The 124,769-nt window shown below is 42.2% G+C and overlaps 1 protein-coding gene across 1 annotated transcript; it reads left to right on the top strand.

Moving 5' to 3' along the window:
• The first annotated feature begins 19,529 nt into the window (after positions 1–19,529).
• Positions 19,530–122,648, top strand: cemip2 (cell migration inducing hyaluronidase 2). The gene is made up of 24 exons (XM_060906735.1): positions 19,530–19,684; positions 33,530–33,857; positions 35,273–35,413; positions 35,500–36,067; positions 60,416–60,585; positions 63,516–63,704; positions 65,292–65,461; positions 66,546–66,743; positions 66,942–67,147; positions 67,762–67,831; positions 71,221–71,349; positions 77,004–77,092; positions 80,999–81,130; positions 81,218–81,253; positions 83,259–83,414; positions 87,731–87,908; positions 92,350–92,565; positions 93,006–93,217; positions 100,093–100,275; positions 104,939–105,158; positions 107,066–107,167; positions 107,273–107,418; positions 111,231–111,337; positions 116,300–122,648. The coding sequence occupies exons 2-24, from the start codon at positions 33,551–33,553 to the stop codon at positions 116,485–116,487; spliced, it is 4,113 nt and encodes a 1,370-aa protein (XP_060762718.1). The 5' UTR covers positions 19,530–19,684; positions 33,530–33,550; the 3' UTR covers positions 116,488–122,648.
• The last annotated feature ends 2,121 nt before the right edge of the window (positions 122,649–124,769 follow it).

Below are 124,769 nucleotides of genomic sequence, written 5' to 3'. Positions count from 1 at the left end.
AACTTCCCCGAAATGACCCACATTCCCACACACTTATTTTCTTGCGGATACTACAAAAAAAAAAAAGTTATGACTCAACTCAATCCTCTGGTGAAAGTTGAAGTACGGATTAAAGCAGGAAAGAATTCACAAAAGGAAGAAAAGATGTCTACTTCAAACTATAGGCTTGGAAAATACTCAAGTATGACATTTCATACATGTCAACCTATACGGAATGTCCGTATTTTATACGGATTTGATTCAATAAACATAGTATACGGGCGTACAAATAGTTATACGGATTCTTTAAAAAAACTTCAATATTTATTTAGAGCTATAATCAATTCCCACGATGATAAGAGTACATAACATTTACAAATGTACTGTACACCACAAAAAGCACACACAGCCAGTAAAGAGTCTTATGAAATCGCGCGTTATCTTGTGGTAGCGAGACTTCGTTCCACTTTTGATCATGCGCACACCGCATTGCGAGAATCCCGCCAACCGGGAAGTAATATTTTGTTTGAAATGCGTATTTCCACCTGAGCGACTTTCACCAGCGACCTGAAAAGATTCTGAATGGGCACTCCGGTAAGATCAACAGAGACACTTGCTGTGACATGCAGCCTCATGAGGTATTGGTGCAGACTGCTAAAAAAAAAAAAAAAGCTGTCATGGAGTACAATTCAGAACATTAGAGTGACACTTTGTGTTTTTGTCAAACATTGTAGCTTTGTATTCATTCTGAAGGTTTGTTATTAATATTGAATAAAAAGTAACTTGGATATATCATTGTTAATTATCATTCAAATTTTAGGTAAATTATTTTAATTTGCATCTTATACAGATTTTATAAGGGAAATATGGATTTTGGAGGTTGGTTATACAGGTTTGATTGACCAAAGGTTGACATGTATGCATTTGGGTATTTGTACTTGAGTATTATTGAAACTGAATGTGTGTACGCTTATTGGTTATGTTTCCAAGAAAAAGTTAATCAGTGTAGTAAAAAATTTATCATAGTTAGCGCTGTAGCTTTGAAGATGGATAAACCAGCATGGAACATGAGAACGGATGGTGTATAGCAGGGGTGTCCAAACTGATCCATAAAGGGCCGTGTGGCTGCAGGTTTTCATTCCAGCCATGCAGCAGCACACAGTGGCGGTTCTAGACCAAAATTACTAGGGGGGCTGAGGTGGGGCCAGTGTTTTTTCAGGGGGGCACATATAAGGAAAAAACATGGCAATATTTAAGCGTTCAAAATGTTTTGTTTAGTTTATTTAAAACCAAAACAAAATACATTGAGCTTAAATACAATGAGATAAACATTGTCTCAATAGCCTAAACATAAAATAAATTGTGCCCAATAAATCTTAAAACCATGTTTCTCTTTTTTGTAAAATAAGATTTCTATTTTTGCATACAATGAACCTTTTATCTGTCCAATGACACTTTTTAAATTCACAGCATGAGACTTGAATGTACAATCACTATCTTTAGCTAAATCACACTGTCATCATCTCACTCTTTATGTACAGCAGGGGGGAAAAATAGAAAGAAAAAATAAATTCACATACGTAGTCTCAGAATCACCCTATAGCATTCACAGCAGGCTGAAACACTACAACAACAAGATTCTGCGATTGTGACTCCTTGAGAAACGGTCTACAAATGCGTCAAGGTTCAAAGCCCTGGACCTTCTGGATTCAATGCTGAGCACACCAAGATTGCGTAGACGCTCCTCACTAATGGTGGATCGGAGGTACCGTAGGTCTTCACCAGTTTCAAAGTGGAGAAACTCCGCTCACAAGAGGCAGATCTCACTGGGAGTGCCACAGCTATTTTGCATAGTCTAAAGAGCTCAAAAAATACTTCTTTATATGGCTCAGTGAAACGTGTCAACGCTACTGTATCTGATGGCTTTTCAATCAAAAAACTTCGGACGTGACAGCTGTTATCTCTCACATCCGAAGTTTACAATTCGCGCTGCTGCTGATCTTTCTGCTGCAGGTAACAGTGTGCGTGTAGAACACTCCATCATGTCAGTTCCAATCTTCGAGCCAGCGCACGTCGAAATTAATAAATCTTATTATCTGTTCAGCACAGGGGCCACAACAGGGGCCAGGAGCAATTTTACAGGGGCACTGGCCCCCTCTGGCCCCCGTTTAAAACCGCCTATGGCAGCACACCTGACTTGGCTCATTCAATCAACTGAACTGTCTTCACACAGTCAAATACTTGCAGCCACACCCACCCTTGATTAAAGGGTGGGTGTGTCAGTTGATTGAATGAGCCAAATCAGGTGTGCTGCTGCATGGCTGGAATGAAAACCTGCAGCCACACGGCCCTTTATGGATCAGTTTGGACACCCCTGGTGTATAGTCTCTAAAAAGTGAAGCCACTACAGATCTAGTGCCCCCTGCTGGCTGGTTGCAGAACTTTTTTTTAAGCTACGCCCATCCATGTGTCAAAATCGGGCAACAATAAAATGGCCTTTGTTCCCCCCATGTCACTTTTCTCAACTGCCTTTCCATCTACAGTGTCTAATTTGAATAGTTTTCTCTCTACCGCTGTCTGTATGTTTTTATTTTCCCTCAGAAATGAGTTTTTTTTTTAATGGTATACTGTTATCCTTGACTTGCAACCACATGATCAAAATGTGCTATGTCACGAGCATCTGGCATGTTGGTGGATATACAAAGCAACTCAGACGGCAGCTGTTGAAAGCGTGTCTGTAAACAATGCTGAATTTTCTCAGTATTACCACGATTTGAAGGGTCGAGCGAAGATTCCATACAAAGAGAAGATAGATGTGTGTGGGTTTTGACCCATACAGTCATCTGAAAAAGAAAGTGCACCCTCTTTCAAGTCTAGGTTTTAAGTGTCAGGACATAAAAAAATCATCTGGTCCTTACTAGGTCTTAAAATTAGGCAAATACAACCTCAGATGACCAATAGCATGTGACATATTCACCCTGTCATCATTTATTTAACACAAAGTAAGCCGAAAATGCAGGCGCAGTATGTGAAAAATTAAGTACACCCTTACTGCTTCCATAGAAATTATGAAGGCAATTAGCAGCCAGGTGTTGCTGATCAAATGAATTTGATTAATTGATCATCAGCACGTGTGGCCACCTCTTAAAAAGCAGAAGTTTCAGCAGTTTGCTGGTCTGGAGCACTCAGGTGTATGTAAACACAATGTCAAGGAGGAAAGACATCAGCTTCTTAGAGAAGCAGTTGTTGCTGCACATCAGTCTGGGAAGGGTTATAAGGCCATTTCCAAACTATTTGAAATCCACCATTCTACTGTGAAAAAGATTATTCAGAAGTGGAAAACTTTCAAGACAGTTGCCAATCTTCCCAGGAGTAGACGTCCCAGCAAATTTACTCCAAGGTCAGACTGTGCAATGCTCAGAGAAATTGCAAAAAAAAACCCAAGAACTACATCTAAGACTCTCCAGGCCACAGTTAGCATGTTAAATGTTAAAGTTCATGACAGTACAATTAGAAAAAGACTGTGCAAGTATGGCTTGTTTGGAAGGGTTGCCAGAAGAAAGCCTCTTCTATCTAAAAAGAACATGGCAGCACAGCTTAGGTTTGCAATGATGCATCTGAACAAGCCACAAGTCTTCTAGAACAATGTACTTTGGACAGATGAGACCAAAGTGGAAATGTTTGGCCATAATGCACAGCGCCATGTTTGGCAAAAACCAAAACACAGCATGTCGGCACAAACGCCTCATACCAACCATCAAGCATAATGGTGGAGGGGTGATGATTTGGGCTTGTTTTGCAGCCACAGGGCCTGGGCACCTTGCAGTCATTGAGTCAACCATGAACTCCTCTGTATACCAAAGTATTCTAGAGGCAAATGTGAGGCCATCTGTCCAACAGCTAAAGCTTGGCTGCAATTGGGTCATGCAACAGGACAGTGATCCCAAGCACACCAGCAAATCTACAGCAGAATAGCTGAAAAAGAAAAGAATCAAGGTGTTAGAAAGGCCAAGTCAAAGTCCAGACCTCAACCCAATTGAAATGCTGTAGTGGGACCTTAAGAGAGCTGTGCATAAACAAATGCCCTCAAACATGAATGAACTGAAGCAATGTTGTAAAGAAGAATGGGCCAAAATTCCTACACAATGATGTGAGAGACTGATAAAATCATACAGAAAACGATTGCTTCAAGTTATTGCTGCAAAAGGTGGTTCTACAAGCTATTAAAATCATGGGGTGTACTTACTTTTTCACACATGAATTCTGCATTTTCACTTAATTTTGGTGAAATAAATAATGACATGGTGGAATCTGCTGTGTGTTACTTTACACCTGAGGTTAGATTTGCATAATTTTAAAACCTGGTAAGGATCAGATGATTTTTTGCTATATGTCTTGATTGGTAAAACCATGTAACTGGAAAAGGGTGTACTTTCTTTTTTACATGACTATGTGTGGGTTTTGACCCATCTCGTATCATTATCTCTAGCCGCTTTATCCTGTTCTACAGGGTCACAGGCAAGCTGGAGCCTATCCCAGCTGACTACGGGCGAAAGGCGGGGTACACCCTGGACAAGTCGCCAGGTCATCACAGGGCTGACACATAGACACAGACAACCATTCACACTCACATTCACACCTACGGTCAATTTAGAGTCACCAGTTAACCTAACCTGCATGTCTTTGGACTGTAGGGGAAACCGGAGCACCCGGAGGAAACCCACGCGGACACGGGGAGAACATGCAAACTCCACACAGAAAGGCCCTCGCCGGCCCCGGGGCTCGAACCTGGACCTTCTTGCTGTGAGGCGACAGCGCTAACCACTATACCACCGTGCCGCCCGGTTTTGACCCATATTATTGAAAAAAGTAAGATTTTTCTGAAGATAAGACACTTGTACTGACCATCGAGTACCCAGACATTGCGTTCTATCTGGTTTGGCAGACTTTGTGGGTCGACAAATCTCAAACGAAGGCTTATAAGTCCATGGAAGCCAGTAACAACTTCTTTGTCTCTGGATGGGTAAATTCTTTATTAATTAAACCAGTCAATGATGACAAAGTAGTTGTACTTGCAAGGGTAAGTTAGGGCTTCTTTTGCATTTAGTTTCCCTCTATGTGTAAACAACAGACCAACATCAGACTGATCTGTTTCAAAGAAGATAGAAATCAGTTTGGAAATCTTAAATTTATGGAAGTTTTGAAATAATCGTACTTTGTTTCAGTCAAAATTAGCTGACCTGGTATTAATTTCTCAGTTTCAACCATGGTGTCTTGGATGTCTTGGAACTCCATGTACAAGCTACCACATGCAGCTTCTGCAAATTCAGCTGTCTTCCTCCTCTTTTGAGCTCTTTCGTGTCATTCGGCTGCTGCAGAATCAAGTCCGACCTTGGACATAGCCCATTTTCTGAGCGGGTGCCCAGTCTGGATTGTTTCTATCATATAATTTTGCTGGCACTCCTAGAAGCGAAATGGTAATACACGTGTTAAAATGATAACGGGGGCGGCACAGTGGTGTAGTGGTTAGCGCTGTCGCCTCACAGCAAGAAGGTCCAGGTTCGAGCCCTGTGCCCAACGAGGGCCTTTCTATGCGGAGTTTGCATGTTCTCCCCGTGTCCGCATGGGTTTCCTTCGGGTGCTACGGTTTCCCCCACAGTCCAAAGACATGCAGGTTAGGTTAACTGGTGACTCTAAAAAATTGACCGTAGGCGTGACTGTGAATGGTTGTCTGTGTCTATGTGTCAGCCCTGTGATGACCTGGCGACTTGTCCAGGGTGCACCCCGCCTTTTGCCCATAGTCAGCTGGGATGGACTCCAGCTTGCCTGCGACCCTGTAGAACAGGATAAAGCGGCTAGAGATAATGAGATGAGATGAAAATGATAACGACCGAGTGAACCATGACAAGAGAACGCTCTTTTTATAACAAGATTCTCATCTCATTATCTCTAGCCGCTTTATCCTGTTCTACAGGGTCGCAGGAGCCTATCCCAGCTGACTACGGGCGAGAGGCAGGGTACACCCTGGACAAGTCGCCAGGCCATCACAGGGCTGACACATAGACACAGACAACCATTCACACTCACATTCACACCTACGGTCAATTTAGAGTCACCAGTTAACCTAACCTGCATGTCTTTGGACTGTGGGGGAAACCGGAGCACCCGGAGGAAACCCACACGGACACGGGGAGAACATGCAAACTCTGCACAGAAAGGCCCTCGCCGGCCATGGGGCTCCAACCCAGACCTTCTTGCTGTGAGGCGACAATGCTAACCACTACACCACCGTGCCGCCCTAACAAGATTCTAGCAACACAAAATAAAATTCTTCCATGATCTTATTGAGAGAGCTTTTGAATCTCACCTGAGACAAAATGATCACTACAAACACGAGCTGTATTGGTTTTAGCCTTTATTAGATCATCGTCAGCCCTGCCAATGTTGTTCAGCTGTGCTTGTCTCCTTGGAGTTTCCTCACCCTCTTTCCAAATCGTGGATGAAATTTGAAAAAAAATCTAAATTTACCACGATCATGAGTACTGTTGTGACCACAACCATATACAGCACAAAGATACAGTATGTCATACAGTGCCTTGCAAAAGTATTCATCCCTCTTGGTGTTTGTCCTGTTTTGTCGCATTACAAGCTGGAATTAAAATGGATTTTTGGGGGGTTAGCACCATTTGATTTACACAACATGCCTAACACTTTAAAGGTGCAAATTGTTGTTTTATTGTGACACAAACAATAATTAAGATGAAAAAACCCCCCAGAAATCTGGAGTGTACATAGGTATTCACCCCAAGTCAATACTTTATAGAGCCACCTTCTGCTGCAATTACAGTTGCAAGTCTCTTGGGGTATGTCTCTATTAGCTTAGCACATCTAGCCACTGGGATTTTTGCCCATTCCTCAAGGCAAAACTGCTCCAAGTCCTTCAAGTTAGATGGGTTGCGTTGGTGTACAGCAATCTTCAAGTTATGCCACAGATTCTCAATTGGATTGAGTTCTGGCCTTTGACTAGGCCATTCCAAGACATTTAAATGTTTCCCTTTTAACAACTCCAGTATAGCTTTAGCAGTATGTTTAGGGTAATTGTCCTGCTGGACCATGAACCTTCATCCCAGTCTGAAACCTCTGGCCGACTCAAACAGGTTTTCCTCCAGAATTGCCCTGTATTTAGTGCCATCCATCTTTCCTTCAGTCCTGACCAGCTTTCCTGTCCCTGCAGATGATAAACATGCCCACAGCAGGATGCTGCCACCACCATGCTTCATTGTAGGAATGGTGTTCTCAGGGTGTTGGGTTTGCACCACACATGGCATTTCCCATGATGGCCAAAAAGTTCAATTTTTCTCTCATTTGACCAGAGAATCTTCTTCCATATGTTTGGGGAGTCTGCCACGTGCTGTTGGGCAAACTCCAAACGTGATTTTTTTTTTTTAAGCAATGACTTTTTTCTGGCCACTCTTCCATAAAGTCCCACTCTGTGGACTGTACGGCTTAAAGTGGTCCGATGGACAGATACTCCCATCTCAGTTGTGGATCTTTGCAGCTCCTTCAGTGTTATCTTTGTTGCATCTCTGATTAATGCCCTCCTTGCCTGGTCTGTGAGTTTTGGTGGGTGGCCTTCTCTTGTCAGGTTTGTAGTGGTGCCATATTCTTTCCATTTTGCTATAATGGATTTAATGGTGCTCCCTGGGATATTCAAAGTTTGGGATATTTTTTATAACCCAACCGTGATCTATACTCCTCCACAACTTTGTCTCTGACCTGTTTGGAGGCTCCTTGGTTTTCATGTTGCTTGCTTAGTAGTGTTGCAGAGTCAGGGTCCTTCCAGAACAGGGTGATTTATACAGACATCATGTGACAGATCATGTTACACTTTGATTGAACACAGGTGGATCTTAATCAACTAATTATGTGACTTATGAAGTGAATGGGTTGGACCAGCTCTTATTTAGGGGTTTCATACAAAAGGGGGTGAATACTTATGCACACTCCAGATTTCTGTTTTTTCATCTTACTTATTGTTTGTGTCACAATCAAACAATTATTTGCACCTTTAAAGTGGTAGGCATGTTGTGTAAATCAAATGGTGCTAACCCCCCCAAAATCCATTTTAATTCCAGCTTATAATGCGAGAAAACAGGACAAACACCATGGGGGATGAATACTTTTGCAAGCCACTGTAGCTAAAAACTCTTAAAGCAGTGGAAACAAAGAGAGCTGTGTATGTGTGACTATAGTGTTTTGTTTGGAATGTCACTTGACCCCGCATTTCTATATCCACCAACATGGCCGACATCCGGGTTTCTAATTGGCCTTGATGTCACTTGCAAGTCAAGGATATCGTAAGAAGGCGTGGCTACACTTGGGAATGCAGTAATAGACAGACTTCACCGTCATATATACTTATTTGAAATTTTCTGGACACATACAAACTGTTCACCATTTCTCTTAAAAACATTTGAAACATCGAGAGCTTTCTTAGAAAAAGGCGAATTTAATTGCGCTAGCTACCGAGCTATACACCAATATTAATAACTATATTATTTCAGTATTACTGACATCCAGTCAGCTTGCTACTGAAATTTCCACAAAAGCCATTTGTAAGTCGGTGAGTTAGTTTACATTGCCAAATAACGAGTTATAAACTCACTGTTATGATGGATGTTTAATGTTAATCACATCAGTGTCAGTGAATTTCCAGTTCGTGTGGTAAATATCCTCCGTATCTACATCCGTATTAATGAAATATCTCTAAAACTAATTCTAAAAATGTAATAAAGAGAATTTGAGAATAAATACATATTCGTCTTATCATTTCCACCAATGTAGATTGGGAGAAGGGGGTGGAGCCTACCAAAAAAAGAGTGGGTGTACCTGATTTCAGCTCTCATCTCCACTGAGCGGACTCTGGCTCCAAGTTTGACAACATGGCGAAGGTATTTTGGCTTCATTTCTACAGAAGGGGGGGGTGCAATCGATCCACAGCGTCCGTGTTTTTGACAATTGATGTGGTGGTGTGTTTAAAACGTAACACTGTCAAATCACGCTCAAAATTGTCAAGTTGCTATGAGGTTACGATGAAAATGTCATCTTTTCGCATCACATTTGAGTCGCATTCAGTTACTTTTATAGAAGTTAGCAAAAGGGTCTTACTCGCAGTAGCGAGAGAGCTCAGTGGAAGAAAACATTCATTTCCCAGTCAACAGTCATGACGACAGACTGACTGGGCTTTTTAAAAGATGGAGTTGATGTTGGAGTCCCATTTCAAGCCTTGAGAGATGGTAGTTCCCAGGAACTTGAAGGTCTCTATGGCTGGATATTGTGAGGGGGAGCATCGCAGAGGGGTGTCTCCTGAAGTCCACAATCGTCTCCACTGTCTTGAGCGTATTTTAAATCGCGGTTTATTTCACATGCTCCGAGCACCGCTGGCTCTTTTCAGACCAGGGTTGTAGTACTCGAGTCTGACTTGCGCCCTAATTTTAAAGACTTGTGACTTGACTTGGACTTCAGCACTGATGACTTGGACTCGTAAATTAACTGCATTCGGACTCGTAAATTGTAGACGAGGACTCGGATCTTTTTATTTTTTGTAACATGCCATAATAATTTGGGAGAAGAGATTTATATTTACGTTAATTTTTGTACGAATTTCGCGCAAGAGTGTCACACCTGCGTGCTAGGGTGCATCAGTTGCCCTCACTTTCATAAAATCTGATGCATTTTTGTTTGGGTGTTCCTTTTCACCAATAAAGACATCCTGTAAAATTTTTTGACCATATTCAAAAGTCTAATGGTGGCACCATGAGGTTCATTTTTTGCCAAAAAACGCTTATTTTATGTTTTCGCGTAAGGTTTGAATCACAATGTTGGACTCCATTTATTGATTTCTTGTGAGCCAGAGATCATGTTAAGAACCTTTGCAAGGGATTGAGAAGCATTAATGTGATTCATAATACATTTGTATTATTTAAAAGTAGTTGAACAATGATTCAATGAACAGCTAAAACTCAAACTGTGCTTGATAATATATTTAGAATATGTACTAAAAATGTGTATCTAAGATATTTGGTGTACTCTATAAGGTGCCATAATGTTTCATGAAAAGTGATCGAAATTGTGTCATAAGAGTCATAAAATAGCAGCTTTTTCCATAACTTTGAGCTCCTGGTGCCACCATTAAACTTTTGAATTTTGTCAAAATATTTCACCCAGTGTGTTTTCTTAGCAAAAGGAACATAAAAACAAAAATGCATCATGATCGGAGGAACTTTGCATTTTTAGGGGGCAACTGATGCACCCTACTGCGCGCCTTGGCGCGTGCATCAGATAGATTTTTGGGTGCGCTCCGTACAGCCTGTGTGCTCTCGTGCACGCGCCATGAATAGTTTCACATAAAGGCAGCAACAGCCACGGTCAAATTGAGTCTTGTTCTTGGACTCGACTTAATTTCTTTAATGACTTGGACTTGAACACTGGGGACTCAAGACTGGGCTCGGACTCGAGGTTTAGTGACTCGACTACAACGCTGTTTCAGAAACACACTTGGTGTTTAACCTTTTATTGACCTTTCACTCAGATGATGGACAGAGCAGTTACAGAGCGAATCACCTCTGGAGGAAACTAAAGCCTGTGTAAAAAGAATAATGGAGTATTTAATTATGAAGGAACTGGAACCTGTTTGTAGCCTGACAGGATCAACAATGTAAAAATCCTGATGTAAAAAGTTGTAGTACATCGCCCCCTGGTGGAGAACATTTAATATATAAAAGAATTGCTCTTGAACCCATCCATCCAGTATCTAAACCACTTATCCATCAGGGTCATGGATAGCCTGGGCCCGCCCATCCTAAGCGTGACGCAACGCGAGGGCCTGTTCCGAGCTTAGTCTGGCCAGGCAGGCTATCTACAGCATTTCCAAGCTCCCGAAAAATCGGGAACCAATCAACTTTGAGCATTTCCAACGGCCCTGGGTAGAGGCGTGTTCAAGGCACTGACGTAGTAGAACTGCGACCGGAAGCCATAGATTGTTTACAGAATCTATGCCGGAAGCGCTTCATTCACATCACGAACATGGAGCAACGGCAAGCCTTTAACACAGCGGTAGATGCTGTATTGAAAGCATTCAATGGGAAGTTCTTATTGAAAACGGAGCAAAGAGCAGCCCTGGAGGTATTTATTGAAAGGAAGGACGTTTTCGCCTTGCTCCCGACCGGCTTCGGTACAAGTTTAATCTACCAGTTAGCCCCGTCGCGTCACATACGTCAGAGGAAAGAGTGATGTGATTGGTTTAAGCTTCGTCACAGCCTTTTCTGGCTTCGACCAGTAGCAAACTGAGGCATTTCAGGGAGGCGGGTCAACCATGGGCTCTGGGAAACGGTTTGGCTTAATGACCAAATGCTCGGAGAGCTTTGAAGTCGCGTTAGGCAGACTAGGTCATGGAGGAAGCTGGAGCCAATCCCAGCTGGCTTCAGGTGAGAGGCAGGGTTTATTCTGGGCAGGTCAATCTATCACAGGGGTAACACAGAGACGAACAACCATTCACACCTATGGGCAATTTAGAGTAGCCCGTTGACCCAATCTACATGTCTTTGGACTGTAGAGGAAACCTGAGGACCTGAAGGAAACCTACACAGCCCCCAGGAGAACGTGCAAACTCCACACAGAAAAACCCCAGTCGATTGTGAGGTTTGAACCCAGAACCACCTTTCTGTCAAGCAACAGTGCTAAGCACTGCACCACCCCAAATGTAAGGAATCCATGGCCTAAAGGTCAGAGAAGCAGCTTTGGGACCAAAAGGTTGCCAGTTCAATTCCCTGGCCCAAGCATGAGTGGCTGAAGTGCCCTTGAGCAAGTCCTCAGGCTGCTCTGGATATGTTGTACATCGCTCTGGATAATCATGTCTGCGAAATGCCAGTAACGTAAAAATCTGTCACGTTTTAAGGATACATTTTTTTTTAGAAGCGTAGAGAACAGTTAAAGTCACTTCTCATTTATTTTATAACCCTGAGGTCAAGGGGGTCACTTCAACAGCCTGATGGTGCTGACCTTTACACTTTGAAGCCTTTCCTGGGATTCTGTTGCTGTTGGCTACTTTTGTTATGTTTCTCCAGGCATTTTATTGGAAGATCTATTTCCTCATTGGTCATTTTCATTTCCAGTTTCCATCATGAGTCATATTTTTTCTCAGCCTTCAAAGCACGAACATCCACATCCTAATGTCGTGTTATATTTATGCACTTGTCATTCATCATAACAGCGTTTTCAAATGCAATTTTATATCACTATGCTGAATTCTCTATTCTGATTGGTCAGAAGGTGTTGATTAATTTTCTATAGTAGCAGCCCTGACAATCATAATAATCACAAGGTTTATCATTAATCAATCACGGTTATTGTTTCTATAGTAACACAAGATCTTTTACGGTGCGATGGATGTGCCACATAAACAATTTTTAAAATGTCTATAATTGTTGACATGGTGAGGTTTTCTGTAAGAAGTCATTTATTTAATATTTATGGAAGAAGACTCCAGTGTCAGTGCTTTGTAACACTGTCACTTTCAGTAAGGGCTTGATCACAAAAGCCCTCCATCGCAGGACTAAATGACTACAGGCCTGTTGCTCTGACGTCTGTGCTCATGAAGTCCAGACCCCCTGCAATTTGCTTACAGGGTAAACAGGTCAGTGGATGATGCAGTTAACATGGGACTGCACTATATCTTGCAACATCTTGACTGCCCAGGGACCTACGCAAGAATCCTGTTCCGCGTTCAACACCATCATTCCTGAAATCCAAACTGTCCCAGCTCAGTGTCACACCAGTAGCTCACCAGCTTCCTGACAGGCAGGGAACAGCAAGTAAGGCTGGGGGCATGTGGTCAATTAGCACACTGGTGCTCCTCAGGGATGTGTCCTCTCCCCACTGCTCTTCTCCCTTTACACCAATGACTGCACCTCCATGGATGGACCCAGCTGTAAAACTCCTAAAATTTGTAGATGACACTACATAGGCCTCATCCAAGATGGCGACGAGTCTGCATACAGGCAGGAGGTTGAACGGTTGGTGCTCTGGTCCAGTCAGAATAACCTGGAGCCAAACACGCTCAAGACAGTGGAGATGATCGTGGATTTCAGGAGACCTCCCTCTGCAATGCTCCCCCTCACAATATCCAGCAGCCCTGTGTCAACCATAGAGACCTTCAAGTTTCTGGGAACTACCATCTCTCAAGACTTGAAATGGGACTCCAACATCAACTCCGTCCTTTAAAAAGCCCAGCAGAGGGCACAGCTTTCTGTGGCAACTCAGGAAGTATGGTCCATCGCAGGAGCTCCTGATACAGTTCTACACCGCTGTCACTGAACCCGTCCTGTGCACATCCATCACAGTCTGGTTCGGAGCAGTCACAAAACAGGACAGTGAACAGTAAGGTCAGCAGAAAGGATCAATCGGTGCTCCCCTGCCTCCAGGATTTGTTAATTTCACAAACCAGGAAGCGGGCAGAGAAAATCATTAAGGACTCCTCACACCCTGGGCACGACCTTTTCCAACTCTTCCCCTCCAGCAGGCACTATAGGGCACTGCGAACCAGAATCAAACCACCAGACAAAAGAGCAGCTTCTTTCCCCGTGCCATCAACGTCATAAATATCTGAACCATTCTTGCCATTATACTATTGTACCACTTGTACTTCCTGTATACTCCTGTTTGCACGACCTTGCTACACTCTAGAAACGGAAAAAAACCTATTCGTTGTTATCGGTAAGTTATAGGACTTTGGTGAGGTAAGAGTAAGGTTAGTGAGGTTTCATCACACCACCCTATGGATGATTAGTTTCCAATTCTTGAGTTTCAGTCACATGACTTTTCTTAGCGATTTCACTTCTGGTAAACAGCTGGTGGTCAAGCAAACCAAAATGGCTGCCGTAGAGCAAACGACTAGCGATAACTTATCAGAGTATGTTCGTAATCTAGAAGCCACTGCTCGCTTTAGATATATTCAGAAGATTGCTATGTGCAACGGAATCGACTCTGACAGTCTGGGAAAGAAGGATTTGTCATATGATCTCGAAAACTATCCTTCAGTCGAGTTCCCTGACATCTCGAACTATCTGGTGTTGCAGACATCCTTCTACACCGCAAAACAGATGAAAGCGTGGAAGAGTATGAAGGTTTATAACTTTTTTGTATGTGGGTAAAGGACCTCAGTATCAAGTCACTCCCGAATGAATCCCTGTATTGTTTTTGCTCATGTAAGTATGGTTTTTTTAAGCTTTTCATTCGTGTCTTTACAATGAAGTGCTGCAACTTGAAATGTAAACAAACAGTTGGCTTGATTCTCACTTGTGTTGGCTCTTATCTCTGAGGTAAATCATTCACAAAGATCATCAGAAACCCCTTTAAAGACCTGGGTCTTAGTTAAACAAGACGGAGAAGTGATCACGGCGCATTGTAACTGTATAGCTGGGTAAGAATTTTGTCGTGACCTTCATGCATATGGACTTTGTGAGGAGTAAATAAATAAACAGCTGGGGGCTTTAGCGCTTCGTGACTAAAAAAAGTAGCATAAAATAACGACACAACAAGAAAAGTACTTGGAAAACATTAAGAACATAGCTGAGAGGGATATACAAAAAGTGATCGAGCATCCTTCGATTTCAGTCAGAGGTTCAAAAGCCACCTTTCTCGACGTCTTTTTGTGAAATCCTGTGTTTGTTCACCCTTTTTTTTATTAGTTCACAGGGAACCCTGAAGAAACTTTGACCAGTTTCACGGTTTGATCAACTCAAACAACCTAAAAAGCATTTTTCATAAGAGCAACGCACCTTCTTCATACAAACGCTTTGTTTGACCACCAGCTAAAGTTTTGAATAACTAATGAGGCGGATGTGATGTCACGTGAAACCCAAGAATAACACCAGTTATTTTTTTTGCGGTGTGGTTTTCATCAAATCCTGCGCTCTGATTGGCTGGCGAGCGGGTCTGTATCCTACGATACAGATCCCGGTTACGGACCTCTGGCGACTCGCTCATTCACAACAACAAACATAGTAGTATTTTTTGTCAACATTTATATTTTTTTTTTATAAGATTTATTTATAAGATTATCAAAAATCTTATCAATTTTTGCCAGCATTTCTCAGGAGAATAGCATTAATTTTACAGCATGGATAGTGATAACGACAGTGTTCACAGCGAAAGCGAGTTTTACTACCCTGAGGAAGAAGAAATAAAAGAAAACATTTCAGGAGAAAGCTAAAAACCTGTAACTTGCTAACGCCGAGCAAAAACATGGCTGAATCCTGAATGACTCAATTTTGTATAAATAGGGGACTACATAGGCAGCAAAAATGTAGTTGTTTTCCTGCCATGGAAGTGCACTTGTATACCGAGGAGGAAGCTGTGAATGAGGATTCAAAATGGCGGCTCGGCTCGGTTTTCCCTTTCGGGTGCTCTCGTTTTTTGTTAGAATTTGGTAAAGAAAAAAATATATATATTATTTACCAGCTTAAGGTTGGTCTGTATGGTGAAATACTGTGACCTCGGCCTTGAATACTGACCTCGGCCCAGAGGGCCTCAGTCAGTACTTTCAAGACCTTGGTCACAGTATTTCACCATACGGACCTCCCAGCTGGGAAATAACATGAATACAGGTGCTGGTCATATAATTAGAATATCATGAAAAAGTTTATTTATTTCAGTAATTCCATTCAAAAAGTGAAACTTGTATAATGTATACATTCATTCCACACAGACTGATATATTTCAAGTGTTTATTTCTTTTAATTTTGATGATTATAACTGACAACTAATGAAAACCCCAAATTCAGTATCTCAGAAAATTAGAATATTGTGAAAAGGTTCAATATTGAAGACACCTGGTGCCACACTCTAATCAGCTAATTAACTCAAAACACCTGCAAAGGCCTTTAAATGGTCTCTCAGTCTCGTTCTGTAGGCGACACAATCATGGGGAAGACTGCTGACTTGACAGTTGTCCAAAAGACGACCATTGACACCTTGCACAAGGAGGGCAAGACACAAAAGGTCATTGCTTTTTTGGGGGGGGCTTTTTTCACCTTTATTGGATAGGACAGTGTAGAGACAGGAAATGAGCGGGAAAGAGAGACGGGGAGGGATCGGGAAATGACCTCGGGTCGGAATCAAATCCGGGTCCCCGGATTTATGGTTTGGCGCCTTATCCACCTGAGCCACTATGCCCCCACAAAAGGTCATTGCTAAAGAGGCTGGCTGTTCACAGAGCTTTGTGTCCAAGCACATTAATAGAGAGGCGAAGGGAAGGAAAAGATGTGGTAGAAAAAAAGCGTACAAGCAATAGGGATAACCGCACCCTGGATAGGACTGTGAAACAAAACCCATTCAAAAATGTGGGGGAGATACACAAAGAGTGGACTGCAGCTGGAGTCAGTGCTTCAAGAACCACCACGCACAGACGTATGCAAGACATGGGTTTCAGCTGTCGCATTCCTTGTGTCAAGCCAGTCTTGAACAAGGGACAGCGTCAGAAGCGTCTCGCCTGGGCTAAAGACAAAAAGGACTGGACTGCTGCTGAGTGGTCCAAAGTTAAGTTCTCTGATGAAAGTAAATTTTGCATTTCCTTTGGAAATCAAGGTCCCAGAGTCTGGAGGAAGAGAGGAGAGGCACAGAATCCACGTTGCTTGAGGTCCAGTGTAAAGTTTCCACAGTCAGTGATGGTTTGGGGTGCCATGTCATCTGCTGGTGTTGGTCCACTGTGTTTTCTGAGATCCAAGGTCAACGCAGCCGTCTACCAGGACGTTTTAGAGCACTTCATGCTTCCTGATGCTGACCAACTTTATGGAGATGCAGATTTCATTTTCCAACAGGACTTGGCACCTGCACACAGTGCCAAAGCTACCAGTACCTGGTTTAAGGACCATGGTATCCCTGTTCTTAATTGGCCAGCAAACTCGCCTGACCTTAACCCCATAGAAAATCTATGGGGTATTATGAAGAGGAAGATGCGATACGCCAGACCCAACAATGCAGAAGAGCTGAAGGCCACTATCGGAGCAACCTGGGCTCTCATAACACCTGAGCAGTGCCACAGACTGATCGACTCCATGCCACGCCGCATTGCTGCAGTAATTCAGGCAAAAGGAGCCCCAACTAAGTATTGAGTGCTGTACATGCTCATACTTTTCAGTTGGCCAACATTTCTAAAAATCCTTTTTTTCTATTGGTCTTAAGTAATATTCTAATTTTCTGAGATACTGAATTTGGGATTTTCATTAGTTGTCAGTTATAATCATCAAAATTAAAAGAAAAACATTTGAAATATATCAGTCTGTGTGTAATGAATGAACATAATATACAAGTTTCACTTTTTGAATGGAATTACTGAAATAAATCAACTTTTTCATGATATTCTAATTATATGACCAGCACCTGTATATGTTTTATTCCTTCAGTTACACATGACATAATTATTAGATTTTAGATGAATGTCTGGAAAAAAAAACAAAAAAAAAACAGGTGAAGGTTTAAATATACGCCTTTAGAGAGCATTTAAAGGAACTTGGCTTTAAAACAGGGGTTTTCAAAGTGTGGGAGAGTCAGCCTTTTAAACATCTGTGCTTTTTTTAAAAACATTTTTTTACACATTTAAAAAAAGCACAGATGTTTAAAATGTGTAAAAAATGTTTAAAAAAAGCACATGTTTAAAATGTGTAAAAAAATGTTTTTAAAAAAGCACAGATGTTTAAAATGCGTGTTTTAAAAAGCACAGATGTTTAAAATGTGTAAAAAATGATTTAAAAAGCACAGATGTTTAAAATGTGTAAAAAAAGAGATTTGTAAAAAGCACAGATGTTTAAAATGTGTAAAAAAAGAGATTTGTAAAAAGCACAGATGTTTAAAATGTGTACAAAAAATGTTTTAAAAAAGCACAGATGTTTAAAATGCGTTAAAAAAAGTTTTAAAAAAGCACAGGTGTTTAAAATGTGGAAAAATGTTTTAAAAAAGCAAAGATGTTTAAAAACTTTTTTTTTTTTTACACATTTTAAACACCTGTGCTTTTTAAAAACATTTTTACACATTTTAAACACCTGTGCTTTTTTAAAACATTTTTTACGTATTTTAAACATCTGTGCTTTTTAAAAACATTTTTTTACACATTTTAAACATCTGTGCTTTTTTAAAACATTTTTTATGCATTTTAAACATCTGTGCTTTTTTAAAACTTTTTTTTTACACATTTTAAACATCTGTGCTTTTTTAAAACATTTTTTACGCATTTTAAACATCTGTGCTTTTTTAAAACATTTTTTTTACACATTTTAAACATCTGTGCTTTTTAAAAACATTTTTTACACATTTTAAACATCTGTGCTTTTTTAAAACATTTTTTTACACATTTTAAACATCTGTGCTTTTTAAAAACATTTTTTACGCATTTTAAACATCTGTGCTTTTTTAAAACATTTTTTATGCATTTTAAACATCTGTGCTTTTTAAAAACATTTTATTTACACATTTTAAACATCTGTGCTTTTTAAAAACATTTTTTACGCATTTTAAACATCTGTGCTTTTTAAAAACATTTTTTATGCATTTTAAACATCTGTGCTTTTTAAAAACATTTTATTTACACATTTTAAACATCTGTGCTTTTTAAAAACATTTTTTACGCATTTTAAACATCTGTGCTTTTTAAAAAAATTTTTTTTTACACATTTTAAACATCTGTGCTTTTTAAAAACATTTTTACGCATTTTAAACATCTGTGCTTTTTTAAAACATTTTATTTACACATTTTAAACATCTGTGCTTTTTAAAAACATTTTATTTACACATTTTAAACATCTGTGCTTTTTAAAAACATTTTATTTACACATTTTAAACATCTGTGCTTTTTAAAAACATTTTATTTACACATTTTAAACATCTGTGCTTTTTAAAAACATTTTATTTACACATTTTAAACATCTGTGCTTTTTAAAAACATTTTTTACGCATTTTAAACATCTGTGCTTTTATAAAAATTTTTTTTTACACATTTTAAACATCTGTGCTTTTTTTTAAACATCTTGTTTTACACATTTTAAACATGTCATAGCATCATTAGCTAGCACCTCTTGGCAGACAACACACTGTGGCAGTGGAGCATCTTCAGATCCAGTCCATGAAAATCCAAACTTTAAATAATCGTGGTCAGACTTCCTGCTTTTTTTGCTTGGCTCAGACTCTGTCTCCTCACTCACTGTAGCTTTAGGTACTAAAAATCGATCCATTTTGTCTCTGGCAAAGGCGAGCTGAAGTTCGCTAAATGTAACTTATTCTGGTTTATTTTTCCTCACGCTGCGCCCCCTGAAGAACTCTGGCGCCCCACACTTTGAAAAGCCCTGCAGTTTAAAACGCACACACTGTGGTTAAGATGTAAAAAAAAACAAGAAGGAAGCGTTAATGACACGTCTAGGCACGTGTTACGTGACGTACGAGCTAGGAAGCTCCGCCCTCTTCTCCAGACCGCTGCGCGCGGCGCCTGTTGGTTGATTTCCTCTGAGGCGCCGCTGTGGGCAGATTACCTCAGCAGCAGCAGCAGCAGCAGGGATTGTAACGCGGATAAACAGAAGCCTTACTCGAGAATTGTTCTTTTTTTATTATTATTTTTGTTTCTACGAGGACTGAAAATGGCGAGCGCGGAGTGAAGAAGGTAAGAGGAGAAACAGAACGGCTCGGGCGGAGTTGCAGTGTTCCGAGTTGAGTCCGGACGGGTCTGTGCGGGTCTGCGGCCGCTTCAAGTGGCTCAAACTCCTCGTTAGCTCCTGAAAAACCCCGATAAAACACTACAGATGCGTTTTTAAGGTTTAAAGTGCCTCTGAAATGGGGAAAAAAAGTCGTGTCCGAGTTTTGTGTATCATTTCTTTAATGCTGGAGACCCACAGGGTGATGGGAATCTAAAACCGGACCAAACAAAACATTTCAATGAATCATTGCGGCGGCTACGATTATCGACACCTTAACGATATTTTTTTTTTAGCGGTGCGACAGCGGAAAAGACTTTTTCAGTATGTAAATTGTGCATGAATTATTACTCATGGAGCTGATTTCTGATTAATTAATTAGTGGATCAGATGTATTCACCATTATCGACACCCAGATGATGATGATGATTTACAAAAAAAAAAAAAAAAGGTGCCCTGTGTGTACATGTAGCTGCTGCTTATGAATAAAATTATTTTTTCTGATCCCATGTCCATACAGTAAATATAGCATATCTGGGTCTGTGTCAGAAACTGGGAACTGTGGGTGAACCCCGCTAAATATACTCACAGACAATAAACTATACGGTTTTGAATGGTGATTGTTTTAATTTGAAATAAAATGATGAAAGACATAATACAGATAAAACTAAATCTTTGATGTGAATATTCAGAATTTGGCAAAAATTTGTGGAAAAAATGGCGGCTTGATCTGGAACATGATAAACGGTTGACTACATCGCGTTCCCTTAAAAAGGTTGTAGTCCACTGAAAAGTCTGCCGTTATCACTAATTATATTTCAAGCTGTAACTTTATACATCTAAGGATTGGTGCGCTCACAGAATAATCATAACCGTAATAAAACATCATGCAAAATGTTTGATCACTGTCGTAGCTCCGTTTTCCGCAAACCAATACGATCGTGTGTTTTGATCTAAACGGAAAGCCTCAGGGTCAAGGTCACGACCTCACCAAAAGTAGTAACTTAAAATCACTACGCCGTATAAAAATTGTTATAAATCTGCGATTTTGTTTTTTAAAACGAAAGCTGAAAGTTAGGTATAAAATATGTTTGTTACAGGATATGTTACGATGGTAGCTGGTCTTGTATGAATTTCTGAGCTATAAAATGAGTCGTGGTCTATTTTTTACCGTAGCGTGTTATTTGTGTGCGGGGAAGGACACGCATTAACAGTTTGCATGTGTAGAATGGAATTTTCCACTCCAGCAGTTAGAAGTTGATCGCGCTTCTATTTGCGGCCTTTCTGTTACGCGGGTGATCTGTTCGGACGTTATCACTGAAAAGGTGAGTTTTGACAGTTTTGTTTTAGTCTTGCAGTATAAGGTAATAGAATGTTTTTCTTTTTCATCTTACTTTCATATTTCGTAGTGTTTGCGTATTTTTGGCCAATATTTTGCAACCGTGGTCACTTTAGATCGAACTTTTGATAGAATCTACGGCCAGTCATTTTGCCCCACCCCCGCCTCACGGTCCGTCCGGTGAGGTCGTGATGTCCCGTTGCTCGCGTGCCGCAGCAGAGACCCGCGCGACCTTCAGTGGGTACGGTCGCTATTCTTTTACCTCCGCTGTTATTCTCATCTTTCCGGTGTGTTCTTTATTTTTCCATTGTGTCCCATTTCGTCATATCAAATACCCAAAATGTATCATCTCATCATTATCTGTAGCTGCTTTATCCTGTTCTACAGGGTCGCAGGCAAGCTGGAGCCTATCCCAGCTGACTACGGGCGAAAGGCGGGGTACACCCTGGACAAGTCGCCAGGTCATCACAGGGCTGACACATAGACACAGACAACCATTCACACTCACATTCACACCTACGCTCAATTTAGAGTCACCAGTTAACCTAACCTGCATGTCTTTGGACTGTGGGGGAAACCGGAGCACCCGGAGGAAACCCACGCGGACACGGGGAGAACATGCAAACTCCGCACAGAAAGGCCCTCGCCGGCCACGGGGCTTGAACCCGGACCTTCTTGCTGTAAGGCGACAGCACTAACCACTACACCACCGTGCTGCCCTCAAAATGTATCATATTATTCATATTTAAGTGAATAACCGATTCAGTCATCATAACTTGGCATTTTTTAACCCAAGCAATCAAAAAGAGGAAATTTATTCAGTATTTTCACTCATCTGTGAAGGAGGGGCTTTAGTTCTTCATGATGTAGTTATTTTATATGTAAATCAATTTTATAAAAGCATTTGAATTGTAATAAAAAAAAAAAATTCCACAGTAGAGGCCAGATAAACCAAGATACTGTCTTTATTCTTATTAAACATGACAAAAGAAACATTGAGTGTTTGGTAAATGCAAAAAAAAAAAGTAAAATTAGAAAATTTATTTTTTGACCATAATGTCCCAAATGAGAGACCAGTTTCTGAGACGGACCCATATACATGCTCTCAAGTCTACTCACTTCATCTCTAGGGCTTGTAGTATTTTGTTTACTGTGTTTTTTGTTCAGAATACAGTGCTGTGAACTACATTTTCAAAATAGTAAGAAAGAAAGCACTTGTTCATGAATGAAGCATTATTTAGTACTAATGAGCATGTTTTTGTTTCACAGGTGTAGTGTAAAGACTCTAAAATAAATTATTCCCCTGAAGGAGCTGATTTATTCCCACATGGGGCTTTTGTAATTGCAAACCGAGTGGATCGCTGAAAAGATTCCAACATTGTCTTCGCTGCCTTCTCAAGTTTTTGCTGAATGGCTGGGATTCTTGGTGTAAATATCTGCAAAAAAAAAAAACACCTTACAAAACCTTTCATTTGACCTTTCAGAAGGACCAAACGAAAGCTGTGATAATCAAAAGGTCAATTTTCTTAAAATGAACACCACTTACCGTATTTTCCGGACTATACGTCGCTCCAGAGTTTAAGTCGCATCAGCCAAAAAATGCATTATGAAGACGAAAAAAACATATATACGTCGCACCGGACTATAAGTCGCACTTTTTTGAAGGGTTATTCTATCCATAGAATCTGTGATTGTATCTGATAAGCGGCGCGTGGTTACTGCGCGACTGCATCGTTTATTTAATAAACGAACAGCTGAGCAGTGATAACGCGCCCTTTGCCCTGTAAGTAGCCTAGTCTGATTATTTTAAATATCTACTACTATCTTTAATACTATCACTATCGTTATTACTAATAGTCTATATTATTATTATTATTATTATTATTATGACTAATATTAGTAGCCTATTACAGATGCATTAATCAGTTTGCTTTTAGATTATTTTTACCGGTAGGGCTTATTATCGCCCCATGGCTCTTTCATCTGTGTTATTAAAGCTGTAGTCATCATCGAGGAGAGTCATTCTTCATTTTTGTCGAATTTTATTTCATTAAATCAGAGGTCAAGTAGGCTATAGGTATATCATCTCCAAAGACAACCGTCTAGTGAAAAAAAAAAAAACAACCGCTTTTAAATACCCTACTTAAATCCTTAAAAAGAGTAATTTAACTCATGTCTTGTGTGATCTGATCTCCAATGGTGAAATAAACCGGTTGTGATATGAGTAGTCTGTTATTTTAGAAGATAAATTTAATATATAATTTAATATATAGCCTAATAAAAATATTTTATAACATATCACGACATATTACTGTCTGTAACTGTTTGTCACTAAAGCGTTTTCTAAGATCATAATGTCTGATATTATTATTTTTTTTTACACACACAATAAGCGCGTGTGCGTAAAGTTATAGTAAACCACCCCCCACCTTTTTTTTTTTTTTTTTTTTTGAGTCGCCGGACCCACCCACCTCCTGCGTTCCGGGACCTCCCACTTCACAAATTAAGCACTGCCTAAAATCATTACATAACTTATTTAAATAACTATAGCCCTATCATTAATAATAAAACACAGGTCAATCAAGTTTATCAAGCTGGCGATTTCACTCCAAATCAGCAAATCCATTGAATTCCTCATCCTCGGTGTCACTTCTGAACAACTCTGCCAACTCCAGCGGCAGACGAAGCGCCGTTTCCTCTTCTTCTGCGTGGCTGTCGTCAGACTCAGCATCAGCTCCAGTTATTCCGCGGTGAAAAAAAAAACATATATATACGTCGCACCGGAGTATAAGTCGCATGGCTAGTCGAACCATGAAAAAAAGTGCGACTTATAGTCCGAAAAATACGGTACTTGATCTCAAATCAGTAGCCTTGGCGAACAACAAGGTGAATTTCGTTTATCTTTTTATCTTCCGATACAACGAAGCTATAACGAGGTTTCTCTTATTTTGTTTCTGGTTCTGATTGGTTCCGAAGTTTCGCTATTGTTACACTCATTCTTACAAAACGATGACATAGTGGCTTCGCCTCTATGAGGCATTAGCCACAAAAACGAACAAAACAAAACATTTGAATTAATCGTTGTGTACTAGAGCGGCGGCTACAATTATCGACACCTTAACGATCTTTTGACCGTTGGAAAAGTAGAAAAGACTTTCAATATGTAAATTGTGCATGAATTAGATATTACTCAAACTTCCACTGGGGGCGGGAAAAAAAAAAAAAGAGTTGATTCCTGATTACTTAGCGTATCAGATCACGTGACACTGTTCCACAATTATTGACCTTTGTCCATAGTTATCGACACTGTTCCACAATCATTGACCTCTTTGTCCATAGTTATCAACACTGTTCCACAATTATCAGCATCCAGATGATTGTTTATTTAAAAAATGATCAGTATGTGGTATTAACAAAACACAGCTTTTATTTATTTAAAATTTGTTTTATATTTAGTAAAAACATCTTTTTATATAAATATTTTGTCAGTGCTTATGTAAATAAGGAAGTAATTCTAATGTTTGTAAACAAATGAACTGATCTTTAACCTGCGTCAGAAAATCTTTTTGTTCCACTTTCTAAGTATTTTCGTAGATCACATTTTGTTAATCATTCATCGTTGTTTGTATTAATTTCTAGTTTTGTCGTTTACCAATAAATATCAACAGGCAATTGACATTGTAACCACATGAAAATCCAGGTCAAAGGTCGCATGTCATTCCTCGAACCAAAATATAAAATGCCTACTGATATTGTAATATGCGGTAGATATTTACAACAAACTACAAAAAAAATTTTTCTGAATGGAATAGAAAAATCTAAATATTTCAAGCATGTAATTTTTTTATATGCTAGGAATTTAATTCTGCTCTAATTCTATTTATTGCAATCGGATGCCCAGTACTCTATAAACATTCCATTCTGTTATGAATCAGAAAAAAATATTAATCACAGCACTTTTTAAAATTGTTTTAAAGTACTTCAGCTACTTCAACAATGTTACACAAAGATCGATCCATAACAGTTGTAAATGTCCCTTAATTCCACAGGGTGTCGATAATGGTGGACACCGGTGAAAGTGATCACTATTCTCGACACCTCACGTGACTTCTCAAATGCTCGTTTAGACACAAAGTCTAAACGTGACTGTCAAGTGAAATAGTAAGAAACACAGTAGGTTTCGACAAGGAGATCATGAAATATCGCTGAATTTGATCAGTAAAAACATGTCCATGATCTTTCCACCATGCTTACCTGCGTTGATAACGTCCGGGTTATCCTCAAATTGCTGATCGTGCTAAAATAAAATTTCCATCTTGGGTAACGAGCTGCGTCATCAGACAACAGGATCAAAGGGTGAGGCGGGTCTTCCGGTTGCTTAATTAACCGATAATAACTGTTGGAACTGAAACTCCTCTTTTGTAAAATTGTTTATTGGTAAATCTGAAAAGGTGTCGATAATTGTAGCCGCCGCTCTAGTCTTGTTTGTCCCCGCCCCTGGGGTGTGTGTGTGTGTGTGTGTCTTCCACTACTACACCTACACTAGTAGCTTGCTAGGAGCAGACGTGATACAAGTGTGTGTTTTTGGCTGTTTTCTCCCAGACGCTTCCCTTTCGCAAACTTATCTTCCAGGAGCAGGGCCGGAGTGGGCCCTGTTTTCAGTCCGGGAGTTTAATTCACATTCAGGCCACTTTGAAATGGAGGAGGAATTTGAGTACATTAAAAAAGATAAAACAAATAACTGTTCTTTCACAATGCTTTTTATTTGGTTTAAATTCAGGTAAACTTCACTTCACTTTAACAATATAGGTTATAATTCAAATTAACATAAAACGAAAGATAAAAATTAAGAATAAAAGTTGTTTGTACCGACGAACGATTTCATCTAGTATGAGACGGGGCTTCACTTAAAATTGGATGGTGTGTGGCCGCGTGTCTAATCCGCATATACATTTATCTGTGTCACCAACATGTCCCAAAGTTCCTTAGTGAAAATATTTGAAAACACATCCAAAGGACATGCAGCTTCAGAAATCGGCATCTTCGGCCCGGGTGTGGGAATGAACTTTTATACGTCGGGGGCGAAATCCAGCTGACTGCCACTCCAAATAGCAAAGCAGCGAGTATGGCTGATTGTTTCGCGTTATTTAAGACGAATTACACAACACATTTTTAGTCACATAGTTTTAAAATAACGAAAGCATCCATCTCGCGTGCATTTGAACCAATGCTTATGCATTACATGCCGCATACGCCTCGAAAATAATGGCAAATCAACAATGCTGGGTACTCAGCAACCGGCAGATAAAGCGTGAGGGCGCATTAGGCAACTCAAAAATGGTTAAATGAAATGTAGGCTAAAGCAAGTGTTCGATTCTGCTTAGAATATTGGCATACGCATACAGCTCTTCTAAGTTATATATTTAACAACAATTATTTAACATCAAATATGACTTCTAGGCCTATGTGTTCATAACCACAATGTGCACACGCCTGTGGAAATGCACGGTGTGACAGCGAGATGAAATAGGCTGGATGAGGAAATAACGCGCAACAGCACATTTGGGACCTGTTCATCTAAAATTGTTAATAACTGGGATGTAAAGCAATGTCCGGTTCTTCTTAGAATTAAGACATACGCCACATCTATACCGTGTAAATTGCGAGATTTCACATGACATCAAAAAGCTGAATTGACATCGCAAACTATCGACACATTATAGGCCTAGCATAGACTGATAAAATCGACAAACAGGGTTATCATACTCCATATCTTTCGTAACCTACCAGCTGGTCTTGAGAACATATCTGTCAATTTGGCACATTTTACTGCCACCTCCTTCCTTTTTTTAAGCTTCGCCCTTTCGGTTCCACCTGGCCTCGTTCTGCCCTCCATCACTGACGCGCGCTGTTTCGCGCCAATGTTGTTTAAGTTCCCCGCAATACAGAGGAGGAGTCTTGGACCAAACCAACTGCAATAGAGGGGAGGGGAGAATTTCCTTATTTGGTAGCGCCTATTTAATCTGCTGCGATGCTGTCGGCGTCTGGGCTGCCATGTGAAAATGCAGAGTGCAGTTGAATTGATGATTAATGCAAGAATAAGATCAGTGACCAAAATTACTGAAAATTATTTTCCCCATGCTCCAAGCAGGCCACCATTGATGGTTTGGGCCGGGGATGGTCCCGGCTAAATATAGGGCCACCCCGGCATTGTCCAGGAGTAAAATGTTTGGAGAGTCGAATTCGTTTAAGTTCACGTATAATTGGAAATGAAGGCATGACCAATTGATTTACATCACGATTCTGTCTTTATACGCTGTTGTTTGTTTTTTTTTTTCTTTAGTAAAAGTGAGTAATATCATTTTATCTACCACTCACGCCTCTTTTCAACCAACAGAGAACAGGTTCTTGAACTGGTTCCGTTCTTTGAACCTTGGTGCCAGTTTTGAGCAGAAACGTTGTAATCAGGGATGCGTCGTGAATGGACGGTGTCGCACAATTGAGCAACCTAGCAGTGTGCACTGATCACCTCCATGCTTTTTGTTCTGTTATTGTAGATATTTGTTTTGGGTCTGCTTTTTTTTGTCTTCTGTTGCGTTCTCCATTACTGTGCTCCACTTCCTCTCCAAACTAATGGCATGCCCACTGATGGGAAAACCAGATATATTTTGGTTCCAGCTTGGAACCAACTTTTCAGGTTCCGAACCAATTTGTTTTTGGTCGAAATGCTCAGAACAGTTTATAATTTGGTGCAAGAACAGAACCCGTTCCCTATTGGTCGAAAAGGGGTATCAGACGTGTCTGGTGTCTCCAAGTATCTGCTCGCTCACTGACTTTAGACATTACACGTACACTGCGATTTATGATTTTTTTTTTTTTTGAGGGGGGGGGGTGTCTGAATTTTTTTCAAATGACTATCCTGTAAATGAACATTTTCACATCACAGGTGAATGTTTTCTTGTGTGCAAAAACAATGTTTATTTTTCACAGCAGGTCCAAATAGCTCATCCATGAACGGAGCGCATTCAACCAATCAGGGCGCAGGTTGTGGAAATGTTGTCACGTTGCGAGGTCGATGATGAAGCTGGTTATCAGTCTCACAAACCAAGTAGTGGAACTCCATGTGTTCTTGCTTGCGTCTCAGGATGGGATGTACCCAATATTTTCTCCTCCCCTTTGTGGTAAAAGAACAAGCACTCGTCAACTCCTGCTCCATTGTGACTAGGGATGGCGAAAACTAAAAAAAATCTTGACCGACCACCGAGCCTCATTAGCCGGTTAAAGTCGGTTAACCTATGAGTTTAAACAGGGATGCAAACGGCGCGCCTTTTTCACGGCTCGTGCAGATCCGATTTTTTTTGGGGGGGGGGCATTGGAGTGTCTGAATAATTTCATCAGAGTAAATTCTGTATTAAAATTACTACATAAGCAAATGCCGTTACAGTCCATGAAAAAGTCGGCATCTGCGCCTTTAGTTTGTGTGGAGAGATGTGATCTGCAATAATATGCATTGTTGGCTACAGACCGAAACATACTTTCAGAATGCACTGGCCAAGGCAGGACTAAACTCCATGTGCCTTCTAATAATAATTAAAAAAAACAGAATTGTAATTTGTAAGCTAAAAAGCCTGTCTACACTTTTCTCTCGCCGAGTGGCAGCTGTGTTCAACTGGGGCGGGACATGACTGAATGGGTGTTTCTGATTTGTCAGCTGTCTTTAACTGGGGCGGGAGGGCGGGACATGACTGAATGGGTGTTTCTGATTTGTCAGCTGTCGTCCTTACACCGCATGGCACGCCCCAAGCGTTTACAAACACAGAATTCCAGGTTCTCCGCTCCAAAATCGGCAGCTTCAAAACGATTGATTTTTTTTTTCACCGACAACCAAAAAAAATTAACCGGTTGACGTTGATTCGGTCAACCACCGGTCAAACGGTCATCGGTTAACATCCCTAATTGTGACGCGATTGATTTTTGTGGAATGCTCACCGAATCACGTTACGTTAAATGCAAATATTAATGTTGCTTTAAATTTGTCAGGGTTTTTTTTTTTTTTGCACTTTTGCGTTATTTTAGGGATGAGAATTTCCCTCCGATCGGCGGATTTCCGACTTTTTCAGACCAAAATGATCGTTTTTGAGATCGATGTAAATCCGTTTAGAAATTTTCAGGGGGTGTGTGTGTGTGTATGGTTAACGATCTGTGGTCACCTTATAACGCAGACATCCCAAGTCACCTGGAAGTTTCGGGAGTCTCCTGCATATTGATAATGGCTCCCTGATGCCTGCAAATTGGAGAATATCTCCCGGAATCTACAGCAAGCGAGCAAGCGCGTGCACGCGAAACATTAATGTCTGCCTCGCGCATCTTAAGGCCAATTTATGCTGACAACCCAGTCCTCGCAGATAGCGTCGCAGACAGTGTCTGCGTAGCCCCCCCACCTTCGCAGACGCTCTGCGCGCACCTCCCAAAAATTGTGACCACCGCAGAAGCCTCGCAGACAGCGTCGCAGACAAGAGGGCTCTGATTGGTCCACTCTACATCCGCTGTACACGCACTTCCGCTTCCCTACTTTCCCGGTTTGGTTTGTTTTCACTACCACCATTTTTAAAAACACGAGCGAAGATGGAGCAGCACGAAGAGCGGTTGATCGAGGAAGTGAGGAAGTACGGACATCTGTACGACTCCAGTTCTAGTCATTATAAGTAACCGGAAGATAAACACTCCACTAACCACACCCACCAACTACTCCTAGCGACTTCGCGCCCCCTTGCGTTGTGGCAGTGAATAACATCGCGCACGCCTATTACTCCCCGCTCAACGATAAATTACAACTGTCTGTGAAAAGCTATCTGCGAAAGCCTTGTCGCAAGAGCATGCAGAGGCCTTTAGAATGTGCGCATATGACGGAGCGCGAGAGAGACTGCGTGTGTGCCTGTTCATATAGCGCATGCTAGACAAAGAGCATCCTGATTGGCTTATTTTGCTGAGTAACCCAATCAGCTTTCAGTGTGGACGGGCTTTTATCTCTTTTCTCGAGGACCGAAGTTTTCAGTTCAGTCAGTGCAGCCTACAGGATCGTCATGGCAGAGAGAGCGCGCGCCCCAAAAAACCAAAGTACAAAACCCACTTCAGCTCAGATTACACAAAAGAATCTCCCTGTCGAATAAGGGTCAACAATAATGACAGTTTCGCGTGATGTCCTGTTTGCAGCAGTGGTTTCAGCATCGCCCATGGTGGCTTAAATGATTGTAAAAGACATGTTGAGGTGAGGAGCGTCATTTCATGTGCATTATATTTCGGTCTACAACAGGCTGTCATGAAAAGATCAAACTTATTGAAGATTTCCGTAAAGTAACAATATATGAATATACATCATATATATCAAATACACGTCATATATAAGTGTGTATCTTTTATAAATGAGGTTAGCTTATCTAATGTAGCATGTTGGGGAGAATCATAGTATCGTATCTATATTTCTGATAAAATTTTAGGTATGATACCGTGTATAACTCTCCTACTTATTGCTCATTTCATAGGGGGACGGGGGGGATTGCTGGTACGTGCCGCGCGGGAGCGTCTGCCCAAATTTTTTGGGCCGAGATGAGCTTATAGTTTTTGATTTTAAAAAAAATTTCCAATTTGTAATGCCTATTGTACATGCCTGTTCTTTAATTCAAACTTACCATCTTGATCTTCAAATTGACCATATGGTATCTGTATTACATTCCACAACATCCTGTCCAGATAAAACCTCGTTATTACACACAGCAGTTGAAAGGGAAGTGATGAGTGATGTTGAATGTTGCCCGCTTAATATGCAAGACCTCCTGCTACCATGATAACATCAGAAGAAAGCTTAAGAGAATTATATGATAGAACTTTTTTCTGGTTTGCATTTCATTGTAAAGGATTAGAGTATTCAAAGACATGAATAGTAAAAATGCAGAAATATAATACTGTAGAGCTCGTTTATATTAAAAGGTTCATTAATTTTTTTTTTTTTAAATCATCAAATGTGAATTGATTAAAAACAGGTCTCTTGTACCATATTAATCATTTTCACCTGGTAGTCCACCAGGAAGGGGAATTTATTTCCAAATACATCGCAACTTTTTGCTGATAAAATTAATGGTTTGGGATAAAAAAAAAAAAAGCCCAAAATCATTAGTTCCCTGCCCCTGGGCCCCGCTGGGTGCCTGCAGCGCCCAAACCCCCGTCTTTTTTCAGACTTTTTAAATATTTTTCATTCTCATCCCTGGTTATTTGCATCGTACTGTATACGTAAAGACCTTAACTCTGAAAACACATCGTCTCACAATGTGAATCGGCGTCAGTGAGAAACTAACTCGCTGACGATATCTAATCCTGATCCGATACCGATGGTCTGTTAGTATCAATATTCTAGTATCGCAATATTATCTGGTCTGTCTTTAACATTTAATGTAATAAATCCGTCTGCAAAAAAGTCGCGTCTAACTGGTCCTCTGATCCCTGATGGGCGTTTGTCTGTAAGAATGAATCATGACATTGGCCTGTCCTCACAAACATGAATCATATTCCAGAGTAATTCCCAATAGCGCTAGTGTGGGTTGTTGAAGGCGTTTGCGTTCTCTGCGTCTGGTGGAAAGTTTCCTGACCTGCATTAACTCCTGATAATGTCATGCTTTCTGAATGGGACCTAATCGGATCCAGATGATCTGATTGGATAATTAGCTGCAGCTGACCTGTGACCAATCAGCTCAGCGTTTATCCTCCGTTTACCCCCAGCTGCTGTTTCTACACCATGAGGTGTGTGTCATCGGGCTGCACAACGTCTCGCTTGTTAATTGTTGTTGAAACAAAAGCATGTTGTTGCGTTGTGTGTGTTACTGTTACGTCAGCGTTCGCATTCAGGCCTGGAATTTTCAGCTCCGTTGTGACCCATTAGATTTGATTTTCTTGTCCGGATCACACCGATCCAATTTGTTCACATACGCTTTTAAACTGGACACAGATCAGCTGTGTAAACGCGCAGAGCAGGGTCCGCGTGTGAAGAATGATCCGACTGTAATCGCTGTGAAAGTGCAGACAGTCTCGCATCCTGGATGTCCAGGACTTGGACAGTGATGAGCGTAAATATGACGCATTTTAATGACCTGTAGCTGCTACATGGATGTGACCCTTCATTTTGAAAATGTAGGTGGTTTCAGGGCAGAGTGCTGTTCACAGTATGGGTCAGATCGAAACCCACATGTCAAGGCTGAACAGTCGGATTGGGGGGGGGGGGGGGGAGAGCAATCATGCAAACATAGCCTTGGAGTGTGTTCATCTAGGATTGAGGGGGTGGTCTGTCTCTGTCTCTCCCCCTCTCTGTCTCTGTCCCTCTCTCTTTCCTTCCCCCTCTCTGTCTCCCTCCCTGTCTCTCTCTCTCTGTTTTGACTTAAAGGATAAGGCAACTTTTGTACAGTGTGTGTAATAGGAGAAAAACATATACGTAATCAATTCCGTTAATTATTTCCATCATATATCGAACATGAAAAAATATTTTTAACTTTGAAATCATGAATCGACACAGAGGAGCCGAAGTTGGAGGAGTCAGCCGTTTTGAGATTGTGGACAACTATAAACCAATCAGAATCTTTCGTTAATGCGCCTCCCTCTGATCTGTGATGTCACTGGGCCCATGAAAACAGTGTTTACAGACAGATCACTGTGATGACAGTAAGGAGTCCCGGCGGGTGGCTTGTATTAGATTCGTTTATATCCCGACCTTGTCAGCTGTCAGATTTATGTTCATGGACCCGGTAAGCTGGTAAATAATATTTATTTATTTTTTTCTTTACCAAATTCTAACAGAAAACGAGAGCGCCCGAAAGGGAAAACCGAGCCGAGCCGCTTCGCGCATGCGCAGTAGGCTTGGTAGGACAAATCCAAATAGGAGTCATTCAGGATTCAGCCATGTTTTTGCTCCGTGTTTTTACTCGACCAAAGTTATACAGTATTATGAGCTTTAAGTTGCATAAATAAAACCATTTGGTGAAACTTTGAAGAAGCGATTGTACTGGTTTTTTACCTTATTACCATGAAGCACTGAAGAGTTCTTTTCAGTGGTGGGCCGCATGACGTCACGCAGTAGATCAATATGGCGGAACGCATCTTCGCTGAGCTCAGCGCAAGCCCATATTATTAAAAGTTAAAAGATACTGTTATGCGGTCTGTTCTTTCTCTATAAATTCCATGATCGGTTACTTTATATATTTGTCTGTCTATTTGTGGTGATTTTGTACAAAAGTTGCCTTTTCCTTTAACGTGTGCCAGGAGTTTGTGTAAATACCTTGAAAATGTAAAAGCAGCCTGAAGTTGGGAGTGGTTTAGTTACAGGTACTGGTATATAACTGGATGTCCTGACTTGAATATGGAAACTGTACATGATCTAAAATGGACTGGTTTGTTTATTGGTTTTATTTCCCCTTCCCCTCTCGTCCTGTAGAAAGTGCCAGCCAGCTGCGCCATGCAGGGGAACAGAAGCCCCAGCCACCTTCCCCAATTAACGACTCCGTCCAATGGATCAGCGCCTTACGCTATGACTCGGGTTGTGCCTGTGAGATCTCCGCCCCCTCTCAAAGCCCCTCCTCCACCACCAGCACGTCCAAAACCGTTGGCTCCGCCTCCAGCACGACCGCCTGGTGTTCGCCTCCCAGAGGTCCACGACCGGAGGCAAATGAAAAACACATGCATCTGCACTGGAGTCTCCTTGGGCATGTTCTTCCTCACACTCATCCTCGTCCTCAGTCTGAGTCCCAGCCAAGTCTTCGATGGTGAGCCACCACTGTAGTACTGGATTTACTAGAATGTCAAAATAATAAACCGCACTCAGGACTCATGATGATCCAACATGCTGTCAGTTTTCTAGCTGCTTTTATCTAAACGTCTAGCATTCAGATCCATTATTCAGTACTTTCTAAACACCTTTGGCTGCAATCCCAGCTTTGAGTCTTCTTGGGTAAGTCTCTACAAACTTGGCACAACTAGATTTTCTGCCAATCTTCTCAAGGCCAATCAGATTCGATGGGGAGCATGTGTGAACTTCAGGTCTTCAGAGAAGTCCTTTGGGCTTTGGCTGGACTCCTCAAGGACATTCAGAGACCTGAAGCTACTCTAGCATTGCGCTGCCCGTATTCTTTGGGTCATCGTTGTGCTGAAAGTTAGACCTTCGCCTCAGGTTGAGGTCGTGTGCACTCTTGAGCAGGCATTCAAGAACCTGTCTTCATGGTTTTTTTTTTCCCCCCCAATTTTGATCAATCTGCCAGACCTTGCTGCTGAGAAACAGCCCCACAGCATGATGCTGCCACCACCATGCTTCACCATAGGGACGGTATTAGCCAGGTGTTAAGCAGCACTTTTTTTTTTTTTTTTTGTGAGACATATAGTTCAACTCAGAGTTCAGCTTTTGTCTCCTTTAAGTGACGGTGCTTTTTACTCAGGAGTGGGCTCTGTTTAGCCATTCTGCCATGAAGACCTGATTGATGGAGTAATCGTGAGATGGTTGGTGACGTATTAAAGCAAAATGTAACTTCTTAATAATAATTCTCATGTGCGAAACAGATTCTTGGTGAGCAGGAATCAAGAATTTATATCCAAATGGAAACATGCGCTCTGAGATGCATGTAACCATGTAGCACACGGCATATAAAATAAAAGTATTGTGATTTAGTGCACCTTTTTTTTTTTTTCCCTCCTCTAAGCAATCAGAACTTAAGGAGGTTTATTTTTGACTTAAAATCAGGGAATGATTGTTTAATACAGCACATTGTTTCTCATGCATTTGGGAAATGTGCATTAATTTTGAAAAACAAAAAAAAGAAAATCGCCACCAAATTACTCTGTATAACTCCACATGCATGTTTCTCAGTAAGCAGCCTTTCTGCAGGTTTTAGCTCCATAAACACTCCGTAATCTACGTCTAAATCCAACTGACGGAGCAGGACAGATCCTGTTTCCACACAGCATGAGGGACGTTTGATCCACTGAACATTTGAAACGCTCTCCTCCTAATAAAGTCCCGTCCTGTTCTAAGGACGCGTTGAGCACTTTGCGCTGTAAAGCCCTTGTCTGAGAGAGGACTTGTTTCTGAGTTGCTCAAGTTTTCATTCAAACGCAGTTTACTCTGGACAGGCTTCTGAACCAATAATGTGTTGTAATAAGCATGAACTGTTTGTTCTGTGTGATGAAGAGAACTGTCCTGACCACAACCTGACGCTGAGAAACTGGAACCCAGGACAAAACCCCAAAAAAGCTATGATGGTGCATAATGGACAATGGCTCAAACTGACCGCATCAGCCGTGCTCCACTCCCTCACCATCCAATCAGGAGGTAAGGCGTGATCGTGTGACTGTGGAGACTTTTTTTCATTTTCAGCTACTTTTCCTGCCTGCCGAATAATTGTGGTGTCTTCACAGGGATGGTCGTGTTTGCTGACAATGAGGACGGTTCAAACAACATCACTCTACGGACAAATTTCATTTTAATTGAAGAAGGAGGTGCCCTTCACATCGGTGCCCCAAAGTGTCGCTATCGTTCCCGTGCCACGATCACGCTGGTGGGCCGCTCGGACGATGCCTCCGTTTCTCCCGTGCCCGGTTTCGGACGCAAGTTTGTGGGCGTGCGTCCCGGTGGCACTCTGGAGCTTCACGGCATAGAGCGGCCATCCTGGACTCTACTGACACGCACTGTGCCTGCCACAGGCCTGGCAGCGGGCACCTACACCTTCCAGAAGAACTTCAGCCGGGGGATCAACCTTCGTGTGGTGGACCAGGACACGGGCGCATTGCTCAGCGCCGAGCGCTTCGACACGTACGACTCGCAGAACGACAGCAGGAAGCTGACCCAGATGCTGCAGTCGTTGCCCCACGGACGCATCGTCGCTCTCGCAGTGGGAGATTCGGCTGCCAAGAACCTCCTGGACGAGACCAAGAGGACTATCCAGGACCTTCTGGGCAGCAACTACGTTCATGAGCTCAAATACAGGTACGGGTCTCATAAAGCGCCAAAGTATTATCGTGAAACTAAAGTAAACATGAGTGTGAGCAATGGAAGTGCAGGGTTTTTTCTAGAAAAATTTAGTATGAGGGCGCTCACCATGGCGAGGGAGCGAAGCGGGGGGGGGATGGTGCCGGTTGTCCCCCCCCCGCCGTGCAAAGCCTTTGAAAAATGCTCCAATGGGACATTCTGAGGCTATCTGAGAGGGAAATTGTAACAAATTGTCTGTCAACATTGAAAAAGGAAGTAAGGCCAAAAAAAAAAGTGTGTTTCCGGTAACATGAAATACTAAAATAAGGTCGGTAGGTAGGAAAGGGTTTTTTTTTTTAATTTTGTTCGAAAAAATTAACACAAGTAAACCTCTTACAAAATAGTATTTTGGCACAGAATCCTTTATACCACACATCATAAAATAAGTGTTTTAAATCTTTAAACGAATAAAAAAAAAATATCGCGAGAGTTCGAGTTATGATCTACGGAAGCGATATTTCATGATATTTTCATGTAATAACGTGAAAACACCATCAAGAAATAACGTGAAAATAACGTCCTAGGCTACTTCCATTAAAAGCAGACGGCCTGGCCTAGCCTACTGTAGAACTTGGGTCGAGCAAAAACACGGAGCAAAGACATGGCTGAATCCTGAATGACTCCTGTTTGTATAAATAGGGGACTACATAGGCGGCAAGATGTAGTGTTTTTCCCTGCCATGGAAGTACACTTGTATACTGAAAAGGAAGCAATTTGCATTACAGCCTTGAATGAGGATTCAAAATGGCGGCTCGGCTCAGTTTATGGAGGAGGGCTGATAGAAGTGGCGAAACATTTTACTTTTTACCGTTTCTTTCACAACTTGAATGCGTTGAAACAAAAAATTATGACAAACTAACGCCGCTTACACTAAAATATCGAGGGAAATTTGTAATAAAAACTTTACGGTCGGCAATTTCGACACGGAAATTCTCGATCGGTCGGGTTACCGGAAACACCCTTTTTTAAAAATTTTTTTTATTTGGCCTAATCTTCTTCTGCCCCGGACAGTAGGGCTGTGCCGATAGACGATGCCATCGTCCATCGACGATGGTAGTCATCCATCACGATGGAGAACCACCATCGTGATACCGCGCCCCCTCCTGTCATAATCATGCATATACGGTATCATCTGGGCCTATTTAACCTAAAAAGTTAGTTTTTTGTTAGTTTAGTTTGTTAGTTTTGTTTAATATATAAATATATTATATAACATATAATTATATATAAATACATAATTATATAAATCATTATAAAGTAATATCCTATTACCGCTTGTTCACGTAGGCTATGGTGCAGGGACGTGCTAGTGAACATAACATGTGGTTACACAAATACAGTATGCTACTAATAATAAATTTTGACTTCATTTTTTAGCCTACACTATACTTTTAATGTAAAATTTGTCATGTTGTTCAAACAAATAGCCACTATTAACGACTTCAGTCGGGAAATATTGCACCTTATCAAACGGCAGTGAAGCGCAGACTTCGGCAGAAGTCAAATAACTTTAATCTGGTAAATAGGCCCACTTTCAGACACAGAATGGTCCACTCTAAGCCATAATGTCAAACCAAATGGAAGAATGAAGGTGATTCTGACAAATGTAAAGACAGTAAAAAAAAAAAAATTAAATCATGATTTTAAAAGCTGGTGCAATAATTCAAACACTAATAAATTGGAAAAATTAGCGCGTTCAAGTGCGCACTAAAGGCCGAAACGCATCTTCAATTGATATGGTGTAAATAAACAATGAGTAATAGCTTAAGTGTAGTTTCTTCTCATAGTTTGAATACTAGTCTTTCATTGTTAGAGCAGATTAATATCTTGCCGTGATCAGTGAGTGCTCGGGGAGGTTCATTTCCACCTGCGCTTTGCGCAGCTCATTTCTCTGAAGCCAGCTGTGCGCAAACGCAGTGTTGACTGCTCGGCAAACTCCAAACGCTCGGTCTGTACTGGCCCTCTGTTGCGCAAGCGAGTTGGTTATGGCCAGGTTCAAATTGTGCCCAAAACAACTTAACCACGGCCATTTCAATTGCCTGATGGCTGCGACAATATTCGCCCCGTTGTTATGCAGGCGATCTTTTTCTCCTCTATTTTCCATTCGGCAAGTGTCTCGCGCAATGCGTCTTCTAAATTGTCCGCTGAATGTGTCTCTGGCATGAAACTCGTCTGCAGGCATTTGGACTGCATTGCCCACTCTTGGTCCACATAATATACGGTAGCTGACATGTAGGGCATCATGTTGCAGCTGGACCACATATCCGTTATCAAGGCCAAATATTCCACATCACCTAGTGCTTTTTTTTCTTTACGTGCCAAAGCCTCGGATGAGTATCTAATACTTTTAATAATAATAATATATTTAATAATGTGGTATTAAAATCCCCCCACCCCCCACCCACGATATGATCGTCCATCACGATGTTTGCACTGTAAACATCGTCGATGCCAATTAAGGGGACATCGCACAGCCCTACCGGACAGTCTTTGGCTTTCTTCCGTTTCGTGCCGCGGGACGACATCTTTAAATGCCCAAGTGTCAACAAAAACAACTCGCGAACTACTTCTGTCAAAAGCTCCCGTGCCGGTGGGTGAAAGGTCATTCAGTCTCGAAATCTCGCGCTACAAGTCAGCTGACCTTGTATGTAACCCATGTCAAATCTCGCGAGAGCAGCCGCGACAAGTAAACAACTAAACATGGCGCCTCAGTCTGGAAAACGCCAATTCGGATTGTTTTTGCACCGTCTGGCGGTGTATCTACTATGATTGGAATATTTTTGGAGCAATTATAACGTATTTGATGATCAGACACATTGTCACGTAGTGTTGCTGGGATGTTTTCACGGAGTCGGTAAGGGGGCGCACGCCGAGAGTAAGAGGGCGCAGCGCCCCTGTTCCCCCGTTTAGACGAAAGCCTGGAAGTGTGGAGTTTCCCAAAGGTCCTGGGAGTTTAAGGCGTTAAAAGGGTTCAGTTATAAAGAGCTAACAATCGTAACGTTAATGATTTAATGCTAAAGATGTTGAATACAGGTCTGATACTGGGCCGAAACGCCTGGCTAGATCAGATTTGATGTGTTTTGCTTCTTGATATCTCCAGATCCCCCCCCCCCCCCCCCCCATTACACGATCATATCAAAGACACAGAGCGCCGACACGAGATGTCATGGTCTTATAAGAGGTCTTTGTCTTCTAGGCAAAAGGCTTCCTCTGATGTCTTGAGTGTTATTATAGTGACGTAGCTGTTATTAATCTGCTGAAAACACTGGCAGAGGAAATGAAACTGTTTTGTTTGATAGCTGTGGGCGAAGCTGGACATGGACAGTGTCTCATTGTTCCATTACCAGGCGCTTCATTCGATTCGGTCCTGACTCCGCTCTCGCTGCGAATCGTTCCAGGTTAGGGCGTCATTTCACCAGACCAGAAGCACACTGCTCCAAAATCCACAAAAACAGCAGTAATCTTGTTTCCCTTGAATAAAATGACACGTCAGCCACCTGACACGTGAATCTCGCATAAATCTCCGAATGCACTTTACACGGCTCCCTGACAGCCGTTCCATCATCTGTCATTTTATTTAATACAAAATGGAACAATGTGGTGTGGTTTTTTTTTTTTAATTAACTTTTTGTTCAAACAAACTACATTTCATGCACAGTGTATTGGAGAGATAATGCCAGCCATATTGAGCTCTACTTAAAGTACAGGGACACGTCAAGACCTCCAGTGTGGAACCAATTGAGGTATTGGCCACATCTGCACTGCACTGAGCGGCTAACAGGTCTTGGTTTCTCTGCAGCAGTAAACTGAACTCCATCCTGGAATCCTCTTTTGGAAAAAAAACATGGAAGAAAACGGGTCCAGTAACCTTTACCATGTTTCCTCTATCTGTATTTGTACAGGAAAGCACTGCTGGAAGTTTAGGCAGGCGTGGGTACAGGATGTGTGCTGAAAAATCAGCTGACTTGTGTTGTTTTTTTGGTGTAAGAAGTCTGAACAAAACACACAGCCTCTAATGCCCTAGCAGTCAGGACAAGCTGAAAGGGCAACACACACACACACCGGTAGTGTGGAGTGGCATTAGGAAGTCTCTCACACACTTGCACCCATTGAGCTCCAAACTGCTAACACACACCCCACCACAACACGCACGCTTTTTTTTTTTTCCTTTCTCCCCCCCATAAGCTCTCTCTCTTACTTGCGCTCTCACTCACTCGCATGCACTCGCCCCTCTATGTTTCTCTCTCATATGCGCTCTCTCATTCACTCACATGCACTTGCGCGGGCTCTCACTCTTTCTCTATAAATATTTGCTCTCTCTTGCACTCATGCTCTCGCTCTCGTATATGAATGTGTGTGTTCTCTCATATATTCTCGCTCACGTTCCCTCACTCACATGAGCACGCTCTCTCTCTCTCTCTCTCTCTCTCTCTCTCACACACACATGCCGCCCCCCCCCATTGATCTCAGCATTCCTGACATGACGGCGCTTTTCAAGACAAGGCATTGAACCCTCACCAGTGCCCCCCTCACACAAAATGAAACATCTGGCACCATAATGTGCAAACTTGCATAATGCGTAGGCCGAGTTCCCTCCTCTCTACAGTTGGCACCACACGCACTTCCTGATACCTCCGCGCATGCTGGGGGTGTGTGTGTGTGAGTCATGAATACTCTGACATCAGGCAGCTTTCTGGTCAGAGAACTTAGATCAGAGTCTTAATGTGACATTAAAAAAAAAAAAAAAGACCACTGTGGTTGTGGTTGTTATTACTGGAGCTGTTTTCAATTGACTTTCAGGAAGCCCAGCGTAGAAACGTCAAGTCTTCACATTCAGAGGGTAACAAGATGATGTGCCTGCAGTTCTTCATTCTGATACACGTATTATATTTCATCAGCAAGCACAATAGTAAAAGACGCCTACATGGACATTTTGACCACACTCCTAATCGAGCTGAACCCGGCCCGCAGGCCTACTGTGATGCGGTAGACTGTTAAGGCACGGAGTTGGAGAACTTGGTTCAGAATCACATATGGCCCTTTTCCACTACCCTACTTCAGCTCACTTCAGCCTGACACGGCTCGCGTTTCGACTACCTCAGGGCAGCACGACTCAGCTCGCTTCAGCCCTGCTCGGCACCCAAAACTCGCACGGTTTTGGAGTGGGGCTGAAGCGAGCCAAACCGAGCTGAGTGGGGCTAGGGGCGTGAGGAGACACTCCCCTGTGCACTGATTGGTGAGGAGGAGTGTCCTCACATGCCCACACACGCCCCGCGAGCACGCTGGGATCTGTAAACACCGTAAACCCGGAAGAAGAAGAATTACGAGAATTTCTGAAGCCTTATGCGCCTCACCTCATCTATACGCTCTTGCCAGTATCTGTTGGCGTTGTCGGTGACAACAAGCCACAGCACCAAGACCAGCAGCACTAACGACTCCATGTTTATTGTTTACTATCCGGGTCGTGAGACTACCGCTTAAAAGATCACTGATGTCACCGTTTGCGCCGCCTAACAACATCACGTGATGTCCACCCACTTTCGGTAACTCCACCCAATGTGTCCACCCACTTCCAGCCAGCACGGTTCAGCGCGGTCGTAGTCGAAATGCAACTCCAACAGCCCCGCTCAGCTCGACTCAGCCCAACTCAGCACGGCACGGCTCAGCCCGACTCAGCCGCGTTGGTAGTGGAAAAGCGGCATTACATTATAGCAGCTGTAAACAGTCATTCCTTCTCCAGTGTCTCTTTTTAATGAGATGAAAAAACAAAAACGCAGCTTGTTACAGACAAACTTGTAAAGCGTAGCTTCCTCTTCCTCGATCCTGAAGACTTTCCTGTCACTAAAAAGCTTTTGTGAAATGTGTAACATGATAAAAACTGGGATAAATTGCTATGTAGGCACTGCGGTAAGAAAATGAATGTGACTAGAACAAAGCAAAATGGATGACAAGCTCCGGGTTTATGCTTGCACGTTGGCGTTTTTATTAATTTTCTTTTTATATTTGTGTGGGAATAACACTGACCCTGCTGTAATCTGATTAGAGAAACAATAAGCCTTTTAACAGTCCCGTCCCCACCTCCCCGGGTTGGTTTTGTGTGACTCGCATGTTGGAACTTGGCACTGTTTGTCGTCATGTGCCAGAAACCAACGCCCCCGTCTCACCAATCCATCTGAACTCGCTACACCCAGGTGGCTCGTCTTTTCATCCAACAGGAAATAGCTGTCATTGCTTGCACTTTGCGACTTTGATGGGAAAAGGACAAATCCTTCCCTTTCTGTTCACTTTTCCTGATATTCGGAATATATCTTGACCTCTTTCCATCACCCGGGGGGAGGGGGTTGCTGTGATTGTCAGAGGAAGGGTGTTCACTTTTTTATTTCTTTGGCAGTCATTTTGCATTCAAGGTCAACTTTTGTGTACCACAAGCGTACGAGTGGTTCGAGTTTGTCCATCTTTTAGGGGATTTTTCTTTGGCACTAAATTGTTTTGAGATGAAGAAGGATTGCAAATGAGATGTTTTTTTTTTTTTTGTTTTTTTTTTTACATTTTCAAAAGCACTCATATTTTTATCGACGTCTCTTAACTGGACTTTTAGAAGCTGCCACTTACGGAAACAGAAATAAAGTGTGGCTAAGAATTAACACGAGCTGAAAGTTGCAGGAGTATTACCGTAATAGCTGAAGCTAAATAAAGCTTAACTAGCCTGTAAAACTCTCACTCCAGGGACAGGTTTTCCATTAAAGCCAAACAAAACCCAAAAATTGGTCGAGGTTATTGCATTTATTTATTTTTCCTTCCCTTCTTAATGTGTGTGCAGTTCTGTTCAACACTATCTTTTAGATGTCATTAAGGTTTTGGTTGGCTGGTGTGTGTGTGTATGTATATATATATATGAGTGATTCCACGCTTATGGGTACTGAAATGGGGACATGAACTTATTTTTAAAAATTCACTTAAAACCATTTCTTTTTTTACCATCAGGTCACAAAACATGTAATCTTTAATGAATGATATGTTAAAAGATAACTTTAATTTTCTGAGATGTAATAAAAACATATTTATATGCCAAAGTCAGAACGTAACAGAAGTGTTGTGGACATATATATTCTCAATTTTAACAATGTAGAATTACTTTTTGAAACATAGGAAGGTGATGTTTTAGCAAATATAATTAATAAACGTGTAGGAGAATAAACATACACATTCTTTCAATAAGATTAACATGGTATATAGCTAGATTGTAATTAATTTGTAACAGACGCGAGATGGACAATCGTAACAGAAGTAATGGAACAGACATCATTTTGGAACTCGTAGGCTTGACTTTGGCATATAAATATGTTTTTATTACATCTCAGAAAATTAAAGTTATCTTTTAACATATCATTCATTAAAGATTACATGTTTTGTGACCTGATGGTAAAAAAAGAAATGGTTTTAGGTGAATAAGTTCATGTCCCCATTTCAGTACCCATAAGCGTGGAATCACTCATTTTTTTTTTTGAAGATGTTTTTCTGTTCCTTTCTTTACTAGACCGAGTGCTCTAACGATGACTGGTACAACTGCCACGTTTTTTTTATTTTTCAATTTCTACTTGGAGATCTTTTGTATTTAGAAATCTTTTCAAGCTCTTTCACACCAACGTTATCAGAAGGCACTGCCATATCAGTACGGTTCTATCCTTGAACTTGTTCATGATAATGTCAGGTCTGTTGGCTTTGAGAGTTCTGTTTGGGTGACTGGTTGTTTGTTTATACCACTCCTGTTCATATGATGCTCCAAAATGTTGGCAGGTTTTTGAGTGCAAATACTGACCGATTTTATCATGTCTTGTTTCATATTCCATTGGTGTTAGTATTGGACATTTAGAAACGATCCGGTCAATAGTTTCATCACGTGGCAAGCCCACTCCTCGGGTTGGTGGTGTAGTGGTTGGCGCTGTAGTTTCACAGCAGGAAGGTTCTGGGTTCGAGCCCAGCGGCCAACGAGGGCCTTTCTGTGCGGAGTTTGCATGTTCTCCCCGTGTCTGCGTGGGTTTCCTCTGGGCGCTCCAGTTTCCCCCACAGTCCAAAGACATGCAGTTAACTTAACTGGCGGCTCTACATTGCCCACAGGTAGTATGGTGGCTGCCAGCGATGCCTTTGCAGGGCTCGACGTTAAGGATTGCCCGGGGTAAGTGAAACATGCATTCGGGTAAGTGGGATATGCCCCTGACACACCTGACCGGGCAAGTTAGAATGAGCATATATTAGGAACTAGCACTAGTCTGGCTAACGCGACTTCAAAGCTCTGCGAGCATTTGGTCTGGCAAAGATATATTAAGCCCAACCGTTTCCCAAAGGCGTGGTTGACCCGCCTCCCTGAAATGCCTGTTTGCTACTGGTCGAAGCCAGAAAAGGCTGTGACGAAGCTTAAACCAATCACATCACTCTTTCCTCTGACGTATGTGACGCGACGGAAACTGCTTGAGTAACAGGAAGAAGATAAATACCTCCAGGGCTGCTCTTTGCTCCGTTTTCAATGAGAACTTCCCGTTGAATGCTTTCAATACAGCATCTACCGCTGTGTCAAAGGCTTGCCGCTGCTCCATGTTCGTAATGTTTCTAGTGAATGAAGCGCTTCCGGCATAGATTCTGTAAACAATCTATTGCCGCTTTTCCACTACAAACGCGGCTGAGTCGGGCTGAGCCGTGCCGTGCTGAGTCGGGCTGAGCGGGGCTGTTGGAGTTGCATTTCGACTACAACCGCGCTGAACCGTGCTGGCTGGAAGTGGGTGGACACATTGGGTGGAGTTAGCGAAAGTGGGTGGACGTCAGGTGATGTCGTTAAGCAGCGCAAACAGTGACATCAGTGAGCTTTTAAGCGGTAGTCTCACGACCCGAATAGTAAACAATAAACATGGAGGACATGGAGTCGTTAGTGTTGCTGGTCTTGGTGCTGTGGCTTGTTGTCACCGACAATGCAGACAGATACTGGCAAGAGCGTATAGATGAGGCGAGGCGCATAAGGCTTCAGAAATTCTCGTAATTCGTAATTCTTCTCCTTCCGGGTTTACGGTGTTTACAGATCCCAGCGCGCTCGCGGGGCGTGTGTGGGCATGTGAGGACACTCCTCCTCACCAATCAGTGCACAGGGGAGTGTCTGCTCACGCCCCCAGCCTCACTCGGCACGGCTTGGCTCGCTTCAGCCCCACTCCAAAACGGTGCGAGTTTTAGGGGCTAAGCAGGGCTGAAACGAGCTGAGTCGTTCTGGTTTTTGGTAGTCGAAACGCGAGCCGTGTCGGGCTGAAGCGAGCTGAAGCGAGCTGAAAAAGGGTAGTGGAAAAGGGCCATATGGCTTCCAGTCGCAGTTCTACTACGTCACTGCCTTGAACATGCCTCTACCCAGGGCCGTTGGAGATGCTCAAAGTTGATTGGCTCCCGATTTTTCGGGAGCTTGGAAGAGCTAGAGATAGCTTGCCTTGCCAGACTAAGCTCGCAACAGGCCCCCGTGTTGCGTCACACTTAGGATGGGCAGGCCCAGGCTCAACTAGCACCACAAAAATTAGGCTTTTTGATCTTTTATTTCAGTTCCTATAAGCGTCCCTCACTACGTATCCGCCATTATGTCTTGGCTGTTGTCTTAGTCTCGGTTAGGGATGGCGAAAACTAAAAAAAAATCTTGACTGACCACCGAGCCTCATTAGCCGGTTAAAGTCGGTTAACCTATGAGTTTAAACAGGGATGCAAACGGCGCGCCTTTTAGTGGATGCCGCCTTTTCACGGCTGAATCGTGCAGGTCCGATTTATTTTTTTTATTTTTATTTTTTTAGGGGGGGCGTTGGAGTGTCTGAATAATTTCATCAGAGTAAATTCTGTATGCTCAAAGGAAAGCAATCGGATCTGCACGATTCAGCTGTGAAAAAGTCGGCATCTGCGCCTTTAGTTTGTGTGGAGAGATGTGATCTGCAATAACATGCATTGTTGGCTACAGACCGAAACATACTTTCAGAATGCACTGGCCAAGGCAGGACTAAACTCCATGTGCCTTCTAATAATAATTAAAAAAAAAACAGAATAGTAATTTGTAAGCTAAAAAGCCTGTCTACACTTTTATTCTTTTGCCGAGTGGCAGCTGTGTTCAACTGGGGCGGGACATGACTGAATGGGTGTTTCTGATTTGTTAGCTGTCTTTAACTGGGGCGGGAGGGCGGGACATGACTGAATGGGTGTTTCTGATTTGTTAGCTGTCTTTAACTGGGGCGGGAGGGCGGGACATGACTGAATGGGTGTTTCTGATTCGTCAGCTGTCGTCCTTATACCGCATGGCACGCCCCAAGCGTCTACAACACAGAATTCCAAGTCCTCCGCTCCAAAATCGGCAGCTTCAAAACGATTGATTTTTTTTTTTAACCGACAACCAAAAAAAATTTAACCGGTTGACGATGATTCGGTCAACCACTGGTCAAACGGGCATCGGTTAACATCCCTAGTCTCGGTTTCATTTACTGCTTTGCAAGTTATTTTATAAACCCCCGCTGTTGTAGTATGGGACGTATACTGTTTATTGACCCCTTGCGCATGACGTCACGCATCACGTCATAATTACAGCTGGGGTCAGACAGACACAGTCTTTCATGCAAGCAAGGCTTAATCCGTCTTCAATATGGTTAATTTTTGCGCTGTTTTTGCTTGTTCAAACAGAGAAATAGCTGAAAAGCATTACCGTCTCCCCGCTATCAAGAAAAATGTTAACAAATAGAAGCAAATGCTTCAAAAACAACGAGGAAGTGAGCGGTTAAAGAATACAAAGAGAGGAGCTCAGCCTGAAAACTCCAGAGAAATTCATGATTGTATTTAAAATGTATTTTACAAACAAAGTCGGAAGTGAGGATGGAAGAGTTTGCTTAAGAATCTCGTTTTATTTTTTTTCTGCGCGCATTCGAGTCGGCTCCTTCAGGAAAGTTTTTGATTTTCTTCCAGGTGAAGCCTGGAAGTCCAGGTGAAGCCGCTTCCTTATTCGACACAGAAAACTCAGATTGGTTTCAAACAACTCGGGCATAAAAAACTCAACGAGGGGTGACGTGTGATAAATCCTGAAAGAACAGCTTAAGAGCAGAGAGCTGGAGCTTTGTTTCTGTTATCAGAGGAACATAGTCCTGTGCAAAGTATTTAGATATCTTTTTTTTTTTGTTATAATCCTCCACCTCTAGGTTAAAAAAACAAAACAAAAAAAACCCTGCACTGCGTCATGACAGACTGGCTGCACGGATTCAGTTACAGGTTGCCAGGTCTGTATAAAACACCACAACCTACATTCTAAACAATAATTTTAAACTCGAACATTATCCTGTCATGAGGCAGCACAGTGTGTTTTTTTTTTTTTTTTTTTTTTTTAAATCTAGAGGTGGATGATGTAACAAAAAAAGCGCTGTATAATTATTCTCAAACACAGCACTGTTCAAAACTTTTGGCACCCTATTGTTTTCTTCATACAAACTTTGTCATAGATTTCTATTTTATGATTTCTACATTATCAAGTAATGAGCCTACAGTCTGAGAGAGTTCTACACAAACACACTGAACTTTACAACAGCTACATGCATGTGAAATGGAAATAAATCGACTAAGGTAGAAAAAACTATGTTGGATAAAATTGTTATTGTCCGTTACAAGTAAAAAGTAACCAATAACCAAAGTTCAACTCAGTGTGTGGTCTTCATTTTGTGTTGCAATTCACAACTGTTCTTTGGTTTTCCAAAAAAAAAAAGTAGCGCTCGCAAAATAGGGGGAAAGTGGGTTTAAAAGTTAATGTCGAGCCCTGCTTTGACTTGGCCATGTTGAGCTGTCCTTCATAATTCAGCTGTAAGAAAGGATGATTGCAGCACTATTGAACTCACGGAAAGGGCGCTATATAAGTCCATTATTAATATCAGTATCAGTAAGCCAGTCTATTCCCATCTCAGTTTGGAGTTTTGAACGGTACATCAAATAAATTATTACTACTATTATGCCTCTAATATCTGGCAAAAGCTGAGGCTCCTCTAGTCACAATCTAGGCTTACTAACCTGTTTATTAGAGCGGCTGGTGCTCTGCTGGGCAGTTTCTTGAGGATCATAAACTGTATACATGCAACGCACAGAGTAACAGGCTGCAGACAGACGGCATAAAAAAATCTGCATGATTTACAATGCATGGTATTTCATCCCCTTTAGTACGCTTGCACCTCTCTCCGACAGCTTGACTTGCATGTCCTCCATGTTCATTTAATCCACTGAGGCTTCTGGCATCGCTGGAATCCCTTTCACCATTTGTTTCTTCCTCCTCCGGCTCATATTCTGGCTCAAACACACATGGGTTCGAATCCCTTTTTGTTCAAGCACATTTTCCATGTCTGCACAGCAAAACTACAAAAAAAAAAGGACAAACTTTCCGAGTCGATAACACCTGTGTCGCTATGGGATCCGGTGCTCTGGTGAGCCGCTTTACGACACGGGTGGATATCCGGTTCAGTGAAAATGGCAGCGCCTCAGTAAGCCTATTTTTTTTAGCAATATCATAACTTTTAAAATTTGTTATAGAATTTGCATAAACTCACTACTCCTTTAGCAACTTTTGTTTTTGTGTGTGTTTTCTTTGACCTATGTAAAGCGACCTTGAGTTTGAGAAAGGCGCTATATAAATATAACCTTTTTTATTATTATTTTATTTTTAATTTAAATGTGTGGTGGGGCACAGCAGGGCACTTGCCATGATGGGCAAATGGCATTTATTTTTGGGTTTTGTTTGACTTTAAGCTTCACAGAGACACACTTGGGCTAGTCATCGTCCATTTTACATTTCCGCCAAAGACTGAAAGTCATCCTGTGGGGTGTGTGGGTGTGTGGGAGAGATGGTATATCATTAACCACTGGCATGGGCTGGCTTTTTCATCCTTGAAGTCAAGCATGATGCAAGTTGCGATACATGTCTTGCAGTCACGTATAGCATCTTCCTTGCCATCTTCTTAAAGGTCCCATGGCATGAAATTTTCACTTTCTGAGGTTTTTTAACGTTAAAATGAGTTCCTCTGACCTTCTTAAGTCACCCCAGTGGCTAGAAATTTCATAATGTGTAAACCAAACTATGCCCAACATTTGAGAATGGCGCGTCAAAACGGCGCGTTGATAAGCTCTTCCCTTTACTACGTCAGCAAGGGAGATGATCCCCACGCCCCCCCTCTGGATTCCCACCCACTGTATGGATTGCCCCGCCCAGTTGTAGTGAGGAGACCACAGAGGACACAACAACATGGCATCACCTAAGCGAGCGAAACATGGAAATTGCGCTGTACATGGATGTGACAACACAGAAAAGAGTCTGTTTTTACTGCCGACGGGAGAGCCCCTGAAGACGCAGTGGCTTAATTTTATTTACTCCAATAATACGCCGTCGAGTCTACCTAAGACGGTGTATGTTTGTCGGAAGCATTTTCCTGATGAATGTTTCCACAACTTGGGACAGTACAGGGCAGGTTTTGCACATTAACTGTCACTGAAGCCTGGGTCCGTACCAAGCATCCCTGCCGCATCAGCAACAAACACCGAACAAGTAAGTGTATAACTGTTAAGTCATTTTGCCGTGTTTTAAAATCGGTGCGTTAGCCTAGCAATGGCTACATTAGCTGTGCAGCTAACCGCTTCCTGCAGTTAGCCAGGTACTCTGTGCTACAAAACCAAAAAGCATGCAGCATGCTCTGTTAAACTGAGTTTAGTCTGGAAATTGACTGTAACTTATAAGCTTATGTTTGATTATTGCTCCGCAATGCATGTCTTCTGTTGGATAAGCGATATGTTGCTGTAGTTGCTGCTTCTATCATCTTTGGTTATGGAGTGCGTGTTCAAGCCTAGGGTATTATACGTTCGTAAACTACCACTCCGAACACTCTCACTCTCTGTTCTCTGTGTCACGTTGAGTTTACGAAAGGAGTCCGAGGGAGAACGGGGTTTTGTCTTAGCAGCGTGGCTACAGGCGCTGATAGCAGCGAGTATGTGTGCGCGCAGCTTGGTCAAGCCCCTCCCCCTCCCCCCATGGCCCGCCCCCACCCTCCACCCTTCCCCGCCTCCTGCTTCTCATTAGCAAAACGACGCACTGGGAAAAGCGCTGAAATGGGGCTTTCTCCCAGGAGGCTATATTTACATGCCGAGGGTTCATTTCGAGAAAGGCTGCGGATATAACATCCGGAAGCCTCCACGAGCCCGTTTAAAGCATCAACAAACCACCATGCCATGGGACCTTTAATGCCATCTTCCTTGCTGATGGCTGACCGTCATTACCACATTGAGCCAGCATCATGACTCCTCCACCGACAGCAGCACAAATAAGCACGCTGCAAACCAGAGTCGTAATGCTAACGTTCCGTTAGCATTACGACTCTGGTTTGCAGCGTGCTTATTTGTGCTGTTGGTGCTTATAGAGGAAGGAAGGGACTAATTTTGTTGACTTCTTCATCTTTCACAAAGCGTGATGCTTGGGGTGAGCCAGGGCCATTTCCTCTTCCTCACTGTGGACTGATTGGTGTCAGCACTTCACTTGCGGGGAGCTGAGCAGAGTTTGGCTTTGTGTCCGGTTTAACTTTTCAGTACGAGATAACAGTGAAGAGTAGCCAGTTTATGTCCTTGAAGGAGCATCGAGTTCATGAGGGTTGTGCTGATGGACGATGCCATCTTCCTTGCTGATGGCTGACCGTCATTACCACATTGAGCCAGCATCATGACTCCTCCACCGACAAACTACCTGCCCCCTGGAACTCAACAAAAATTAAAATCTCAGTTTCTACCCAGAAATATGAACGGGTTCACCTTTAAGTTTTAAGAGGCTGTAGAGTTGGAGTAACAACACTGCCCACAAGTTCAGATGAAGCACTGGCAGCACAAACATTTACGTGCGAACCATCCCTGGTTACCATTCCACCAAGTTAGTAGTTGGTCTTCTCCATCACTAGTCATTTCCTGTAGGTACATCTTCATCTCTGCTTCAGCTTTTTGATTAGCAGTGGCTGCTGTAGCTGCTCTTTTCCCAAGAAGGCGTCCAAATTAACCTTTTTTTTTTTTCTTAGGCTCAGTGCCAGCACCTGATTCCTCTTCTCTCATTTGTTCAGAACCAGTTGTTGGACTTGCGGAAACAGCAGCAACACACTCGATCTCTGCTACCAGTTCTTTTTTTTGTGGCTTCAAGCAGTGTTGCTTTGCGCGTATTTGCCTTCCATCGGCATCCTGTTCTGACTCCTTCGGCACACCACCGTTCAGGTCGGATAACATGGATAGAAGTGAGGAAATGGTTTTCTCCAGATAGAATATCTGTGAACTCTGCTACTGGCGTCAACCCCCTGTTGACGTCTTCCAGGGGGACTTATGTCCTGCCATGTAAGCTGTTCGAATGGGCGATGACTTTTGTCCTGAGTAAACACCTGCTTGATGGTCTGAACCTGCTCCAGGACTCTCTGCACCATTTGTTGTTTTGAGCCCCATCACGTTGCCCAGTCCTGCCAGAAAAAAAAAAAAAAAATCAGCCGCAAGCTATTAAAAACTCTCTTAAGTAACTATAGTCCACTTGCATGTGACGTCACAGCCGATCCAGATTGTAAACAGACGCCATCTTGTCGGTCAAACGCCATATTTCCGCCATCGCAATTTACCGACACTGACTTTCGTTGTTTTTCGCCCAAATCTGCAAATATTACCGTGCCACAATGCCGGAGAGTTGTATGGCATATAAATGCCACAACAGGAGAGGTCAGAAATCGGGAAGAAAGTTTCATAGGCTGCCACGGGACCCTGATAGGCGTGCAAAATGGATTGCTGCTATCAGCCGGGCCGATCCAAACAACAAGGCATGGGTACCGACTGGAAAGAACAATCCCTGGCGCCTGTGCAGTGACCATTTCATCTCAGGTTTGCCATGTATTTATTCCAGTATATCCATGTGGTATCAGTACTCAATACTTAAGTGACTTACCCGTCCAATGAGGATTATTTTCTTGTTTACAAGATGCCACATCTGAGGGAGGCTGACAAATCCTGAATTTCTGTAAAGATAACTGTCCAGAGATTTATAAGCACGCAGTGCTTCACCACTGAACAGCGAGGGAAAGTTAATGAGGTAATTATACACATCTGGGTATTCCACCTCTGGCAGTTCAATATCCACTGACACGGTCGTGAAAACTACGTCCGGTAATCGATAAGGGTAACTAATCTGTAGGTTGTTTATTTTAGACATGTATCTAGTTATCTGTTCATTAGAAAAATGAGCCGTGTAGTCCGTCGGTTGAAATTGATCCATTTTGTACACGAGTGCAGCAGTATTCAGCTGTGTTGTTGACCGACAAGATGGCGGCTGTTTACATTCCAGCCGGGATTCGGTCACATGACTGCAAGAGGTCTATAGTTATGCTTTCTAGCTTACATAATGAACCCCACATTGACCTAAACTACTACATGGGCTATTTACAATGCATACATTTCCTTCTTTGATGAAAAGGTACAAATAGCCTCCCATGTGGTGATCTCACAATGTTAAATCAGTACTTCATTATGCAAGTCATTCATTCATGTTTATCTGTGTGTCTGCTCGCACGTTTGTACTGGTGAAATAGACCAGTGTTTCTCAACCATCTAACCACAGGAGAATGTCAGCTATTGGGCCGCAAATTTTTATTTTTTTATTTTTAATTGAAGGAGATTTTAGTAGGGTACGATTGCTGGGTTGCATCCGATGTCACATCTGTGTCATTAGATATGCAAAATATGAAATGGTGGTCAGCGAAGCTCACTGTTCACAAAGCGTTACCATCCCTGCGGTGCCTTGCCTAGTCGTTAAAATGCCCCACGCTTGTGTTGTTTTGCTCTGTTTGACTCGATCAAACCATGAAACCAGGGGCGATTTCTCAGAGACAACAAGGGAAGCCGAGCTTCCCCTAAAATTCTCTCCCCAAACTGCGGCATCTACGACGTTGAATTCTCATTAAAACAATAACTTGCATAACATAATATATGCCCAAGATTGTATTTACGTTCATAACTATCCTGTAACTTATTTGAGTGATGTCTGACGAACTTGCAGTTCGCTACGAGAATCACCTTTGCTGCCAGGCTGTAACCAGCGTTGCCAGATACTGCTGACGTTTTCCAGCCAAAATATGTTCAAAACCCGCCAAAATGCACTTAAAACCGCCCAATCTGGCAACACTGGCTGTAACCTTTCTTATTTCAATGGGCTCTATGGCTGGCAGCCGGGTATCCGTTGCAGTCTATGAGACGGCTCTGAACAGCCAATTTCGGCTAGTTGTTATTGGTTAAAATCGACAAAATCGTCACTTCCAGGGAAGCCAGGCTTCTCTGGGACTAAACGAGACAGTGGGAGGGACAAGAAGCCGGGCTGATGAAGGATTATTGGAGGTAGTGTTTGAAAGACATGAGGAGGGCGGGCTCTGTACTTCGGCGTCGGCGAGGAACACGGAAGTATGATCAGTCAGTCCCCAGCGGATGTCGAGAAAGTGTAGTCGTGTGCCAAAGTGCTGTCCGACTTTCTTTTCATATAAACGTTTCTTCTCATTGATGTCTCTGTACATTACTCTGTAAATAAATGTAAATATTACTCGTTGTGCTCCGTTAACTTTCATCCATTCTATCAGTTTGATCATTCGTGAATTCACTCGTTTATTTCATTTGTAGTTCAATCTGGTTGTAGGCTAGCTTGAGCCTTATTGGGATCTGCAGTGCTAGCTGCTAACAGAAACTGGTGAAGTCTCTGGAAAGCACAACCAGCTAGTATGACAGGGTCACAGACCATTTTCTGGAAAAGGAGCGGAGGGCAGAATTTGTGTATAAATAGTGTGCATCATATAATGTTCATGAATCTGAAGTGTGTATATTGTTCAGTAATGTTAAGAGAATGGTGGGCTCTGTGTTATAGGTTATACCTGGGTATAATATTCAAGGTTCTGTGTGTTGCATAGCCTAGCTGGTTATGAATTTCCAGACTGTGTTGCAGAAGATGTTCAAGGATGTGTTGCACAGCTGGGTGTTGTGTTAAAGACTCTGTGTTGCATATCAGGGTATGATGTTCAAGGCTCTTTGTTGAATAGCCAGTGATTTTTGGATGTTTGATATTTTTGATTAAGGATATGAGGCACTAGCCTGGCAAGCCAGACTATAACATGAAATGTACAAGCAAAAATACTTTCTGCCACTAGGTAGGGTTGTCTAGTTCACTGTGCTAATGGGGCACACCTTTCTATGCTTTGATATCCGGCCTACAGGTTTTACGATGAATGCATAAAATGGGCTTCCCCTGTTTTTAAAAACCAGCAGCCGCCACTGGATGAAACTGATTAAAGGATGAAAGAGCAAAGGATTTTACCAGAAAGGTGGCTCTTGGACCTTTTGCTGCGATGGAAGGGAGCTGAGTCGAAGAATGCCCGAGCTTGCACTGATCACTTCGTGAAAAGTTTGTAAATTCCTCTGATTTATTTCGTTTGGATTCGCAAATCGCTTTTCTCGCCATTTTCCGTTATTTTGTGATGTTTTAAAGTGCGGGAGACGCTTAAGTCCTCGTGTCTTTGTTTACTGTTTGATCGTGGTCGCCATATTGTAAACTAACACGTATATAATACACATAATACCCAGGTCTTTAAAGGGGTTCCTGTGGACCTTTTGTGAATGATGACCTGGAAGGGAAGAGAAGAGCAGGAAGGGTTGAGAATCGAGCGGATGTGGTTTGTTTACACCTGATACTAAAACTTGTAGCGTCCTAGCAATCATTGCAAAGACGTGTATAAAAAGCCCTGAAATGCTACTTACCGGGCAAAAACGATACAGGATTTATCTTGTAGTGTCCTGATCCCCAGATCTTTAACCCAGCCACATATTAAAAAGTTGTACTCCTCCATGCTCTTCCAGGTTTTATTCTGTGCCTCCGTGTAGAACGATGTCTGCAGCACCAGGTAGTTTAAGATCTCCGGGAACTCAACGGATGGATCATTTTCCAACTCGTAGGAAAAATCCTTCTTTTGTTAACGTGTAAGGATCTAATCCCATTGAGTGGCTTCTATACCCACTTCTTCTTGGTTTGCTGAACACAAACATGGAAATAAGTTCTTGTGTTAATGGACCAGACTCCACTTTTGGATCATTAATCCCTTCTGACTGAGAATGACCTGCATGCATGGTTTGGCTTCTGGCACATCCATACGGTTTTAAATACAATATCATTAAAAACAGTTTGTTTTGATTGCATTTACAGTGGTGCTTGAAAGTTTGTGAACCCTTTAGAATTTTCTATATTTCTCCATAAGTATGACCTAAAACATCATCAGATTTTCACACAAGTCCTAAAAGTAGATAAAGAGAACCCAGTTAAACAAATGAGACAAAAATATTACACTTGGTCATTTATTTATTGAGGAAAATGATCCAATATTACATATCTGTGAGTGGCAAAAGTATGTGAACCTCTAGGATTAGCAGTTAATTTGAAGGTGAAATTAGAGTCAGGTGTTTTCAATCAATGGGATGACAATCAGGTGTGAGTGGGCACTCTGTTTTATTTAAAGAACAGGGATCCATCAAAGTCTAATCTTCACAACACATGTTTGTGGAAGTGTATCATGGCACGAACAAAGGAGATTTCTGAGGACCTCAGAAAAAGCGTTGTTGATGCTCATCAGGCTGGAAAAGGATACAAAACCATCTCTAAAGAGTTTGGGCTCCACCAATCCACAGTCAGACAGATTGTGTACAAATGGAGGAAATTCAAGACCATTGTTACCCTCCCCAGGAGTGGTCGACCAACAAAGATCACTCCAAGAGCAAGGCATGCAATAGTCGGAGAGGTCACAAAGGACCCTAGGGTAACTTCTAAGCAACTGAAGGCCTCTCTCACATTGGCTAATGTTAGTGTTCATGAGTCCACCATCAGGAGAACACTGAACAACAATGGTGTGCATGGCAGGGTTGCAAGAAGAAAGCCACTGCTCTCCAAAAAGAACATTGCTGCTCATCTGCAGTTTGCTAAAGATCACGTGGACAAGCCAGAAGGCTATTGGAAAAATGTTTTGTGGATGGATGAGACCAAAATAGAATTTTTTGGTTTAAATGAGGAGCATTATGTTTGGAGAAAGGAAAACACTGCATTCCAGCATAAGAACCTTATCCCATCTGTGAAACATGGTGGTGATAGTATCATGGTTTGGGCCTGTTTTGCTGCATCTGGGAGAGGACGGCTTGCCATCATTGATGGAACAATGAATTCTGAATTATACCAGCGAATTCTAAAGGAAAATGTCAGGACATCTGTCCATGAACTGAATCTCAAGAGAAGGTGGGTCATGCAGCAAGACAATGACCCTAAGCACACAAGTTGTTCTACCAAAGAATGGTTAAAGAAGAATAAAGTTAATGTTTTGGAATGGCCAAGTCAAAGTCCTGACCTTAATCCAATCAAAATGTTGTGGAAGGACCTGAAGCGAGCAGTTCATGTGAGGAAACCCACCAACATCCCAGAGTTGACGCTGTTCTGTACGGAGGAATGGGCCAAAATTCCTCCAAGCCGGTGTGCAGGACTGATCAACAGTTACCGCAAATGTTTAGTTGCAGTTATTGCTGCACAAGGGGGTCACACCAGATACTGAAAACAAAGTTTCACATACTTTTGCCACTCACAGATATGTAATATTGGATCATTTTCCTCAATAAATAAATGACCAAGTGTAATATTTTGGTCTCATTTGTTTAACTGGGTTCTCTTTATCTACTTTGAGGACTTGTGTGAAAATCTGATGATGTTTTAGGTCATATTTATACTGAAATAGAGAAAATTCTAAAGGGTTCACAAACTTTCAAGCACCACTGTATTTAATTCCTGGTAGGGCTGAACGATCTATCGTTTTTGACCGAAAATCGCGATCTCAGACAACACGATTTTGGGATCGTCAAAGCCGCGGTTTTTCTCAGTGCTCCTAAACTGACCCATGTTTTGTTTCGTCAATAATTTCACACATGTATGCTCTGCGTATTGCCCCAGCATGGTGTAAAAACACTCTGTGTCAGCTACCAATCAAGAAGCTGCATGCTGCGCGTGGACAGGTCACATGTTATCCACTCCAATCAGTGTAGCTGGTCATTCAGTTTCAGACATGGCTGAAGCGGGAGCTGAAGCGGAGTCGGGATTTGATCCCTGCAGTGTTTCGGACACAGACTGCATCTTGCAGTTGGTAAGTACAGGAACCTGTGTTTGTGCGAGTGTGTATGTTTGTAATTAAGAGTGCGTATTATCTTCGCAGAGTCCCTCTAGTCTCTGCTATATTACTCTGCCCTCTCTGTCCCTTAAAGTCAGTTTACCGGTAACAATCATAATTCGTTTGCCTGAAGTAGGTCTTGACTTTGTTTCGGAACACTGAAATACAGTTTGGGAGGGGAAAAAACGAAACGCTGACAAGTTTGCTGTCGTTAGCTGACAAACTGTTAGCGCAAGGCTACTTTAACAATACAAACGCCATAGAAAGGCTGTCTATCGCCATTAGCAGCTTTATATTCAATATTTTTGCATTAATTTCACACAAATTTATTGCAAAATGCTTCAAGAACACAGGTTTTCAATATACAAATGTGTAACTCGTGGATCATCTGCATTTTAAGACGAGTTGTGAGAAGACTAGAAAAATTAACCCTTTCATGGGTAAACTTTGAAGTCTCCCAATACTGCTTGTGTTTATTTAGGGTCATTTGTACGTTTTTTTTTTTTTTATTATTGTTTTATTTTTACTACCATTTACGTTTCATTTCCTCTTGCCACTTTGCGTGAAAAAGAAGCACAGGCTTCTGAGTACAGGGGTTGAATTTCTGTAACTGCTGCTGATGTTGTTAATGTTCATAAGCTAGCTCCCTTGAGCCATTCTTGCACTACTTTTAAGGTAAGACTTTTTTGCTCTACTTTGTTGTTTATTATAATTTATAATGCTTATGTACATTCTTTTACAAAAGTGCAATATTTTGATGCTGCTGAGCCATTGATCAACCTTTTTTTATGTCTATGTTGTAGATGGGAAAAGTAAAAAGCAAAAGTTTACTTAAGAAAGATGGCTCTCATTTTTATTTTTATTTTAAGTTATTATAACTTGCGGGCGGCACGGTGGTGTAGTGGTTAGCGCTGTCGCCTCACAGCAAGAAGGTCCTGGGTTCGAGCCCCGGGGCCGGCGAGGGCCTTTCTGTGTGGAGTTTGCATGTTCTCCCCGTGTCCGCGTGGGTTTCCTCCGGGTGCTCCGGTTTCCCCCACAGTCCAAAGACATGCAGGTTAGGTTAACTGGTGACTCTAAATTGACCGTAGGTGTGAATGTGAGTGTGAATGGTTGTCTGTGTCTATGTGTCAGCCCTGTGATGACCTGGCGACTTGTCCAGGGTGTACCCCGCCTTTCGCCCGTAGTCAGCTGGGATAGGCTCCAGCTTGCCTGCGACCCTGTAGAAGGATAAAGCGGCTAGAGATAATGAGATGAGATGAGATATTATAACTTGTTCCTCAGGCACTCAATGTTAATAAACAGGCCTACATTTGAAATCTGTTGACCTCAGTTTTCATTCTTGCATTAGCTTTATGGAATTCATTGTATTAATTAATTTGCACTGAAACTCGATTTAAAGAAAAAAAATCGTGGTTGAAATCGAAATCACAATATCTGCCAGAAAAATCGCAATTCAATTTTTTCTTAAAATCGTTCAGCCCTAATTCCTGGGCTCCCATCTGTAACAGGGAGTGATGTCGCATCCCATTAATACACTTTACAATAGATTATTAGATTCTAATAGAATAGATGAGCCAAAATAATTGGGGATCTTTTTCTTTTTTTAAATGGGCCCCGACTTGTAACAAGTATGAATAGTTGGGCCTTAAAGTAGAAAAGGTTGAGAACCCCTGTAATAGACTACGGTGTCTGTTTTAAATAGCTTCGTTTCTGAAGCGTATACGGGTTTTACATTTTGTAAATTGAGACTTATTAGATTATTGTAATCAGCCCACACCTTTTTTTAAAAACCAGCTGTTGGAAAAAGCAGCGCTGATTGCTCGGCAAACTCCGATTGCCCAATCAGTGCTGGCCCGCTTCTGCTAAAGCGAGTTGTTTATGGAAATGTTCAGGTTGTGACCAAAACAATTTAACCACGACTATTTTAACTGCCTGATGGTCGCCACAGTATTGGCCCCATCATCTGTGGTTATCCAGCCGCAGTTTGATCCCAGCGTCCACTCTTTTGCTGACATAATGCGTGGTCAGTGACATCTAAGGTGTCTTGTTGCAGTTGGACCACATGTCTGTTGTCGGGGCCAAATATTCCACTTCATCCAGCACTGCTGAAATGTTTGCTCTGATGCCGTTGTACAACTTCGGGACTGCAGTCTTTGAGAAGAATTTCCAACCTGGCAGCTCCTATTCCTTGGCAAACGTCTGCAGCATGGCCTTAAACGCACTCTTCTGTACTATATTAACAGAAACCGGGTTTTTTTTGCTCTGCAGGAGACTTGATACTAGTGTGGAGGTTCACCTGACAACAGCACAATGACCCTAAACACACTTGAGTGGTATAAATCCCAGAAGCGGATTGTGTTGGAAGGGCCCAGACTTTAATCCAAATCTGTAGCCAAGCCTGAAAGTTGCTGTTCATCAGCTACACCCTTTGTTAGAAAGAGCGGACAACAAGCTGACGGACGTATTTCATATCGGTGCAACGTCACCATTTGTATCTTTTCTATTCACCCAGATTGAGATGATGGGCATAAAGAGGGCTGTGCGATGCAGACAGAGAGAGCATATTGGCACTGTTTTTGCTGCAGTGTGATTTGTGATTAGGCTTTACAATATATCATCAGAAACTGGTCAACATGAGATGTGCCATTTACGCAAGATCAGTGTGCCTTTTTAGTTCAACCAAACTGAAAGATAACAGTTGCAAAAGTGATACGTTGATAGAAGGTAGTATTCGTCGTCGTCGTCACTGCTGAACCTGATCCAGGCTTGAGGTGAACCAGGTTTGGTTGACTTGGCCAGGACTGCAGCAGTCGAGTGGCCGGTTCCTTTCTGCACACACTATGGGAAATTTAGAGTAGCCAGTTAACCTAACTGTGGGGCAGAGCAGAACATGCAAACTCCACACAGAAAGGCCCCCGTCGGCTACTGGGCTCGAACCCAGAACCTTCTTGCTGTGTGGCGAGAGTGCCACCCAGAGGTTAGCATTACAGAACTTTATTTGCGGGTTATTTAAAAAAAAAAAAATTTTTTCCCTTCTCTTTCACAGGCAGGCGTGGGCACTGGTATCCGTGGTTGGTGGAGGAAACGGCTCCTGCTCGGAGAACGTACGTGAACACGAGAACCATGACACGGGGGGGAAGGCGCTGGCTCGTCGTGAATTCGTCACTGTGGACGGCGTGCGATTCTTTGTGTCAGCCTACAGCGAATGGTGGAACGGCAAGTTACAAAATCGCATCAAATCACAGCATGACGATCACCAACACAGCCACCGAGCGCGCCTTTAAAACACCATTCGTGCTTCTGGACGCTGGGGGAAACAGTCGGGTCCTAAATCATGTCAAACTCGACGGCTTGACTTCAAAGCCTTACACATTACTCATTAAACACCTTCTTTTTCCAAAGGAGCCGTTTTATCAGCACTGCAGCAAACGTGTTTTTCTGGCTCCATTACATAACTGCGGAGGTGGAGTTAGCATTCACTAGTATTACATGAACTACCTTAGCTTTCAGCATGCTGTAATTGCAAAATTATAAAATTGCTTGGGGGGGGTCCCTGTTAAAGGAAAATGGTCAACAATGGGGAGCAAAGTTGTTCATTTTGGCCTGAAGTGTTTTTATTCCTCATTATTATTATTATTATTATTATTATTATTATTATTATTATTCCTTCACCAGACTTTTTTTTTTTCCCCCTTCTTTGTTAATAAGACCAAAAATAAACCACCAAAACGAGAAGCACTGTATCATGTTAAAGAAATGGAAAGAGCAAACATCTGAAGGCTTTCCCATAGTGGAAAACCTAACTTTACAGTCGTTACCATAGAAACAAACGTGATCTGTCTTGAAACCAGAACTGCTAATCAATTTTCTGACCAATCAAAATCGAGAATTGATAAAATGAAATCGTTCAGAGCCTTATGAGTTCCTTATTTTCCCATTTTAGGTTTTCTCTGATTTATTCTGTTTGGAATTTTTTTTTCCCCCTGTAAAACTCCAGAAGCTGAGCTAAAGCCTAGGTCACAACCGGACGTACGATTTTTTGGCCGTGCGATTTTTGGCGTTTCCCAAATCGCTGCGGTTTTTTTTTTTTTTGTTCGTGGAGAAAGACGCACGTTGGCCTTAAGTTTGTCTTGCAACGTGAAAAAAACGTAAGTGCCTGTAGAGTTTGTTTGACATGACAAAGAACCTCTGCGGCCGGTCTGCGGCCAGTCTACGGCTCGAAAATCAGCACGTCACGCGCGCGCCCTCCGTGCGTTTCTTGCGTTTTTTGCACGTAGATCGGCCGTAGGAACACGTACGGCCGGTTGTGACCGAGGCTTAATGAAGGACATGGTGCCAGCAAAGTGAGCAGAGTAAAATAACTTTTTATTTTTAAATTTTTTTTCTTTAAAGCCAAGTCAGTCACCTATGCTGCAGTTTATTCAGTGAAAAAAAAAAAAAACACCCCCGGTGTTGAATATCCTGATGTCGTATAAACGCTTAATGGAACAGTCTGTTAGTGAGAGAGACAGCTCTGTGCATCAGGCTTTTTCTCTGGTACACGGAGTTCGTCCACCTCCAGCTATTAATGCTGAATGATCTGTGACCAGCGTTACTCTGAACACCGCTGCTATAAACGAGCGGCTCAGAGTGAGAGGACGATTTCAGGCCGAGAGCGACTGTTCTTTATAAGGGCGGGTTTTATTTCTCATTTATTTATTTATTTATTTATTTATTTTTAAAAATAAATATACTGTAGCAACTGTAGGTTTGGCTGTCGGAGGTACAGTACACACCATGTAAAGACAGTGCAGTGTAGCTGTAGTTTCTTGTGCTGATTGAGCAATGCTAACATCATGCAAGTTCTTGCTTTCGTTGCTTAAAAAACAAGAAAAACAGGAAATTGGATCAGAGCTGAGGTATTGCCAACACGGACGATATTCTTCATACAGATTTAAACGCCTTTTGGAGACTGCAATGCAGTTTGAGGTCAAAAGTCACAAGATGGTCATTACCCCGGGTGGACATCTGTCCTGCGTTAACAGTGGAGCGACTTTAGTAATAACAGCAGCGACACGTTTCCTTCATAACAGCACATTCAGCATATTTTTTTATTATTATTAAAAAATTTTTTTTGTTCCACTGCCAACTGAACCCCGCTTATAAGACAGTCACTTTAGACCCTGCTGTTTAAGAGCAAAACTCATTGAGTTGCAGTAATTACTACTTTCCTGAGCTTGCACAAGTTTACAGACGCGTGTAGAAACCTGCAGAAAAGCCCAGGGGCAGACGCTGAGTGTTGTGTACTTGTACAGGGGATGAAACTTTTTTTCTAAGGAACAGGAGACTTCCTACAGTATATAATTTTTTTTTTTTTCCCCTCAATAAATTTTATCTATCTATATATCTATATAAGTTAAATTTATATAGCGCCTTTCAAAAAACCCAAGGACACTTTACAATTATAGACAAGGAAAGAAAAAATAAAAAGTAAAAAGTCCACCAAGTAGGGGTCAGGATGTAATTCCCGTGGTGTAGCAGCCACAGTCCCACCAAAAGGCGCACAAAAACAAGTCCCACATCTCCAGCACAGCTGCCGTGACGCCGTCAGCAACATCGCTCGAACACGACGCCGTGGATCCACACAGCGAGCAGAGAAGCTCTGCCACGCAGAGCGCTGGTGTGTCCCAAACCGCCTGCACAGCCGCCACGACACCACCGAACAACATCGCTCGGAACATCATGCCAAGCGTTAAAGCGCAGAGCGCTGGACAACCACGATGTTAAAATAAGCAACGAGCTCACTGCAGTCCATAGCTGGGAGTGCAGGCATCGCCCATGGCGAACCAAGGCCTGGAGGGAACCGACGCCCAAAACTGGGTCCGGAGCTACACCACAACCGGCGGACAAAACACTCAAACATCAAACTACACAAACACACAGGAAAAAAAATAGAAAAAGAAATAAAATAAGACCTCTGGTGAGAAGCAGCAGCCAGAACGCGCACGACGTACTCTCAACCGGAACCGGAAAAAAAAAATCTATCATTTTTTTATATATATATATGTGTGTGTATATATATATATATATATATATATATATATATATATATATATATATATATATATATATATATTAAAAGAAAACGCAACACTTTTGTCCCCCAGGTTACCCCATATCGGGGTTCCAGGTGGACGTGGTGGACCAGGTGATCCTGAACGTGCAGGACGATGTGAGCAGCTGGAGGCCAGGAGACAGGATCGTGGTTGCCAGTACTGATTATTCCATGCACCAGGCCGAAGAGTTCACACTGCTGCCCTGCCCCCATTGCACCAAAACACAGCTCCGGATACAAGGTGAGAAAGGGTGCGTGTGTGTGTGTAGTAGAGGTCTACGCGGGTCGGATTTTTCAGTCCTGCTCCCGCCCGCGCCCGCATTGTGCAGTCCCACTCCCGCCCGCGCCCGCAAAGAATTATGATTTTTCAGTCCTGCTCCCGCCTGCGCCCACAAAGAATTATGATTTTCAGTTCTGCCCGCGCCTGCCATATTTTGTCCCGCTCCCGCCCGCAAATCCCACATGATGCAGACGTTCACGTTATTTCTCAGGAAAGTTCTTGTCTTGACACAGCGTGATGGTGCCCCGCCCCCTACTTTGAGTGGATTTGAGCATAAATATCTACATCTCACGTTCACATTTATTATTTACCTTGTTTCTGAATTCAGCATGTAGTGTCTCTAATAATAATAATAATTAGTGCTGTCAAGCGATTAAAATATTTAATCGTGAATCGCACATTTTTGTCACATGAGAAATCATTGTAATTCTCTGATCAGCATAAAGTGAATGGGCTTGCTTTGTACCATGAGTGAAGTGATTTACTGCTTGAGTTAGTCTACAACTCTAATCAGAGAAACAGGTTACACAGTGACGGTAGGCTTGACTCAATGCTATCCCAGAAATCCTTCCTGTAATATGCAAATTTGGCCGCCTCTGATTGGACAGCCAAATTTGCATATTACAGGAAGGATTTCTGGGATAGCATTGAGTCAAGCCTACCGTCACTGTGTAACCTGTTTAAAACACGTTTTTAGTTAGCAGGACTGCAGCTTATCACGGCTCCCACCCACGCCTGCATATGTGCACTTCCGGTCCCGCCCATGCCCGCAATGAGCTTTCAAAATTTGTCCCGTGCCGCACTGCTTTGCGGCGGGTCCCGCGAGTCCCGTGGGACTCCCGCGGGAGTGCAGGGCTCTAGTGTGTAGGTTCAGTCCGTGGCTGGTGAACATGGTAATGATGTTCGTGTCTAGAAAGTTTGATTTGAGTCCCTTTCTTCTGACTGTATTTGGTTTGTCCACCCATGGTGTGTGAGAGAGAGGAGTGTTCGCTTTACTGCAGCGCAGACATGTTATAATTTGTCAACTTCTCAGAAAACGCCCACTTTTCTTGGCAGATTTCCAGTTTTAATCTCCTCACCAAACCTCAGTGTTTATTTGAATTCTTTTCAGCTCCTGTCCCTCAGATATAACATGGGGCGACAGCTTTTGATTTCTGTCCCCAGTGAAATGAATAAATGCTGGAGACAGAGATAGGAGAGTTTCTCAGGGCAGGGGAGATGGAAATTCTATCGATTACTGACTTAAACACCATCTTCCTCAGAGACAGGAAAATGGCGAGGGGTCCATCAGTACAGGGAAAGAAACTGATCATCCACACCATCTCTGCAGATGTACTTTGGTTGTTTTGGATGTCACTGCATGTACACACGCTCTTTATGCTTCCTGTGGTATGTTAAGAGCAAAAAAGAAAATCTGCCTTTTGGTCCCTCAGATCTCAGTAGGTATTGAGATCACGAGAACAGTTGGACGCTTTTCAGGACAGAAGAGTTTTACATGGTAACATGAGTTTTTGTGGCGTTCACGAGAACTTATCGTGTGTGTTTCAGGGAAGCCTCAGTTCACTCACATGGGCGAGATCGTGGACGGTGTGGACATGCGTGCTGAAGTAGCTCTGCTCTCCAAGAACATCCTCATCCATGGAGAAATGGAGAGCTCCTGCTACGGCAACAACTGGTGTCAGTACTACACCCATGACACCTTCGGAGGACACATCAAGGTCTGATGATGAGAATAAAACACAAGCAGAGTGAAATAAATGCAATACAGGAGATTAGGGGCGCGCACACACACGCACTCTACCTACCTACCTACCTACCTACCTACATATTCAGTTCGGTGATGACAAATCTGAGAAGCACTCTGATTAATGCTTCATAACTTTTTCTAATAAGGCCAAGAAAAAATAATTGTTTGTTTCCGGTTACCCGACCGACCGTTTAACAAATGCCCCGACCCTAGACTTTTTTGTTAGATGTTTAAAAAAAAATTTATTTTCGCCGACCAACAATAAATTTTGAAAAAAAAAAAATCTGCATTATGATTTGCATAATATTGTCGATCTGACAAGTGACTAATTCTAAAACGCATATATCGGACAAGAAACACATTGATTTCTCACGGCCTCAATCTGACGTCATGACCTCTTTCCGGGAAACTCCGGCTTGTGTTGTACACAACGCTAGGCATCATGGCGGCCAACGAAGTGTTCTCGATTACCGTGATCGGTTGCGACCACACGGAAGATTGTAAGACAATAAGTTCATTTTATAAGTTTTCAACTGTAAAAGAACTCTATGAACATTATCATCCTCCGCTGGACGAGTCATGCAAACAGTATACACACAGCGCCCAGGCTAACGGCGGTATCGATATCACGATGTTCTTTGTATTCATATTAAACATACAAGTTCACAACATAGTGTTCCTAATAAAGTTAAGGTTCAACATTTGTAGTTATGTTTATAGTTCCTTTAAGCGTCCGAGCACTCCATATTTTATCCATGGGCTCCGAATCCTGTATTCCACAAGCTTCACTGGTTTTCTTAGGCCTGGTTCTGGATGGTTGAGTCACAGAATGACACTTCCCCACTATGTGCCACTGTTTGTCCCACACCTAAAATTTATTTAAAAAAAAAAACTACCTACCCGGTATTTTGTGTGATTAAAATAAAAAGACCTACCTACCTACCCTATTTTTTTTCAAGATGTAATAGGAAACAAGCAATTATTTTTTCTTGGCCTAATAGTACATTAAAATCTGTAACACTTTTTTGACGATTGTATATCGTGTGTGTGTGTAGATCCTGAGAAATTTCTCCTCAGTGCACCTGTCTCAGGTGGAGCTGAAGCACATGGGACAGCAGGCAGAGGGGGACAACCACCCGGTCCACTTCCACATGTGCGGCGACGTGGATGAGGGCCGCGCCTACCTGGACTCGCTCTCCATCCATCACTCGTTCTCCCGCTGCGTCTCCATCCACGCCACCAACGGCCTGCTGGTGGGTGAGACTCTGTGAAGGGTTGTGCTGAGCTGAACGAAATGTTAATCTGAGCACTTCTTGAACAACGACGTCACTGTGCACAATAATGATGCCGTCACGTCTGTGGTTATGCTGACGCATGTCGTGCGAGAGGCATTTACAAGATGCACATGTTGGTGAAGTGTATCTTCTCTGTTTGTTTTTGTGGCGTCTCAGGTAAGGGACACGGTGGGATACGACACGCTGGGTCACTGTTTCTTCCTGTCGGACGGAATCGAGCAGAGGAACACGTTTTATCACAACCTGGGGTTAGTGACGAGGCCGGGGACCATCCTGCCCACCGAGCGCAACGACACCATGTGCATCCAAATACGAGACCGAGTGCACGGTGGATACACGCCATCACCAGCCACCGAGTGCAAGTACGATCTCTCGGTCTTAAATGTATATTATGGGATACGTACAGGTCAGTGCAAGTACTGAATTCATCAAGGAGTACTGAAATGTTTAAGTACATGTAGGTGATGCACTCTTGGGGAGGATCTGGCCCCAAAAAAGTAGTGGTTAGCACTGTCACCTCGCAGCAAGAAGGTTCTGGGTTCGAGCCCAGTGGCTGACTGGTGCCTTTCTGTGTAGAGTTTGCATGTTCTCCCCGTGTCTGTGTGGGTTTGCTCCGGTTTCCCCCACAGTCCAAAGGCATGAAGGTTAGGCTAATCGGTGGATCTAAATTGACCGTAGGTGTGATTGTGAAGATCTGGCGACTTGTCCAGGGTGTACCCCGCCTCTCGCCCATCGTCAGCTGGGATGGGCTCCAGCTTGCCTGTGACCCTGTACAGGATAAGCAGCTACAGATAATGGACGGATGATCTCCGTTGTGAATGCACATCTTATTAAAAATAAACGATTATGATTTTATGTACTTTCAGTAGTCTGAATCATTCACAGACGTGGTGGATTTAAACAGGGAACGATGCATTCTGTCTACGTGTGATTTCCGTGTTAATACTTTGTGTCTCTGTGTGTGCACGCACTCTAGGGCCGTGTCGACGTTTTGGATCGCCCACCCAAACAACAATCTAATTAGCAACGCAGCCGCTGGCTCACAGGTAAATTAAACCCATCTGTTAATCATCACTGGGGTCATGAGAGTGGTACCAAAGAAAAACAGAAAATAATTTGGATGTGAGGATACAGGGTCTGCCTACTGGCGCCAACAAAAGGCCACAGGAGATAAGCTCAATTATGTCAATTAACAGTTGAACAATTGTAACTAAAAGAATAGACCCCTTTCACTGACGTCACCCGAAACCGGAAGTAAACAGACCCTGCGCCATATTGGAAGACCAACAAACTCGTGATTAGGGGGAAATAACGGCAGCGGTATGTGAACCCACGAGAATAAAGTGGAGTGGCAAACGACTTTAAACAAACAAATCTGAGCTGTTTTATTTATGATTTATTGGCCCAACAGTAGACTTGAAAGAAACCTGTGTGAGACTTGGCAAAAAACTGTGGATATAATGGATAAGTCTGTGCATGATCTGCGGACACTTTGAGGTAAGCAAACGCAAGAAATTCAGATTTAAAACATGCTAAAGTGGCCCCAAGTTGATAACTGTATGAGGAGCAAGCCTCCCAGACTTCTACAATTTAATAATAATAATAATTTAGGATGGTTTGGGGCTTGCTCGCTGCTGCCAGGTTGGTTGTTGAGTAGCCTGACTGTTTTTTTTTTTCTTGCGTGTGGTATCATTGTTGACGCGAGGTTGTTTTTTGAACATGCCAATGTGGACACGATTTCCCCTGATGAGTTATGACTTCAGACGTGATGCGTGTGTGGAGTCCGCGTGATATGTGCGTAAGATAGGCTTCTCATGTGTTTGGAGATCCGCGCTCCGAGACAAGCGCAAGCGCCCCAAGGGAAAAAAAAGGGGCCCCCCGAAAATATCGGCATAGTTCGAACACTGAGTGTAGGCACTGGGTGTAAACAACAAATAGTTTACAATGTCTGGGTAGCAAACAGATGGCAGAATTGGTGTCCGGTCCTCCTTATGTTTCCATTCTCCCTTGCCGCGAGTCTTATCATATGGGTCAAACCCATCAATCACAGCCAGTTTCTCCACATACCGTGCCCTTTCTGCAGCTGGTAATGTACTCACATAACCAGAATTATCAGCCATCGTGTCACTTTACTCTCGCTCGTACTTTGTTTTATATTGTGAGTGCATGTACTTAGTCTTCCAATATGGCGCCTAACAAAATCTCGCGGCGCGGTGACGTCATCTGAAAGGGGTCTATAAGCGACACTGAGACCACGCCTCCCTTACTGAAACTGCTGGGTTTCATGTGATGTCACATCCGCCTCATTAGTTCTTCAAAACTGTAGCTGGTGGTCTACCGAAGCTCAGTTGACAAAGCGTTTGCACAGAGAAGGTGCATTACTCAGATGAAAAATGCCTCACGCTTGCGTTGTTTTAGGTTGCTCGACTCGATCAAACCGTGAAACTGATGAGTTTCTTCAGAGTTCCCCGTGAACTAATAATAAAGGGTGAACGAACACAGGATTTCACAAAAAGACGTCGAGAAAGGTGGCTTTTGAACTTCTCGGTGAAATCGAAGGGAGCCGAGTCGAAGCATGCTCGAGTTTGCAGTGATCACTTGGTGAAAGGTTTGTATTTCCCTCTCAGCTCTGGCCTTAGTGTTTTCCAAGTACTTTTCTTGCTATGTGTCATTATTTTACAGTACTTTTTTTTTTTTGGGTCACGAAGCACTAAAGTCCCCAGCTGTTTCTTTGTTTCCTCCTCACAAAGTTCATATGTATAAAGGTCATGACAAAATTCTTCCCCAGCCGTACAGTTACCATGCGCCGTGATCACTTCTCCGTCTTGTTTAACTAAGATCCAGGTCTTTAAAGGGGTTTCTGATGATCTTTGTGAATGATTTACCTGAGAGATAAGAGCCAACACAAGTGAGAATCAAGTGAACTGTTTGTTTACACTTCAACTTGTAGCACTTCACTGTAAAACAAAAGTGTGTATATATTACACGGGCAAAAACAATACAGGATTCATTCGGCAGTGACTTGATAGCGAGGTCCTTTACGCAGCCACGTAACCCTCCATAGTCTTCCATGCTTTCATCTGTTTCACAGTATAGAAGGACGTCTGCAACACCAGATAGTTTGAGATGTCGGGGAACTCGAGTTTTCGAGATTGTATGACACATCCTTCTTTCCCAGACTGTAGGGGTCGATTCTATTGCACATAGCAATCTTCTGAATTTATCTAAAGCCAGCAGTGGCTTCTAGATTACGAGCGTACTCTGATACGTTACCGCTAGTTGTTTGCACTACGGCAGCCATTTAGACCTAGCCTGGGCCCGCCCATCTTAAGTGTGACGCAACACGAGGGCCTGTTGCGAGCTTAGTCTGGCAAGGCAAGCTATCTCCAGCTCTTCCAAGCTCCCGAAAAATCGGGAGCCAATCAACTTTGAGCATCTCCAACGGCCCTGGGTAGAGGCGTGTTCGAGGCAGTGACGTAGTAGAACTGCGACCGGAAGCCATAGATTGTTTACAGAATCTATGCCAGAAGCGCTTCATTCACTAGAAACATTACGAACATGGAGCAGCGGCAAGCCTTTGACACAGCGGTAGATGCTGTATTGAAAGCATTCAACGGGAAGTTCTCATTGAAAACGGAGCAAAGAGCAGCCCTGGAGGTATTTATCTTCTTCCTGTTACTCAAGCAGTTTCCGTCGCGTCACATACGTCAGAGGAAAGAGTGATGTGATTGGTTTAAGCTTCGTCACAGCCTTTTCTGGCTTCGACCAGTAGCAAACTGAGGCATTTCAGGGAAACAGTTGGGCTTAATATCTTTGCCAGACCAAATGCTCGCAGAGCTTTGAAGTCGCGTTAGCCAGACTAATTTAGACCACCAGCTATTTCACTTTTGGTAAAACCGCTAAGAAAAGTCACATGACCTGAAACCTAGCAATTGATGGGCACATGGGCCACGCCTCCTTCACGGTCACATAATCCTGGGTTAAAAATGTATTAATTTGTAACACATTTATCGTACTAATGCTGAACTCATTGGGTTACTGTAAGGTGACTGTGACTGTAATGTTGCCTGGTATTATTTGAGATTGAGGTTGTTGCCTGCATTCCTTTCGTTTATTAAAATTTTATTTGGCAGGAAAATTATTTTGCATTCTAGTGCCAGTTGCTCAGTGCTTCCTGAGCAGAAGGTTCTGTAAACACAGGCATGTGGTTCCAGTGTATCCCACAGTTATTAGAGTGTAGGGACTCTGCTGGGAACAGGAGGGAGATGATGAGAATAAGGGAGAAAACTCTTAGATTGCTTTGGCGGAAATGTTGACATGGATAAAGAACCATATGATTTTGATTATAATAAACAATGAGGTGGCCTGTGCGTGTGCGTTTGGTTGTTTTACTTAGTGATGTCATCACGATTTGGAGTTTTCTGTCTCTGTCTAGGATGCAGGAATTTGGTACATCTTTCATAGCTCCTCGACAGGAGACTCTCATGGGCTCGTACCTGAGACCAAAGCTGAACTCACTCCGCTGGGGATTTTCTACAACAACAGAGTTCATTCCAACTTCAAGGTAAAACGGTGCTCAAGAACCAACTGAAGCAGCTCTGATTTCTTTACTGTGATGCTTGATGTTAAACTTTGCAACCTCGAACCCTGAATCGATTGGTATTTTTATTTGTGCTGATGCACAAACTAGCCATCTATCCTGTTTGCTGGAAATGTGCCGATGTTTACAATGGAAGCGGAAGGCAGTTCCCCCGAGTGCGTAAACACGCACCCTGTAGATTAGATTAGATAAAACTTTATTGATCCCTTTGGAAGGGTTCCCTCAGGGAAATTAAGATTCCAGCAGCATCATTACAGATAAACAGAGAAAAGAAATGGAGAAAAACTTCTAGATAAATTAAAATAAATTAAGTATTTACATATACAAATGTATAAAAGAATAAGATATGGGGAAGAGAGAAAGGGGGGAGAAGTGGGGTTAGGGTAAGTGTGTGTGTGTCGGGGGAAGCAGGAAAGATATTGCACTTTATATTGCACATTCTATTGCACATTGTCCGGTATTGCTTATTGTTAGGCTAGGCTACTGCTCCTTCCCGTCCTCTGTCCTCCTGTTACCCCCACCCAGAGAGGAGTTGTACAGTCTGATGGCATGAGGGACAAAGGAGTTTTTGAATCTGTTCGTCCTGCACTTGGGAAGGAGCATTCTGTCACTGAACAGGCTCCTCTGGTTGCTGATGACTGTGTGCAGAGGGTGATTGGCATCGTCCATGATGTTCAACAGTTTGTCCATAGACCTCTTCTCTGCCACCGTCACCAGAGAGTCCAGCTTCATGCCAACCACAGAGCCGGCCCGCCTGATCAGTTTGTCCAGCCTGGATGTGCTGCCCCCCCCAGCACACCACGGTGTAAAGCAGGACACTGGCGACCACAGACTGATAGAACATCCACAGGAGTTTCCTGCAGATATTAAAGGACTGCAGCCTCCTAAGGAAGTATAGCCTGCTCTGTCCCTTCCTGTATAAGTGATTTGGTGTTGCAAGTCCTGTCCAGCCACAGCCCGAGGTACTTGTAGGAATCCACAGCCTCCACCTTGACTCCCTCGATCAGAACTGGTCGTGACCTTGGTCTGGACCTCCCAAAGTCAATGACCAGCTCCTTAGTCTTCGAGGTGTTGAGCTGCAGATGGTTCCTGTTGCACCACATAGCAAAGTCCCTCACCAGGCTCCTATACTCCTCCTCTCTGTCGTCACTGATACAGCCAACGATGGCTGTGTCATCGGCAAACTTCTGAATGTGACACAGCTCCGAGTTGTAGCAGAAGTCCGCGGTGTACAGGGTGAAGAGAAGAGGGGCCAGCACCGTGCCCTGGGGTGCTCCAGTGCTGCTAATTACAGTGTCAGACGTGATGTCCTTCAGCCTGACGTACTGCGGCCTGTCAGTGAGGTAGCTGGAGATCCAGGTGACCAGGCAGGGGTCCACTCGCATCCTGTTCAGTTTGTCCTGAAACAGTAGGGGCTGGATGGTGTTGAAGGCACTCGAGAAGTCCAAGAAGAGGATCCTCACTGTGCCATTTCCCTTATCCAGATGCGAGTGGGCTCGGTGTAGCAGGTAGAGGATGGCGTCTTCCACACCACCACCTGCCTGGTACACAAACTGCAGACAGTCCTGGGCATGTTGTACCTGGGGTCTGAGGAGGCTGAGGAAGAGCCGCTCCAATGTCTTCATCAGATGTGAAGTGAGCGCCACCGGTCGGAAGTCGTTCAGCTCGCTGGGCCAATTCTTTTTGGGAACTGGAACGATACATGATGTCTTCCAGAGGGTTGGCACTCTCCCCAGCTGCAGGCTGAGGTTGAAGATGCATTGGAGTGGTTCACCCAGTTCAGCAGCGCAGGCCTTCAGTAGTCATGGACACACCTTGTCCGGGCCTGCTGCTTTCCTGGGGTGAAGCTTCCTCAACTGACCTCTGACCTGGTCTGCAGTAATGCATAGAGGAGTCTGTGTTGAGGAGGGGGCTGCTGTGATGACTGGGGGGAGGTGTGTTGAGGGAAGAAGGAGAGATGGCTGCAGTGAGGGAGAGGGTGGGGGGGGACGTGGGCTGGTTGAACTGATTGAAGTCATTCAACTCGTTCGCCCTCTCCACTGTCCCCTCAACGAATCTGGTCTTTGTATTGTGGCCTGTGATGGTTTTCACACCTTCCCAGACCTCCCTCATGCTGTTCTCCTTCAGCTTCTGCTCCACCGTTCTCCTGTAGCTGTCCTTAGCTTCCCTCATGCAGCAATTTCACCTCCTGCTGTGCTGCTTTCATCGCCTCCCTATCCCTGCTCCTGAAGGCGGCCTTCTTCCTGTTGAGGACAGCTTTGACTTCCTGTGTTACCCATGGCTTGTTATTAGGGTAACACCGTACAGTCTTAGCGGGGGAGACCATGTCTGCACAGAAGTTGAGGTAATCTGTCAGACAGTGTGTCGGCCCCTCTATGTCCTCAGTGTGAGCTAAGCAGCACATCCCAGTCCGTGATGTCGTAGCAGTCCCTGAGGGCATCTTCCATTTCAGGGGACCACCTCCTGATGGAGCTAGTTGTTGCAGGCTGCCTTTGAACCAGGGGGGTGTACTTCGGCTGTAGAAGAACCAGGTTGTGGTCAGACTTCCCTAGTGGGGGTAGGGGTGTGACACTGTATGCATCCCTTATATTAGCATACAGCAAGTCAATTGTCCTGTTGTTCCTTGTTGGACAATCCACAGCCTGGTAAAAAAAGCAGCCAAAGTAGAGTCCAAAGTAGCATGATTAACGTCCCCAGAAATGATGATAAATGCCTCAGGGTGCTGTGTCTGCAGCCTTGCTGTGACAGAGTGAATCCTCTCACATGCTGCATCTGCCTTCGGAGGGATGTAAACACAGATGGTGATCACGTGACTGAACTCCCTCGGCAGATAATATGGCCGCAGGCTAACGGCTTGCAGCTCCAAGTCCGGACAACACAAAATTGTCTTTATGGAGATGTGTCCCGGGTTACACCAGCAGTTGTTAACATAAATGATGAGTCCCCCACCTTTGCTTTTTCCGCATGTGTTAGTGTCTCTGTTGGCTCTCACAGCAGTGAATCCCCACAGGTCCACGTTAGCATCCGGTACAAGGTGTGGTATCCATGTCTCCGTAAAGATAAATAAGCTGCTCTCCCGGTAAATCCGCTGGTTGTTCAGAGTGGAAAGCTCGTCGGCTTTATTCGGCAGCGAGTTCACATTCCCTATGATAACGGAGGGAATGGATGGTTTGTAGCACTGCCGGTTGTCCGCTAGCCTAGCCTTTAGCTTAGCCCCGGCTTTGCAGTCCCTGGGTTTCCTCCTCAGCTCTGCCGGGATGGGGTGTCGTATCTCGGCTCGTCCCATTGTTTTCAGGGCCAGCAGCTCCTTTCTCGCATAAGTGAGAAAACTGGCTCCTGGTTGCGTGTTAAAGTTAAATATATCCATGTTATATAGTTAAACACACTGTCTTCGTAAGAAGAGCAAAAAAGTTTAAAAAAAAAAAAAAAAGGTGGAAAAAAAAGAGGTTTAAAGAGCTAAAAACTACATAGCTACTGGAGAGGCAGCCGTCTCCCCACAGCGCCCATAGGGTTTCTGGCGCTGTATAATAGTCCTTTGTTTTCAGTGTGCATTAATGGGTCAAGAAAGGGAAAAACAGCAGAACTAAGTCATCTTTGTCTGCAGGTAGTGAACTGCGGAGGCGTTCAGAGTGGATTTGGCTTCACACTTAAATCTTATTTTAAGTAAAATACATACAGTTGTGTTCAAAATAATAGCAGTGTGTTTAAAAATGTGAGTAAAGCTCAAAATCCTTATAATAGTTTTTATTTCCATGCATTGGGAACACTGCACATTATATTCTACATCAAAACATGAAGAAAAATGTATGAATATTTTAATTACTTTACAGAAAATGAAGAAAAATGAACATTGGGCTGTTCAAAAAAATAGCAGTGTCTGCATTTTTCATTACAAACTCCAAATATTTACTGTATAAACTGAAAAAATCTTAAGGATTTAGTATTCCTGTGAATCACTAAACTAATATTTAGTTGTATAACCACGGTTTCTGAGAACTTCTGGCACCTGTGAACAGGTATTCCAGCCCAGGATGATTTGACAACATTCCACAATTCCTCTGCATTTTTGATGTCACCCCACAAGTTTTCTATCGGATTAAGGTCCAGGGATTGGGCTGGCCACTCCATAACTTTCATTTTGTTGGTCTTGAACCCTGATGCTGCTCGCTTACTGGTGTGTTTGGGGTCGTTGTCTTGTTGAAACACCCATTTCAAGGGCATTTCCTCTTCAGCATAAGGCAACATGACCTCCTCAAGTATTTTGATATATGCAAACTGATCCATGATCCCTGGTATGCGATAAATGGGCCCAACACCATAGTAAGAGAAACATTCCCATATCATGATGCTTGCACCACCATGCTTCACTGTCTTCAGAGTGTACTGTGGCTTGAATTCAGTGTTTGGGGGTCGTCTGAAAAACTGTCTGCGGCTCTTGGACCCAAAAAGAACAATTTTACTTTCATCAGTCCACAAAATGTTTTTCCATTTCTCTTTAGGCCAGTCGATGTGTTCTTTGGCAAATTGTATCCTCTTCAGCGCGTCTTTTTTTTAACAGTGGAACTTTGCGGGGGCTTCTTGCCGATAGATTAGCTTCACACAGGCGTCTTCTAATTGTCACAGTACTCACAGGTAACTTCAGACCGTCTTTGATCACCCTGGAGCTGATCATTGGCTGAGTCTTTGCCATTCTGGCTATTCTTCGATCCATTCGAATGGTAGTCTTCTGTTTTCTTCCACGTCTCTCTGGCTTTGCTGTCCATTTTAAAGCACTGGAGATCATTTTAGCCGAGCAGCCCATCATTTTCTGCACTTCTTTACAGTATACGTTTTACCTCTCCAATCAACGCTTTAGTCAAAGTACGCTGTTCTTCTGAACAATGTCTGGAACGACCCATATTTCCAGAGAGAAATGGATGTACAACATGTGCTGGCTTCATCCTTAAATTAGGGCCACCTGACTGACATCTGTTTTTTCACAGAATGAATGATCTCACTAATTAAACTCCACACTGCTATTATTTTGAACACGTCCCTTTCACTTAATTATTCGATTACACAGACTCGGGAGCATGCATATCATGAATGTTGGGTCTGTTGGTTTTCTTTGACTCTGCTACACCTACTGGTAAATTATTTGCCATGTAGTAATATAATTTCCACCAAAAACAGTGACTGATCTGGTTAGTCGTGTTGGACTGCTATTATTTTGAACACAAGTGTAATTCAGGTATAATCATATTTATGATGAAATCCGAATGAGGAGTGTAATCTGAAAGGAAGCTGTGAACATTAAATATTCACTCAGACTTTTTACCACTGACTCCCCCCCCCCCCCCCCCCCCCCGTTCCCCTATTTATTTATTGTGCCATGTCCTGATTTACAATTCATCTACAGATGTGAATAATTTTAAAACAGTCCCAAATGTTTAACTAGGTGTGTCCCGGTTAGTCATGATGTATGATCAAATGATCACTTCAGCACTGACTTGAAATATATTCCCGGCTATGACCACTCCTTATTTCAGTGTCTCGTCCATCTTTATCTTCCCAGATGAGCTTTCTAACTGTTTAAATACATATTAAAATAAGAGACTCCCTTGCTGTTTTTCCTCCAGGCGGGTCTTTTTATTGACAAGGGAGTGAAGACAAGCAACGCCAGCGCTACAGATCCTCGCGAGTATCTCTGCCTCGACAACGACGCCAGGTCTGACCCTGATCACATTTCGCACTGAAACAACACACAAAATATGCACTGTGAAAAATAGTGAAAATGTCTGTAAATCCTTAAAAAAAAAAAAATCTCGACGGCTTGGGTAAACCAGGAAAGCCTCAATGAATGTGCATTCCAGCAATTTCTGCTAGAAGCTCTTCCTCACAAGCAGTCTGATTGGCTGGTCGAGGAAACTGCCCAATGGAATGTGGAGATGAAAATGAATATGTTGTAATCTGTTTGACACTAGTCAAGAATGAATATACTTCTGTCCACGTTCACTGGATGTGAGCAATCGTTCGTTCTGACTGGCTACTCTACTAGGATTTCAGCTCCTATACCATGAGTAGAGAAAAACATGATGGCAGAGCGTGTTGCTGAACCAACCGAGGACGAAATTAGACTTTTTTTTCTAAACTTTTCAAGAATTATCGCATTTTTCACAAATTGCTCCTGTCATTTTGCCAGTTTGTTTACCTTCTAAACAGAAATGATTTTGTCGGATGTTTTTGTATAAAGTTTTTATTTACCAAATTTGCCAAAAATAAAAATGCAGTTTCTCGAAATCCAGTGAATGTGGATAGAATAAAACAGTTATTCTACTCAGTCTCGTCGTACATAGCTTATAGCCAACTCGGTGCTACGTGCCTCGTCAGCTATCAGCTCATGTACAACTCAATTTCACAGAGATGCCTACTAGTACGGATTGGCCATATTTTGTACGGAAAAGTTACGTGAATACGATGTTACGGCAAACAGTGTTATTCTGTACGGAATTATTATAAAGTCTTAAATTCCAGTGAGTTGTTTTTAAATGTCCAAGCGACTTTTTCAATCCATGCGCGATTCACGGCTAGGCTATTTATTTTTACGACAACCACACATCCTGTGTGTGACATGCGCAGGTTCCGCACATTTGTTCGCGCTATTTTCGATACGGTAGAGTGGCCGTGCATTACACCCAGTCAAAAGGGCAATGGATACGCGCACTGTAAACTGTGTAGAACTGACATTAACATCACTCATGGTGGTCGCGATGACTGCATGTCAACTACAAAAAAAAACAAAAACATATGGAGTATGCTGAAATGGCGTGTCAGGCGGAAAGTAAGGCTACGTTCACACTGCAGGCTGAAGTGACTCAAATCCGATCTTTTCGCCCATATGTGACCTGTATCCGATCTTTTATTGACAATATGAACAACACCGATCCGATTTTTTCAAATCCGACCCAGGCCGTTTGGATATGTGGTCCTAATTCCGATTCCTATCCGCTCTTTTCATATGCGACTTCAGTCTGAACCGCCAGGTCGCATTCATCCGACTTACACGTCATCAACAAGCCACAAACGTCACTATTCTGCGCTGAAGTAGGCGGCGGGTCTCTCAAAAAAAAGTTACAACAACATGGCGCATAATCACGGGCGCAGATAGAGGGGGGGGACTCGTCCCACCCAGATTTAAATTCACTTCGTTCGGCCCCCCCCCCCCCCCCCCCCCACACACACACACACTTTGCATAAGGCAGACCTCACGGAAAAATCAAAAGACTAATTACCATTTGGTTTATTGAGGTGCACAGCAGTGTATACATAGTTGCAACAACTCACATAAAACAAAACAAAGACTGATATTCGGTTGGTTGAGCTGCGCAGACTGCACAGGTTGCGAGCTCGAGCTTGGTTGCTATGGTAACCCACAACAAGTTTGACAGGCATATCGGGGTTGGGGTTGGTTTGCTGGCAGCTTTGTCCCCCCCCAGTTTTTTTTTTCCCCCCCAGTTCAAAAAAACGTATCTGCGCCCCTGCGCATGACATCAATGCGAGGGACGCTTCAGGCTGTGAAGGTTCTGAATCTTCTCAATGGAAGGACGCAGAGGTTAGGGAGCTGATTTCCATTTGGGGGGATGCAGCTATTCAAGCTAGATTGGATGAGTCATACCGCAACCGGGCGGTTTTACTTCCGTAAACACTGGCCATGCTCACTGCGTGTGACGTCGTCGTATCCTGCAATGTGCATGCGGAACACTTTTAGATCGCTTTTCGTTCATACTGAGGATCACATACAAGTTGCATATATTTGTTAATGTGAACGACCTCACAAAAAATCGGATTTCACAAAAAAATCGGAATTGAGCATTAAGCCTTGCAGTGTGAACGTAGCGTAAATCTGGGGGTATCCGGCAGTTTTTTACGAAATCTGTGGATGAAAAGACACGGAACGTGACACGTGCTGAAGCGGTGATGGTTGACCTGTGCTTGGAGTTGAACTTGCCAATTAGTGCCATGAAATGTGAGTTAAACTTATTCAGTTTCTTTTTACATGTCTGATTTTTATTCACTGAAATATCAAACACTGGCTGTACTTCTTTAATTCAAAGTATTTTCAGTGTTGCAAGTGCAAATGTACATGTAGTATGATCAAAAACAGAATTTTATGATTAGTGCTGTTGGGATTGTGGCAAAAAATTGATCATTCCACTGTTTTAAATACAATTATAAATGTCATTTTATTCAATGTCTCTTCCGAAGCATTATGCTGAAGTATTTATATATTGGGACATTAAGATAACAATGTCGGACTCTCTTTGGCATGAAATAAGAAATTTTTTTTTAATTTTATTAGAATCCGTTAACAGGTAGAACATTTTGCCAGGCAATATAATATAATACTTTTGTGGAGTTACATTCAATACCAATGACTGGTCGTCAACCGTAATGTCTGCAAACAGGGAACACTATTGTATTTATAAAAATGTGATCTATTGTATGCTCTAGAAATTTGTTGAGTGGAAATTCAGTTGAGATGGCTGCTTGCGTTTTGTTTATTCAATTCACACAAAACAGTTCTTTTTAATAATTTAAATGTTAAACATATTGGTATATACACCTCTTTATAATGGAAATGCGCATAAATTAAGGTTAGACTACTGAAAGTCATTCCAAAATACTGAACAATGTTTTCAAGAATACTGAAATTCAAAATTTGGGGTAGGCATCTCTGATTTCATGGAATAACTGTTACACACAACTATACTGTACACATTACACTGTTTGTCAACCTGGGAAAAGCCATCGAATGATGGGTGAATTTTGGCAAACAACCAAGAAACATGAAAAATCGTGCTCTGTAAGTTCAGAAATGTTTTTCATTACTTTTTAATCATTCAGTTGTGTAATAAGCCAGTCTACCAAACACAGTAGTAAAAGCAGTCAAATTTGTCTTAAAAAAAAACATGATAGTGAAGTGTCGTTTCCTTACACAGTCAATGTCTCCATTAGAACGAGGTGTTCGATAGCTGAGCTGGGTTGTGTAACGAAACTGACGCAATCCTAATCGGTTCGGTTTGTAATCAGATTAGGAAATAATTTCTCTGGTGTTTTTAATACTGAGCCTGTATGAGGATAAAACATTCAGCAGGCCAGTCACCAGTGACGGGTAGAAAAAGGGAGGAAAATAACATTTTTCACAGAGTGAGAAGTGTTACTGTTAGAACTGATCACAAAACTGAGATGTTATTTTTGGTAGCATCATAAAAGTGCACAAAATAGAAAGTGTGTGAATTAAAACTGCAGTAAATGTGCAGTTGCTTCTCATCTGAGGACTTGTATATGGATAGCATTGTGTAAAATCATGCTCCGAGTCCCATGGGCGACAGCTTCTGATTTTATTTTTTTTTAATACGTGTGTATTTATACACCTGAGAGACTTTGACACTGTTCAGTGTAAACAGCACTTGTTCACTCTGCACTTGTTCACTGTGAAGTGTGTGTAAGTAAACACCAAAAACTACAAGGCCTCCCGTTACACTGGCTTCACTCTGTGTGTGTTAGTCACAGGTATCTTACATGGGTGAAACTGGCTTAGAGCCTGACCAGTGTGTGTGTATGTGTGACTCAGGTTTCGTCCCCATGAGAACTCTGACCCGACCAGGCCACGTGTGGCTGCTCTCGTTGACACGCTGATCTCCTTTAAGAACAATGACCTCGGTGCCTGGATCCGTGGCGGGGACATCGTCATAAAGAACTCTGGGTTGGTGACATCAACAAATATGATGTGATGTGTGTATGACCAATAAAACATGAAATCGTGTAACACCTTGTCACTTTTTTGCCACAGATTTGCAGACAACGGCGTTGGACTGTCATTTGCAAGGTATTCTGTGTGAGAGAATCACAGATGGTAGCTGCATCTTGGCCGTGATCACATTATCCGAACACACAATTTGCTAAAGCATGGATAAAACAGAGATACATTTAAGATTTCATGACCAGAAGGGACTATAAATCCCATTAATCCAAACAGAAAATTCCCAGCTTGCTATTGTCACGCGACCCAATAGCAACGGTAACTATGACGCCATGACAGGGGGGCACGCTTGTAGTGCTTCGTTCAGCCGAGTTAGTGGTTATTGATCAGTATGGGAAGGTTTTGCTGCGTTTTTGGACGTACAAATTGTTTGAACGAAACAGACATCAGATTTTTTTTAATTTGCCAAAAGTAGTACTTCATTGGGGCGGCACGGTGGTGTAGTGGTTCGAGCCCCATGGCCGGTGAGGGCCTTTCTGTGCGGAGTTTGCATGTTCTCCCCGTGTCCGCGTGGGTTTCCTCCGGGTGCTCCGGTTTCCCCCACAGTCCAAAGACATGCAGGTTAGGTTAACTGGTGACTCTAAATTGAGCGTAGGTGTGAATGTGAGTGTGAATGGTTGTCTGTGTCTATGTGTCAGCCCTGTGATGACCTGGCGACTTGTCCAGGGTGTACCCCGCCTTTCGCCCATAGTCAGCTGGGATAGGCTCCAGCTTGCCTGCGACCCTGTAGAACAGGATAAAGCGGCTAGAGATAATGAGATGAGATGAGACTTCTTCATTGGGGGAAAAATTTCTAAATGTAGAAGGGAAAAATGGGGCGGAAAACATTCAGTGGGACTCAGTGTTGGAGAGGTCAAAAACCCAACAGGATGCTTACTTCATTTCCATGAAGGTAAGAATTAAAAAAAAAAAAAACACAACTGCAGTGTGGTGCTCATTCTTATACAGTGAAGTGAACATGAGCAACACAGCGGCTCTGCGCAGCCTCGCCTTCGCCGAGACTTGGTGTATTTACGTTCCGGGATCCTTCAGACCCAGCCATTATGGGAAACGCCTGATGCTGATTTGAGCACAATCAGCATGCACATATAAGGACACCAAGGCTTTTGGAAGTATTATCATTATCACAGTCATGTATGTTTCTGACTGGTTTCGTTTGATTTTGTTAATATCACACCTGCTAATAAACACGCTTCCTGCACTTAGAGCCGTCTACCACCGCATACCTGACGGAATACTTCGACAAAGGCTCCGTGAAAAAAGCGTGCTGATTGCACTTAGATCAGCATCAGGTGTTTCCCATAATGACTGGGTCCCAAGCACGTGCACAACACGCTCTGAAGGATCCCTGAATGTAAATGCACTTTAGGTCTCTGCGAAGGTGAGGCTGTGCAGAAGCTCATCTTCACTTCATCGGATAAGAATGAGCACCGCGCTACAGCATAATTTCACAGCTGCATATGTATTTTAAATTCTTACCTTAGTGTAAATGAAGTGAGCATACCATCAGGTTTTTGACCTCTCCGTTCAACACCAAGTCCCGATGAATGAATGGTTGTGTCCCCAATTTTCCCCTTCTATGTTTAGAAATTAAAAAAAAAAAATCTGATGTCTTTATTTCGTTCAAAATGATTTTCACATCCAAAAACGCAGCAAAACCTTCCCATACCGATCGATAACAATTAACTCGGTTGAATGAAGCATGACAAGCGTGCCCCCTGTCATGGTGGTGTAATTATCATTGCTACGGGGTCACATGACCGTGCAAAGCCTCTATTAAACACATGATCAAGTCGCACTGTTCAATCTGACATGCACAAACTTCTTTGCTTTCAATTCTAGTGTGAAAATTTTAAATAAAAATTTAGATAAATGCATCATTAGGTGACCGGTACCTTCATTTACCAAATATTTACACTTGGTGCTGCATATTGTGTCATACAAGACCAATGTTAAACTCGTTAGAAAGCAATTGAAGATTTGAAACTCTCAAAGCAGTTTAACCTGTGCTTGATTAAATAAATCACTGCAGTGATGAGCCCGCCCTCCCTCTCTCTTTTTGCTGGATCAGTGATGGCAGTTACCCTAACGATGTGGGCTCCAGTCAGGAGGTGTCCGAGTCTCTGTTTGTGGGCGAGAGCAGGAACCGTGGCACCAACGGAGGACAAAATAAATACTGGGGTGTTGGAGGAGTGGATGGAAAGCAGAGGACGCAGCCCCGAAACAAGTGAGTGTTCCATAATTCATCGCCACATAAAAAATTGAGGGGTTGTAACAATTTTTTTTAAAATCAATTTATTATTAGTCTTACATTAAATTAGATTTAGTCCCTGTGTGAGCTGTTACTGGGGTGTAAAAGTTTTCCACATGATATGATTCGATTGAGGAGCTTCTGATGGAAAGAATCAGAATTTGGGATACGCATACTGTTAGTTCACGAATGATGTTACTATAGAAACAATAACTTAGAACAAGCACATTAATATAAACCTTGCAACTGGTACTATGGAGCGCTTGCATGTGACGTCACAGCCGATCCAGATTGTGACAGACGCCATCGTGTCGGTCAAACGCCATATTCCGCCTTCTACTTCTACTTCTGGTTTTACTTCTACCTTTTCTTCTGGAAAACCCTACTATATACAATTCTACTACAATGGCTGCGGCTACAAGCTCTCCCTACCTGTGCACGTTTTTTTATGTTTTTTGTGTGTATTTTTGCGTGTTGTTCGTCTGTACCGGACTTCAATATCCACTACAACCGTATGGACTTACTGGACATTGGTTTCCAGCAGAAAATGACGGTTTGTAGCGATTTCCATCGCATGCACAACATTCCAGACGAGAAGAAAAAAAAAAAAACATTCCGGACGAGATAGCGAGACCAGCGGGGTCTCCGTGGATTGTTATTGGAAGCAAAGCTAAGGAGGCGGCGCCGGGAGCCGAAGCAAAAGCGAGGCTGCAGAGCCGGCCTGTTGACTAAGCTCAGAAAACAGCCACTCAAACCTCCACTGCTAAGCCTCTACCTCTCCAACGCCAGGTAAACAAGACGGACGATTTGAAATTACAGCTGGAATTACCTTATTCTATTCTATAATCGGCTGGTCAGTGCTATACTCAATACTTAAGTGACTTACCCGTCCAGTGAGGATCATTTTCTTGTTTACAAGATGCCACATCTGAGTCGCTGACAAATCCTGAATTTCTGTAAAGATAACTGTGCAGAGATTTATAAGCACGCAGCGCTTCACCACTGAACAGCGAGGGAAAGTTAATGAGGTAATTATACACGTCCGGGTATTCCACCTCTGGCAGTTCCATATCCACTGACACGGTCGTGAAAACTCCGTCCGGAAAGCCATAAGGGTCACTAATCCGTAGATCGTTTATTTTAGACATATATCTAGTTATCTGTTCATTAGAAAAATGAGCCGTGTAGTCCGTCGGTTGAAATTGATCCATTCTGTACACGAGTGCAGCAGTATTCAGCTGTGCTGTTGACCGACAAGATGGCGGCTGTGTACTTTCCGGTCACGTGACTGCAAGATCTCTATAGTCAGAGCTGCTGCTGTTAAAAAAAAAAAAAATTAATTCAACACTTACCATGGATGCAAACGGCGCGCCTTTTGGCGGATGCCGCCTTCGTGTAGATCCGATGAGGTTTTTTTTGGGGGGGGGCGTTGGAGTGTCTGATTATAATTTCATCAAAGTAAATTCTGTATTAAAATTACTAAATAAGCAAATGCCGTTACAGTCCATGAAACAGGAAGTGTAAGTATGAGAAGAAAACAGTAAATCAGAAAGCTGAGCATGTAAAGCCAATTGGCTGCGCGCCATTATCTGCTGCTGGCCGCACTTCTCTGCACGCGCAAGGATTTCCATCAGTCCGACGTAAGTTACGTAATTGGCTTTACGTGCGCAGCTTTCTGATTTACTGTTTTCTTCTCATGCTTATACTTCCTATGTTTCATGGACTGTAACGGCATTTGCTTATTTAGTAATTTTAATACAGAATTTACTTTGATGAAATCATAATCAGACACTCCAACCCCCCCCCCCCCCCAAAAAAAAAACTCATCGGATCTGCATGATTCACACAAGTCCCCCAGACAGCCGTGAAAAAGGCGGCATCCGCCAAAAGGCGCACCGTTTGCATTAGGGCTGCGTACCTAAACGTAACATCAGGTACAGGTACCGGTACAGAGGTTTAGGTACAGGTCCGGACCTGTACCTGAACAATTTGACAAATTCTTCTAAACTTCTTTAATAATGACAGAAACATTAATAAACTGTTGACAACTTGTCAGTATCTTTATTCAAAGAAAACCGAACATAACTAGGTTTCCTACCTCACTTCTCAGTCACCCTCTCAGTCTCACACTATAGTTAACTTGGGACAAAAAGTCATAAGTTGTCTCACAGCGAGAAGTGACTACACTAGAGTACTACAGACTACGCGCAGTCCGCGGCCTTTAACTTCCGCGGCAAAATTACACAAAGCAGCAAAGACTGCCAATGCCAGCAAAGGAAAAATGGCTGACCTGATTTTGAGTCTTTTTGACCAATCAGAACGCTGGATCAGCCAAGCTCTCGCAATGTCTCGTGAGACTGTGGCGAGAGGATCTCAGATCAAAGATGGCTCTGATTTCAAGTTTCAGCGCGGCATTTTACGTCTTTTCCAGTGCTAAATTTTCGTCTTTGTGGTAGGATTTACGCATCTCCAGTCACAAAATAAGCAGATACTTGGTGTAAATTTATATCGGTACAGTACCGGTACTTCATGATCCGGTATTCTGGACCTGTACCGAATCGATTTTCATGGTACAGTACCGGTACACAGTACCAGTACGCAACCCTACACTACGTTCAGACTGCAACCTGAAACGACCCATATCCGATTTGTTGTGAAATCCGATTTTTTTGTTAGGCCGTTCACATTACCAATTATATGAGACTTGTATGCGATCTCCAATATGAACGGAAAACGACCCAAAAGTGTCCCACATGCGCAAATTGACACGTAATAAGCACATCTACGTAATACGTAAACAAAAAAAAAGCGCACTCTTCAAGTTTAATGATTTCTTTTTTTTGTTTGTTTGTTTGTTTGTTTGTTTAATTATCTGGTTAGTGTTAAAGTGTGAGGTCTCGTGTGTGTGGTTTTGTTTCTGAACTGAAATGAAAACGTGTAGCCTGGTAACGAGGGTTGACTCCTAAATGTCTCTCTAATTTCTATATATAAGTGCACTACATGTTGCTAGGAAGTAATGGATTTTTAAACTCTATATAGTGCACTCGAGCTTCAGTAGGCAGTCATTTGGGATACGGCCGCTGTATTACCAAACTCTTAATTCAGGCTTAATAATTTGCACATATCTCTTTCGTCATATTAATAAACTTTTTCTACATTTTTATAAATATTTATTTAGATTGTTTATAGCCAGCTGAATTCTGCAGCTTCTCTCAGCGCTGGCTCAAGGTGCAGAAACACCAGTGCAGTTTGCTATGGAGATGAGGCGAGACCTGGCGATGTGGTTTTTGTGGCGGCGGCGGAACTCACACAATAATCTGATTAATGTGGGCAGCAGACTAATGAGACCGAAGGTGTCAAATTACTGGAAATTTCCAGAACAATCTTATAATCTTGTAATACAGGATGGTTTAAGTTATAAATCAGTTATAGAAACTGTTTTATTTAATCAGGCTAACAGATCAACATCCAGGTCCCTACCAAATCCACCATTAGCTTGATCAATTCTATAAAAGTCTATTTAAATTCTGAAAACTGTACAAATGTTGTTGTTTTCCACCAAAGAGGCGGGATTAGCCAACGCAGAATAGTGACGTTTGTCTCTTGTTGATGACGTGTAGGTCGCATGAATGCGACCTGTCCGGTCAGACTGCAGTCGCATGTGAAAATAACGGATATGCATCGGAATTAGGACCACATATCCAAGCGGCCTGGGTCGCATGTGAAAAAAATCGGACCTGTGTTGTTCAGATTGTCAATAACAAATCGGATACAGGTCGCATATGGGCAAAAAAATCGGATATGGGTCGTTTCAGGGTGCAGTCTGAACGTAGTCCTAGTTTGCATCCATGCTTACTGACCAGTCGGAATCGAGAACTCAACAGAGCTGTGGCGTAAAGTTGCTTTATCACATTCTCATTCATTAAACCTTCACGTTTGCCCATTTCAGTATGATAGAAACCGCTTTTTTGACAACGTGTGACAATTCAACAATTGTTTATCCCCCGCTGGCCGAAAGGGGATTATGTCGTGGTGATGTCCATCCATCCTGGGAAGGGTGCTCACGTTTTGTCACGATTTTTAGAGGAATTTCACGAAACTTGACAGGATTCTTTGTTTTGTTATATGTCCGTAATACTGACATATATGCATATTGCAATTTCATTCAGTTCCATCGTATTTTACCAGAATTATGGCGTAGTTGCCGGTGGGGGGGGGGATGATATTGTGCTCTCAGAGCACTCGTTGCTTTATGACCTGACAATGGTTTTGTGTGTGTTTTTCACGTACAGGACGTTCCCCATCCGCGGGTTTCAGATCTACGATGGACCCGTGCGGCTGATGATGAGCACGTTCAAGTCATATGCACCGACTCCAGAGCGCTTCAGCAGTGCTGTGGGCTTCAGCCTCAAAAACTCCTGGCAGCTCACGCCGACGAACAACCTGTCCTCACTGTCCTTCCTGCCCTCTGTAAGTCTCTCACACGCACACTGTCTGAAATCACACTGCACCAAAACATCCACAAGATCAACTCCTCTTAAGACCCCCAAATGAAACCCTGTCTCTGGAGCGTTTGAGCGTCTTCACTCGATGCCTCAGCCTTTCGCTAAAACGTTAATCCACAGCACCATCTGGTGGCTCCTTCCCTTCAGTGCCCAATAGTGCACACTATTTTTCAACAGTATTGGCGCATCATCCACATTTCAATAGGGCACTACTTGAAAGTTTGTGTGAACATTTATTAAAAAAAAAAAGAAAACGTCTATTTTGGTGCTAAACTCCAAGACTGGGAGGTTTAAAAAAAAAAACACCTTGGGTTATATTAGATCCAGAACTAAAACTGATCAATGCCATTAGCAAAGCGTTCAGTCTGCATTTTATCGTCTAAGAAATATTACTACAGTGTGGTGTTTTCTCTGTAAGCGGAACACTGAAAGACTAATGAACACAGTTTAATTAAATTAAATCTCAGGGCAGCGCCTGCCTGACTGCACACGTCTGTCAAGGCCATTATCTACAGGGATGAGAGTTTTCTGCTTTTTCTGAGTAAAAAAACGAGCTTTTCATATTATGCCAAATCCGTTGAGAATTTTTTTTTTTTTTATAATTTCGGAGGGTTGGGGTATGTTCCTTCATGCTGTTCAAACTTTATTAACTCCAACGATGTTTACACATTATTTGTAAGTCGCCATCTTTAATCTCGTTGAATGTGAGGCCAAAAAAAAAAAAAAGTGTGTTTCCGGTTACGTAGATTTCAAAACTAGGGTCGGTAGGCAGGCTTTTTTTTTTAATTTTTTTATTTTTTTTTTCAAGATGGCTGCCATAACCTATATTTAGACAGGAATAATTTCACAAAATATAATGAATTTCTTTGCAGGTCACCTGAGTTACCACCTTCTGATGAATCTGATGCAGCATGAGACACGTTTTAACATGAATTTTTCTGTAAATATAACAGCTCAATACACCATGAGAGAGAGAGAGAGAGCAGCCCCGCCCCTCTCTGCTCCCTGAGTGCAGCTCGTCGCCTTGGTAACGGTGCAGGGAAAAGACACAATATAACAAGCAAAGAGCGCTTTTTCTCAGAGTTCCCTCTCCTCGAAGAACGCTGATTTACACGGAAACGGAAGGAGCAATTCACAAAATTCTTTCACATTGAGTGCTACAAGGCTCCCATGAACACATTAATGTAAGTTTTTTTGTCCCTAGTGTAAAAAATGTGGACACTCGAGCGAGTTAAAAACAAGTGACTTTTTTCTGATTTTGCAGTAAAAGCGCTGCCACGTTTATAATGTGAGTCTATGGGATAGCACGCCTGTCCTCTCCTTACTTTCAGGCTTCTCATTCACAAACTGTAAATCCTATCGCTCAGGGAGACACTTGTCTTGATTCACACAATGTGTGACTACAACTTTTGAGAAAGTTGTGTGTGTAGAGTGAAAATTGTGGCTGAAAACACAGTTTAAATGAGAAAGTTAGAGCTTTTTTTTTTCAAGTTGCCTACACTTTAAACTCCTGAGCGCCGCTGGTGTGTAACGCCATAGACACCCATTATAAAGCCTGAATTTCTCCAGATGTGCTCATGGTGTTTGATCTGTGACTGATCAAAAAGTATAGAGCCTAGCAAAAAAGTTGAATGCCAGATCCACACAGGAGAATTTTGTCTCCGTTTTAAAGTTTGAATCATGTCTCTAGGTGAAAGACACAATAAGCGTCATCTCTGCTTCTGTTCCCTCCGACGGCCCCGACACACAACTGCCTCCGCCGAGTGTGCGCGCACACACCGCATGTCGGGGCCGCGGATGAGCTACTCTCCCCTGATCAACGAAGTCTGCGGGGAATTTGTGGTTATTATCGGTACAAACAGCGCGAATCACAACTTAAATGAGTGCGGTTCAGTTTGACATTATTGTCAGTCCATTAGATAAACATTTAATTTTATTAAAATCGAAAATTAATATTTAGAGCCTGTGGGCTACAAAAATAAGTCATTAAAGTAGCCAGCTGGACTTAATTGTGTAGTCGGCTGTATGGCCGGCAGCCGGCGCTTGTGGAAAGCCCTGATTTTCCCAGTGAGTGACAAAAACTTCCGGTTCACGCGGTTGGGTTATATGTAAAAGTCGTGACTGGGAAAAAAACAAAAAAGTTTAGGGTCGGTCGGGTAACCGGAAACACACATTTTTTTTGGCCTGATGTCAAATTCGTGTTATCTACATTGTTATTGGTCAAAACATCGATGTCGAGACCGTAATAGCCAATCAAAACAGTTTTTACAAAGACACCCACAGCCGCTTTCTTTTATCGAAACTTACACATGTTCGTGAGCTGCTTATCAAAAGTACTTTCCTCTAATCGGCGTTTTTTCTCAAGATGCCGAATACTATTGACAAGTCAGATGAAGCGAAGGTACGTGAAATTGATGCTGGTATAAAAAACAAGTTTAACAAAGCAAAAGGAAAGCAAGAGAGGAGTGTGAGAGAGAGCCGGGTTAGAGCGTGTAAAAAGACAGGAGGTGCTGGCTAATGAAAGAAAAAGGTAAAAAGAGAGGACTGATAAGCTTTTGGCCAGGAAGCTGAAGTCTAAATGATCAAATGAAAATTTGTTTCAAAAATAACTGGGAACTGTAAATAACTTTTAACTGTAAAAAGTGTAAATAGACATTTTCCTTTTGAAGAAAACATACAAGTGATGTGGACAATAAGATAAAGACAGCCCCCATAAAATATGCATTTGTTTGATAATTTGAATTATAGCTGACAGTGCTGATAACTATATAACTTTAAAGTTTAAATAGACACTGTGAAGAAATCATATACAAGTAATGTGGATATTAGGAAAAGGTCAGTCTCCATAAGATATGAATGTTTTTATTTAATTCAATATATGAAAATTTGAATTATTAATGGAACTGTAAATAACTGAATTTTAATCAACATTTTTTAGAAAAACAAGTGATGTTGACAATGAGTAATAACCAGTCCCCATAAAATGTAGATATTATTTTTAATTAATGCAATACACACATTGATTTTGATACATATTGTTCTATGTAATAGTGTTTTTATTTCAATAAGTATTAAGACAGACATCAGGTGTTTTAATTAACTACAGCTCAGATTGCAGGAAATAGGGTGTGTAAGGTCTCATTTTGAAAAAAAATTCACGGGGGTGTCCCCCCGACCCCCCCTTATTACAGATTTTCTGCTTTTTTTTTTTTTTTTTTCATCAGCACCCACTCTCATCCCTGTATCTAGCAGTAGTCTTCCTTACCGTAACCTTCCTGTCACCTGTAGCCTGGCAAGCCAGACTAAATGTGAATATTTAGTCTGGTCTCGGTCGTAGACATTTCCGAAGGGTGTGGGAGGAACAACCTGCTGTCTTTTCAAACTGTCTCTGTGCGTATAGGCCAACGCTCTGACCAATCAGTGCAACTGTGACTGTGACGTAGTCAGAGCGACAGAAAGCAGTGGGGGAGGCCTTGAAATAAATAATTTTTCAAAATGCGTATTAATTAATAAACAGGTTCTAGATATTAAGAAGTTTGGAGATAATGACCACAAGTTTGGAGTCTGTACCACATACTTAACATACACTTTTTTTTTTCCAAGTGTTTTTCAAGGGTTTGCTTAAACTGAGAGTTTTTATTTTTATTTAGTGGTGTTTGGTGAAATAATTTCCCTTAAATTTAAAATAACGGGAAAATAAGAAACAATCAAAAAGTAATGTTTCAAAGCTGTTTATTAATTCTTCGTACTGCACAAACTAGCCCCATCCTTTTGGCTACGAGCGGAGCCAGCTGGTAGATCAGACTTTTGCCATAGCCGGTCGGCAAAACAGCGAAAACGTCCTTCTTGAAAAGGAATGAGCGAAGAGCCTCTTCCTGCTCATGTTTCAATGAAAACTCCAAGTCTAATTCTTCTAAAACTGATTCCAAAGCGGAGTCAAACGCGCGCTGTTCTCTAGCCGTAGCCATCTTTCCTGCTGTGCTTTCTCGAGCGTCGCGCAGCTTTGTCGTCACTCCTGCAAAAGCCCGTCCAAAGAATCCAAACAAAAACCTTGCGTTGTGATTGGCGGGCACGATTTGATGCCCGGGGTGTTTTGTTGATATGGTGCGAGGCTAGACCCACTTGTAGGCAAAAATATTTTTGGCTGCTAGGCGGGTGGGTCTAGTTTACTAGGCTATGTCACCTGTGTTTTATCTATCAGACAGCAAAGTTCAGAAAATACAGTTTGTTTTTGTATCTGTAGTCAGGCCTTCTTGACTGCAGTTGTGTGCACATCCAGAAAATCCACGTTTGTCTCTCACTCACACACGCGCGCGCATGCACACAACTAAAGGACCCAAAATTGCAGTAAACCTTTATGGACATTTCAGTGACCCATTTCAACACCGTTTCACCTGCGTGTCCAGGTGACCTTGAGGGCGTTTTTCGGCCGTCCTGGTCAGTGGTTTGAGGACAACGACTTGGATGGAGACAAAAACTCAATCTTTCACGACTTGGACGGCTCAGTGAGTAGCTACCCCGACACGTACGTGGTGAGAGCGGACAACTTCCTGCTCCAACACCGTGACTGTGTGAAGGTGCCACAGTGGAACGGAGGGGTGTGTAGCGGCCGCTACGCTCAGGTGAGGAGAAAAACAAGATCTTCTGGCACAGACATGATGTGCTGTTGTGTTTTTTTTTTCAAATACAGTTTCGTTCACAGTCTAATAATGGAAAGGGAAAAAAAAAACCCTCCGAACTTGCTATTTAAAAATTCATTATATAAAGCTGATTTGTTTTAATATACTGCCAGCTTTCAAGTTTGTGGTGTTTGATCAGTATAATCTCAACCTGGACTTTTTTTAATATAAAAATATTGAGGCATAATTAATCTCCGTTATATAAGCTGATAAATTATACCATTCATTAGTGCAATTATTCAACCAAATATTGTTGATGGTATAAATCGGGTTTTTCCTTAATGCCCACGAGAGTAATGCAATTTAAGAGCAAATCAAAAGGTCAACAAAATTTCCAGAAATAACAAATACCCTTGTTTATTTTGCCCCATTTTTTTTTCTAGGTGTATATAAAGACACAAGGTGTGCCCAACCTGAGTCTATCTATCATCAAGGACGAGTATCCTGATAAGCCCTTGGTGTTGAGGGGCATTAACAGCCAGTCATCACAATCGCAGCAGTACCAGCCTGTTCTGATGCTGAGCAAGAGTTACACGCTGCACTGGAACGGTCAGGCACCGAAAGAAATCATCCTCTTACTCGCCAACTTTGACCCGTAAGCACTGAAACACACACGCTTCAGTATAGTGTCTGTGGTATACAGGGCGCTTGGGATATCTGGTGTGGTGTGTTCTGTTGTGTAGTACTTTATATACACACACACAGACCAAGAGATCAGCCGTGACATTCGGCAGCAAGAGAAGAGTCAATTCTTGAAGTTGATGTGTTGGAAGCAGGAAAAATGGGCAAGCGTAAGGATCTCAGCGACTTTGACAAGGACCAAATTGTGATGGCGAGACGACTGGGTCTAAGCATCTCCAAAATGGCACATCTTAATGCTGGCTAAAACAGAAAGGTGTCAGCATTCTCCTTTTTTTTTTCTCAGCAGTTTCTGCTATAGACCCTTTTCAGTCACGTGACCTTCGTAAACGCGACCACCATTTTGGACATGTAGCAGACTTCGGCTCGAATTGGTTTGAATGCGAGGAAGGCGACAAACAGAGAACATACAAGAAAAAGGAGCGAGATACAGAAAACACCTTCGCTATCCAGCAACGTAGGGCATTTACAGGGCGAGCAGAGGGAAAAATAACAACAGTAACGACACATTAGCAACGCCGTACAGAAATAACGGTTTATGGCACAGACCCTTTCGGTTCTCGCTCATCTAGCTGCTACAATGACTGCTTAGACTGCAACAATAATACCTAACACACATTTAAGTATCCGTCGTAAAGACGTGAAACTCGTCGAGTGACGAGTGTGTTCATTGATAAGCTAACACAATCTAAAAGTAGACATACCATCACACTGCCCTGGCGCTGTGTACAGTTTACCTTCTATGGTTTGTGCACTCACTATTTGCCATTACTTTCTCCAACCGTTGTTACAGATTACAGGGAACGGCCTGGATTTAAGAGACAAATACATGTTCCTCTTGTTTTGAACACTTATTTGTAGGCAGTGCTTAATTTGTAAAGTGGGAGGTCCCGGAGCGCAGAGGATGAGCGGCTCCGGTGCGGAAAAAAAGAGGGGGGGAGGGGGGCGGCGCTGCGCTTCTGGGCATGTTTTGTAATAACACTGCAAATTAAGTTCATCTGCAGATATTTTGTGGATGTCGTTTCATAAGAGAAATCACCAACAAGACAGATATCAAAATCAGACATCAACACTAAATAAACTTGCATTTTTTTATTTAATTATTTTTGTTTTTTTTGTTACATAGTCAAAAGAGGTGTCGGATCACCAGATCCAGTGTAAATAGCTGCCGGAGCCAACGCCCGAGGTTCCGGAGCGTGCTCCGGCTTGCTCCCCCTCAAATTAAGCGCTGTTTGTAGGACACTGCCTCTGATCTGTCCTACAGTCTACCAACAGCAAAGGAACACAACGCTAGCTAATGTCGTTAGCTAATAGCTACTACAGAAGAACAAAGAGGTTACAGTGGGTTATTTTAGCCTATTTGGTTACACACTCGCCGCCACAGAATGTTAACAGCAATGTAATGCCTTTTCTGGCTAATTTTATTCGTCTTACCTCCAACAAAGTGGTCACTACACAAGCATTGGTGTGCCGCTATCCATCTTCTCCGTCGGTCAGCATCTACCGGGATCCGATAAAATGATAACCCTTGCCTTGTTTGTTGATGGTTACTACATCCAGGTGCACAACAATATAGTGGCATGATGGAAGTCTTGCTGAAAATAAACACTTTCTTTGCTGCCGTTCCTCAATGCTGGCTGTGGTAAACTACTGGTAGTACACGTCCAAAATGGCGGCCGCGTTTGTCGTGACGTCACGTGAAAAGGGTCCATAGTAGCTCTTCTGTGGGATTTTTTTTAAATTTTTTTATTTAACCTTTATTTTACCAGGAGAGAAGACCCATTGAGATTATTAATCTCTTTTACAAGGGCGTCCTGGCCAAGAGGCAGCACAGGTTACAAAATTTAAGATTACAATTTACAGGAGTCTGATTAAAAGAAAAAAAAAAAAAGAAAAAAAATCATTTAAAACGGTTACAAATCAGGGACGCCGTCTCAAGTGCTCTCAGTCTGGAGTTAAAATCGCTCAATGGAATAAGTTCTTTTATTTTTAGGTCCTTTTGCAGCTTGTTCCAGGTGGTGGGGGCAGAGAAAACAAAAGCTCTTTTTCCCTGCTCTGTGCGGACGGATGGGACAGAGAGCAGCAAATGATCATTGGAGCGCAGGCCATAAGAGTCAAGGTTCCTCAGTGTGATTAGGTTACTGATGTAGGGTGGCAGTAGTCCAAGTATTGCCTTGGTATACCAGCAGGGTTTCCGCGGAGTATTAAAAAGTCTAAAATTTGATAATCCTAATTTAAGGCCTTAAAAAGTCTAAAATACGAGCATATTTTGCATTGTAGGTCTTAAATGTAATTTTGTGAAGTCTTAAATCCTTACGTCCATTTACCCCATTTGCTTTTTTTTTTTTGTTAAAGGTCCCATGGCATGAAATTTTCACTTTCTGAGGTTTTTTAACGTTAAAATGAGTTCCTCTGACCTTCTTAAGTCACCCCAGTGGCTAGAAATTTCATAATGTGTAAACCAAACTATGCCCAACATTTGAGAATGGCGCGTCAAAACGGCGCGTTGATAAGCTCTTCCCTTGCCGACGTCAGCAAGGGAGATGATCCCCACGCCCCCCCTCTGGATTCCCACCCACTGTATGGATTGCCCGCCCAGTTGTAGTGAGGAGACCATAGAGGACACAACAACATGGCATCACCTAAGCGAGCGAAACATGGAAATTGCGCTGTACATGGATGTGACAACACAGAAAAGAGTCTGTTTTTACTGCCGACGGGAGAGCCCCTGAAGACGCAGTGGCTTAATTTTATTTACTCCAATAATACGCCGTCGAGTCTACCTAAGACGGTGTATGTTTGTCGGAAGCATTTTCCTGATGAATGTTTCCACAACTTGGGACAGTACAGGGCAGGTTTTGCACATCAACTGTCACTGAAGCCTGGGTCCGTACCAAGCATCCCTGCCGCATCAGCCACAAACACCGAACAAGTAAGGCTACGTTCACACTGCAGGCTGAAGTGACTCAAATCCGATCTTTTCGCCCATATGTGACCTGTATCCGATCTTTTATTGACAATATGAACGACACAGATCCGATTTTTTTCAAATCCGACCCAGGCCGTTTGGATATGTGGTCCTAATTCCGATTCCTATCCGCTCTTTTCATATGCGACTTCAGTCTGAACCGCCAGGTCGCATTCATCCGACTTACACGTCATCAACAAGCCACAAACATCACTATTCTGCGCTGAAGTAGGCGGCGGGTCTCTCAAAAAAGTTACAACAACATGGCGCATAATCACGGGCGCAGATAGAGGGTGGGACGAGTCATATTTAAATTCACCTCGTTCGGTCCCCCCCACTTATAGGGAGGAAAAAACGTCTATGCTGTCTTTCTTTGCATAAGGCAAACCTCACGGAAAAATCAAAAGACTAATTACCATTCGGTTTATTGAGGTGCACAGCAGTGTATACATAGTTGCAACAAATCACATAAAACAAAACAAAGACTGATATTCGGTTGGTTGAGCTGCGCAGACTGCACAGGTTGCGAGCTCGAGCTTGGTTGCTATGGTTACTAACAATAAGTTTGACAGGCATATCGGGGTTGGGGTTGGTTTGCTGGCAGCTTTGTCCCCCCCCAGTTTTTTGTCCCCCCCAATTCAAAAAACGTATCTGTGCCCCTGCGCATGACATCAATGCGAGGGACGCTTCGGGCTGTGAAGGTTCTGAATCTTCTTAATGGAAGGACGCAGAGGTTAGGGAGCTGATTTCCATTTGGGGGGATGCAGCTATTCAAGCTAGATTGGATGGGTCATACCGCAACCGGGCGGTTTTACTTCCGTAAACACTGGCCATGCTCACTGCGTGTGACGTCGTCGTATCCTGCAATGCGCATGCGGAACACTTTTAGGTCACTTTTCGTTCATACTGAGGATCACATACAAGTCGCATATATTTGTTAATGTGAACGACCTCACAAAAAAATCGGATTTCACAAAAAAATCGGAATTGAGCATTAAGCCTTGCAGTGTGAACGTAGCGTAAGTGTATAACTGTTAAGTCGTTTTGCCGTGTTTTAAAATCGATGCCACGTTAGCCTTGCAATGGCTACATTAGCTGTGCAGCTAACCGCTTCCTGCAGTTAGCCAGGTACTCTGTGCTACAAAACCAAAAAGCATGCAGCATGCTCTGTTATAATAGCCAATCCAAACAGTTTTTACAAAGACACCCACATTCTTTTTTTTAAATCACTCGTTCATTTTATTTGTTTGTTTGTTCAGTAAAAACCCAAACATTTGTTGAATTTATTTTATTTCCTCGCGTCGCACCTTAATGACGTCAGCGCGCGGTATTTTTCCCTTCGCGGTTTGTTCCTTCTCTCTCGCCATAGTAAGACACCCACATCCGCTTGTTCTGACCCACTGGAGGTAGCGTCACAGTGCTGTTAGCCAATCAGAGGTAACACGTTTACATGTCATGAATATTAATGATAAGACCCTCCCCCACCCTCTCCCCTTCCCTGCCTCCTGCTTCTCATTAGCAAAACGACGCACTGGGAAAAGCGCTGAAATGGGGCTTTCTCCCAGGAGGCTATATCTACGTGCCGAGGGTTCATTTCGAGAAAGGCTGCGGATATAACATCCGGAAACCTCCACGAGCCCGTTTAAAGCATCAACAAACCACCATGCCATGGGTCCTTTAAATGCGTTGGTGATATTCATAATTAGTCATATAGGCTAGGCCTACTTAGTATCAGTAGGCTACGCTGCAAACTACAAATGAGACACAGTGGAATCCGGCGTCTAGTCCGGTTGGCATGGTGATGCACAGAGCATGGTGCGCGCGCATTTAGACAGTAGAGCCTAAAAGAAGCGACGGAGATTGTCACGGTTTGTAGCAAAATGGGCAAATGCAAGTTTAATGACTGCTGGCTTGAACGCAATGATTTTGTAGACTGGTTAAAACGTGTACCGAACAATCCGTTTGAGGCGTACTGCACATTGTGCAAAAGAACACTCAGATTCAGCACCCTGGGTGTAAAGGCACCGGAATCGCACGCGAAAGCGGAGAAGCACCAGGCTGCCCATAAAAGTCTGCAACATTCGCATGCCATCACTCAATTTTGTTCACCGTTGTCAGGTCCAAGCACATCTCGAGACGGTGTATTGCAGGGGTCTTCAATCCTATCCACAAAGGGCCAGTGTGGCTGCAGGCTTTCATTCCAACCAAGCAGGAGCTACACCTGATTTCACTTGTTTAATCATTTCACCCTCGTCTCCAGTCAACAATCAAGTGAGCCTCCAATTTGGCTGTAATGAAAGCCTGCAGCTACACCGGCCCTTTGCGGATAGGATTGAAGACCCCTGGTGTATCGGCTAACTCCGTGCGAACTGTAACGTTACAACACGCAAACCGTACGGAATCGAATGCCTCATCCTCAAGTGATTTGCGGGATGTCTTTGGCTCCACTGCAGCTTAGTTCCTCATTAATGCAAGAGCGCACCCTAGGGATGTAATGAGTTCATTGGTGAATAATGATAAATTTTGTTATTTTGAAAGTAATTCAAGATCTCCCAATTTTCTTTCTTTTTTTTTTTTTTTGTGCGGCATATGCTACCGTTCAAAAGTTTGGGGTCACCCAGACAATTTTGTGTTTTCCATGAAAAGTCACACTTTTATTTACCACCATAAGTTGTAAAATGAATAGAAAATATAGTCAAGACATTTTTCTGGCCATTTAGAGCATTTAATCGACCCCACAAATGTGATGCTCCAGAAACTCAATCTGCTCAAAGGAAGGTCAGTTTTATAGCTTCTCTAAAGAGCTCAACTGTTTGCAGCTGTGCTAACATGATTGTACAAGGGTTTTCTAATCATCCATTAGCCTTCTGAGGCAATGAGCAAACACATTGTACCATTAGAACACTGGAGTGAGAGTTGCTGGAAATGGGCCTCTATACACCTATGGAGATATTGCACCAAAAACCAGACATTTGCAGCTAGAATAGTCATTTACCACATTAGCAATGTATAGAGTGCATTTCTGATTAGTTTAAAGTGAGCTTCATTGAAAAGAACAGTGCTTTTCTTTCAAAAATAAGGACATTTCAAAGTGACCCCAAACTTTTGAACGGTAGTGTAAGTCTTAAATTGAACTTGTTCAAGCCTGCAGAAACCCTGACCAGTGAGTCGGCCTCCTGGTAGACAGTGACGGCCATCCGATTGGACCATATGGGCTAGCCTTTGTGCCCCATGCGAATCATTGAGCCTTTGACACTCATGACCAGGTCGCCGGTTTACCGGTTGTCCTTCCTTGGACCATTTTTGTTCGGTACTAACCACTGCATACCGGGAACAGCCCACAAGATGTGTCATTTTTGGAGATTCTCAGATCCAGTCATCTCGCCGTCGCAATTTGGCCCTTGTCAAAGTCACTCAGATCCTTACGCTTGCCCATTTTTCCTGCTTCCAACACATCAGCTTCAAGAACTGACTATTCTCTTGCAACGAGAATGTTATTCACGTCACCTGTCAGCGGTTTGTTTATTTATATTCAAACCCATGCCGCGTGTCTGGTGTAATACGAGTAATAAATAATTTGTCATGAAGATGGAGCACTGCTCTCCCACTCATCATCTAGTTATACAAACATCACATCCAAACGAGAATATTTTAGCCTTTGGTAGAGCATTGCTGTATTTTTTTTTTTAATCTAGTTAATGCAATGTAGGTAGGTACCAATACAATATCGTATTTTATTGGGTCCAGGGAGCATGTCTTGAGAGCACATGTGTAGTGTTTATGCAATAAATTAATCCTTGAAAATCAAATTAAGAAGTGATTTGAAATTATCCTGAACATAATCCAAAAATCTGCTGTTGTAGAGGCGAATGGGTGCTGTTTGGCCTCTGCTACCCTGCAGACACGGTTTTTCAGGTGATGTCCGACATTTACGACCGTCAGAACAACGTGTTCGATGGCATGGAGGACTACGGCTCCGTCTCCTCTCTGGCTGAACTGGAAAAGCGCCAACAGGACAGGAAGTACTTTTTCGACCGGGACACTGGGTAAGAGTTTAAAATGCAGGCCATCATGTAGCAGCTCCACAGGTGTTCAGTATCTCAGGCACCGCTACAAAGAGTCCATGTTTGAAAGTTCAGATTGCTATAGATGCTGAAGGAAGGAAAACGTGTTCCATCAGTTCCCAACACACCACTTGATTGTAGCATCGAATACATTTTAGACAGCGCTCTACAAAAAAAAAAAAATTCACGCTGTCTGTGATTGAGCTAGTGCTGAGGCAACAGTGAAAGTATCTCAATTAAGTTATACAAGTAATCCCATTAGGATAATCCCTCTATCTGATTGATGAGGTGATTTTTGCTGAGCTCTGAAGGAACCGGTGTGTGAGGTTTAACCCAGCCTGCTGCTTTCTTTCAGTTTATCATCAATAATCTAATGAGACTCTTTACCTTCAGTGTCGAACGCAAAGGACAAAGACAAGCACATTTGTACTGCTCATATTAATCCATTACTTAAAGCGCAATCCTGAGGGAACCTAAATGCGTGATGGGTTTCCAATTATATTAATGTTCTTATGGGCCACAGTATGCACTACAAAGTCTGAGTAATTGCTGAATTCCCAATGGCTAGATGAACAACTCAAAGTTTGCACAAGATTCACTCTCACCAATCACAACACTGCTATCGCTCGACCCGTCCAACGATCTTATTACAACAGCACCATTCCTCATTACATGGGCTCTAAAGTAGTGAGCTAAAGCTTACCCAGGATATAATATAATATACAGTTGTGTTCAAAATAATAGCAGTGTGTTTAAAAACGTGAGTAAAGCTCAAAATCCTTATAATAGTTTTTATTTCCATGCATTAGGAACACTGCACATTATATTCTACATCAAAACATGAAGAAAAATGCATCAATATTTTAATTACTTTACAGAAAATGAAGAAAAATGAACATTGGGCTGTTCAAAAAAAATAGCAGTGTCTGCATTTTTCATTACAAACTCCAAATATTTACTGTATAAAGTGAAAAAATCTTAAGGATTTAGTATTCCTGTGAATCACTAAACTAATATTTAGTTGTATAACCACGGTTTCTGAGAACTTCTGGCACCTGTGAACAGGTATTCCAGCCCAGGATGATTTGACAACATTCCACAATTCCTCTGCATTTCTTGGTTTTGCCTCAGAAACAGCATTTTTGATGTCACCCCACAAGTTTTCTATCAGATTAAGGTCCGGGGATTGGGCTGGCCACTCCATAACTTTCATTTTGTTGGTCTTGAACCCTGATGCTGCTCGCTTACTGGTGTGTTTGGGGTCGTTGTCTTGTTGAAACACCCATTTCAAGGGCATTTCCTCTTCAGCATAAGGCAACATGACCTCCTCAAGTATTTTGATATATGCAAACTGATCCATGATCCCTGGTATGCGATAAATGGGCCCAACACCACAGTAAGAGAAACATCCCCATATCATGATGCTTGCACCACCATGCTTCACTGTCTTCAGAGTGGACTGTGGCTTGAATTCAGTGTTTGGGGGTCGTCTGAAAAACTGTCTGCGGCTCTTGGACCCAAAAAGAACAATTTTACTTTCGTCAGTCCACAAAATGTTTTTCCATTTCTCTTTAGGCCAGTCGATGTGTTCTTTGGCAAATTGTATCCTCTTCAGCACGTCTTTTTTTTAACAGTGGAACTTTGCGGGAGCTTCTTGCCGATAGATTAACTTCACACGGGCATCTTCTAATTGTCACAGTACTCACAGGTAACTTCAGACCGTCTTTGATCACCCTGGAGCTGATCATTGGCTGAGCCTTTGCCATTCTGGCTATTCTTCGATCCATTCGAATGGTAGTCTTCTGTTTTCTTCCACGTCTCTCTGGCTTTGCTGTCCATTTTAAAGCACTGGAGATCATTTTAGCCGAGCAGCCAATCATTTTCTGCACTTCTTTACAGTATACGTTTTACCTCTCCAATCAACGCTTTAATCAAAGCACGCTGTTCTTCTGAACAATGTCTGGAACGACCCATGTTTCTCAGGTTTTCAGAGAGAAATGGATGTACAACATGTGCTGGCTTCATCCTTAAATTAGGGCCACCTGACTGACATCTGTTTTTTTCACAGAATGAATGAGCTCACTAATTAAACTCCACACTGCTATTATTTTGAACACGTCCCTTTCACTTAATTATTCGATTACACAGACTCAGGAGCATGCATATCATGAATGTTGGGTCTGTTGGTTTTCTATGACTCTACTACACCTACTGGTAAATTATTTGCCATGTAGTAATATAATTTCCACCAAAAACAGTGACTGATCTGGTTAGTCGTGTTGGACTGCTATTATTTTGAACACAAGTGTACATAGAGAACACTTTTAATGTGGAATAAAAACGTGTTCTCTTCCCTTCTAGCGGGTTTCATTCGTTTTGATAGCATGCAATATTGTTAGCACATTGCTTCTCCTACGTGTATTGCATCACTCTACCCAATGGAGAATGAGCATTGAATATGGTTTACGATATTGCATGGTTGTCAAGACAACACGACATCACGCGCTGGAGCTGATGTGAATATTCAGAACCAGAGTTTTCTGCTGCACGTGTAGAAGCATTTCTTGGTTTGCTGGCGGCGCCCGCAGTGAATTGAAAATACCATAAGATACATATTACACGTAAAATTTCTGCGCTAGCAAGCGACTGTGACAATTTGTAAACAAACACGGCCACCAGGTTTGTTCCAACGAATGTGTATGTATACTACTAATAATAATATTGGCTGGCTTTTTTTTGTGGTCCATCAGATATATTCTATTCAGCTAGTTCTCGTCGACTCGTTCAAGATCATGGAATATATCTGATATACCACTCAACGCCAGCCAATATTATTTAAGTATTAAATTAATCGGCATGATGACTGTCCAACTCAATATTAGTTTTTTTTTTTAAATCACAGTATCTGCTTATTTTCTCATTTTTAAAAACGGATTGTGTAGAGGAATTGCCCTTTGCCCGTTAGTAGAAATACCATTCGTTCCACCTCTTCAAATAGGCTACTGGTGGGCCTATTTTTGATTTTTTTTTTTTTTTTTTTTTTTTTCCATCATAGGAAAAAAAATCCTGTGGATATAAAAATGTCTACACACCCCGTTAAAATGACAGGTTTTTCTGATTTAAAAAAAAAAAGAGACCATGATAAATAATTTCAAAACTTTTCCCACCTTTAATGTGACCTATAACCTGTACAATTCAATTGAAAAACAAACACATCTGTTAGGGGGAAAAAAAAACGTAAAAAAAAAAAAGTACAATAAGCTGGTTGCATAAGTGTGCACACCCTTAAACTAATACTTTTGTTGAAGCACTTTTTGATTTAATTACAGCATTCAGTCTTTTTGGGTCGGAGTCTATCAGCCTGCCACATCTAGACTTGGCAATATTTGCCCAATCTTCCTTGTAAAAGTGCTCCAAATCTGTCAGATTGCGAGGACGTCTCTTGTGCACAGCCCTCTTCAGGTCACCCCACAGATTTTCAATTGGATTTAGGTCTGGGCTCTGGCTGGGCCGTTCCAAAACTTTAATTTTCTTCTGGTGAAGCCATTCTTTTGTTGATTTCGATGTATGCTTGGGGTCATTGTCGTGCTGAAAAATGAAATTCCTCTTCAGCTTTCTAGCAGACACCTGAAGGTTTTGGGCCAAAACTGACTGGTATTTAGAACTGTTCATAATTCCCTCCACCTTGACTAAAGCCCCTGTTCCAGCTGAAGAAAAACAACCCCAAAACATGATGCTGCCACCACCATGCTTCACCGTGGGTATGGGGTTCTTGCACCAAACATACCTTTTGGAATTGTGGCCAAAAAGTTCAGCCTTGGTTTCATCAGACCATAAAACATTTTCCCACATGCTTTTGGGAGAGCTGATTTTTTATTTTTTTTTGCACTAAATTTAGCCAGGCCTGGATGTTTTTCTTTCTAAGAAAAGGTTTCCGTCTTGTGGCCCTACCTCATAGTCCAGACATACAGTATGGAGAATACGGGAGATTGTTGTCGCATGTAGTACACAACCAGTACTTGCCAGAAATTCCTGCAGCTCCTTCAGTGTTGCTGTAGGCCTCTCGGCAGCCTCCCTGACCGGTTTTCGTCTTGTCTTTTCATCAATTTTGGAGGGACGTCCAGTTCTCGGTAACGTCACTGTTGTCCCGTATTTTCTCCACTTCTTGATGACAGTCTTCACTGTGCTCCATGGTATATCTCATGCCGTGGAAATGTTTTTATCCCCTTCTCCTGACTGATACCTTTCAACAATTTGATGCTTTGTAAGCTCTCTGCGAACCATTGCTTTTGCTGGAGGACGCAACTGAGTAAATATCAAGAAACGCCTACTAGGACAGCTGAAGTTTATTTGGGGTTAATCAGTCATTTTAATTGATTGCAGATGTGAACCCCAAAAGACTGAATGCTGTAATATTAAATCAAAAGGTGCTTCATCAAAGTATTAGTTTAAGGGTGCGCACACTTATGCAATCAGCTTATTTGTATTTTTTTTTTCTCAGTTGAATTGTACAGGTTATATGTCACATTAAAGGTGGGAAAAGTTCTGAAATTATTTATCGTGGTCTCATTTTTTTTTAAAATATATATACACACTGTAATAATGCCAACCCATGACCGGTGAAATGATTTCCTCTTCTTTTTAGGTTGTTGTGGTTGTACGCTCAAGCACGGCATCCCCGTAACGGCCACAGTTACTGTTCCATCCGCGGCTGTGAGCGGGTGAAGATCACCGCCACCACCAGCACCAAACAAACGTGTAACTGCACCGCTGCTGCCTACCCCAAATACACCAAGGAGCCCAGAGCATCAGTGCCCATGCCTGCGCCCCTCACACAGCCCTGCAACAAATGTGGCGCCTCAAAGGTAGTGATTCTCAATACACTTCACTTGCTGCATTACTACATTTTTTTTTTTCTTTCTGAGTTACTAAAAAGTTTCGTCAAAACTTATTTCTCAAACAAGGTGCTGTTTATAGCTTCTATCTATATCAGAGCTGATGAAATGAACTAACTTGTTTTGCTGACCTTCCCCAACATAAGCGGCGCCAGGGAAGGGCTTGGGGGTGCTGTAGCTAACCCTAGGATAGTCCGAGCACCCCAAGGAATTTCTCTGGTTTATTTTTAACATGTGAATGCTATATTTTTCAAATTGTACATTAATTAAAAAAAAAAAAGCCAACACTGCTGATCTGATTCAGTCAATGAGTGCAGCATTCATTGAACCTTTGGCCTTACTTTCACGTGTTGATTTTTTTCCCATAAACCTCTACTTTTGGAGACTCAAATCATCAGACGCATTGTGTTATTAAGATATCCAATGGCAAGTCCATGATTTTTTTTTTTTTCCTTTCTCTTTTTTTCTCCCTGATGCCAATTGCAAATTTAATGAATCTGGCGGTTTAGGCACAAATTCTGACTCCTTATAGTTCTTTCTACGCGATGCTCATTCATATAACATTCAGTCTATGGAACGGAATGCAGCTGGTAACTGACAGCATGAGTTTGTGATCCTTACAGCTCTGTTCCGCCTTGTGTTTAACACAAAACGGCAGATCCTGTCTGTGTGTCAGGGGTGTTTCAATAAAGGCACTGGGAGAGCTTCAGTGAGTCAGCTGCGTTCCAAAACATAATGAGTTCTTCCTTGGGCCATGCTACACTTTTCCACCAAGTTTCATGAAAATCAGGCGTGTACTTTTTGCGTAATCGTGCCTACACAAACCAACTGAATACATAACCTCCTGGGCGGAAGTAATTAAACTATGGCGGCACATTGAGTAGCCCTAAATTTCAGAGCACCCTCATAGCATTAATAATAATAAGTTGAATTTATATAGCGCCTTTCAAGAAACCCAAGGACGCTTTACAATTATAGACAAAACAAAAAAAAAAGGAGGAAAAAAAAGGAAAAAATAAATGAATAAATAATAAGTAAAAAGTCCACCAAGTAGGGGTCAGGATGTAATTCCCGTAGTGTAGCAGCCACAGTCCCACCAAAAGGCGCACGAAAACAAGTCCCACATCTCCAGCATAGCCGCCGCGACGCCGCCAGCCACATCGCCCGAACACCACGCCGTGGATCCACAAAGCGAGCACAAAAGCTCCGCCACGCAGAGCGCTGGGGAGTCCCAAACCGCCCGCACAGCTGCCGCGACGCCACCGAGCAACATCACTCGGAACGTCACGCCAAGCATTAAAGCACAGAGTACTGGACAACCACGAATGTTAAATGAGCAACGAGCTCACTGCAGTCCATAGCTGGGAGCGCAGGCATCGCCCACGGCGAACCAAGGCCTGGAAGGGACCAACGCCCAAAACTGGGTTCGGAGCTACACCACAACCGACGGACAAAACACACAAACAAACATCAAACTACACAAACACACGAAGAAAAAAAAAAACCTCTTAGCAAAAGAAAACTCTGGTACTGCCTTTGTGCCCCAATATTACATGCGACAATAAATATGAATGTTAACATAAAAGGAATGACACTTTAGGGTATGCTGTTATATGAAAATGATCAACTTCCAGCTGGTAGCAATAATTGTGCTTTATTTCAAGCTGCATCACGCCACCCTGTTGTTGATTTATTTTCCTATAACAGCATGACTTCTAGTTTATTCTTTTACTTAGTTTGTCTGTCTTTAAAAAAAAAAAAAAAAAAGGCATACAAACGAAGCAGAAACAAACCTGAGGGTTCAGGGTCTTAAATCCCCACTGCTGTTCATATCCACTATTTATAATTAATAATGCATTTGTGGTGTGTTTGCACAGCTGGTCTTCAGCAGTGACCCTTGGAACCGTTATCTCCAAACACAGATCAAATCCCTCAGTGTCGCTGACGAGCAGAACAATGACACACAAGCCTTCATCACTGTGAGTAACAACGGTTTCACCTGTAGTGCATACAGCAAAACTAAACTATCAAGCTGAAGCACTAATGTGGTGATTAACACTTGGGTTTTTTTTTTTTTTTTTAAGGTAAACACCAAACAATTCAGCCTCAATAAAACTGGCTTCCTTATCGTCACCGTAGACGCCTGCACTGGCAGAGTCATCAAGAATCTGTTTTTCCTGAAGCAGGACTCCAAAATGGAGCAGTACTTCAGAACTGGGATTCCGACAAGGTAAGAGGAACAAAATGCTGAAAACAAAGACCGGCTCCATCCTGACCACAGACATGGACTCGAACCACAGATTTCTGGAGTCTCTCACAGTGCTTCAACAATGTTCTAGTAGAAGAGAAAATTACCACACTGTCATGCAGGACTATTGAAAAAGCACGCAGGTGATCACCTCATGAAGCTTATTGAGAGAACAGCTGGGAGTTTGCAAAACCATTATCAAGGAGAAAAGGTGTTTATTTTAAACAATATAAACCTGTTTTGATCAGTATAGTATAGAACAGTGTGTAGAGCAGTGTTCATGGTTCTCCTAAACAGGTAGAAACTGCGAACAAAGAGGGGAAAAACAAATGTGTGACGAGGCACTTTTTTTTTTTTTCCCGCCGATTTAGTCACAGGTTCAAATCCACTGCCCTTGAAACCCTTAGTGTTTAAAAGCTTTGCTCTCATTTGTCTTTAAAACAAAAAATAATCAATGACGAGCTTTTGCAAAAAAAAACAATTCAATCCTAAAATAGTCAGTGTCCTCCAAAAAGTGTTTTATATTATTAAAAAGACTGATTTTTAGATTAAGGAATGGAAATGACATGAAAGCTGTTTATAGGTCTTTAACACGCATATCAGGTGAAAATTCAAATTGCTTGAAACTGCTTTCATTCAATGCAGAACAACATACTTTTTACAGAATTGAGGTATTACAAATCAAAGATTGAAAAAACAGCTTAATTTTTAGAAAACCGCCGTAATATTCTGTATGAGGATCACACGGGCCTCATTAACCAATGAGATCAAATGTTTTTTTTCCTTAAACACCCCCACACACACAAAAAAAGGGAAATTGGCAGGCACACAGATGGTTGTATACTGAATACAACCCCGATTCCAAAAAAGTTGGGACAAAGTACAAATTGTAAATAAAAATGGAATGCAATGATGTGGAAGTTTCAAAATTCCATATTTTATTCAGAATAGAACATAGATGACATATCAAATGTTTAAACTGAGAAAATGCATCATTTAAAGAGAAAAATTAGGTGATTTTTAAATTTCATGACAACAACACATCTCAAAAAAGTTGGGACAAGGCCATGTTTCCCACTGTGAGACATCCCCTTTTCTCTTTACAACAGTCTGTAAACGTCTGGGGACTGAGGAGACAAGTTGCTCAAGTTTAGGGATAGGAATGTTAACCCATTCTTGTCTAATGTAGGATTCTAGTTGCTCAACTGTCTTAGGTCTTTTTTGTCGTATCTTCCGTTTTATGATGCGCCAAATGTTTTCTATGGCTGAAAGATCTGGACTGCAGGCTGGCCAGTTCAGTACTCGGACCCTTCTTCTACACAGCCATGATGCTGTAATTGATGCAGTATGTGGTTTGGCATTGTCATGTTGGAAAATGCAAGGTCTTCCCTGAAAGAGACGCCGTCTGGATGGGAGCATATGTTGCTCTAGAACCTGGATATACCTTTCAGCATTGATGGTGTCTTTCCAGATGTGTAAGCTGCCCATGCCACACGCACTAATGCAACCCCATACCATCAGAGATGCAGGCTTCTGAACTGAGCGCCGATAACAACTTGGGTCGTCCTTCTCCTCTTTAGTCCGAATGACACGGCGTCCCTGATTTCCATAAAGAACTTCAAATTTTGATTCGTCTGACCACAGAACAGTTTTCCACTTTGCCACAGTCCATTTTAAATGAGCCTTGGCCCAGAGAAGACGCCTGCGCTTCTGGATCGTGTTTAGATACGGCTTCTTCTTTGAACTATAGAGTTTTAGCTGGCAACGGCGGATGGCACGGTGAATTGTGTTCACAGATAATGTTCTCTGGAAATATTCCTGAGCCCATTTTGTGATTTCCAATACAGAAGCATGCCTGTATGTGATGCAGTGCCGTCTAAGGGCCCGAAGATCACAGGCACCCAGTATGGTTTTCCGGCCTTGACCCTTACGCACAGAGATTCTTCCAGATTCTCTGAATCTTTTGATGATATTATGCACTGTAGATGATGATATGTTCAAACTCTTTGCAATTTTACACTGTCGAACTCCTTTCTGATATTGCTCCACTATTTGTCGGCGCAGAATTAGGGGGATTGGTGATCCTCTTCCCATCTTTACTTCTGAGAGCCGCTGCCACTCCAAGATGCTCTTTTTATACCCAGTCATGTTAATGACCTATTGCCAATTGACCTAATGAGTTGAAATTTGGTCCTCCAGCTGTTCCTTTTTTGTACCTTTAACTTTTCCAGCCTCTTATTGCCCCTGTCCCAACTTTTTTGAGATGTGTTGCTGTCATGAAATTTCAAATGAGCCAATATTTGGCATGACATTTCAAAATGTCTCACTTTCGACATTTGATATGTTGTCTATGTTCTATTGTAAATACAATATCAGTTTTTGAGATTTGTAAATTATTGCATTCTGTTTTTATTTACAATTTGTACTTTGTCCCAACTTTTTTGGAATCGGGGTTGTACAAAGTTTGAACAATTAGTAAAAACAAATTGGGCTAATTAGGTAAAAACCTAAATCGGTACATTCTCCTTCAAAGTTTCACCAAATGGCTTTATTTGTGCAATATAAAGCTGATCGTGACTCTGATTTCTCCTCCCTTGTGATGCATAAATAAGCATTGAATGTCATTCACAGCTACCATTCTCTATCAAAATAAAGATTATTTCTAATCCCCTCTTTGTGCTCTGTAGGCCTTTGTATTTCTCAAAAGTAGGGCCTACTAGTGTTTATATGAAAGAATATAAATGATAATATTCATGGCTTTCAAGGCGAACCTCGAAACTGAGATCCACATCCAATAAACAATTCCAGTTAACCGAACTGAAATTGACACTCAGGTTTCTGACTTCCGGTTTTTTTTTTTTTATTTCATTCCGACCAGTAAGATCTCAATTTCTCTCATCAGAACAACTACAATTATATTCTAAAATAGTTCAGTTTGATTTGAAAAAATAAGTAGGTAAAGCTATGAAAACTCACTTCAAAGTCTCCCGTGAGTCATAACATCAAAACTAGCAGACAGAAAATTTTGCTGAATACTCCATCAGAAACCGTGAGCGTGAGAGAACATCCCTATAAAAGTTTTCATCTGATTTTGATATTCACAAGTAATTCAGTCAGAAACCGATCCGAAGAGAGAGAGAGGGCCTGAGCAGTTTCCCGACGTCACGAGAGCAGGGAGTTTTTAACTCTGTTGTACCGACTCCCAAAGTACTGAACAGATCTTAACCAGATAAATTTACTTGGAAAGCAGAGATTGTAAGCTTTTTAATGATAGAAAATATTCAAGAGTTAAGCATTAACAGGTTTGGAAACTTAAATGAGCGTCTACAGCACAGCCAGCGCGCGTCTGATATGCCTACTTTAACATTTATCCAGAAGATACCTTGGTCACTGAGTTCTTCTTTAAGTCTCCAGCTACTTTGTGCTCCACTCTCTCTCTCCGTATTGATCCTCCATTTGATTGAAACCTACAAAGTTAGGGCTCTTGTGTGGGGTAAACTACCAGTGAGTGAGGTGTCGAGACAGGATGAGGTTTAAAAACAACTTGGATGACTCATGTTGGCAGACCTTCTCTTGGAGACGCTGCTGATAATCGTAACTAATTCCGCTGAGAATAACATGCATCATCTTCCTCTGATCCACATTGGCCTCCTGCAACCTCGTTTATTTTTATTAGAGCTCTGCCACTTTTTCATGAATCTATGGATGCGTCAAATTGAATTAAAATGAAAGTTATATTCAACAGCATTAGTAAACATGATTGTGATAAATGTTTTTAAACAAATCTCACCCAGGTCGATTGTCCTGCTGGCCTCAAGAGGACAACCTGATGGATTTGCTGGTGTTGCACAGTATCTGGTCCCTCTGGGAGCAGCTAAAGTGGCAGACCTGCAGGAGAAAGGTTTGTTGTTGTATGAACATGTGGCGCTTATTCAGACGAAAATGTCCTCTATGATGTATAAGCGACCCATAATGCACTGCTCTGTATGAGGTGTGTGGGTCACCTCGTGAACAGAGTAGTTTGGACAGCACCACTAACCAGTACCAGCTCTTACTTAATATTGAAAAATGATGTCGGCAAACAGGAAGTCATAAAAACGAGGCTCTGGGCTTTTCCCCCCACATCTTACTGCTAGTGTTTGCAGTTTGTAGATCTCTATCACTGAGTCACAAAGGTGTCATTATTGGCGTTGAGACTGGCTAAACTGAAGCCCTGAATTATTTACAGTGGGGCAAAAAAAGTATTTAGTCAGCCACCAATTGTGCAAGTTCTCCCATTTAAAAAGATGAGAGAGGCCTGTAATTTTCATCATAGGTACACTTCAACTATGAGAGACAGAATGGGGGGAAAGAATCCAGGAAATCACATTTGTAGGATTTTTAATGAATGAATTGGTAAATTCCTCGGTAAAATAAGTATTTGGTCACCTACAAACAAGCAAGATTTCTGGCTCTCACAGACCTGTAACAACTTCTTTAAGAGGCTCCTCTGTCCTCCACTCGTTACCTGTATTAATGGCACCTGTTTGAACTCGTTATCAGTATAAAAGACACCTGTCCACAACCTCAAACAGTCACACTCCAAACTCCACTATGGCCAAGACCAAAGAGCTGTCAAAGGACACCAGAAACAAAATTGTAGACCTGCACCAGGCTGGGAAGACTGAATCTGCAATAGGTAAGCAGCTTGGTGTGAAGAAATCAACTGTGGGAGCAATTATTAGAAAATGGAAGACATACAAGGCCACTGATAATCTCCCTCGATCTGGGGCTCCACGCAAGATCTCACCCCGTGGGGTCAAAATGATCACAAGAACGGTGAGCAAAAATCCCAGAACCACACGGAGGGACCTAGTGAATGACCTGCAGAGAGCTGGGACCAAAGTAACAAAGGCTACCATCAGTAACACACTACGCCGCCAGGGACTCAAATCCTGCAGTACCAGACGTGTCCCCCTGCTTAAGCCAGTACATGTCCAGGCCCGTCTGAAGTTTGCTAGAGAGCATTTGGATGATCCAGAAGAGGATTGGGAGAATGTCATATGGTCAGATGAAACCAAAATAGAACTTTTTGGTAAAAACTCAACTTGTCGTGTTTGGAGGAGAAAGAATGCTGAGTTGCATCCAAAGAACACCATACCTACTGTGAAGCATGGGGGTGGAAACATCACGCTTTGGGGCTGTTTTTCTGCAAAGGGACCAGGACGACTGATCCGTGTAAAGGAAAGAATGAATGGGGCCATGTATCGTGAGATTTTGAGTGAAAACCTCCTTCCATCAGCAAGGGCATTGAAGATGAAACGTGGCTGGGTCTTTCAGCATGACAATGATCCCAAACACACCGCCCGGGCAACGAAGGAGTGGCTTCGTAAGAAGCATTTCAAAGTCCTGGAGTGGCCTAGCCAGTCTCCAGATCTCAACCCCATAGAAAATCTTTGGAGGGAATTGAAAGTCCGTGTTGCCCAGCGACAGCCCCAAAACATCACTGCTCTAGAGGAGATCTGCATGGAGGAATGGGACAAAATACCAGCAACAGTGTGTGAAAACCTTGTGAAGACTTACAGAAAACGTTTGACCTCTGTCATTGCCAACAAAGGGTATATAAAAGTATTGAGATGAACTTTTGTTATTGACCAAATACTTATTTTCCACCATAATTTGCAAATAAATTCTTTAAAAATCAGACAATGTGATTTTCTGGATTTTTTTTTTTCTCATTCTGTCTCTCATAGTTGAAGTGTACCTATGATGAAAATTACAGGCCTCTCTCATCTTTTTAAGTGGGAGAACTTGCACAATTGGTGACTAAATACTTTTTTGCCCCACTGTATATAAGCATTGCTAGCGGTAGCTGTATGTGCTGCAGGTACCTTCATAGCCAGTATCAAGTACAGAGAGGTGCTGCTAAAGTTGTAGATACTCCTTAGCAAAATGCTAGAGGATTTACAGTTGTGGTCAGAAGTTTACATACAGGGATATGAAATGTCATGGCACTATTTGGGCTTTCAGTAATTTCTTTGAACTGTTCTTTTCTGTGGCAGAATGATTTGTACAGCATCCTTTTTTAAATGTTTTTTTTTTTTTTTATTAAACACTAAAATTTGGTGCACAAGTTTTAATTTTCATTGGGGTTTTCTGAAATCAACACAGGGTCCAAAATGTACATACACTCACTTAGATTATTAATTCAGAGGTGCTGAAACTTCCAAAATGTCTCTTATCTTGCCAAGGCCGAGGTCTTTTAACGTCCTGTTAGTGATCATGATTGACTACAGCTGGTTGCTTCTCTGTGCCTTCATAAAAAGGGTTTGTTTACAGCACTCACTGGATTGGCCAACACACAGTAAAATTGGAAAGTCCAAGGAGCACAGCGCAGTGCAGATCTGAGAAAGAGGATCGCAGATATACACAACTCTAGAAATGGCTCCAAGAGACATTCTGAACAACTGCAAATTCCAAGATCAGTTCAAATAACTGTATCCAAGTCATTGTGAAGTGTAGTCACTTTGTTTCAAGAAAACCCAAACTGTCACCCTAAGCTGAAAGGAAATTGGTTTGGATGGCCAGGAACAACTTGGGAACCATTATGGCACAGCCCTGGTATGAACTGGAAGCTGATGGATCACTGTCTACAGTTCAGACCACCATGGACTAAGAGGCTGCTGTCCAAGAAATAACCCCCTGCTCCAAAATTGACACCTTCAGGCTGACCACACGAACAAAGAAAAAGCCTTCTGGAGGAAAGCTGTATGGTCAGATGAGACAAAGATTGAGTTGTTTGGCTACAATGATCACCATGTCCAGAGGGACACTGTACCAGCTGGTGGTGGCGGTAGGATCATCATGCTCTGGGGCTGTTTTGCTGCCAGTGGAACTGGTTCATTGCACAAAGTGGATGGAATAATGAAGAAGGAGGACGACCTCAGAATTCTTCAGCATAAACCATCAGAAACTTGAACATGACTTGGGACTTACAACAGGACAATGAACCCAAACACGCATCAGAGCTGGTTGTGGAGGATAAAGCAGGCTAACATTAAGCTTAAAACAAGTCCTGACTTCAACCCTGTTGAAAATATATGGCCCGTGCTTATAAGTCGAGTCCATGCCAAGAAGAAGAAAAAAAATTAATTGAACTCTACGAATTCTACCATGAAGAGTTGTGAAATATCCAACCAGAAACTTGTTCATGGTAAACAAAAATGTCTGGTCAAGGTGAATCTTGCGAAGAGACATTTTACCCAAATATTAGGTGTGCTGTATGTATATTTTTGACCCTATGTTTGATTTCAGAAAACCCAAAGAAAATTAAAACTTGTGCACCAATATTTTTTTTTAAAGCTGTATGCTGTACGTTCTGCCACAGAAAACGAACAGTTCAAAGAAATTACCAGGGGCGATTCTAGCATCTGATCTTTGGGGGTGCTTAGCCCCCAGAGCTGACAGAGGCACCTGGCTTGAACGACAGTGTTTCCACATTTATTCCGCATTTAGACTAGACTTAACTAGACAAGAAGACTAGACTTATGCAATGTTTTAACAGAAGCTGACCCAATAAACTATGATATCTACACATTTACAACCACTGACACAAATATTTACGTTATATTTTTAACTAAACAAGACCTACTACTGCATTTGTAATGTTGGAGCTATTCATTTTGAACAGTGGTAATTGTTAATTAATGTGTTATTGTGTATTGTGTAATAATAGTGTGTATTATTATGATTTTACATTAGTTTACATTAGTTTATATTTTGTTATATTTGTTATATTTTGGTAGTGTTCTTTTGATAGTCATTTGTTTAATTGTTTGCTTCGTGCATGTACGTTTCAGTGTCTGTTTTGATTAATTTGCTAATTATTATGATGTTATTTATGATAAATATATAAATATAAATATATAAATGATAAGCAAACGTAAACGCTATGTTACAGTAAATAAAATTGACTAACACACGGTGGTCTAGCACCGTAGCACTTGTACAGCTCTGCACAAAAGTATCTCGATATGGATGATAAATGTCGTTTTTATCATTCTGTTCATAGACCAGGGAACATCAATATTGCATTATGCATATTATTGTGTTGTGTTTAACAAGTGTAACTCCAGTCCGTACCTTCACATCTCGCTATGCCAGTAATACTCAGGTGCTACTTCGACTTCCTCATTGGCGTGGAATCCAGTTAAAAAAAACACCATGTCGTAGCAAGCACTCGCGCGGACAGGCAACCCAATCAGAGGGGACGCAAGGAGGAGAGGGATTTTACTGCTCATAGAACTATCACCTAACAGGTGAATTCAAGAACACACACACGCCCGCGCACACATTCATTGCGCAGTGCGCAAGGGCACTTATTTCTGAAAATTACGTCCAAAAGCAGTGTTTTTGAGGGTGCTGAGCTAGGGGGTGCTGAGCTCGTTTTTGGGGGTGCTTGAGCACCCCCAAAAATAGGCTAAACACGCCCCTGGAAATTACTGAAAGCCCAAATATTGCCATGACATTCACGTCATTGTTTGTAAACTTTTGACCACAACTGTATACGGTCAAATTTCAAAAAGGGGGGAAAAATAAATAAATTACACAATTTACAGTGAAAGACAGGACACGTAAATGTGGAAACTTCACAAAACAATGGTATCCAAGGAGAATAAAGCATCATATTGTGAGCACAATAAAGATGCAAGTGCTAAAGGAGAAAAAAAATTGACCCTTGGGGAAGGGGTTTTCATACGAGGACGACAGGTTCTCCTGAAGGGATGTGTTGGTGTGCTAATTCTCTAGCGCAGGGGGAAACGAGTGCCATTTAGAACACGGTTCTTTGGACTGTTGATAGATCTGTGTTTTCTTTTCTCGTTAGGGAGTCTGTCGTTTTTTGGCTTCCAGGGAGCATCGTCGCCTCCACCGTGGGTCTCCTTCCTGGTGAATGAGGGTCAAGAGGTTGTGGAAAAATGTATCCCTCTCTCCCTAGACGAATATTCATGCACTCCACACACACAGCCACCACAACGGAAAGATCTAGAACTGCTGAGGAAAGCTCGAAGTTAATGTGAACACGACCGGCAAAGACTGAATGTGAATTTATGAACTTTATTTATTTATGGCGAACAAAACACCTTTGGGGGGTATTTTATAGAGTACACTGGGTGTCTGTATGTGTGAGAGAGAGCATGTTTGTATTTTGTCCCTGGTCTATGGCACCGAGTGTTGCACTTTTTAGGAAATTCAACCAACAGCAAAAATGAGTTCACATTTGAATGCTGAAGGGAGGGAAAAGTAGAAGGAAAAAAAAAAAGTCAAACAAAACCCAAAAAATAAACTCCTCCTTTATACTGACGGATAATATCCATACAAGATATTTAAAAGTTATTCCACGAAATTGAGTCGTATGAGAGCTGATAGCCAATGTACGACGAGATTAAAACTTATGCTGTTCATTCGATCCATATTCACTGGATTTTGAGAAACTGAACTTTTTTTTTTTACAAATTTGATAAATATAAAAACTTTATACAAAAACATCCGACAAAAATAATTTCCGCTTAGAATGTAAACAAATCAGCGAAATAACTAGCAATTTATGAAAAATGCTAGAATAATTCTTGACCAAAAAAAAAAAAAGTTGTTCTATATTTTTTATTTTTGGGGTTTTATTTTGTCCTCAGTTGGTTCAGCAACACGCTCCGCCATTTTATTTTTCTCTACTCACAGTATATGAGCTAATATCCTAGTGGTAGAGTAGCCACTCAGAGCGCGCGACTGCTCATATCCAGTGAAGGTGGATAGAATAAATTCAAAGTGTTTGTACCTGTATAGTGTGTACAGTGTTTTTCTTTCAAAAAACAAAACATCACTGGGTGCTGCAATCTCGTACTCTGAGGTACAAATCAGGGCTTTGAACCAGAATTTTTTTCCTATTGGTTCGTTCCGAACAGAAACGGAATTTTAACGTTTCCGGTTTTGGGTTCCACCATTAAATAGACGTTCCCGAACCGGGTAGAACAAAAAAATTTCGTTCCCGGAACGGTTAATTACGTTCCCTGTCAGCTGTTTAACAAACGGCTATAAAATTATGTCTCTGTCTCATCCAGCTTAAGCCAAATGTAGGCTAATTCTATTACAACCTTCATTAAATAAGACAAGAAATAATTCAAAACAATTATTATTTCAAATGTTGGCGATTTGGATTCTCAGTATGTCTTCCCATCTACACAAACAGAAAAAGTGCCAAAAATGAAAGATAATTCGTTTAGTGTGTTACCAAAGGCTAGTCAGGCCCTATAGAGGGCTACCGCATGACGTCACCGCGCCGCGAGATTTTGTTAGGCGCCATATTGGAAGACCAAGTACACATCTATGCAAGTACATACATACATAAAACAAACTACACCTGAAATGTAGCCAGGGCCGGTTCTGCCCTAATCTGGACCCGGGTGCAACATCGCGCAAACCCCCCCCCCAAAAAAAAAACAAAACACCAGTCTAAATCAGGACAACCATCACATAACTATAACATTTTATCTTAACTATTTTAACTAAATGGGCTATAATAAATAAGCCTGCAGGCAGCCACGGCGGGCTGCCTCAGAAAAGTAACCATTTGTCCTACCTTAAAACTCGTTTTGCATTTTCTGCCTCCTTTTTTGTATTTTCGACCCTCCGTTTATTTTCTTTCCTTTTCTGAAAACCCGATTTGTGTCCAGACATTTTGTTCTGCTACCAACGAACTAACTCGTCAGGTCTCGTCTCTCGAGCCCGCGATGATTCCCGTGGGAAGGGCAACAACTGATACATTTTTACAAACAGCCAATAGGGAGGTTGCAACGTTCAGGCTCTTCTTTGCTCAGACACTCAGTAATGCACTTATTATCACATGGAGACGTGATAGCAGTCCACCTTCCCGCGCTCTCCATTCAGTCAGCGACCATCACACAGGAAGTGAACCCCAGCGGGTCATAGAAACTTGCGCAGGAGAAGAATGGCTTTTTTATTTGTAGGCTACAGAAACTTTGAGGAACGAAATAAAAACCGGTATTAACCGGTTACCATTATTTTTAATAAGCGTTTCTGTTCCGGAACATAAAGTTTCTGGTTTCGTTTCTGTTCCATGTGAAATAGAAAAAGTTCCCGGTTTTCGTTTTCGTTCCTTGAACCGGTTCAAAGCCCTGGTACAAATATCTCACACTGAGCGAATCAGAGATTGTGACGCATCTTACTCGCCTCGGTTTAGTGGACGCATCGCTTCTAAATTGTTGTAAACAACCCTGAAGATGTCTGAACGTCACAAAGGGAAATCGTGGTTTGTTTTTTGTGCCATTTCCAATCCTACAAAAGGATATTACTTTGAAGGAGCAAGTGGCAAAATGGCTGCATTTCATTGGCACTGGTCACACTGTGGACAAATTTCATTTTGGCAGGAACAAGGTGGTTTATAAAGACCACTTCATGGCGGAATACTTCCCATGGGAAAAGAAAGGCAATAAGGTGAGCGATAATTCAAACTCGTCCATAACCGTCAGCAGCTGGCAATTTTTAAAAATATAATTTATTAATCCCCAAGCGTAAATTAGGCTCCGTTTTAACCCATCTGAAGCAGTGGACCGCTGATTTACCGTCTATAAATGCTCTTGCGCCGGATACTCAGTCTCTTAAAAAGTAACTTTTCCCTTTTTTTTTGTGTGACATGCTTTAGTTTGTTTTTAATTCACTGAGAAAAGCAATCTTTTTGAAAAACAAGAATCACGTTTGTGTTACGATAATGGCCGTTTATTTACTAGCGTTGGTCAGTACCAATGCGTTATCTACCCGAGTTAGTTACATTTTAAAAAAAAGTGAAGTCTGTTGATTTGTGTATTTTGTTGCCACTAAAAAAAATAAAAAAAACAAAAACCATGTCGCACACGGATATCCGATTTCAACGCGAATGGCCGCACCCAAGGAAGCCTATTCTGAGCAATATCAAAACTTTTTTTTAAAATGGATAAACTGCTAGTTTTATTTTTAATTAAACTATACAGGGGCCATACGAGGGCACTTAGCATGATCAGTAAACGATGTTTTTATCTTTTGGGTTTTGTTTGGCTTTAAGGTCCATTTCAGTTGAATTGAGCCTTAAACCTGTTTTAGAAAATGGTTTAAACACTTGAAGATGGAAAAGGTTTTTACCAGGCATTCCAATGGTCGTCATTTTCTAGTATTTAAAGCGCGTATTCCCATTACGGAGTGCGAGCGCGCCTTGATTTTCACTCTGTGAAATGGCTACTGCCTGGTTTCCATACACGAGATTGAAGTGATCGAGGAATGTATTAAAGAATAGTTGGCAGTGTTATTTGCAACATGCAGCTATAGATTGTATTTAATTAGTGCAGCGATCACTAGCACTGTTCCCGCAAGTCCAAGCTGACGTACGCCAGATTTTAATAATAATTATTCCAAAACACGCTGAATTACAGCGGTATCGAGTTGTCCGATATAACAGTGACTCCCACGCTGACTGCTGATGATGTGATGCTCAAAAGTTCATCTCATCACTGGAGGCAGTGCCACTGTGTCTTATATCCCCATGATGATATTTTAATTAAAGATGCCAGTCCGTAGTGTCGAGTTATGAGCTGCTGAATCTTTATCAAATCATTGGCATGAGAGCTACGTTCTGAGAACAGGAGCCGGCTGTGTCCGATTCGGAAACGTATATGAACATGGCTCTCTTCCAACGGTGCTGGTGACTCGTTTAGCACAGCGTTGAATTGTATAGAGCTGTCTTACTAAAAGGCTAATTTAATTAGGTAGCAGGCTGTTACTAAATACACAACAAATAAGGCAAACGTAATGCTCACTTGTGATGAGTGACAGTATTTGTTCAAATGGATTTGAACAACTCATCCTCTGGCAAACACTAGTCTTGAACCTCTATCTGCACACAAACCCATCCTCCTACAGGAATGACTTGTATCTCTACTTGACGGTTCTTCAGCCATCTTTTAACTTTTTTCTACATTTATTTATTAGTTTCTTGTCCAACAGTACTGTTAAAAGGATTGCTGCTCAAAATACTTTCACGCCTCGTTTCATAGTAGGCATGTACTGATGTATTAAAATTCATCTCCTGATCAGTGCCAAAGGTTTTCATTTCAAATTATATATAATTCTCATCTAGTATAAAGGGGACTTGCTGATTTTACATTTGTGCCAAGTTGAGGACTTTATGTCAAGAGCCAAAAAGAAGCTATTCTAATAACCGTCTCCATAGGATATGTAAAAAATAAAATGGTGGTGTTTTATTCCTCTGAAACCACAGCGATTTGCCAAGGTTGAGTGGCTGCGCAACAAGTTAGTTCCTGTTATCACTTGCATTATACCAGATACAAACAGCGGTTTCCTCGCCAACCTCTCTCAACTGAAGTTGTCACACACACACCTTGTCGTGTTACTGAGAAAGTGCAAACATTCGCTACGTTCACACTGCAAGGCTTAATGCTCAATTCTGATTTTTTTGTGAAATCCGATTTTTTTGTGAGGTCGTTCACATTAACAAATGCATGCGACTTGTATGTGATCCTCAGTATGAACGAAAAGCGACCTAAAAGTGTTCCGCATGCGCACTGCAGGATACGACGACGTCACACGCAGTGAGCATGGCCAGTGTTTACGGAAGTAAAACCGCCCGGTTGCGGTATGACCCATCCAATCTAGCTTGAATAGCTGCATCCCCCCAAATGGAAATCAGCTCCCTAACCTCTGCGTCCTTCCATTGAGAAGATTCAGAACCTTCACAGCCCGAAGCGTCCCTCGCATTGATGTCATGCGCAGGGGCGCAGATACGTTTTTTGAACTGGGGGGGACAAAGCTGCCAGCAAACCAACCCCAACCCCGATATGCCTGTCAAACTTCTTGTGGGTTACCATAGCAACCAAGCTCGAGCTCGCAACCTGTGCAGTCTGCGCAGCTCAACCAACCGAATATCAGTCTTTGTTTTGTTTTATGTGAGTTGTTGCGACTATGTATGCACTGCCGTGCACCTCAATAAACCGAATGGTAATTAGTCTTTTGATTTTTCCGTGAGGTTTGCCTTATGCAAAGAAAGACAGCATAGACGTTTTTTCCTCCCTATAAGTGGGGGGGACCGAACGAGGTGAATTGAAATCTGGGTGGGACGAATCCCCCCCGTCCCCCCCTCTATCTGCGCCATGATGTTGTAACTTTTTTTGAGAGACCCGGCGCCTACTTCAGCGCAGAATAGTGACGTTTGTGGCTTGTTGATGACGTGTAAGTCGGATGAATGCGACCTGGCGGTTCAGACTGAAGTCGCATATGAAAAGATCGGATAGGAATCGGAATTAGCACCACATATCCAAACGGCCCGGGTCGGATTTGAAAAAATCGGATCTGTGTCGTTCATATTGTCAATAAAAGATCGGATACAGGTCACATATGGGCGAAAAGATCGGATTTGAGTCACTTCAGCCTGCAGTGTGAACGTAGCCTTAGTCACAGCTTTACCTCCGTGCTGGCACTGGAGACTGTTTCACTCTTAAATAAACATCTTCATACAGGAAACCTTACCCTAGCCAAAAACAAACACAAACACAAGTGCCTACTTTGTTCAGTGTCTTAACACCTTCTGACCAATCAGGTGTGAGGATTCAACAGCAGTGGTGTACAACACTGTATTGTGTAACTGATTTTCAGAGCATTTTCAATATTTTTCACTCTGCTGGAACGTGACTTCTAGGACTTTGTCCAACCCAGATTTTCACATCGTGCCTACAATAAACATACCGTTACAGTGCCGAAGAACAGAACAGAACAGCACATCACTCTTCTGTTTTCAGTGTTCCTTTTATAATAAGTTAAATGCCAAATTGTCTGTTTAAGGGAAACTGCCTGTTTGTTAACCACTGTATTGTTGATCTGATTGTATTTTCGAAGTTGTTATAATAAGGTGTTGGTGTTTTTCAGTGGTTTAAAGAAGCCTGCAACATGTTTGATTTTTTTAAGCATATTTTATACGTTTAATTGCCAAGTTTGTTTTCTATAATATTGCTTTTGTGCTGAATTTTTTGATAAAACATTTATACAGGTGTCATTTTTGTGAATGTTGTATTACACTGTTTATCGCACAATGTATCTGACTTTCCTTAAATACAGACAGAAAAAAAACCCTATTCATTAGATCCAGTAGTAAATAAATACATTGCGTTTTGTATGTCCTTTGGAAATACTGTGCACATCATTTGATCCAACAGTTTAATACGCTTCAGAGTTCAATCATGATACATTTTTTTGTGTTAACGTTGAGAGGCCACTCAGACTGTCATTGGGATTGACATGAACTGTTTGTGTTCAATTTAAAAAAAAAAAAAAAAAAAGTCAAAATTAAGCCAAAGACAGTTTCAAGTTCAATGTTGGGGGAAAAACATTTTTAGTATAATTTCAGTTTTACTAATTTATTAAAATGTGTGTGACTGATGTAAAGCAGGTAGAGCTCCCTGTGATCACACACATGGGGCTAACAGTATATGGACGTGAGGTGTATTTCCCAGTAAAACACGCTCGTATTTTTCATCCGAGCTCCATCCGGAACATGGAGAACCAAAACCGGGACGCAAATCTCTCTGTCACTTGTGATTAATTGTTTTGATAAATTTGGGTACTTTTTGTTCATGAATGTGTTAATATAATAAGAAAAATCACACGTTGCCTTGAAGATATGAAGTTTATCTTCACGTGTTGAAAGCCTCGCGTTTTTCATTCAGATCTGCGATGCATTTCGTGTGACGTTTCCTGATATTTCACTGTGTTTTCCCCACTGACAGAATAGTGAACTGGTTCAAAATTAAAATTCTTTTACCTTGTGTATTTTTTTTTTTTTGTGTGGGGATGTGTCCATATAAAGAACATTACACAGTTGTGTAAAGACATGTTAATGTTCTTGTACTGAAAATATTTTTACTCATTTGCTTCGCTTACTCATGAAATAACGTTCACCACTCAAAGAAAAACTTCATACCTTCATGCAACCGTCGTATCCTCATATATTAAATAGGCAATTCTTCAGTAGAGGCCAAAAATGATTAAGATTGCCTTGTGAGCTCAGTGATCTTGTTAAAGTATGGAATCCAAGGCAAAATGGACTGAAAACCATATTTAAAAATCATCCCAATTATAGTAACAGGGTATATACACCAATCTTTGAGTCAATTTACTACCATTTAATACCTTTTTTTACTACCTTCAGATTTTTTTACAACCACCACGACATCGAATTGCACCAAGTATCAATCAGAAAGATTTTGTCATCCAACATCCCTATTCCCTGGTTCGAGTTCAGAGACTGGTGCTTTGAAGCCGTGTTAAGGCACCACAGAGTCTCCGCCCAAAGCGTGGCATTGCCTCCCAGCACAATCTTCAAGTCTTGAGTCGAGTCCACGGGTCTGGTCTGCTTGTGCAGCTGCGGTGGTGTGGCCGTTGGTATAGCACTAGCACTAGTGCTAGCTGTCGAGGTGATAGACTGTTGCTGCCCACGACCGCACATTCCCCTGACGTGTTTCTCCGACTTCATGTGCGACCTGAGCGCATTAGCCCCCATCCAATTAATATTAATGATTTTGAGGCATACTTTACAGTATGCCTGCCTGTCGTTCCCGACAACAGGCCTTATCCAAGCTTGAAAGCTTGGATCCCGGAGCCAGGATCGGGAAAACTTACATTTCCCCATTTCTAAACTTTTTGCCACCCGCTAGAATTCGATGAAGAGATACTGGTTCACTTAGCACTGCTTTCCGTCTCCACTTGGACTTAGCTATGCGCACGCAGACGATTTCAGATTTCTATCAACCAATGAATACAATGCATTGATATGACGTCAATATCAAGTTCATATCACACATTCATTTTTGAAGTAGTGGCACAAGCAAGAAAGGATTTATTTTATTTTGCCTATTTCATCAAAATGAAACCAGTCATTGTCCAAAAGAAAAAAATAATACCTATTCTTTAAAAATAATACCTTTTGACCAAATTTATCACTTTTTAAGGCCATTAAATTTTGCGTTTTTGATTTATCACTTTTTAATACTTTTTAAAACCCCGCGGACACCCTGAGTAATGTCGCTTCAGAGCAACCTTGGTTTCACTTTTAAGAAATGAAAGTTCAGTTTTTCCTGATGCAATTCCGTTACTGACTCTTCTTTCCTCATAAAAGATTTTGCGTTCAGAGTTAAACATGGCCAACTTTTCTATGCTTTTTTTTTTTTAGGGTTAAAAGATACACCATACAGCAGGGGTGGGCAATTATTTTTTCCATGGGGCCACATGAGAAACAGAAAATG

Source organism: Neoarius graeffei, chromosome 24 (genome assembly GCF_027579695.1).
Source record: "Neoarius graeffei isolate fNeoGra1 chromosome 24, fNeoGra1.pri, whole genome shotgun sequence".
Taxonomy (NCBI): Eukaryota; Metazoa; Chordata; class Actinopteri; order Siluriformes; family Ariidae; genus Neoarius; species Neoarius graeffei.
This window is presented reverse-complemented; position numbering and strand designations above follow the sequence as displayed.

What these genes read in the sequence shown, in the direction of transcription:
- cemip2 (XM_060906735.1), top strand. Translation starts at nt 33,551, where the DNA reads ATGCAGGGGAACAGAAGCCCCAGCCACCTTCCCCAATTAACGACTCCG. An exon ending in GTTCATGAGCTCAAATACAG is followed by an intron (nt 36,068 to 60,415) that starts GTACGGGTCTCA and finishes TCTCTTTCACAG; the next exon opens with GCAGGCGTGGGCACTGGTAT. An exon ending in AGGACGCAGCCCCGAAACAA is followed by an intron (nt 83,415 to 87,730) that starts GTGAGTGTTCCA and finishes TTTCACGTACAG; the next exon opens with GACGTTCCCCATCCGCGGGT.